Source organism: Corythoichthys intestinalis, chromosome 11, assembly GCF_030265065.1.
Source record: "Corythoichthys intestinalis isolate RoL2023-P3 chromosome 11, ASM3026506v1, whole genome shotgun sequence".
Classification (NCBI taxonomy): Eukaryota; Metazoa; Chordata; class Actinopteri; order Syngnathiformes; family Syngnathidae; genus Corythoichthys; species Corythoichthys intestinalis.
In genome coordinates this window covers 24,894,392-25,024,515 of record NC_080405.1, presented here as the reverse complement: position 1 = coordinate 25,024,515, position 130,124 = coordinate 24,894,392, and the positions used below count along the sequence as shown (strand labels likewise).

Here is a 130,124-nt window from a genome sequence, read left to right as displayed (position 1 = left end):
CAGGGAAAATTTAACTCACCATATGCTGAATGAACCTTTTTAACAGCGGCCTCTCCTAAAACTTGACAGCAAATATCCTTGGCCGCAGGCATAATGAGTTCTTCTCCAATCGTGAAAGGTTTCTTGGCTTTAGCAGTACGGTTCGTCACGAGGTATGAGGCTCACAGTGCATTCGCTTTTGTTGCTTCGTTTGCTGGCTTTTAGCTACATATTATGCAAAATGGACATGCTTGAAGGCTCCTCTTCTTGCTGAGCAGATGACCTTTTTCCTGTAAAAAAAAAAAAAAAAAAACTGTCCGAAGACGTCGCCGCCCGCAACACACAGCCAACAGCAGCTAACGTTACTTTTTACATTGACTGACGCTGGACTGCTATAGGTGTGCAAACACCTCAGTAATGGTGGCAAACAACGAGAGGGTGACGTACACAAATCTCTACTCGGATTAGTCAACAGAGAAGACAAGCATATAGACAAGTTTCCTGAGCGAAACATGGGCGGCGCCATCTTTGACAATATCTGCTCCGAACTTCCGTTTTAGACAGATCAACATGAAGTGCGGTTGAAGTAAGCAGTGTGCTGACAATGTTAAAACTGCAAAATCAAACCAGATGAACACACGGAATCTCCAAAAATTTATTCAGCATAACGTAGATGAGACTCTGAGACTTTCTGTGCTATGCGTGAACACCTGGAAGCGCCTATATGTATGATTGAAAGTGGAATGTTTTGATCAGCAACCAGCTAGTAGCTACAATGTGCCAGTGTGGATCGACCTCGCCATATGCCTTAAATCGCTGCAGACAAAAAAGTTAAGGATTTGCTTTAAACCTAAGTATCCAATATATCCATAAAAGATTGTATGTTTGTTCTTCACACATCGTTGATCATTCGTGGACAAAATTATAACAACCTGTGGTAACGTTAAGTGTAGCTTGACACACCGGCCCACTTGAGTGACCAAAATGAGGTGAAATTACAAATAATATTACAGTTGCCGAATGTAGAAGGGCTGACACAGATTTTTTTTTTTTTTTTTTTACAAGGAAATACTACAAGGTATGTGCATATAAACAAAAATAGAATGTCATTCTTTTTTGTTGCAGATATTGATCGCAATAAAACTTTTGATCAGCGACTAGCTAGTAGCTACAATACGCCAGTGTGGATCGACCTCGCCATATGCCTTAAATCAAAACCAGGTGCAGACAACCAGTTAAGGATGTGCTTTTAACCTAAGGATCCAACAAAGAGATTGTATATTTGTTCTGATCACTTAGTTGATCATACATGGACAAAATTATAACAACCTAAGCTAACGTGAGGTGTAGCTTGATACGCCGGCCACTTGAGTGACCAAAATGAGGTGTAATTACAAATAATATTACAGTTGCCAAATGTAGCAGTGCTGACACGGATTATTTTGTTACAAGGTAAAAGGTATGTACTTTTAAACAAAAATAGTGCGTCATTCTTTTTTATTGCAGATATTTATCGCAATAAAACAACTACTTCAGAACTACTCAGACACTCGAAGGCAAAGGACGCATTTTCTGTCCTATAGACCCCACTCACCAACGTCACACAATGACGTGTCGCTGTATCCGGCCACCATATTGTCCGTCATTGTTTATCTGTATTCTCAATGGTTTCAATTTGTCGTGCAATTTATAGTGCAATTCATGGAAGCCCCGGTGCTTTCAGACGCTGTAAACTCATTGGATGCGTTGCATAAAAGGCGTTATGTGGAAAAGCTTCAGTCTATCCATTCGCCAGATCCATATTTAATGCCTAAATCGATATTTTCCGACCCGCTGTCTTCGCCGTCACTGCCTGACATCTGCTACCCTGATATCTAAAACTATCTTGTCCTCAGAAACTCAGCCTATTCTCACGAAACTTTGAAAAACTTTAAGAGCAGCACTCTAAGCAACATTACCCCGTGTGACCCTTTACTTTCAATTTTCTAAAATGGCGACAATCAATAAAAAAAAAAAGTTGACTGCGATGGCCGATGCTTCAAGGATAGGTGGATATTGGACTAAGAGTTCGATGTGACGCGATATTACCAAACAAGACACGCTGACATGTACGACAACGTTACAAGGAAGATACGCAGCGAGAAATTATAGCAACTTGAAGCTAGTTTAATTTCACAGCAGCAGTATTTCGCAAGAGCCCGAGTATCGAAAGAGAACGCCACAAAGGCGAGATTGTTGAAATTATGAATTTAAAAAAATAATAATAAAGCAAATGTGACATACAGAAGGGCTTGCTAAAAATTGTTTAAATATATTGTTCTACGTAAATCAGCCAAGGTAGCCACCCACATTTTTACCACACCAAATCTGGACCCCTTTGCAAAAAGTTTGGACACCCCTGTTTAACTGATGATCCGTAGACGAGGTCAGCCTCTTTCACTTGGTACCAGCTAAATATTATTCTAAAAATAATGATGGCGGAAGAAATAAACATCTTGAATTTGAAACTGTATGTTGTCGGCGATTAGCCTCGCAATGATCTTAATAGTGGTTGTCAGCCCAAAACCCTCTAAATATATATTAAATGCATCTTACCATGTATAAAATGACTACTACATAGTCTGTGGTGATCGTTTGGTGCCCAGTTTTCTCGTCGAATTGCAGCAGTTCATCTCGCTCTCCTCTCCAGGTCTCTCGGAGTACGGTAGAACTTCAAGTCTCTCCGTCTATCTTCTCTGCTACTGCAACCAACCGCCACACACGCCTTCACCATTTTGATTATTAATGTTAACGAGCAGAAAAACACGCCATAATAGGAGGAATTTACGTAGCGGTAATGCGTAAACACGACGAGCTGATGGACAATATGGCGCGGAGGCGTGGTTGTGACGTCATGTGAGTGGGGTCTATATGGTATACTGGGGACGGGTTTCAATAAGCTTCGATTTCTCCCGTCAGCCCTTTTCTTTTCGGGTTGAATTAATTGTAAACACATATAAATGCTGTATGTTTGTTTGAATTTGTCATGCCTGAAGGGAAAATAAATAAATAAATAAACTTTCTTGTATTATTGAAAACGATTGGTGCATGTGCAAACCAGGTCAATAAATCACAATTTATAAAATTATTGGAAAAATATCAACCAAGGTGGAGCATAAGTCGAGCCTTTCGTCATCAAAGTAGAACGCACGTAGTCTCAATATATGTCCATCAACGTACAGTGAGTGTTGTTGTGAGGCACATCAAGTTGTCTTCCCTTGCCTAACAGCATTTTCAACCTGTAAACAAACGAACAAAACGCTTTTAACACTTGCATTGATGTGTTTACATTATTGTGCCATCCTACAGATACTGATTAGCAACAGGCAAGCAGCAGATAGCATGTTTTGCAGCCACAGCAGTACAGAAGTCGGAGTAAATAATAATAAACATCATTATAAATACAATCATCATCGTAATAACAATATCCAAGACAACAAGTCATTTCAGCTTCGGCTTTAGTATTTTTTTGAGCACTGGACATATGAAAAGGCAATGATAGAAAGAACATACCTTCCATAGCACCAGCGGCAACATGGCAACATAAATACCCGGTCTTTGTGGTGGCACAGGCTTGGTTCCACATCTGCCTTCATGAACATGTTGTTCTCCCATGTCGTGATGATGGCAGATGGATGCGGTATTTTCAAATTGTCTTTTTTGAGGGATTTTGACTCCAGCTCCACTGTTGTTTTGAATGGAGAAAGTGTAAAACGGAAGTCACAAGCAGAAATGCGGAAATAAAGCATAAGTAACTCGGAAAATTGTCTATAGATGTGTCAAAAAGCACAGGCCAGATTGCAGTTGTTAACAAATGATTTATGATTTCTCTGCGGCCTGGTAGCAAAAGCGCCACGGACCGATACCGGTAGCCGGCCTGGTGGTTGGGGATCACTGGTTTAGTGTATGTATATGGTGCACAAAGACTCAATGAACAAGAACATACACATCACCCACTGCTTCAAAAAAACAGCCAATCAAGAGCCACTCATCAGAATATCATATCGTTAAAGACACTGTAAAGCTTCTGTTCGCGAAGACAATCTCCTCAAAAAGGGCCCGAACACAGCATAATCCTGGTTCTGAAATGCTTTGGAATTGTCCCAAAACAAACGAAAACTACCTATGAACTTGTTTGAGTTTGGCACTCTAGTGGGCATGTAACCAACATGTAGTGTTAAGGTAATAAGATAATTGCATAATAAATAGGGTGAGGTCATATCGTACCCTATTTCAAATGTGCGTGATTGCTAGTGACATTTGACTTTTAAATGCAGTTGCATTCAATTGACAGACCTTTAACCAGCTGAAGTATTCATTTAGCTCAATAGTACAGTATGCATGTAACAGTGAGAAAAATGGAACTTAGAAGGAGGTAACCTTAAAATAGCAAAATATACGGAGTTAAATAGTACTTTACAAGTTACTCAGTAACATTAAAGACACAAGTAAACATTGACAATGGATGTTTTATCTTGGTAAATCCACTTTTTGTGACACATAATTTGCATTTTAATATTACGTTCATAATTGAAAAGGAGAATTCAATGGTTTATAACTGTTTGTTGGTGTTTTTATTCATGTTTGAGATATTTTTTTGAGAATTGAGTAAGTGAAACCTCATAGTTGTTGCCTGCTCCAGATCCATCTTTAATAGCTTAAAAGGTCAAAGGTCAAGAGTCCACTTTGACCCCAAGTGTCACTAAAATACAAGCAGAGGGCAGATGAGCCTGAACTTTTCAAGGATGTAGAGACATTTGTGTTTTTTTCTATCACAGTAGGCTGGCTCCATGAGAGACCTAGTGGTTAGGCCTCACAACTCTGAGGTTCAGAGTTTGAATCTCAGGCTCCACCCTGCAGCACAGCAACCTAAATGAGGACATGCGTGCTCAAAACGAATGGCGTGTTGTTGTTCAAAATGTGTCGCTGCTGTCACACCTTTTCCAACACAATGAGACGCAGTGTCTCCAAGCTCTTGCCAGGATTGGAAAGGTCTGTCCGGCGAGCGAGCAGGGTTCCGCCCTGCCTCCAGCGCAGGTTGCAACGAGCAGGCTGGCAGAGTGTTCCACTGCAGTGCGAGCGGAGTTGCTGCCAACATATGTAGGCGCCACGGGGTCGCTTGATTGCACGCACCGCCCGGCCCCAAGCGATGCGACCGTCATTCACTCACGCACCTTAGTGTCTCACTGCATTTCTATCACCTTCATCACTCTCTACTCTGTGGAACTCACACTCATCTTTTCGCCTTCTTTGTTTGGCCAACGTTATCTCCATCCCCTGCTGTCCGTCTCCCCGTCCTCCTCCCCGCATGTCACTCTTTCTCTTTTTTCCCCTCCTGCGGCCTTCTTTTCATCCACCCTCTCCCGTACACCCCCCTCCCTCTCTGCCCTTCACCAAGTCTCTTTCAAGCCCCCCTACACACCCCCGTTCACCCTCCACCTTCTCTCCCTCTCCCTGGATCCGCTTTCGACCCCCACCCCAACCCTCCTCTTCCTCCCCCACCCCCTCCCTGTCCCCTGTTCAATCCCTTTTCCTCCCCCTTTCTTTCCTGCCATCTTGCAGGCCAGTGGAGCCAGACTGCAGGCGTTCAGGGAGTCACTGGACCTGCTGGGCAGCGGGTGACACAGATTTCCGGTGTGTGTGTGCGTGTGTGCACTTGTGTGCGTGCGTGACGAAAAAAGGGAGGGGGGATTAGGCTCCGAATCACTAGAAAGGGGGGAAAGAAAAGCCGCAGATCCAAGAATGTTGCTCTTGCGCGATAGCCGAAGAAAGATGAGTGTGAGGACTTCAGCGGGAGATTGTGTGTTTGTCATTCAGAGCGAGTGTCGTAATTGCATGATGTTGGAGCTCGCTGCTGTTCTCCATGAGTTGGCAGTGTCCTGCGTTGGTTGGCGTGCTGCGCCTCTCTCTCTCTCTCTCTCTCGCCTGCCTGACAAACACACACAAACCCCCCACCCCCACAGATGCACGCACACACACACAGTCCCTCTGCGATCCCCCCTGACTGAAGGCGCACAGGAAGTGCAGCCGTGGCCCAATTATAGCGTGACACCTCAGGCCGACCGTTGCCATGGTTACGTCTTCCCTGAGGTCCCCTGGAGTGTGGCGCTGAGGAAGAAGGTCTTATCACATCAGCCATCGTTACGGCAACAAGCGAAAAACCCACACGGCCCAGCTTGCTCTGAGATGTCCTTTCTTATGTGAAGTTGTGAATAAAAAGCACATTGCGTCACAGGGTGCGTGTGTGTGAATGGAGATTGTTTGTGATGTGTGTCAGCTTAGGTGTGCGCGCCAAGCGGCGAGTAGGTGTGCATGTGTGAGCGTGTGTGCGTCTGTGGGCTGGTGATAAGGCTTTCCGCCACGCCATTAGGTGACTCATAAGCTACACATACACACACATGCGTGCACATGTATCAGCGGAAGCACGGTGGCCAACAAACACATATTCCCAATTAAATATGAGTACAAGCGTGTAGACAAGCGCGCATGGCCAATTTCTTTTATTTCAAAAGGGCAAACAGATCTATACAGTACAAGTTGCACATGAAATAATTTAGACGACTCGCTTACTGATGATGCGGTGACAACAGAATTGAGAGTCCCCGTCCGAAACAAAACGTTTGGCTCTTTTTCGTCTTTCTTTTAAGCGGCTGCAACACAATACATCCAAACTGGAAAGGGATGTAAAAAAGACATAATGTTTTTCCCCCGATATTTACAGTCTATTTACAGCTTTTTTTTTTTTTCCATCGCTGATACAGTTGACACATTGGTGTCCTTCTCTCTCTCTCTCTCCTCTCCAATTCACTGATTGTCAAAAGAAAGGATGGGAACGAGTGAGAACATTCTTGAACAGAGGTGCAGCTCTGCACTAAGCATTATGTTCATGTCTTTCAACCAACATGGTGTCCAGTGTGTGTATATGTGTGTGTGCGTACTCCTCAACAATCATCTGAGCAAGCTCCTGTGACACAAGCAGCAAACGTCACTATCCATCCAACGCGCCGCTGCTTCTCTCCTGCGCCAGGCCCAAAGAAAAGTCGGAACCTCTGAGGTCAAACGCGGACACTCTACCCTCGAACCCGGGACCGCCCGGCTTCCTCTTCAGCTCCTCGCACTTCCTGTATTTACAGATCTGGTGTCCCCTCTTACGATTGCGGCAGCTGCTGCACTGTTCGCAGTTCGTCTGACGCCGACATGGCACGCACTCCCCGCACCGCTTCCTCTTCCGCCTCCCACCGCCGCCCCCGCCCAGAGACCCGGGCGAGTGACCCTCGGCCACGAGGCCTTCCATGCCGTCGGCGCCCATCGCTGTGCTCCTCCAGTGGCCTCCTCCCATCTGAAAGCCGGCGAGAGGCAAGAGAGTGGGGCTGAAAGGGAACCAGGCGCCAAGGTAGGGCTGGATGTCCGTCCTGCATCCGGGCGAGTCCTCTTCCTCCTCCTCGGGCCCCGACCCGCCGCCCTCGCCGTCTCCCTTGCCTCCCTTTGCCTCCGGCGGCTCCCTTTTAGCGGGCTGGCTGGTCTGTGCGCCCGAGCCGGCCTGCTCGGTGGCGGTGGGGGTGAGCGCCAGCAGCCCGGCGCGCATCAGCAGCTCGGCGGCGTGGGCCAGGTGGAGCCCGCTAGGCGACTCCCACATATCGGGCCAAGTGGGCGCCCGGCGAGGTTTTGTGGGGCCGGGCGGAGCCGCCTGTTGCTGAGACGGGGAGGGCTGGATCAGGCCTTTGACGTCCATGCCTTGGGAAGGGCTGGCAATGTAATGGGACAGGCCGTAGGGGTGGCTGGAGCGCTTGAGGCTGGGTCTCAGTGGCTCGTTGGGGATTTTAGCACTGCTGTTGGCTTGATCTGGCGAGGAAGGGCCAGCAATGTCTACTGCTGTGGACATAGCCGTGAATGTGGGCGGCGGTTTGTGTCCTTGTGTGTGCGCCGGAGGGGGGGAGGAGAGGAGAGGTGAGGGAGAGAGGGATTGACGCCGGCGCGCGGGGTTGACAACTGTCCTGTTCCTTCAGCCAAAATGGCAAGCCTTGGCCTGTGTCCCTATTCCCATTCTCTGCAGCAGCCGTGGAGTCCTGGGGAGCAACACATGAACAGGGCGAAGGGAGGAGGGTTAAGAATAGAAATATCGGGGGAGAAAAACGCAGAGTAAACACAGCGGGCTAACATAGCTCGAGCAGTGCTTAGAATGTGACAAATGCATAACAACAACACCATCATCATAATAATGTCAATTGTTTGAAAATAAAGCTCCCAGAGGGAAGCTAACCGCCCCCTATGAGCGTGAGCGCATGTGTTGCCACTTATTTCCGCATACAGGAGGTTAGTATCCCTTTAAGAATTTCACGGTATATCAATGCAATCAATAACAGAGCGACAACAATATGCAAAGATATGCGCATATGCGCAGGTCAAATGTGGAGCGCGCTTTTCAAATACATTTTGACGACTGCTCTTATGTGTGCCAGCCATGCTTATGTGGCTTTCCGGGGCAACACTAAACACAGAAGCGTCCAAAAACAAGGCTGTCTTTTGTCTGCTATCGACGACGAGCAGCGGCGAGGTGCGCAACGATGCGGTGGCGGCGGATAGAGGGGAAAAAAAAGCAAGCGGGCGAGATTCCGCGGACACGTTTATGGACAAATACGGCGTTCGCCGAGCATTAGACACGAGTAGCGGTCGTCCGAGAGCTCAGCGGGTTGTTTTAAGCGTACAATGGCGAAGCTTGTCGGTGTTTTCGACCGAGTTGAGGTTACCTAAGACGACGCTCGGCCGACGCCACGGCGCGCTGACCACAGTCCGAGTGGTCGCTGCGACACGCACGGAAGGCGACAACACAAAGCAGCCCGAAGCAACCAGGAAGTAGCTCGGAAATGTCTCTTCCTACCTTCTAAATCGCTCGTTCGAACGCCGCTGTCACCGAAAAGCCTTCGACGAAGTCATGAACTAATGGCGTTGGTGCTGCTTGTAGCGTACACAGACGGCCGAGCTGCCGATTCCTCCTCCACCTCTCCGTCCCGGAGGGTCTGCAAACACTCGGCACGGAATTTGGGGGCGTCGCTCAAAATGCGAAGTGGACTCTCGGCGGCGGCAGCACGACACCGCCGTGGCGTGGTGGTCGTCGCGGTCACGACGACCCACGGAAATGCACAGAAAGCTGGCAACGTGTGGACGGAAGTCGCCACTTATAACACGCGGAGTGGTGAAAAAAGCAGACATCAAACACTCTAGTTAGCCCGCCTGCTGCAATTAAACTATTGTTACTTCTTTATTACTCTTTTCTAGGACAATTATTACTCTCATTAAAGTTATTCATTGTATTTATTCAGTTGGAATTAAAATATATATATATACATATATATAATTATTTATAGATAGATATATCAAATATTATTTAGATATTATTCAGCCAATTCCAATTTTTGCAGGATTTTGCCTTAATTTATAAGTAACATTTTAAGATCTGAATCATAATAAGGGGGAAATTTACTATTGGGCTATTAGAGTAAACAGGATCTGAACAGAATATATATATATTAACTAAAATTAATTTGTTAATTCATTAATGGCAGTGGTGTATATACTGTATTCGAGCATGTTCTTAGGAGTTTAGTCTGTCATCATTTACTTGTTTCCAAACTCATTGACATTAAATTCATTTAAACTGTGAGGACTCACTGTGAATGCTCATTTTTCAGTGCCATTGACGGCACTAGACGTCCAATCCATATTACCAGGAGGGAGCAAATGAACACAAGTTCATTCGCCCCCCTCCCAGTCAAAATGGATTGAGAGTCTCGCGCCATCAACAGAAGCCAGGGAGTTTGAGAAAAAAAAAAAAAAAGGTAATTTATATATATTTGTTTAAATCAACAAATGATTAAATTTTCTTGTTCCCAGAAAAAATAAAAATGACTGAAGTGACTATTTTGTCATTTTTGACTGGCAGTGTGCCGTGGAATTTTGAAGGTGTAAAACATGTGGCTTCACTGAATATAGCTTAAAAACACAGAAATAAATGACGAATACATTAATAAAATATGAAATAATTAAATTTAAGCAGTAATTAATTGACCTGTTTTACTGGTGTACTTACAAAAAAGGGCAAAATAAACATGGCATGTGATACAAAACAATTTACATTAAAAAAAAATATATATATATATCCTTTATATTTAATGTATTATCCTTGTTAGGTTAGTGTAACCTAAAGTACTAAAGTGTGTTTTTCATGGCTGTTTCTGTAATAATAATTATGCATTGGATGATACATTAACATGTTAAAAAAAAATTTTTTTTTAAATCAGTGGGTGTTCTAAAGAGTTTATCCATTTGATTAAAATAATAGCCAACTAAAATGACCTTAACAGCGTTTGCTCCTTTTTTAAAGTTTCACTCTATTGCCGGTCAGGTTGCCCTTTTATGAAGAGACGATAAACATGGCTGGAGAACTAGAGTCGCGTTCGCAGGTGACTCCTCACGAGACGCAGAGTCCACTCCACCTCTTGCGAGAGTCCTGCTTGCATCTGGCACGCAGCCACATAAGCCCGTGCACGCGCCCGTGCGTGTGTGCGTGCGCGCGTGTCACTATAGCAGCAGGGGCCCCCACCAACACTCGTGAACACGCTCTGGACACGACTGCTCGTGTAAACACAGCGTCTTCTAGTGGTGACCACACATACTGACGCGTCTTAAAATGGCCACTCGTGCTAGAGGTGGACACTGCAGAACGCAGCCCCCCCCCACCCTTTTCATCCAGCACACACACATACACACACGCAACTCCGCCACCAGGTTGGCGTGAGTCAGTGCTTGATGCAGTGGTTTAACAAACACACTTTTGATACTTTGGTAGTAAGGACTTCTTCAATTAGAACAACACAAAGCATGTTGATCCACTTTCCACAAAAAAACTTTTATTCACACGATGTGGAAGAAACAACACTCGAATCGGATACACTGGTGACAGTAGAAAAACTCAAATTTGAGAGGCAGAATTTCCACAATGATTGGTTTTGGGTGATCAACCCATCAGAATCAGGACGAAAACTTCAAGCTTCTAGCTTAGCACAAAAATTAAAACATGGAACATTCATCTTTGTAGTGCGTCTTAGTATTAATTGATTTAAGGCCTTGCGCTTACTACCATCATGTCTAGAACTGAATACACAAACCGTTCTAAAGTGGGTCGAGGCTTAAACACCACCACATCTGACCGTTCATCATCTCCCTGCAAATGTTTGATTATCATACTCATTCAACTTGTGGGTTCCAATATTCTACTGAGGCCTGTGTGATTTGGCGTGACAACGTAATACCGTAACTGTTCTTGCAACGCCGCTCAAAAAATAGAGGAGGCGTGATGGAGGGAGCGCCACAAATAGGATGAAGTCGGCTCATGCGTCCTTCTTCTTGATGATGAGCGGTCCCACGTTGTCGCCGGTTTCCTCGTTATGTTTGCTGTGGGCGCCGTCGCAAAAAGGGAACTGCAGAAGCAGAAGAAAAGGGCTCATAGAGTCTGTATGTGAATGGATGTGATTCATTTGTGGTTTGTAAGTTGAAGCTGAATTTTTGTTTTGCGTCATTTGGATAGTTGTGTGAGCGACAGAGTGAGACCGGGTGCTGAGGAATACTTTAAAAATGTGTTTTCAGGATACTTTTGCATTAGGACAGATACTTTTCTCCAGGGTATTTTGCCGAATATTTTTATACCTGTCCACACTTACGTTTAAAGAGCATACAACACGAGAAAAAAAGTCTTAAATGGCATTATTATGTGAATTAGAATCATATTTTGAGACGATTCGACTATATACAACAACTTAGCAAAGCGCAAATGACGAGAAATTAGTCTTCTAATCTGCCGGTTAGCCACGCCTACCATTATAGGGCTTGAGCGTCCCCAACAGGTGGATGACGTCAGCGGTAGACTGGGCTCATCGGTTTTACGATTCAGCCCATTGAGGGGGAATTATTCAGAACGAGGAAAACGCGACGAAGAAAGCCGCAAAATGTCATTGTTTCAGTCTCTCTACTCCAAAATTTTTACAGGATATTCTTTTTATCCAAGTATTTTTCCCCAATAGCTATATAAATGGCTTGAGAAAGACCAGTCAGCCCGTCGAGGGGGAACTATTCACAACGAGGAAAACGCGACGAAGAGAGCGGCAAAATGTCATTGTTTCTGTCTATTTACTTCAATATTTTTACAGGACATTCTTTTTATCCAAGTATTTTCCCCAATTGCTAAATAAATGGCATGGTCATGACAAATAACAGTCTTGTGCTGAATGGAATATGAAATAATAAAAATGCATTTATTCAGGACGACATGGCAAAATTACTCCATAATGGTCAAAACTGTCGACTTCACTTTTACTGTCGCACCTCCCGAACGATATTTTATGACACCTAAATCGGACATATGTCATTTCCCTTCCCCGGCTTCGGAGAATGTAAACAAACCAGAGGGGGTGACAGCTAGCCGACATGCTAACCCGAACCGAGTGATGTTTCAAAGTCTTCGAAGCGGAAAATCACACATAACTAGCCTGGATTATTTGACATGACGACCCAGTTGTCAATTGTCTTTGCGGATCGGCAAACCGCCCGGCGGACAGCAATTTACAGTTGGTTCCCCGGAGGAGGGTGGCTGCAGTTGTTGTGCAGCTAACGTGCTGCTAATGAGCATGAGGATAGCTTTTTACAACGTAAGTAGTCCTTTATTTAAAGGAAGTTTGTAGTGTTTACTTTGTAATCGCTGTATTCGTATTTGACATAATACAAAACAAGATGTTTACTCACTTCCTCGTAAGTCCAATGGTCCCACAGTAAATATCCACGGTGAATGGGAACCTTTTGAAACTCCAAAAAGGCGCATACGCCTCTCCCTCATACAGAATGATTTTTCTGCAGCCGTTTGGCTGGCATGATGCGAAAAATAAACGTATTAATCCGCAAAATCAGCTGAATCCTTCGTCCCCATACACAACAGTACATTGTATAGTGAAGAGGACGTCTTCTACCGTACACGTCACAGCGCCCTCCTCCTCAATGCAAGACCGAAGCCGGAAGTCACTCACTTTCATGGCGCGGGATTCAAAAAACTAAATAAATATTGCGATCGCTTCCACACACATCCAAGCGGTCCATATCATTCAGGGGCATAAAATACCGCGTGTATTATGAAATAAACATGCTTTTTCGTGTCACATGCACTTTAAGGTGCGTTCAAGGCCCCCCCGCTTCTGCAAGGTACGCCTGCATTTGCGCAAACTACGCATGCGTAGAAAGGAGCAGCCTCATATGTTACGTCATCGCCCGCACAGTTTAACTGGAAACTCATTACTCGGCGGCGGGAAATTTCAAAATTACAACACCTTCAAGACCATAGGTGTCAAACCAATTCCACAAAGGACAAGTGGGAGCTAGATTTTGTTCCAACCGATACCGCACAAATAGTTTAACTAATGAATTTTCTGTTGAAACAAGCAGCACCTGACAAAGTTTAACTGATTACCCATGTAAGAGATCAGATTGGTCAAAAGGTGTCCTCTTCATTGGTTGGAAAGAAAACCTGCAAACCTGAAGTGAGAGCACGCTCGGCTTTTACGAGCAATTGCCGAGTTGTGATTAAAATAAAGCCATAGAGAAAGAAGGAAAGCCTGACATCGTTACTTGGGATGTTACAATCAATGCTCAGTTGCACTCTCACCACTTGGAAAATTAAAAATAGAAGCATATGGTGTGGCGCTGCTTATATTTCTTGGAAGCCGCAACCAGGAGTGCTTGTGCATACCAGTGGCGACCCTGAAAGTGGCGACAGTTTTGACAGGCATAAATGTCATGAAAAAAAAAAACTGATCGCACGCCTCTTTGACTGGGGATACCACGCAGGTCACTTTTCGGGGTTTAATTTTCCTCTACGCATTTTTATATACTGATGTTCGGTCGGCATTGAGTTGGGAGGGGCCAGCCCCGCAGCTGGCTGGTCGAAGACAACGCAGGGGACAAGCTCTGTAAAAAACGCTCATTTCCACGTCATCCGCGATGGAATGACCACAAATGGGCACGGAATTGAAGCATATTTTTGCGACATAGTTTGAAGGTCCAAGAAAAATGTGTGGAAAAAAAAGAGGAGTAGGAATGCCATTGTTTACTCTACCGCACTAAAAATGGAGACGGCATGACGTCACTTCCTTAGTATCCTATTGTTGTATGGAAACAGCAGTCCATATTAAGCGGCGGGTACTATTACCCGCATACATTATCCGTGTAACAACTAATACAAATAATAGGAATACTAGTGTAGCCGACATGTCATATAGTCCAACTAATTACACGTTTAAGGCCATTATCCGTCCTAGTGTAGACGTAGCCTAAGTCTGTGTTAAGACTGTAGGATGGAAATGTGTATAGTCTTTTTTTAATGCAAATCTATTGTGACTTGAGTGCAAGTTAGTGATAGCCTAAAGCGTCTCTGTAAAAAAAATGTTTTATGGCGATCCAGACCTTGTAAAATTATTTCCCTCACAAAACGCTTCAGAGGGTAAATCAATTTTATCCACAACAAATGATTATCAAATAATCAACAACTATTCTGATAATCAATAGTTTATAGATATTATTTAACTCAACGGCTCAACAGGAAATGTTTTCTAAACTTGGTCATCCTCTATGAAGACAATCTGATATCTGTGTTTATTTACAATAAGAAATTGTAAAACATTTCTTTGCCCTTTTTAAATTTTTTTGCGCATTTTCTGCTCTGTCACATTCAAATGTGTAGTGACAATAGTGACTGTCTCTCTTGGAACACTATTAATTGTTGGAATGACCATGTCCATTCCAACAGTAGTTATGCATTGATTGGCATCAAGACACAGTCATAATACTTACATAAGAGACTCTTTCGCAATCATTACAACAACAAGCTGACCTTCTTTGACTTCCAGCAACGGCAGTAGACAGCCTTGGTGCCAATATCCTCCATGTCGAAGCTGTGCACCACTTTGGGACTATCTTTGTTGATGCAGGTGTTCACCAGGCCCTTTTTACAGCTCCGCCCGCTCAGGTAACGGCTGACCAGGAAGCCTCCTGCAGCTGCGACTACCGCCACAGGCAATGCGACCAGGAAATGCTCTAGAGAGACAAATGAAGCAGGCAAACCAATGCTAAATAGTAATCTTGTTTTTTGTGCAGGCTACGGCAAGCTGTACACGACATGGCTCAAACGATGCATTTCCGATATCTGCCAATGTGAGGAGCTGTCATTTGGACCATTAAATTGTGAAATTTCTTCGTAGACAAATCTTCTAAAAGATGCTTCAAGCTATTTATGCAACTGTTTGAAGTTTACCGTCAAACAACTCATAAACCAATACAAGTATACATTCTATATTTAAACAAGTGCATAGCTTTGTCTTAGGAAAGACTGCAGGGTAAGACTAAAACACCATAAAAACAGGCATTTCTGTAGTGATGTTGTAATATTTGAAGCAACTAATATTTAATAACAAGCAATTCTCTGGTGATGTTGTAATGCTTGAAGCAACTAATATTTGACAGCAATCTAACAATACAGAAAGGCATGTAGTCTTTATTCTCTGTGAAAACAACAATTACTAACAGGTACTCACAAAAGTTATGAAACACTTCCTTGTTTGTGTCCGCATGGCTGTTACGTCATGCACACAAGAAGGAGCCACTCTTAATTATTCATGATGCATAAAAGTTTAGCTTCTTTATATTTGATTCAATTTAAATTTTAGCAAAGTAAAATATTATAGAGTGTAGGGCTGCAGCTATCGTTTATTTTAGTAGTCGATTACTCGATGAACTAGTTAGTTCGAATAATCGAGTAATCGGATAAGGAACATGAAAAATTAAAATAACTGAGCCTGAAACGGTATAAAAAAAATTAATCTATGTACAACAAAAGAGCAATTGGCTAACTTACATTGCAAAAATCCGCTCGCTTAAATGCTATAAAATACTTTTTTTTTTTTTACAAAATGGTTTAGACACATATTCCCACAAAAAATGGATAAATTTACCTATAAACTAAATTACGAATGGCATTAAAAAACATTAGCTCAACAAAAATTTGGCTTACGTTGGTCTTAATAGGAAGCAGTTGGATTCAGCCATGTATAATGAGGCAGACCAGAGGGTAGTGTATCACAATAAAACTAAATGCAAACACTTTCAAAATAAACCATTACAACGCCACTTTAATTAAATGAATACTCGAAGTAACAAGACTTATTCGAACATTTTTTTGTAATCAAATACTCGAGTTAATCGATTAATCGTTGCAGCTCTAATAGAGTGTATTTTAAAAAATGGTTTTGAGTGGGTTGAAACAGATTTACAGGCATTTCCATTCATATCAAATCAGAAAGACTACAGTTTTTGAAATTCAACTTTTTTGTTGTTGTTACATTAGTGTTACTGGAACTAAATTGTATATAGACATTAAAAATGACATTATTTCTATATTATTGTTTACTTATGTGTCATCACTGGAACCTGTAGAGCTTTTCATGCACAATTTGAGCAAATGCAAATACCTCCCTAGAATGTAACACAGGATTATTGAACACGGTGACAGTCTGTAAGGACATTTGCTTGGGTATCAGGGGTCATAATGTCCTGTTATGGACAAAATGTAAAAAATGACATACACTGGTCAGAGAGATGCTAGGCAGTGTTGCAATGCCCTTGAGCAAGGCACCATTGCCACCCTCAACTCATAAGGTGCGGTGTTAACCAGCCTAAGTGCAGCTGGGAGCAATATACGTGGCTGGGCCTGTTAAACTTGATGCATTATAACCTATCGATTCCAAATATGTATAATGTGTCGGTAAGGATGGATCCTTTTTCTCTCATTATGGACGGTATCAATTTAAACCACTACAAATATGAAGATTTAGATAGTCTAATCTAGTTCACTAATGTATTGCGATTGTAACAAAGGCATCGTATGATTTTTTTTTTTTCTTTTAAAAGCCAGTAAGTAAGCAGATGTCTGCAGAGTAAAAGCAGAGACGAGTCGCCTGTCAGGCTTAGCAGGTCCCGTGATAAGTCTTTACTCGGGGGCACGAGGCCAAGCCACAGTGAGAAAGTTGGATAGCCTTCAGAACGACCAATGGTTGGTAACTAAATATGACTCTTCGATCTGTTAAATTCTAGGTGGTATTTAGCCAGCAATAAAAACAGTTCGTGTCCTTGCAGTGCTTTTCACGCCAATCATTAGAGGACCTCAAGTGACTTCCGGTTGTGTTATGCAAACAAAACAAAGCTGTCACAAATTCAGCAAAAGTCATGACGAACCGATGTTGAGTTTGGGAAAAAAAAAAAAAACATAATTAAAATGAGTTACTGCAAGGCCAGCCGCTGCATACTAAGCGTAACAATTAAATACTTTACCTTTTGACAACCTCATTCCCGAGCTTGTTGACAACTGAGGGATGGAGGGGGTGGCCATGTTTTCTCTGGACGCTGCGTTTTATTTGGCGACAGCAGCAAGGTCAGTCGCGGGTATGCGTAAGTGGACGCCGTCCTCTTTCTGCAACCGTTGGTTTCGTCCTCAGTACGTCAACCAACAACACACCTACGTCATACAGAGGGTACATGAGGCTTCGATGGTTTCCCTCCACATAGTTTCCGGTTTCGCTTTGGCGCTATTTTGAACACTCCTACAATCATCAAATTTTATCCTCAAAGTTAATTTGACGGGGATGTTTAACACGTGGCCATAGTCAAATTCAATAACACACTTAAAGCCTTACTTAGTCCGTCAACTTTTTGGGCAAAATGAATTTTGAACACAACACATACGAGCTTCTGTCATTTACGAGCAGTGAAGTAAACTCGCTTGATAAGTACCATCTTTGGTCAACGTGACGTCCAACGCCACCGCCCGACTCATCGATATCACACATAAGCTAGATGTTTAATGCGCGTTGTGAGGCAACGGGGACCGAAGTTGTCCCTTGTCGGTTATTTTGCGCAGGGGTCATTCGATAAATATAACATTATAGTAAAGTAAAAACGTGTACTTTGAAATAGCCGTAGATTCCATAATGTTCTACCAAATTTCAAAAGGCTTAGCATTCCGTAAACGTCAGAGATGCGGCATACTTTAAAATATATATTTCAACATTTAACCTGGAATATATCCGCGTTAAAGTTTTTTTCATAAACCAAAAGTTTGTAAATTAGTCAAGAATTCTGCGAGTTCAGTATTTTGGTGGTGAAAAAATACGTCCACTATAAAATAGCCCACCAGACATCCACCGACGCAAGATGGTAGCCAATTGAACGGCCGACTCCACCTTCAGAAATCTAGCCTTATGCGTTTTATTTTCCGACTAGTCGGGCAGGGTTGTGTTTTTGTAGACATCTGCCGATCTACGTGATACTAATGAAGCAGTAACTTTAAAGTTGTTAACGAGTACATTAATAGTAGTATTACTTGTGTAAAGCTGTCAACTAATGGACCATTTTGCCTTACTAGTGACATGTAGGACACCAACGTTGTCGTATTAGTGAATAAAGGTTACTACTATTGAGCATCCGCATGCGTCGTATAGGTAGGCCAAAAGTAATGTTCTGTGTGTACAACCAACACAACCGTCTTTAGGACTCGAACCTACTGTTGCTACTACAGTACAGGTTAATGTAGTTTCGCGAGACAACAAAAGGGGGCGACAGAACAAACACTGCTAATGTTAAACGGTGTACTGTAGTGACGGTCAATAGCGTTTACAATATTTCTTACTGTAAACGTGTTTCCTAGGTTGCAGCCAGAGTGCGAATATAACCAGCTTCATCACACAAACATACGTTATAATCAAGAAACTAAAGGAAAACTAAGAGCCAAAGTATTTCTGACAAGTTTTATGGAAGAGTAGGAAACAAATAGCGGTAGTGCATTGAATTTGCTGGTTTAGGCACGACCAGCTTTAAAATAACCCTGTCCGTCCACCCATGTCCTCCCCAAAAGGTGTTAAAATTAGTCAACAAAGGAGTCAAGGTTTTTTTATTACACAGTTTAATCAACACACAAAGCTCAACGAGCCTCTCAGGTAATTCAATATACAGAGGTTTGTGCAAGAAGAGTGGGTTCTCCTCGCACTCAAGAGCCCAAGCCAGTCCCAGAGCCGTTTAAGATGTTAGCCTCTAAATTTAACAAAAAAAGCAAATAACAAAAAGAAAATAAGCAGCCTAAAGAGTTATAGGGAGATGGATGTGTGGGTGGGATTAAAAACGCAGGTTGAACTAGGAAAAATTCATTTCTTAAATACCTGGTCCGAAACCTTCACTTTGTGAAAAAGATGGTGGCCATTGTAAGGGTGACGTGGGTTTACGGCTGTTCATGTGTATGTGTTGTAGTCTTATATTTAATACAGAGTGCCCTTCAACACAGTTGGTCTGCTTTCTCAACAGTAATTAAAAAAAAAAAAAAAAGAAAAAAAAAAACACTAAACAAAGGATTTCAGAGTGTAAAAATTCCCCCAAATTTATGTGTCCCTCCTCCCCCCAAAATGGAAAAGAAACCGGTCCCTTCAAAGTTAGATGTTCAAAGGAATGCTTTAAGTGATTGACTATTTGTGGTGGGTGACTGAGTATGGGGGCGCAAGAAAGGCTGTAGGAGCAACCCAACCTGTAAGGGAAGTAAATAAAACAGTACAGACGGGGGAAATAAAATGGTAGGGGTACTACAGAAGAGGCGCTTATTACAATTGCAAGTTGGCTGTTAGTTTGAGGCAGGGCAGGCAAGACAGAAAAATGGAGACAGGTTGGGGTAGGGAAGACAACACAAATGGGGGGGCAGAGGTACTCTGGTGAGGGGGAGGCGTGGCTCAATGAAAGCACTCCAATGGAAACCAACAAGATCTTATTTTAAACTTTTCATTTGTTTGTATGTGTTTTTTTTTAGTTTGTTTTCTCTTTACATCTCAAGCTCCCCAAACGTTTGCCTTAGAGCTGGTTGATTCTGCTCTATCAACACTACATTGCATACTTTTGTGTCCATTCCCGGGCTATTTTGTTGTACCTGTGGACAGAGACAGAAATGGCGACAAATCAGAGGTTTCTGTCATTTAAAATGTGCCATTCAGATATGAGAGAAAAACAATGAAAGCATGTTTCTTCATAATTTATGTAGTCTATGTACCTACATGCTTTTGTTCTGACTGTATGGTATAAAATCAGACCAACATTTTTGGCTTCATGTCGAAGGCTGTGAATACTTAGGTGATGTCTTAGTTGTTATTTTAAAGAGCTTTTCCACATTGTCAGTATGTGCGTACTTCCAGCGTACATCAAACAACTTCAAGTGAACCAAAACGAGGACCAAGAAAACATACTTTTCCCTGTCCGTCTTGTAGATACGGGCGATCTCGGGTACTAAGGGGTCATCTGGGTTTGGGTCGCACAGCAGAGAGCAGATGGAGAGCAGAACTGGGAATCACAAGTCAGAGGTGTATTAAACATCATTTGTATTACAAGTGCCAGCATTTTTTCCATTGTCTCGGAAATTTCAGCATTAAAAAACAAAAACAAATCCGCAATAGTATTTTTTATTTTTTGATAAAACACAAGAGTCCTAAATTTTTTGCGTGCCCCTTTTGGTGAAAGGAACCAAATCTTTGCAAAGGCAACATTTGTGCCAACAATTTTGGGGTGCTGAATAAAATCTGACCATAGATTTGTCTTTTTTTGTAAACTGTTTTTTTTTTGTTTTGTTTTGTTGCAAATACAGATTTAAATTATTTGTGTGATCCAAAATTATTGCAATACGATCATTTTAACAAAGTGGGTGTACAGCTTAAAGAACCACCATTGCTACTTCAAGAATTGGCAAAAAACTAACAACATGTAGCAAAATAATATCTGTTGTGCCATGTTTTGCAGACACGGGAGACCAACAATATAGAAAATGTGACGTGGTGTACTGCACTGCTGCCAAAGTTCTCCAATATGTGGAAATCAGTCCACTATGACAAGCCAAGACAGCATAAGGAAAATGTATACAACTATGCAAAGTAAATACAAGTTTCACTGGTATTGGGTGAAAATACTTTTTAAATTTGTATAATAATATATGGATATACTTTAGTTTTCATGCAAAATTAGCAGAATATTGTCGTGAAAGATTTCAGTGCATTTTGAGTTTCGATTCATAAAGTTTACTCTTTAAACATGAGAAACAAAATATATAGTTGATCAAAATTTAAAATGGAGTGCACTTCTATAGCACTTTTCTGCTACATATTCTGCTTCATACAGCGCCAAAAACATGTTATACGTGGCACGTTTTGCTGCAATTCCAAAAATCCTATTTTTTGGCTGATGGTAGAATGAGGCTTTGCGATTTTTGAGCCATCGTAACATCATCCTGGATTGATATAGCAAACATAGCCTGGCGTGGGACACCTCATATTTCAATAAAAACATAGGTAACTCCCGCTCTCCCCTAAAGGATCCTGCTTGGTCCGTCCTCATCTATGTTCCAGGGTCCCCCCACAATTGATAAATCTAAATTCAAGACTTTTAAGACCTTTTTTAATGCCATTTCAACTGAAAATTAATACTTTTCTTGCACTCATTATTTAGATCATATTGAATCATATTAAATAAAGAACTGAACATCAATTCTAACCTCAATTACTAAGTGTGTTTGACAAAAGAATGCACATACTGTATATTGAAGATACAATTAAAACACATTTAAAGTAACATTATAAAGTCTGTCAGAATTTTTTAAACACACACACAATATGACAAAAAGAGGAGGAGGACAGGACTCAGACCAGCCATCTTCTGTAACAGGCTAGCCGCTAGTGCACCTGCCAAGACCCCAGTGAATATGGCTAACTCTTGAGTTAAAATAGCTAAATTCACATTCATTCGAAAGGCAAACCGAAATGTTTAAGCAGGTCCATTGCCTTCGCATGACCCATAAACTGCAACCTAAAGTTTCTGGATCTAACTTGAGCCCCTATCACATACTCCAAAACAATGGGAATATCGCGGGACTTAACCGTGCAGCAGTTGTGCGTGAAAGCAGGCGTTAAATTAAATTAGCTAAATTAAACTGAAAAAATGACCAAAATTAAAATGTCAATTATTACATCGGGCCGGGCCAGGGTTCTTTCTCTCTAACTTTTTGAAATAACTATATATTAAGGATGTATGAATGATAAACTAAGGTATACTTGTTATAAAATAAATAATTTGGATTGAAAAAACGCGCTGTATGGTCATTGCAGAGCCAGAGCGTGCCTATACGCACTTTTTAATCTTCCCCTCTGCGAGTCCGCAAAACTGCACCTGTTTATTTATATTTAACAAACTTTTCCAGCATTATTTCATTGTGTAAATAAATTTATAATGATCATAAAAATATGTAGTCTATTTAAACATTAAGAAAATGTGCGTTTTTTTTCTGCCAACTGAGAATTCGTTACAAAAGACAGGCTTTTATGCAGACATCGTCACAAATGTTATCACACAAAACGCGGGTCGGGCTATACCCGCGGACCAGTTCGGGTCGGGCGGAAATTTTTAGGCCCGATTCTACCTCTATCTTAAAGTCTTGATGAGCTTAAATTGACTGCAGTTACGAAGTCGGGAATGCTTCCTCCGGAAAAAAACACGATTTGACCATCATTATGGTTAACAAACTTTTCCCCCGTTATTTCATTGTGTAAATGCATTTATAGTCATAAAAATATGTAGACTATTTAAACATTAAGAAAATGTGCGTTTTTTCTGCCAACTGAAATTTGTTACAAAAGACAGTTAAGACATCGGGAACGCTCCCTCTGGATCAAAACGCAATATGACCAACATTGTGACAGCCGATGCCGACCAAAAATGACGTAATATCCAAAACAGATCACCAATGGACTCATTTGAAGTATATGAATGGTGGTCTGTTTTGGTGTTCAGAATCCACAATACTTCTGCCTGCAGGGTTCTCGTTCCACCGACAAACGGACGCATTCCCGATGCAGAGGTGGGTGGATTCTCCGTTTTGCCTGTTGTGGTGGTTTGGCACGCACGAGTTGCATTTTGATTTGTAGTGCAGTGCATCGTAAAAATTCTATGCGTCATCTTTGTTATGGATTTAAAAAAAAAAAAAAAAAAGGTTTGCATGGATGTGTCATGGATATAATTTAGGTTGCACTGAGATGTTCTTGAAAATTAAGACCACGGTGAAAAAATTCCAGACTTACAACAGCTAATTTAATACTTTTAATACCTTTAATAATGGAAAACTAAATTCAATGCTTTTTTAATACTTTTAATAACCCGCGGGTACCCTGTGTTCACTGCAGAGATGGGAAGCTCTCTCTCCCTTAAACAGTACAATAGTCTCATTTTGGATCGATAAATTGCTTCTCCCTTCCCATTCAAATGACTAATTGAGCCATCGCCGATTTGTGCACGGCTCTTAATTTTTTTTTTTTTTTTTTTTTTTTTTTTTTTTTTTTTTTTCATTGCCAAATTGTGCGGTGGCTTGAAATACTTTTTCCATTCGCTTGCCCGATCGGGCATGCAATTACAGTGGGGCAAATAAGTATTTAGTCAACCACTAATTGTGCAAGTTCTCTCACTTGAAAATATTAGAGAGGCCTGTAAATGTCAACATGGGTAAACCTCAACCATGCGAGACACAATGTGAAAAAACAAACCTAGAAAATCACATTGTTTGATTTTTATTTTATTTTACTTTTTATTATTATCATTATTATTTTTTTAACCGGTCCTGTTCAGCTGTTTGACACTGAGAATGGAAGTCTAAGTGCCCGGATAGTCTGAACAGTTTTAATGTTTCTCATTGAGAGTCTGACATACTCCCATTGTGATCACTCAACATACCTCGTTTATTATGACAAAGCAGCGAACAGGAAGAGGTTATGGGGGAACAGAAGAAAAGAAACACAATAGAAGAAAGAAAAACACAAACTACAACAAGAAATAGATTGAACACCAAGACCAATTACTAATATGTTGGGGCTATCGTCAGCTAGATGTATTTACGGTTGACACCATGTGGGGGGCCTGTTGACCAGGGAAAGAGGGGGACGGGGGTGGGGGAGTCTATAAGCTAAATGACTGAAAGGGGTAGAGTGTACACAAATCAGCTCTGTGAACTAGAACCCAGTAATCGTGTGAATCCAGGCACACGCGAGCCCCACCAGGCGCGCGACAGCCACGCAGACGAGCGGCGACGCCACGCGGGCACCAACCGAGCCAGCCCAGGGAGGGAGGAAGGGGGCATGGGGGCCAAGCACAGCCCATCCCTCCTCCTGCAGGCCAGCATAGGAGCAATCGCCCCCCCCCCCCGGATCCAAGGTGGTCCCCTGGGCCGCCCGCGCACCCATCAACCGTCCTTCAGGGATAGCAAGAGGGGACGCACCACCAACCCCACGCCTACTCCCACCCGCGCACCTGGACCACGAGCTACAGCCGCAGCCCTCCAACTGGCACGGCACGCCACGGGACCTCCAGCGGCCCAAGCCCAGGGCAGGGCAAGGTCCCCCGCCGGTGCAGGCAACACCCACCCGATATACCGGCGCCCAGCCAGCAACCCGCGACGGAGCACAGGGCGAATATCCAGTCAGAGAAGAGAGGGGAAGGCGGAACCAGGAGAACGCAAATTTCTAATTTCTAATTTGGAAATAAATTCTTTAAAAATCAAACAATGTGATTTTCTGTTTTTTTTTTCTTCCCCACATTCTGTCTCTCGTGGTTGAGGTTTACCATGTTGACAATTACAGACCTCTCTAATCTTTTCAAGTAGGAGAACTTGCACCATTGGTGGTGGACTAAATACTTATTTGCCCCACTGTATATACAGTGGGGAGAACAAGTATTTGATACACTACCAATGGGTTTTCCTATTGGCAGTGTATCAAATACTTGTTCTCCCCACTGTATAAAGGGCACTTGCCCGGGAGTGACTTTTTCTTTCCCCGGGCAATCGGGCAGAGTATTACTTGAAGCCCTATATTATAGAAGGCTTCATTTTTTGGTGCATTGATACCAGCATTTTGGGGAACATATACCTAAAATGCAAATACAGGGTCCACCCAGAATTGGTAAATCTAAATTCAAGGCTTTAAAGACCTTTTTTAATGCCATTTCAACTGAAAATTAATACTTTTCTTGCACCCATTATTTAGATCATATTGAATCATATTAAATAAATAAAGCACTGAACATCAAATTTAACCTCAATTACTAAGTGTGTTTGACAAAAGAATGCACATATATTGAAGATACAATTAGAACACATTTAAAGTAATATAAAGTGTCAGAATTTTTTTGAACACACACACACGCACACAATAATTATGGACAAAAAGAGGAGGAGGACAGGACTCAAGCCAGCCATTTTCTGTAACAGGCTAGCCGCTAGTGCACCTGCCAAGACCCCAGTGAACATGGCTAACTCTTGAGTTAAAACGGCGAAATTCACATTCATTCGAAAGGCAAACCGAAATGTTTAAGCAGGTCCACTGCCTTCGCATGACCCATAATTGCAACCTAAAGTATCTGGATGTAACTAAGGAGCCCCTATCACATTCTCCAAAACAACGGAAATATCGCGGGACTTAACTGTGCAGCAGTTGTGTGTGAAAACAATTTCCCGTGTCATCTGACATGGGAACAGTGTTTCCCACAAATGAACGAGACTGTGGCGGGCCCGAGAGCGCGCGCGGGTAGTAGAGTAGCATTTTAGAGTAGTATTTTATTTATTTATTTATTTATTTATTTATTTAAGAGACGCAAGGGGAACGAGTAGGAAGAATGGGAGAACGAGCGAGATAGCGAGAGATAGCGGTCGCATGTCTTAGCAGCACGCTGTTATTTTGTTATTGTTTTTCTGTATTATTGTTACCACAATCAAGTGGGTAAGCAAATACAGACTTCTCTCCTTCTTCCCCATATCCGGGGCATTACAATAGTTTGGATCGGACTTGTCGGCGAAAGTGAGCGGTGGATGGCCGTCTTGGACGTAAAGCAAACTTTGAACTTGCGCGGAGAGGTGGGGCACAAAATAAAGCTTTGCTCTACTTTCAGAGCGTTGGTCACAGTAAAATATTTATTAGTTCAAGCAGAGTAAAATTATACATATTCACGGTACAAGAACGTCGTTTCCGTGTCCATTGATTGGTGAGAAAAGGCTGTTTGTACGAGTGACGCGTGGGCACTCCCGTCAGGGGGGACATTTCGCGTGGAGTGGCTATTTTTCGGCACAACATCGGCGCGCCAACTTCAGACAAATTAGGACTGACGAAACTTTGATAAATGCGCCCCCCCCCCCCCCCCATTTCGCGAGCTCTGGGACACTCGAAAAATGACTCTCATACCTCTCCTTGCTAAGTTAATGGTACCTCGATGTGCGTTTGTGTGGAAATTTAGTTCCACGAACAACGGGGGAAAAACTATTCACCTTCTCACCGAATCAAGTAAAACTCTTTACACGGCTATTAGAATTCCCCCAGTCCTGTAAATGGGTCAGTTGACAGAAGGACTGTTATTGTTGTGGTAATGTAGTACTTACGAGGGTCAAATAAAAAGGAAAAAGGAGGACTACGACGGCGGTCTGAAACCCGCGGCTCTCGGGCTGCATGCAGCTCTTTAGCGCTGCTTTTTTTTTTTTTTTTTTTTTTAATGGAAAAAGATGGGGGAGGGAAATATATTTTTTGTTTTAATAGGATTTCTAGGAGGACAAACATGACACAAACATTCTTTCAATTCATTAATACTGTAATGAAGTTAAACTTGTGGTGGCATCGTACAACAGAGTAGTCACGTGGTGCGCTATAGGATCCACTGCAGGGAAAATAAACATTTAATCATGAAGGCTAATTATGTATTTCTAGCCAACTTAGTCATTTTTATACTAGGCTAATATAGCTAGTATTGATAATTATAAGGCTTGTACAAGGCTTTGAATTTTTTGCTGCTCCAGACATACTGTATCAGTTTTTTTTTTTGGGGGGGGGGGGACAAATATGGCTCTTTCAACAGTTTGGGTTGCCAACCCTGAGTCACTATGAGATGTAAGTCGTACTATTGCTACGAGAAAAAAAGTCGCATTATTACATAGGGTAACGTAGCTGTAATCAGCTACGCATTTTACATACATATACCGTAGCTGAGAGCTATAACATTAGCCTAGCTAATGAAATATTTCGAATATATCTTTGTTATGGTTCTTCTTGGGGGAAAAAAATAATGAAGAAAAAAATAATAAATTCACCGTGGCACGACATGGTGAGGCTGTCTGACTCGATGCAGCCCACCACCACAGTTTCAAAAAATCCTATGGGAAACACTGTGGGAAGCAGTATGCGTGAAAGCAGGCGTTAAATTCCCGGGTCACAGCCGATGGCTGATGACTTAAATATCATAGTGGCGGCCAATGTAACTTCCTCCCTCTTCGCAGTAAGAGGAAAAGCGGTAAACAAACATCGCAATTATAAACATAGCAAGCTGGAAACAGCTAAATTAAACTGAAAAAATGACCAAAATTAAAATGTCAATTATTACATCGGGCCGGGCCAGGGTTCTTTCTCGCTAACTTTTTGAAATAACTATATATTAACGATGTATGAATGATAAACTAAGGAATACTTGTTATAAAACAAATAATTTGGATAAAAAAAAGAAGGCGCTGTATGGTCATTGCAGAGCCAGAGCGTGCCTATACGCCCTTCTTAATCTTCCCCTCTGCGAGTCCGCAAAACCGCATCTGTTTATTTATATTTAACAAACTTTTCCAGCGTTATTTCGTTGTGTAAATAAATTTATAATGATCATAAAAATATGTAGTCTATTTAAACATTAAGAAAATGTGCGGTTTTTTTCTGCCAACTGAGAATTCGTTACAAAAGACAGGCTTTAATGCAGACATCGTCACAAATGTTATCACACAAAACGCGGGTCGGGCTTTAATACCCGCGGACCAGTTCAGGTCGGGCTGGATTTTTTAGGCCCGATTTTACCTCTGTCTGAAAGTCTTGATGAGCTTAAATTGGCTGCAGTTACAAAGTCGGGAATGCTCCCTCCGGAAAAAAAACACCATTTGACCAACATTATGTTTAACAAACTTTTCCAGCGTTATTTCATTGTGTAAATGCATTTATAATGATCATAAAAATATGTGGACTATTTAAACATTAAGAAAATGTGCAGGTTTTTTTTCTGCCAACTGAAAATTCGTTACAAAAGACAGTTACGACATCGGGAACGCGCCCTCTAGAACAAAACGCAATATGACCAACACTGTGACAGCCGATGCCGACCAAAAATGACGTAATATCCGAAACAGATCACCAATTGACTCATTTGAAGTATATGAATGGTGGTCTATTTTGGTGTTCAGAATCCACAATACTTCTGCCTGCAGGGTTTTCGTTCCACCGACAAACGGACGCATTCCTGATGCAGAGGTGGGTGGATTCTCCTTTTTGCCGGTTGTGGTGGTTTGGAACGCACGAGTTGCATTTCGATTTGTAGTGCAGTGCATCGTAAAAATTCTATGCGTCATCTTCGTTATGGATTTAAAAAAAAAAAAAACTTCGTCACGGATATAATTTAGGTTGCACTGAGATGTTCTTGAAAATTAAGACCACGGTGAAAAAATTCCAGACTTACAACAGCTAATTTAATACTTTTAATACCTTTAATATTGGAAAACTAAATTCAATGCTTTTTTAATACTTTTAATAACCCGCAGGTACCATGAAATAAAAACTTGCTCTTGTATTGTTATTTGGGTGGGGAGCACTACATATCAGAACGTATTTGACCTGAGATATTGCAGTGCAATTCATCTTAACATAACATATTCAAAATTGTTGTTGTACACCTCACCTCATAAGAACACTTTGGGCCTTGCAATACACAACAATGGACTGTCTAAAATTGTTGCCTGTCCCTACACTACATCACTTTATTGTTACCAGTCATGTTTGTGTTCCAATGTAATGTATGCACTTATGTTAGTCCTGTGATATGTGATAGTGAAACGCAATTTCGTTTTTTTTGTATGACCGGTGCATATGAAGATGACAATAAAGCTGACTTTGACTTTATATGATGATATATATACAAGGACAGTTAAATCATTTAATTTATACCATTGTATGAATTTTGGGCCATATCGCTTAGCTCTCGATCTCAGAAGCAGTTAGTCTATGCAAATAATATGAAAAACAATGTTTTTAGTAAATATGTACATAAGTGCAAAATTTAAAACAGCCAGAAATATCTAAGTAGAGATCAGCTAACAAGCCATGATAATTTATATGACAAGTGGCTGCCATTTAATGTTGTCTTTTCAATAAATTTTAATTTGTTTCAATAATGGGCATTCCCGCCACCTGTGCGTCTTGGCAATCAAAGTAAAAAGACCCCTGGGCTAGAAAACAGCTTTGCTTGGCTCTATAAATTCTTGTCTAGTGAGCACAGTGAGAGCAGACGTGTGCTCTTAGTGTAAAGGCCAGCACGGAAACACCTACCTTTGGAGATGGTGAGGGCTGGAGACCATTGTGATCGCAGGATGTCAAGACAAATGCTGCCGTTGCTGTTAATATTTGGATGGTAGATTCTTGTTGTAAATGAAACCTAAAGACAACCGCAGTTGATTAATATACAGCACTACGGACACAGAAAAGCTACGATTATGAACATTTGTGTATCTGTGCTTGTTACATTGTAGTATGTCGAAGTAGTATTTATGCACAGCACTTTGTTGCAGTAGCAGTTGCTCTTACAACGCTACATAATTAACATTCAGGCACAAAAATGGGTCAGGGTTAAAAAGGTGAGAAGGGTGTGGAGGAAATATTTTCCGGTACACTGTACAACTAGGGCTGTCCCAAACGACTAATTTTCTCCTGATTAGTCAGCCAACTATTTTTACGATAGTCGACTACTCTATTAACCCCCCCCCCCCCTTTTTTTTTTTTAAATTTACTAATTTACCAATGAAATTTTTGATGACGCTTATTAATTCACAAAAACATTTTGGAACACTTAAATTCTTTATTTAAGTACAAATAAACACGTAAATAACAACAATAAATCACAAGTAAACGATGAGGTCAAATGCTGACAGCATTAACTAGTGCAAAAGAATGGAATGCAAAGATTCAGAACACTGACGTAGCCTTTCCAACATGATTCAAAACAATTCTTAAAAAAATGTCTAGCATTAATATTATAGTATACTACTATGTACAGTATATATATACTGTATATAATAGTATTTTAGTCATTGCCAATCAGATTTTTCATAAAGAGTGCCATTTTAAACCTATTCTTAGCGTAGAATCGGAATTCTGAAGTATGTGGGATTAACTCCAGAAATCGTTATTTGTTTGACAAACATTACATGCTTTTATTTTGAAATGTTCAGCATAAGTACGTTCGCTAAATCGCTAACAGTAAGCTTTACACTCCGCACAAAAAAAAAAAAAAAACTTCTCTTTTCATCATGGTCAGTAATCAATTTTTTTTCATTTGCAAATGCTGTTAACCAGCCATTTTTCATGTTTGAAGTGTCACCTTTTCACCGCAAGTTTGCGTTTTGGAGAAGACTGCTTATGTTTTATAGCAGGCTAAAGTAGGTTGTCTTTTTTCCCCATTGACCTCAATGTAGCAATACTAAGATTTACAGTGTTCAATATAGATGTGTTTCCTTATTTTTTATGTCCGAACATTTCTTCTCTGACGTGTTGATGACCAATAAACATCTATAAGCCATCAACGTAACGTGTACGCGCACGCACAGATGTATGCAAGCATGCATGGGACGATAAAACGCAGCCGTGAAAATTACGCCCTCATTTTTACTTACGGTGCGATAAATGGATTCATTGCATATTGCGACAGGCTTACCAACTTCAATAAAACATGCCATTAGTTAGATGGACTTACAATCTGCCAGCTTGTAACTGTCTCCGGTCATCTTGCAAAATTACAACTGGATGACGGCGCTTTAGGTGTTCATTCACGGCCGACGTGCGGCCAAGCTTGGCATTGAAGAGAAAGGACACAACAGTGTTCCCCTCCTTTTTTTCGTTGAAATAAGTCAATGTTTTGGCCACTCTGGTGCGGTTTTTGGTTTTGTGCCTCTTTCCCCGCTTGCATACCAAGCGTCCAACATTAAAAAAATCTCCCGAACCCCACACCCTCCCCCCCTAAAATTTTCTCCGGATCTACACAATTCACGTAGGTCACCCTTTTTGACTTCATAATGGAGAATTTTGCCAAAAGGTGAGAGATTTTCATGCCTAAACATTGAATTGAAAATTATTTGTACATTTTAACTGCTTCCATTATTTAATGTACAGTATTCATGTCTTGCAAACCTTTGGTGGTTTGAAGGGGTAGTCTGTGGGGAAGTGGATGGTCAAGAAGAAAACCCCGCCTTGGTAAGGACTGTCACCCTAATGCGGGAAGAGGAAAAAAATGTAAGCATTAATGCATACACAAAAGGAGCTACAATCCAAATACAACAAGCTATATGAAATTTTCTAGCGGCCATGTCAACCTGAAGGCAACCTTCTGAGGGGAATACTTACAGGCCCCATTATTGTGGCTTGCCAGTGAAAACCTGTAAGACAGAAATCGATTACAAGGGCACAGTAGTAGGTGATTTCAATTTTTTTTTTTTTAAATGGCATTGCTTCAGAAAATCTACATTTTGTCCCCAATTTGCTCTACTTTACATTGCTATGGAAGACTACCAGTGGGCCACTTGTCAAATTAGGTAACCAAAATTTACAGGTGCAGTGGTACCTCGACATACGATCGCATCGACACACGACCCTTTTGACATCTGACGTAAAATTTGACTCGTAAGTATCAGGACATGCTCGAAATACGACAATTTATGACAGTGTCGCAATTTCATTGTTTTCTCGCAAAATGGACACACGGCAGATTTTCTTGTGAGACAAATCAACATGTCTCAAGAGGGTTAGTGCAGGTGGTGAAAAAAAGGAAAGGTGACACCATTAAAATTAAGAAGGAAATGATAGAAAAATATGAGCGTCGACAATTTGGCAGGAATATGTCTACTACGATCTGGAGGACGAATCTCATTATTATTATTGTAACATCGGCCAGGAAACCGCCAGCTTCGTCACATTTTTAATCATTTATTTCAGAAATTGTGTAATGCAAAACGGTTACTGTTCGCTGTAGCCGACGCCATTAATAACAGAACATGAAAAGAGAAAGTTAAAAACTCTACTGCACCGCTCTCTCTCGTCACTCACACGGTGCATTCAGGAGCAGCATGCAAAACACAACAGCCACATTAGAACCCAATTCGTTACATTATTATTATTGATGTTATTACTATAATAATTCCGATTTGTAACATAATTTAATTGTTTTGCTATGTGTAATTGCCATTTGTAATTGTACCTGCTTTATTAAGGATTTGGCATAAGTTTTTGGGCTTTGGAATTAATTGAATTATAATGTATTCTTATGGGAAAATCCCGTTCAACATAAGACCTTTTCTACATACACACATTGTCCTGGAACAAATTAAAGTCACATGTAGAGGTACCCCGTACGTATAATTATTATTTATATTATGTTAGGGAAATTTCTTTTTTCAGTTTTTATATTGTACATAACTCAAGACCAAACAAAACACAAAGTCAAAATGAGTCCATTAATAAGAACGGATAAGTCATGAAAGCTATTCAAAATTACAGAATTACTATATTCTAAGAGTTGTAATATTACATATATTATAAGCACGTATAAGGAATACAATTAAGACCCCGGGTCTTAACAGCTGAATTCAACCGATTAGGCATGGATTAATTGGTATGCTGTAGTGGTGCTCAGCCTCTCCTAAATGCTGTCAGTTTGTGAACTATTGCCCCTTTTCCCAATGCACAGCTCCACTCGCTAGCCTAGCCCTCTCATAGCGATGGCCTGATTCACAGTAATTAGTGAAAATGTTATCTATCTACACACATTTGTAGTATTATAAAGTATATATCATCTAGATATCAGCCAACACCTATATATTCAGGTATATTTAATTTTACTTACACTTTTGTATAATGCATGCCACCCTAATTCCTGATACGTTTAGCAAAAACAAGCACCATTATACTTGAGCAATTACAATAACTACAAGGACGGTAAATATGAAAATCATTGCAATTAATGAAGATAAGCAGCGTACAAGTTGGGTGTATGGGGCAGTACCATTTCTGACAGGGCCACTTCAACTTGGCTCATGGTGGCCCAACTCAAAAAGGCTTATTGACAGATCGTAACATGTGGGATAACGGCCTCCCCTCTTGCGCTCTAAGGTTTTGTTATCATTTATAAATGCATGGGTGAGATAAGGAGACCTCAGCTATATATTTGCAGGTTGGAATCACATCCGAAAAATGGTTGCTGGAGCACCCATGTAAAAAAAAAAAAAAAAATAAAAAAAACAATAACTTCCAAACACCCTCACAAAATGGAATTAAACAAATCGGGCTACTCAGTCATTCCCAAGTACTGCCGTTCTGTGACATGAATCGTCAAGCCTTTCTTTGTTTAGTACATACAGTATGTTGGAATGTGTCACTTTTTTAATACCAAAAGAAGAGATCGAATGTCATGCAAAAATGTGGTTTGCTACAGAACGCAGAGAACAAAATGGCAATATTTAATGGCAGACCTGTTCCTTTCACATGAATGGACAATATGGTTGCTTATTTGCTTGCATTTTGGCCAAACACGTAGATATTACATATGAAATGATGATGATTATTAATTATTATTGCTGTATGATTTATTATGGCAATAATATGGAATAATTTTCAGGACATATACCTAGCTAGCTATAGCCAAATAGCTAGGGCTACACATTTATAACAACAATGTGAAAATCCGTCTTTTAAAAAAAATTGTGAGATTATGATGATTGTAGTTATGTCTGGCACACCCAATTCAATGAGTTTGGTATCCATTTCCTATCGTTGCAGCTCGCTTCAAACAAGAATCACTAAGGGTGTCAACAATAATCGATGCGGCGATGCATCCCGATGCGGGGCAGGGACGATTCGATTCAATTCGATGCGGGCAACACGCTGAATCGATTCAGCGCATTTTAAAATATATAAGTACGTTCAAAAATCTTCCCTGCGCAATTCAGGTGATGCAATGGATTTGGTTTCCCCATTTGTATTGTTATTCTCATGTTTACCTGTAGAGAGAGCTACTTTACATTCAAAGCAAGCACGTAGAGGTTAGATCGGGCTTAAAAAAATTCCAGCCCAACCCGACACGGCCCGTTGGTATTGAAGCCCAACCGGCCAGATCAATTAACTATAGATTTGCATGCCCGAGCCGAGTGATGCGAAAAAAAAAAAAAAAAACGCAGCAGCAGCAATTTATTTTCATTTCTTCAAGTTTTCTTACTGTTTAAATAGTCTACATATTTTTATAAGAGTTATAAAAGCCTTTACACAACGAAATAATGCTGGGAAAGTTAATATAAAAAAACCACGGTTTTGCAAACACACAGAGGAGATTCGAAAGGATCACATTTGCCTTTGTGTGCGTAAATAAAAGTCTTTCGTAACGAATTCTCAGTTGGCAGGAAAAAAACGCAAGTTTACTCAATATTTAAATAGTCTACATATTTTTATGAAATTTATAGAAGCATTTACACAACGAAATAACGCTGGGAAAGTTTGATTAAAAAAAAAAAAAAAGCACGGTTTTACAGACACACAGAGAAGATTCAAAAGGATCACATTTGCCTTTGTGTGCGTAAATAAAAGTGTCTTTCGTAACGAATTCTCAGTTGGCAGGAAAAAAACGCAAGTTTACTCAATATTTAAATAGTCTACATATTTTTATGAGAATTATAAAAGCATTCACACAACGAAATAACGGGAGAAGAAGAAAAAGAGGGCTGCGCCACAGCCTCTGCGCATTTTTTTTCTTCTCTTTTTTAATAATTTATTAGTCCGGCGCGGCGGCCCGAGCCGACCCACCGAAACGTGAATGCTTAACATTTCGGGTCGGGTTCGGGCACAAGATCTAACCTCTACGCAGGGGGGACGAGGAGCCCAAATCCGCTTCCTTACCGGAGTAACGTCACAGACAAGCGCAGTTGTAATCGAGAGAGCAGAGAGATAGGACATAACATAACAATGGCTGAAACGGAGAAAGAGGGAGCGAGAAATATTATAGATATAAGATAGGCTAGGCCTACATTTTACTTTTGTTCTACATTGCAATTTAGTTGATGTTTTGTTTGCAACTGAACTGATCCCTGGATTGATATTGCGATAAAGATGCTGCTGCACTACAATATTTTCTTTGTCGTTTTCTTTAATATTTACTTGAATATTTTTATTGATGGGTCGTTGTGACTAAAATACAGTGACTGTTATTACTGATTTTGCACAGGAGTTCAGATGTTGCACTGTGTGAAAGGCTGCTACTGTGTGTAAAAAAAAAAAAAAAAAAGAAAGCCCTGGTCTCATTCAAAGCACTAATTAAATGCTGTGATCTGATTTTTTTTTTTTTAAAGATATATATGAAAGTATACTATTTTCATTTGACTTCAACCAGGAGTGACACAAGAGCCAATAAAAAGTTGTTTAATGTCCGTCCGCTTGTGTTGGCTCATGATTCACGAAAAATATGCTTTGCTTTAGAATTTTAATGCATCCCAGGCTTTAATGCATCGCAATGCATTGCCTAATCGAACCGAATCGAATCGTGACCCTCTGAATCGAATCGAATCGTGGCCTTCCGAATCGTAATCGAATCGAATCGTGAGGGCGGTGTCGATGCACACCTCTAAGAATCACGCATGTGCGTGCGCTTGACCTGTGACGTTACATGGTAGGATGACATCTGTGTGGAAAAACTGTCGACGAAAATAAATGAGTAATTATGACGTTTTTCTTAATAAGATATTTGCGCAATATATTTGAAACCGAACATCATATTGCAATATGCGTATTTTATAACTTCATATCACAGTGTATTGATATACTAGTAATATTGCAAGCTCTAATGAGTATAGTTAAGTAATCTTGTAAAACATAATATCTGTCCATTGCACATAATTGTATTTCTTTGTTTTGGGCAGCCGCTCCACGACTCGGAGGTCCCACTCCCCGTAAATCCGGGAATGTATTTTTAGCGTGTGAAAGAGAGAGAACAATAAGCCCAACGCAACTGGGCAGAGACCAAGACACAGACAATCGGGGAATGACAGAAGCTATAGCGTTTCCTCCATCACACCAAGTAAAATTATTCATTATTGTTATTTCCTTAATTACTACTATCTCATATTACAAATCACATCTTTCATGCATTTGACCGATTCGGAAAGAATGTTTTGTTAGCCTGCTCGTAATGATTGTTTATTTCCCAATGCAATTGTGAAGCAATGGACTAGGTTGGAGCACTCTTTAAGAAAAGCAAAGAACAAATATAATATCCAAAATGATTTAGACCACAGCGTATAGACATTTCTATAGAACAAGCACTGGCAGAGTACCATACAACAACAGTGGGTGGAAGCGCATTAATAAAACGACAGCTGACCAGGTTGGTCTATTTTGGAACTTTATAGCTGTAATAAATTGAAATACACCAAATTATGAGGGTTTGAGTCATTTTTATTAGAGATAGACCAATTATCGGCTGGGCCGATTATCTGTGGCGATATTTGAAAAGTTGACGTGTATCGGCCTTTCTTCTAATCAGACTGAGAATTCGTTACAAAAGACAGGTTTTTATGCAGACAACGTCACAAATGTTATCACACAAAACGCGGGTCAGGCTTTAATACCCGCGGACCAGTTCGGGTCGGGTCTTGAGCCTAAATTGGCTGCAGTTACGAAGTCGGCAATGCTCCCTCCGGAAAAAAAACACGATTTGACCAACATTATGTTTAACAAACTTTTCCAGCGTTATTTCATTGTGTAAATATATTTATAATGATCATAAAAATATGAAGACTATTTAAACATTAAGATAATGTGCGTTTTTTTTCTGCCAACTGAAAATTCGTTACAAAAGACAGTTACGACATCGGGAACGCTCCCTCTGGAACAAAACGCAATATGACCAACATTGTGACAGCCGATGCCGACCAAAAATGACGTAATATCCAAAACAGATTACCAATGGACTCATTTGAAGTATATGAATGGTGGTCTATTTTGGTGTTCAGAATCCACAATACTTCTGCCTGGAGGGTTTTCCTTCCACCGACAAACGGACGCATTCCCGATGCAGAGGTGGGTGGATTCTCCGTTTTGCTGGTTGTGGTGGTTTGCCACGCACGAGTTGCATTTTGATTTGTAGTGCAGTGCATCGTAAAAATTCTATGCGTCATCTTCGTTATGGATTTTTAAAAAAAAAAAAAACAACAAAAAAACTTCGTCACAGATATAATTTAGGTTGCACTGAGATGTTCTTGAAAATTAAGACCACAGTGAAAAAAATCCAGACTTACAACAGCTAATTTAATACTTTTAATACCTTTAATAGTGGAAAACTAAATTCAATGCTTCTTTAATACTTTTAATAACCCCCGGGTACCATGGTTAGTCTAAACTGTAAGTCCTGATAGGATTTTGAGTTTTTGCAGTGTTCAAAATTAATGTATTGTAATATTTCAGGCTATAATAAGGCGGGAATTTTTGCATGCGTTCTTGAATGCACCGCGTGACGTGCGGTGGTGAGGGAGGTCCGGGAGAGCGAGAGACGTGCCTTCCTGCTGTTGTCGTCGTTCTAGCAGGTGCTTGTGCGTCGGCTGCGGCAGACAGCAGTCGTGTGTTGGTTGTTCCACAAGTTCCCAAAAATTAATTGCAACCTAACGAAGCGGGTGACTCTTTGTCAACGTTACAGTATGATACCTGCTGTATTGGAGCACATTAGGGACCAGTGCTACTTGGGTCTTTTATCCAGCAATGACTACTGAGCTAAAATTGACAGTTAGCATTATAAAGTTTTTATTTTACACCCTCATCACTCTACACCGCTATGTTTTCACAGATTAAATAAAGCCTGTATACAAGACATGTTAGCCACGCATCGACAGTGGTCGTAATTAATAGAAACCTAGCCCTCAGCAGGGCTAACGTTACATGAACGAGTGACAGTAACGTTAATCTTATTTATTAGCGCTGAGAAGTCTACTGCTTTAAGATGGTGGCAGTTTACTCACGCCGCTGACTCTGTCATTTCGCATCTAGTTCAACATACATGTGATATCTATGAGACACATCAGACGCTACCTGCTACCAGCGTAGCATCATGCGGGCTAGGTTTTAGAAACGTCTGCGTAGTTTGTCGCAGCTGTCGGCTGCAGTAAGTTTTTTTTTTTTTTAATGGCTTCTTCCTCTACGCACGTGAAATCAGTGCATTGCCCCCATTAAAAGTAGTCCGGGCGAAACGTGATGCTTAGATCTGGCAAAATTAAAACAATTCCTAGAGGTGAATAAAATTACTCTGATCAGTTTTTAAACTCGAGTTAGTTGAGTATTCGTTTCAGCTCTACTTCACACTATATCCTCATCAACCTAATGGTGACGCAGCACCAGCAGCAACGTGGGGTTTAGTATCTTGCTCAAGGATACTTAGACGAGGTCATCATCAGGGCTTTCTTTTCTGTGGAAAATTTTCAGAGAGCTATTTATTTAACCTTTTCTTCAACTTTATAAGAGATTATTTCCGAGTCTAGGAAATTCAGGCACTTCTGGAGCTATTATTTTCTATTTGTGTGATTCAATAATTAGGCTTTAGACATTTCAATGAAGTTCAGTGTTTGAATTATTCAATTGTTTTATGCCAATGTTTACAATTTTAATGCAAATAAATATTGGCTCCAAAAATCGGTTATTGGTCCCTCTAACTACTAATAATTGGTATCGGTCCTGAAAAACCCATATCAGTCCATCAGTATCTCAAGCTCTCTTTTTATGTTTTATTATTTGTATTTTATTTATTCATTCATTTCAGGCAGTAGCATTAATTCTCGAGAGTGATTTTGATTAATATTTTTCGATACTTTCAACAGAACTTTCAGTCAAGATGTTTTAAGGAAACCCTACAAAAGTATTAGGTTGTATAAATGTTTCAATGTGACTTAAGTACACTTTAATCATTTTTGTTGATGTTGGACATTAACATTGTAGTATGGTAAACTTACTGTCATCTCCAACTGGTCCAGCTGAACACTGGGCGGGGGGATCCCGTGCGAAGTCATTCAATTCCTATCACAAACCAAAAACAACAATAACAAAAGTCAGTTATGGGCTTCAGAGAGGGATAAGAGTGGTTTATTTTTGCTGACATGGCATGTCCATATCGGTTGACAAGGGAAGGAAGTAGGGAAGGTTTGCGTTCACAATCTTCATTTTAGGGCTGCAGCTATCGAATATTTTAGTAATCGAGTAATCGACTGAAAATTCTATCGATTAATCGAGTAATCGGATAAAACTTTTTTTTTTCTTTTTCTAGGTAAAGAGCTATTATAAATATACATGACAAAAAAAGACATTTAATCCAATATTGAACTATTTTCAGTCAATCAATGTAGGGCTGCAGCTATCGTATATTTTAGTAGTCGATTAATTGATGGACTAGTTAGTTCATATAATCCAGTAATCAGATAAGGAACATAAAAAATTAAAATACCTGAGCTGAACCTCAAACATTATAAATGTATTTTTAAAAAATGAGAATCTATGTAAAACAAAAGAACAATTGGCTAACTTGCATAGAAAAAGTCCACTAGCCTAAACGCTATAAAATGCTAAAGTTTTTTTTTAAATGCTCTAAACAATTGGTTCAGACACACATTCCCACCAAAAAAACAAAACAAAAAATGGCTAAATATACCTATAAACTAGATTATAAATGCATTTAAAAAAGCATTAGCTCAAACAAAAACTTAGCTTAGGTTGGTCTTAACAGGGAGCAGTTGGATCCAGCCATGTGAAAAGAGGCAGACCAGACAGCAGTGTATCCACCCTAATCAATAAAACTAAATGCAAACACTTTCAAAATAAACCATTACAACGCCACTTTAATTAAACGAATACTCGAGGCAACAAAATTTAATTCGAATATTTTTTTTCTAATCGAATACTCGAGTTCATCGATTAATCGTTGCAGCACTACTTCATTTTAAAACTTATCAAATTTTTCATGTTTGAGTGTGTCGTTGTTTGGTTTTCTGGTTTAGTATACATTTGTTAACACAAAATTAGCTACAGAAAAGTTAAATCCAATAGAACAGCTCGTTTATAATCCCTCTACATAGTGCTGGATGATATATTTTATATTTTATTAAAGCTCCATGTGGAGAAAGAATTATCAAGTCTATTTTGTATCAAACTCATACACCACGATGTTGAGACTTCACGTGAGCTTTGGTTTCACGGGCACTAAGGTTAATGTACGCCGCTGAAAATAGTGAATTTTTTATCAGGCTTTCCCCTACATATTAAATATTGTGGCGCACCGCCACACTAAAATAAAAGCCACCACACCGTGCAAAAAGATGACTTTAAAAAAAATAATAATTTTAAGGCAGTTTCAAACTAGCGGCAGACTAGTATGAAGGGTTCAGCGGCAACCTATTCATTGTGTATTGTTACGTCCGTAACTATACGAGGCCCCCTTAAAATTGTAACGTCCGTAACTACACGAGGCCCCCTTAAGAGACGATCCGCCGGGGAGCTGTGACGTAGAGGGAAGCGAGAAGGCGATAGCGGTCGCATGTCGCGGAAGACCGCTGTTATTTTGTTATCCTTTTTCTTTATTATTGTTGCAACAATAAAGTGGCTAAGATAATACAGACTCCTCTCCTTTTTCCCCCCAATCATGGGCATTACTGTATTTTGGATCGGACATTTCGGCGAAAGTGAGCTGTGGACGTACGTCTTGGATGGAAAGGCAAGTTTGAATGAATTTGCGCCGAGCGGCGGTTCAGAGCGTCGCTGCGCTAATGTGTCAACAACGCATTCAATAGCAGAGGGGCAGAGCTGTTACAGCGATCGGATATACGCAATCACGGCTGACGAAACCTTGATAAATGTGCTTTTTTCCCCCATGTTTCGCGAGCTCTGGGACACTCGAAAAATGTATCTTATACCTCTCCTTGCTATGCTAAATGGTACCTCGATGTACGTTTGTGTGGAAATGTAGTTCACGAACAACAACAAAAAAACTATTCACCTTCTCACTGAAACCAATTAAACTTTCACGGCAATTAGAATTCCCCCCTACACCTTGAAATGGGTCCATTACAAGGGCGTGGGTTTGGTCTCAATATTGGTGGGGACGATATAACAGCATAACCTGCATGTACACTTTTTGTTGGGGACAGGACATTAATAAAACCAATCCGATTAGGTGAACTGGGGTCAGGGCTATGTTTATCACCAATATGAACCTAATTAATTGATAGGCTAAATGATCAATGCAAAAATAAATCTGTATTTACTTGTACTAACTTTCACACTGCAAATTTATAACATTTTAATCTGATGATTTTTCTTAAATCTATTCGAATAATTTTTTCCATCTTGTTTTGAGTGTGAAAGACTAACAGATTAATGGGTCAGATTATTAAATTTATTTTAGGTACATTTTACCATTTGTTCTTATTAAGCCCATACATCTAAAGGTTGGTCATTTTTCACCAAAATCAAGGGGGGAAATGATTTCAAATAATGTTTTGAACAATATAACTTTTTGAATTAAGAACATTTCTGACAAAAAAAAAACTTTTAGATTATATATACTCACTTTTTGCTTAGAATAAGTGTAAGATTATTTTCAGATAGCTATATTTCTTATTTCAAGAAATCGGGAGTAAAATCTACTTGAAGCACTGGCAGATAATTTCACTTATTTCTATTATACTTACACTGAAAACAAGGGCATTTAACTAGTCATCAGCCAATCAAACATGCGTTTGAGGGGGGAAAAATGGTGTCACTGTAAGTCTGAACATAAAGTAATTCACTTAATGGTAGGGTCAATTCTATCCTTACAAAATATGTGAAGACAATCTAAATGACCTCTATAACTGAACTCTTGAATTTGAATTATATAATGCAAATAAGGTTGCCTAAAAGTTGGTGGGGACAATTTGAGCATCCTGAAAAGTTCCTAGCCCTAACGTCCCTATGCAAACCTACGCCATTGGTCCATTAACAGAAGGACTAGTATTGTTGTGTTAATATAGTACATATTAGGGCCAAATAAAAGAAAAAAGAAGGACTCCGAGATGTACAGTAAGTAGTAATATTGCTACAAGAAAAAGTCGTATTATTACATAGGGTAATGTTGCTGTAATCAGCTACGCATTTTACGTACATGTACCGTAGCTGAGAGCGACAACATTAGCCTGGCTAATGAGATAGTTCAAATAGATCTCTGTTATGGTTCTTCTTGAAAAACAAAATGTGAAAAAAAAAAAATTAATTTGTCATGATATGACGCAATTTTGCCGTGGCACGACATGGTGAGGCGGTCCGACTCCAATGCAGCCCACCACTTCCGCTTCAAAAAATCCTAGGGGAAACACTGTTTATTAAAGTTTTTTAAAGTAAAAAGAATGTTTGCAATGCTTGCCACCTCACCAATGGCGAAGAGAGACATGTTCTGGAAACGACCAGGGCTGTGTGCGTAACAGTCACCGAGACAGGTGGAGCCTCCTTAAGCAGCCCTTTGGGCCCTCCTAGGAGTGGGGCCCAACTGAAAGCCTAAAAGTTCCTGCCTGATTAAGAGTTAAAATGATCGCATCCATTCAAGAACGGGTGTGACTTGCGCTATCAAAGAGTTCAATTTCATGGTACAGTTTTTCCTCCGCTTTACAAAATGCTCCAATTTAGCATCGATTCAGGAGAAGCTGCTATCACACTGTAGAGGCTGACTGGTTGTCTCGACTGCAGGGAGATAAGCAGCTCCAGGTCTCGGAAGGCGAGCTGTGATCCTGGGAGAGCCCATCTACGTGCTCCCGCAAATGGCGGTTCACCAACTGCCGCCAAATTAAAGCATATTACAATGATGTATATTTGAACTGTGGATGATCAATGTTTCCTGCGATTCTAAGTCGTTGCTAATCAATAAACTAACTGCTAGTCACAGAGTCTCCATGTCACAAGTACAATAACTCCGAAAATGTACTTCTTAGGTCAGTCTTGATGAAACAAAAAGGAAAAGAAATGTAACTTTTTTTTTTAATCATAACTAAATATACCTTTTTCTTCATAATATACACATCTTCCAATATCAACATTTGGAAAAGAATGTTGTGACACGTCAAGTTTTGGCCATATCGCTAAGCACTACCACCGTACGTCGTAATGTATATTACACAGATTACCGGTAGTTGCTTAACGAATCACCTCCTTAATGCAATAGTACTATTTCGGGTATGACAGTTCGTGCCAACAACGAAGGCAGTTAACATTGAGACAATTTCAACTAAGTGACGACTACTACCTTACAACTGCCAAGGTTCATGACAACAACTGCCGGTTTGGCTGGGCAAACCTCGGCTTATCGTCTAAGCGCAACTCACACTGTAAGAACAGCTACGGCTAATCAAGGAATAATATTTATGGTGGGCGAAATCAACGAGTAGCCAAGAAACGGCATGACGGCGTCCTGCGGCTGGCCCGCTGTCACTAGCACGACATCGGTCGAACGACGAGTGGGGCCTGCTCACATCACCACCAGCATTCCCACGGTCGGATTCTACGACGATGGCAGAACACAAACACATTCACACGCAGTAACATGTTCCCAACACAAAAACGTAAAATACCATTCAAGGTTGCGCATTGTCAAATCAACGTGATGAAAACAGCATCAACTACGTTAGCTGACATCCGTCCTTACGTCTTGACTGCCACAACGCTGAAGCCCCACATTTTATATTAAAACATGTAGTTAGCTGGCATTGTATCTTTGAAGTACATTTATAAAAGGCTTACAATTCATAACCAACACGAATAATAGAGAGTCCAATCATGTTTCACCTTAGTGTGAATGTGTTAGCTTAGCTTAACCAGCGGAAGCATTAGCTTCTCGTTAGCCGAACACCAGGACGTATCAAGATAAGACGTCGCTCGCGTAGAAACGCCACAACCATTTTGAGCAGCACAACATATGGCGATTCCCGACTTCGAGGTAAAACAATGCAAAATGAGGATTCGAGTCACGGGTAACGGAGGCTTTAGTGTCAATTTAGGTGGCCCGTTAGAAGACAGAAAGGCGGCGCATTGCTCCGATTCTTGTCGATGGCTGCCAGGAGACCGTACGTCTTATTGTGCCAATATCATTTTTAAATTCGGAGTGTAATCAAACTAAAGTGCCAACCAGATTGCGGACAACCTCGGCCCAAAATCCCCAACCAAAGTGCGAAATGCAGGGCCTCGCCGCTCACTTCCTTACCTTGTGGATTCTTTTCAGAGCCATTGTTGTGCTAGCGCTTCTGTCAGTGAAAACGTGCGGTTAAAATGGCGATTGATGTCCGTCCGTTGAGAACACAGCGACGTAAATATCATAGAACACGACTATAGCACACTCAAACGTTCGCTATTCGCTACTATAAAGGGCAACCTAGAGATTTTCGAGTCGAAAGTAAACGATGGAAGGGGTAGACCCGCGGTCCTTCCTCCTACTGCAGCGGCTACCAAATCACAGCGGGCCTGTGCTCGTACACAACCGGAACAAGAGTAGAACATCCGGCTGCGCCCTTTCACAATAATAAATCGACCTCTGCAGCAAAGGTGAATTAGGTTGCGGCTGTCGCTGCAACTTTCTGCTTGGCCCATCAGGGGTCGCAACAACTGATGATAAAACTGTTGTTGTTTTTTTTAATTATTATATTTAACAAATGTAAGTGAACGAACGTAATGGTAAACTTGCCCTTTTATGTTGAACAAAGTACAGTTATTTTTTTCTCTCCTACTCCTATTGTTTTGAGTTGTCTCAGTCGCAACTGGACTTTGTCCATTCCGAAAAGTCCAGTTGCGATCATTTAGTGGCTTAAGAATTACATCACCAGAATCATTCAGATGCATGTTTAAAAAAAGTGAGGCTTCTGTACTTTGTAATGCAATTTTGTAAAAACAGGGAAAAGTGTGCAAAATCTGCAGATACTTGTCTCAAACATAGCCAGTCCCTGTTCTGAATTTTTTTTTTTTTTCATACATTTGTTTGCAGATTAGACGGACAGGTTCTTTCTTTAATTTTGCATTTCTTGGATCCAGAGACGTAGGTTTGGTCTCAACATTGGTAGGGACGATATAAGAACATAAGTTACCTGCATGTACACTTTTTGCTTGGGATGGGGCATTAATACGTTTCTCATGAATATGAACCAAATAATTGATATGCTAAGTCAGGGGTGCTCATTACGTTGATCACGATGGACCAGTCGATCGCAGCGCTAGTGTGGGTAGCTTGCGGCATCCCCCGCCCCCAGTTTTTTTTCATGTACATGGTTAATTATGATTGTTTTGTGCATGTTGTCTTGTGTGAGCAACATATGAGTTAATGCAGCACCTGTCTCTCATTAAGTAGCTTGTTGCTCACGTTTTTCTGGTTCTATAGTTCACTACATTTCTCACAGTTTAATTAACGTTAACAGTAGAAAAAAACAAACAGAAGGAAATTCTCTCTAAGCAGCTTACTACTCGAGTTTTTCAGGTTAGCAAATTCACACAGTTTAATGTTATACTAACGCTGATGCAGGTTGGACTTTCAGTGCCAAATTTGTAGCGTGTTCCCCACCTCCACTACAGCTCTGGTTTTTACATTACTTACAGTGACAGCTGCTGCTGCGGCTGCTGCCCCCCCCCCCCCAAAAAAAACCTTCTAATTGTCATATCTGTATGCCTTCTTGGTTCTTTTTTCATTCCAACATCTGATTCAGATGGATGGCCGGGGCCGTTGCAACACACCTGTGGCGCATTTGGAGCGGTCATTATTTAAGGGCTCCTGCCACTGTCTGCTAGTGTCTGACTAGTGCTTGTTTGCATGTTACTTGCCTTGCTTACTACTGTGTGTGCATCATCCTTCGAGCTTCCCGATGTTTCTACGGTCGTGTCCTGCTTCGATCATTTTTACTTTTATGCTCTTTTGGACTTTGTAGTTAGATTTTTGTACTCTGTTATATTCGCGTCTTATAGCGTGCTCTCTTAGTTATACTTTGTCATACTCGCGTTTTTTGGCGTGTTCCCTTAGTTATACTTTGTTATACTCGCAATTTTGGCGTGCTCCCTTTGTTGTATATTAAATACAAACATTCACTATTTCTGTTTCTTGGTCTGTGATTTGGATCCGCATCAACGGCTTGCCGTTCACAACACTAATATCCCTCCTCTTGAAGGGGGGCGGAGGAGGCGGCATGTTGTCGACATGTATTTTTTGTCGGGGCTGTGTGAGTGTGAGCGTACGTGTGTGTATCGGAAGTGGGTCAAGTCATCAGCTGATCAAACGTGTGTTTGAGGGGGGCACGAATGGACCGGCGCATTCACCAAGTGAAAAGGGGTAAATGTAAGTTTGAACATAATGAAAATAGTTCAGATATGGTAGGGTCAAATCTATCCTTTCAACATATGGGAAGACAATCCAAATTATCTGTATGACTGAACTCATTATATAATGCATATAAGGTTGCATAAAGGTTGGTGGGAACAACTTGAGCATCCTGAAAAGTTGTGTTATGTCCCTACCTTCCTTATGCAAACCTGATATTGCAAATAATGTTTAAACGTAAAATGCACAGCAGTTGTGCTTGTTTAAAAAAAAAAAGAGAGCGAGAAACCCGTGGGCCACTATGAGTGTGAACTTCCACAGGATGGCAGTAATAGTCCGGATGCGTTTTGTCTGCCCGCGTGAATAAGCGTGGGAGTTCTTTCTCTCGCCATTCCGGGGTGTTGCCATCCAGCTGCGCATCGCAGCTTTGCTTTGCAGGGGCGTCATGGCGAGGTAGAGCCTCAGTTTTTTTTTCTTGCCGAAAACCTGCTGTCCAACTCCAAATCTTTCCCACCCCTTTCCTGCAAGTCCCAGGAACCTCCACCAAAACAAATCCAGGATTCAAGCATGCCGCCGCAACAGCCGGGATCCCTCCTCCTCCCCAGCCCCCCAATCTCAGCCACAACAGCTGGTTTTCCCCGACCGAGAGAAGACGGAGACACCGCCGAGTGATGCATCTGCCGCAGCCTGCAACCACGCTTATCGTGAGGACCCGCCAACACCACTGTGTTTGACAGAAGACCAACAACCGCCCCTAATACCCTCTCGCACACACACTTCCGACCCCCAGGATGTCCGACTGCAACGCAAGCCCCGCGGATCGGCTGATCAAATGTAGGCATAACGAATGATGCACGGCCAGTGACGGCGACTGTACATTGTGTGCACACTGATTCTGCTGTGATCATTCCTTTCCCTATGTATAGCACGCTGTCTCGTGTCCATCCCTTTTTGTTACTGTAGCACCTTATCACTCAATAAAGTCACCGTGCATGTGCCTGCCTCTCAACCTTTTCGGGGAGGGCGGGAGATGAGAGATGTATGTGGGTGGGGGTTGGGGGGTATCCGGCGCCATACGACACAATCAGGGTCTTCCCCTCTTTATTAGAATTCACTCCTCAGCGAGGCAATACCCCATTTTCTAAAGGAGGAGGAGGGGTGAGCGGCGGTATTGCAATACACGGGCTGCGTGGACGCGCACTACTCCTAGCGGTGGTTGACTGCTACTGAATAATACCCTCCAGAGTCACCCACGGAGTGGTAGAGGGAGGCACAAGCCAGCGAGTGGGAGAGATGAGCGTCTTGTTCCAATGAAACGCCGAACAGTGTGACGATGACAGCGAAAGGCAGACATAAAGGTAAAGCAAAGGTGCCTTCTTTTTGCTGCGTGGCGTGGATGTGATCACGGGGATGATGTTGCGGCGACGAGGAGCGAGAGGGAGGGAGGAAAGGATGCTGCTACGAGGGGCATTTTACAACGTTTCTGCCTATCATATGCTGAATTTTTAATGTGCACGTCATGTTTATGCGTGTGCGCGTGTCTGCTCCTTCCAAACGCTGGCCTACATTGGCGGTCTAGTTTTATTTTTAGAGTCGGTCAGGTGATCGATTGCTTTTAAAAGCCAGGGTAGGGGGGAAACTTTTCCAGTGTGCAGCATTCTTGCTTGTGTTTTATTTGTTTTTTTTTTTCTTTGTTTTTTTTTTTTTTTTTGCGTCGACATCCCCCACCGTGGCCCTTTAAATCCCCCCACGGCGTCTATTCCTCAAGGCCTGTGTGCTCGAGAGTGGTTGCGTTTGCTGCCGCTCCTCCAGCCTCTTCCTTGGCTTCCCCTCATGTTTCCCTGACGGTCAAATGAGAGACAAAATGGAGTGAGGATGTGCTGGGCTGCAGATCCGCGATGACGACGGCGATTCGTGCCGCACAAATGTTTTTATTGCATCATTGGATTATGGAATATTTGATGTGTTGATGAGAAGAGAGGGCGTGTTGGTTCTTTACGCATGGTTGGCTATAGGATAGGGGGCTTTGCATTGCACGGATTGTCGTGCGTATGTAACCACCACTATACGAGGCTGACATGTTTCAAGCACACACACGCACGCAAGCTTTCTGTCACATGCGACGATGCTCGGTCGACTCTCATAAAATGAAGTTCCTGCATGGGTCTGTCTGCCGGAAGAAGCAGAGCTGACAGCTGGACGCGTCGCTCGGGCATGCCCCGGTATTCCGTGCGTGAGTCGTGCTCAAGAGAAGGAGGGGTGGGGGCTTGTAGTTTTTGCACGTAGACCTTTTGAACTACATGCATCTCATAGGTGGTGTTGTATAGGCGCGTGTGCCTGCACTCCTGTGTTGTTGGTATACCTGGATTTCCTGAAATAGCTGATTACATTGAATGAATAGGTTTTCCCCTGGCAGCAGTGTTGATGAGTGGGGGCCTCAGAGAAAGAGAGGCTTTGGCAGGTGCGCAGTTGAAGGGGGAAGATGCCAGGGCACGTCACTTTGTCAATTTGTCACCCCACAATCATCAACCTCACACTTGTGCATGTATTAGAATCGTTATATATTTTTCCACCTGCCACTATATAAGCAACCAATGGCTTTGTAGAATCCAGTAATTATGTACAGTCAAGGGCGTAGGTTTGGTCTCGACATTGGTAGAGACGATACCAGCATAATGAACATGTACATGGACACTTTTTCCTGGGGATGGGACATTAATGAGACCAAACAGATTGGGTGGACGCGGATAAGGGTTGGATTTTTCACAAATATGAACCTAATTAATTGATAAGCTAATGACCATATAAATAAAATTAAAATGAAAATTGGGGACAAGGGGTAAACCTGGGTTTAGTGCATTTCTCACAGTTTAATTGACATTAACAGTACAAAACACACACTTCTCTTTAAGTAGCTTCCTATTAGTTTTGCAGGTTAGCAAATTCCCAAAGCTGAATGTAATGCTAACTCTGATGCATGTCGGACTTTCAGTAGGAAAATTAGCTAGCCGAAAAAACTTTTAATAACCCTCCTCTCCGAAGGGGATGGATGAGGCGGCATGTTGTTGACATGTTGCATTTCTATGATGGCTGTGAGTGTGTGTGTGTGTGTGTGTGTGTGTGTTGGGGGAGAGGGGGTCAAGTCATCAGCCAATCAAATGTGTGTTTGAGGGGAAAATGGACTGGCACATTCAGCAAGTGAAAAGGGGTAAATGTAAGTCCAAACATAATGAAAATAATTCACTTAATAATTGTAGGGTCAATTCTATCCTTACAAAATATGGAAAGACAATCTAAAATAAATTATTCATACAACTGAAGTCATTTTATAATGCAAATAAGGTTTCTTAAAAGTTGGTGGGGACAATTTGAGCATCCTGAAAAGTTGCTAGTGTTATGTCCCTACTGTCCCAATGCAAACGTATACTCCCTTGTGTACAGTATATACATTTTAAATGTTTGAACACCCCCTGCCATGAGTCAAAGTGCCTCCTATACAATAAATGTCTTAAATATGTTGTAGATACATTATAATGTATTATTGTATCAATCAATTCAATGACAATAAAACTAATGCAGATTAAAAATAATCAAATAACTGAGTTATGGCATCCATGCTTTACTCTGGCATGTGCTGCTTTGTTTTGAATTCAGCATGTCGGAGAATTTGGGGAATGTAAAGAAACATCAACAAAGGGATCAATCATTTTGCATAATTTCATGTACCTGGATGTTTAATCATAGGTTGATGTCTGTATCGGCCAGGTGTGTTAAAATACAATATATCGTATATATGTGATATATCGTAATTCGTGATATTGTGCATCCCAATCGGTTGTCAATATGCTTCCACCAAGGATCGATATATCATTTTAAAAAGATTCCATTGTTTGATAAAGGAACCAATAGGTTGCTACCAAAATTTTCCACTAGACCAAAATTTCCCTTAGATTAGTTTCCGTTACCCATTGGCTGCCATTGATGGCGCTGGTGTCCAATTCATTTTGACTGGGAGGGTGAATGAATATTATTTCTACCCTCCCAGTCAAAATGAATCGGCATCTATCGCCGTCGAAGGCACTCAAACATGAGCATTCAAAGCCAGTCCTCCCAGTTTAAATCGACTGGACGTGTGTACTGTAGTTGTCAATGGCATGTAATGGGTTAGCCAATTTTTTTTTGACTGATCGTCCAGGACACCATTAAAAAATTAACTTTTTTTTTTGTTCATTTAGAAAGAGCTTGTTTTTCTCTTTAATTGTTGTATCGTAGAATATCATACATTGATTTCTTTCTTGACTTATGTATCAGTAATTGTATCGCCATCTGTGAAATAGTCATTATCGTAAGCTATGTATAGAAAATCATATCCAGAGGTACCCTAGGGTTTCCATACAATCATTCGAATTGAATTGGTATGAATATACTAATAAATTATCTAATCAATACGTATTTATTTCATTTGCTGCCATTCATGGTGATGGAGGTTCAATTCATTTGAACTGGGGGACTTAGATCCAATTCAACTTTCAAAGGCATTGAGAGTGCTTACTATGGTTGAAGTTTACATCAGAAAAGTTAGGACATACCTAAATATTTCGTCCAGATGCTAACTTTGGGAGAAAAAAAATGGTCTGCAGAAGCAGGAAATTATCAGTTATCAGTATTCATTTGGAAAACAATATTTTGTACCTCTCAAAATTAATTATTAACCCAAAATAAAGTTTGAACTCCAGCATCATTTTTTTGGAGCTGTTTTTCTTGATCTGCAAGTGGGGCATGGGTCAAGATGGAAGAAATAATAAACAGCTCCAAAGGCTATTCAGTGTTCACTCAAAACCTTCAGTCTCCTACTAAAATGGAAAAGAAATGGGTATAGGAAAACCCTTCTGGACCAGCTACTCTTATTTGGTGTTAATCAGAGACACCTGACCCCAGATTAGGCGGTAGATAATGGATGGATAGATGGACTTTAAATAGATGCAGGTTTGTGCTCACTCGCATTTCACATGAGTTTGAATGTAGTTGCTCTCAGCAATTTTTCCAGACAATCATGCATTAGCGTATTGCAATAAGTCGGTGTAATGAAAATCCCTACCTTTGGCCAAATTCATAACGCGTATCATTTATACCGCCCACCTCTAATGGATGGTTGTTTGTTTCCTCCTCTCCGTAATTGACTCCCCTTCTCATATATCATCAAACTACTGTGTTGTAAACATCTGGGCCACCAGAGCTCGGCTGCCTCCACATCACACAAAAAAAAATATATATAAAAAACATTGCACACGCTCAGAAAGCACATTTACTCACAAACAGCAAGACCACAAAACAATTCATCACACTGGGTGAGAATGATTTAACATGTGTGGTCTGAAGTGGGACGGTGGCATCCGTCACACAGGCAGCACTATGTCAGTTAGACTGGGCTCAGTTGTTCCCCATGTTATGGATTTTAGTGCTGTTTGTCAGATAGAAGTGCGTGGAGAGGGAGCCAAAGGACAAAGCATACCCATTGGAATGAACAGAAAGTGTGGGGGTGAGCAGAGAGAGCATAACAGAAGAGAGCGTGTGAAAAGGCCACAAAGGCGTCTTGTGAGAGCTCAGCAATGATATTGATCCCCGCACACCTTTCCAAATCACATATAGAAATGACAATTCACTCAGATATTGCATGCAAATGCTGAGAGTGAATATTGCAGTGAGAAATATCAATAAATAAACGAGGAGCTTGTTTTTCTCACAGTTCTTCTGGTACTTTGGCTTCTTCCTACCTTCCAAACACATGCATGTTAGGTCAATTAAAAATTATTCATAGGACTAAATACGAGTGTGCATCGCTGTGTCTTAAGATTGGCTGACGATCAGTCAAGGGTTTACCAGTACTCAATGTAAATGACCATTCTGTGAAAGACACTTGCTCAAAATATGTAATTTTACAAATTGCAAATTTCTTAGACGATTGATAATCAGTTCATAATCATTTTCAAACACAAAATATGACACCACTTACAAGCACAACCATTTTGTGACATCAGTTATATCCACACACATACATACTGATAGACTCGACACTGGCGCATGTGATAACAAGTATTAATGACGTCACAAGGAAGGGCGGGTGATCTGGGATACTCGCATTTGATTGGCTGGAATAATACAGGCATTGATAAAATGTCTGCCCGCACTGAGAGCGGTGACTTCCTGAAAATACTGGCTTTTACTTACATTTGTCGCCACTATTACATAATAGAAAAATGAAATTGTGTCTTTTCGATACACATGATAAAGCCTATCGCTTTAAAGGGACCCACGGATAGAAAGACTTGTAGTTCTTAAAAGATAAACGTTATTATGAGTTAAAATATTTGATATCGAAACCCTTGTTGATGTTTTTATTTTTATACAATTTGTAAAATTAGTTTAACTCGTAGGCTGCCAATGACTCGCCATTGTTGTTGACGTCGCAGGGCGGTGACGTCACATGGTTACGCTGCCGGGCATCCAGAGTATGACTCTAGCGACAGTGGGGCAAATAAGTATTTAGTCAACCACTAATTGTGCAAGTTCTCCCACTTGAAAATATTAGAGAGGCCTGTAATTGTCAACATGGGTAAACCTCAACCATGAGAGACAGAATGTGGAAAAAAAAACATAAAATCACATTGATTGATTTTTAATGAATTTATTTGGAAATCGTGGTGGAAAATAAGTATTTGGTCAATACCAAAAGTTCATCTCAATACTTTGTTATTTACCCTTTGTTGGCAATAACGGAGGCCAAATGTTTTCTGTAACTCTTCACAAGCTTTTAACATACTGTTGCTGGTATTTTGGCCCATGCAGATCTCTTCTAGAGCAGTGATGTTTTGGAGCTGTCGTTTGGCAACACGGACTTTCAACTCCCTCCACAGATTTTCTATGGGGTTGAGATCTGGAGACTGGCTACGCCACTCCAGGACCTTGAAATGCTTCTTACGAAGCCACTCCTTTGTTGCCCTGGCTTTGTGTTTGGGATCATTGTCATGCTGAAAGACCCAGCCACGTCTCATCTTCAATGCCCTTGCTGATGGAAGGAGATTTTCACTCAAAATCTCTCGATAGATGCCCCCATTCATTCTTTCCTTTACACAGATCAGTCATCCTGGTCCCTTTGCAGAAAAACAGCCCCAAAGCATGATGTTTCCACCCCCATGCTTCACAGTGGGCATGGTGTTCTTTGGATGCAATCCAGTATTCTTTCTCCTCCAAACACGAGAACCTGTGTTTCTACCAAAAGGTTCTATTTTGGTTTCATCCGACCATAACACATTCTCCCAGTCCTCTTCTGGATCATCCAAATGCTCTCTAGCGAACCGCAGACGGGCCTGGACATGTACTGGCTTCAGCAGGGGGACACGTCTGGCAGTGCAGGATTTGAGTCCCTGGCGGCGCATTGTGTTACTGATAGTAGCCTTTGTTACTGTGGTCCCAGCTCTCTGTAGGTCATTCACTAGGTCCCCCCGTGTGGTTCTGGGATTTTTGCTCACCATTCTTGTTATCATTTTGATGCCACGGGGTGAGATCTTACATGGAGCCCCAGATCGAGGGAGATTATCAGTGGTCTTGTATGTCTTCCATTTTCTAATCATTGCTTCCAAAGTTGATTTCTTTACACCTAGCGTTTTACCTATTGCAGATTCAGTCTTCCCAGCCTTGTGCAGGTCTACAATTTTGTCTCTGGTGTCCTTCCACAGATCTTTGGTCTTGGCCATAGTGGAGTTAGGAGTGTGACTGACTGAGCTTGTGGACAGGTGTCTTTTATACCGATAATGAGTTAAAACAGGTGCAATTATTACAGGTAACGAGTGGAGCCTCGTTAGACCTCATTAGACCTCATTAAAAGAAGTTAGACCTCTTTGACAGCCAGAAATCTTGCTTGTTTGTAGGTGACCAAATACTTATTTTCCACTCTAATTTGGAAATACATTCTTTAAAAATCAAACAATGTGATTTTCAGTTTTTTTTCCCACATTCTGTCTCTCATGGTTGAGGTTTACCCATGTTGACAATTACAGGCCTCTCTAATCTTTTCAAGTAGGAGAACTTGCACAATTGGTGGTTGATTAAATACTTATTTGCCCCACTGTACATAAACACGTCATCTGTTCAACCCTTTCAATTTGAACCCGAGAAGAACTTTAATGAGCATGACAGCACTGTCGATATTTCACAAAATGAACAGCAAAAGCAAAATGAGCAGGAAAGACGGGTTGAGATGAGACGAGAGTAGGAAAAAAAAACTGTGTTCTGCGAAAATGTGGTTCACTGGCGAAATATCCTACAAGATGGGAATTTGACACCCAAAGTACTATTGTGCACTTTAAGCTTGTTTTGTTTAGATGCATACTGGCAGAACATATCAAAGATGCCTTAAGAAAATACTTAAACGCAGTAATATCAAATAAGGGTGGTATAAATATGGTACGTGACTAATGGGGTCAAAAGATCAACAATTTGTTTTAAAGCTACCACAATAAAACACAATGCTTAAAAGTATGAGAGGGAAACACATGCAAAAAGTATTTTGGGGCAATGAAAAGGTAATAAAAGACACAATAAAAGCACAAATAGTAAGTACTCACCGCTTTTAAAAAATGAGCGCATGTTTTGGACATCTCGTTGCATAGAAGGAATTGCAGTTACCCGGTAGTATTCATCGAATGACAGTGACAATCTTCGTCATCACCCTGAGCGTCTATTGCGAGCTTAACACATGGCGCCCTCCGTAGGTCAAAACATCTACTAAATATAAATTTTAAAAAAATCAAATGCAATATTTTATGTGTTTCTATTTATAATAACATATTTAAGTAAAGGAGAACAGTTGTGGCCTATTAGAGCCGACAAGTTTTAAGTCCAAGGTTTCCTTTAAGTTAGCTAGAGCCAAACGCAATCGTCACTCCAATAAAGGCTCGTTAATCTTCAGAAAAGTAAACATGTTCCTAGACAGTGGCTAAAAATATTAGCTTATACTGTCCATGTGCGTTTGGGAACAAGCAGCACAGGACACTAAGTGGGAGATTAGACGTGTTGATTATATAAAACATAAATCCAATATGTCTTTAGTTGCAAAAGAATCCAGCTCAAAGCTGCAAAGATTGATGATACTATCATAAATTGTGGGCATTGCTTGTTGAAACTAAACCTGAGCCAGCTTTATCAAATAATAGCATCACTCTATCGTGTCATTTTATGACCGCTCGATAAATGCAGCGACCATCTGTATTGTATCCATTTCTTATCAGTGTAAACAGAATACCCAATACAAACAAGCTGCTTTATAGCATCACATTAAAATAAGTAGTCACGCCGGGCTTGGTTGATGCAGTGCCTAGTAGAGAGATAAGAAGCCATGAAGATAGGCGAGGAAAACAAATGGAAATGTTTTATGTCTCCATGAGGTCATTTATTGTCTGTGGCAAAGCTATGTTTCACTGTAATGCCCTCCAAGAGACCTTTTGTTACAGTGCACGTTTTGGTTTGTAAGCACAACTGTGGTCGGCAGAGTGAGTCATGGCCGCATTTCATTTTGCTGTACAAGAGCTACAGCTGTGGTGATGTGACTATACTGGCTGACTGACCTGAGGAACTTTTTCAGCAAACCTGAGTTGCACTGCTGTGATCTTCACTTTATATTAGGGCTGTCAAACGATTAAAATTTTTAATTGAGTTAATTACAGCTTAAAAGTTAATTAATCGTGATTAGTCGCAATTCAAACCATCTATAAAATATGCCATATTTTTCTGTAAATTATTGTTGGAATGGGAAGATAAGACACAAGACGGATATATACATTCAACATACGCTACGTAAGTACTGTATTTGTTTATTATAACAATAAATCAACTAGATGGCCTTAACATTATTAACATTCTGTTAAAGCGATCCATGGATAGAAAGACTTGTAGTTCTTAAAAGATAAATGTTAGTAAAGTTATAGAAATTTTATATTAAAACCCCTCTTAATGTTTTTGTTTAAATAAAATTTGTGAAATTTTCATTCAAAAAATAAACTAGTAGCTCGCCATTGTTGATGTCAATAATTACACAGTGCTCATGGTGCTGAAACCCATAAAATCAGTCGCACCCAAGCGCCAATAGAGAGCGACAAAACACCAATAGACACAAGTAACAAGTGGACATTACACTGTGCTGTCATTTTAATCTGTTTGAGCGGGGCATGTGCGTTAACTCTTAAATACCTGCAACATGAAGCAATTGTTAGGGAATCCCAAATTTGAAAAATAAGGTCCTAATGAAACCTTTTTTTCAAATTTGTAAAAAGAAAAGTCAAAATGAATATGTGTAATAAGCGCTCTGATATCTATAACCCTTGCTAAATCCTGTTTGTTTTTCTCATGGAACCTGCAGATGCATGTGTTGACTCGCATCCATCATTTTTTTTTGACAAAAAGAATTGTCAAAATTCTGAATTAGTCTCAAAATCATGAAATTTTTGGGTTATCAAATGTGATACGTTTGGCAATAAGGGGTTAAATGCGTCAAATATTTTAACATGATTAATTTAAAAAATTAATTATTGCCCGTTAACGCGATAATTTTTACAGCCCTACTTTATACTTTACAAATAGTGAAAAAGCAGGTAACCTAAGCTACGTTCACACTGCAGGGCGTGATGTGCAACTGTTATTTTTTGTTGATACCGATTTTTTTTTTTTTTTTGCGTAGCCGTTCGCATTGCAGAAACAAATGTGACTTGTGCCATGAGATGCATATGCACTGTAACACGTCATCTCGTGTCACAGTGTTTATGGACAACAATATGGTCCCCCATCTTGCTGTGGCAATTTTAAGGATTTCACACTAACAAAGCCAACGTTTTCCTGACCTGATAGCTTTGCATGTAGAATTAGGAAGGAAAAGGTATTTTCACCCACCATTACTCGATCATTTCACATCTGTTTCTTATGTCAAATAATGGTGACATTCTTCAACTGTTGTTGACATATGGGGCGGCTGCATATGGGAAGATATCTGCTTTATATCCTCATACAAATAAGCTAGGTTGGATTTGAAATAATCGGAAATGGACTGTTCATATTGCATGAAAAAAATATCTGATACGTGTCGAATACGGTCAAATTGGAGTTGACCTGCAGTGTGAACATAGTCTTAGAATCCATCTTCTGAGGTGCAGTAAAAGTGCAATACCAGCTAGCAAGCAATGGGACATTTTTAATTCAGTTTCCAGAAACGTAAGATGACAGAAGTGCAATGTCCTCTCCAGGTCAAGAACGAAGTTTTGCTTTAAGTTGAGGAGTTCAAGTGTCTTAGGATGTTATTAAAGTAAGAAAAAAATGGAACGGGGGATTGACAGCAAAACTGGCACAAACTCTAAAGTGATGAGAACTTTGCATTTGTCTGTGATGGTAGAGAACGAGTTAAGGCATTAGGCCACAGGGAAGACCCAGAACCCACTGGCATGAATGTGATTCCTATCTAGGAATGTCTTGGGATCCCCCAGAATTAGTTGGGGATAGAGAAGTTTGAGTATCCCTGCTGAAACTGCTGCCTCTACAATCTTTCCATGCTTATTCCCTTTCATCAGTAGTTCAGTTTTGGGAATGTATGGACCAAAACATGGTCAAAATCAAACATGTAACGTCATCATCTGAGATTTTTACCTACTGTACCAAATTTCAGATATGAAGTGATAAGTATCGCCACGTATGATTCCCGGATATAATAGACGATCAAGAATTGTTTGTTCAATTAATCTTACAGGACAAATGTATGAATACTGTATATCAGTTCATCAAAGCTTGGTCATACTGTATCTAATACGCACAGTTGCACACATACATGCGTGTATTCATGCATGCCCAAACAAAGCACTTCTGGCATGGCCGGGGGCATTGTGGGCATATTTCCTTTTAGTGCAACATGCTGTCCCATTCCCTCATGGTTGCCCCAAGGCCTTGTGAGAACTGCATTTTAGGATAAGTGTGTTAGAGTTGTGTGTTGTCTCGTGGGCGAGGGGTCCCACCTTGACAGGTCTGTGTGTGCCCTGTGGAGAGGGTGGCAGGGTACTGTCTATTTATAGAGAATTAAGGCACTCCAGAGAGAAAGAGAGAGAAAAAAGGGTGTTGTCTAATGAGGGCAAGCTGTTAGGGGATGAGCTGTTGTTTCTGTTTGTGTGCGTGTATGCGTGTGTGTACGTACACAGATGGGTCTTCATGTGTGTGACTTCAAACGTATCTTTGCTCGTTTCCTTAACACCATCACCAACTTCAAATACCAATTGTCCTGTCAGCTGATCTGGGTCAAAGATGGCAGATCAGCCCTTCCCCCGCCACACACACACTATATTTTAAGAACCTCAAAGCTTCTTTCTTCACATGCACCCCAGGATTTTTTTTTGCACTTCCATTCTTTTAATGGTGTGGTCTCATTCTTTTATCCCCCACTTCTTGCTGCCTTACTTATTCATGCAGAGCAACAGATTGAATAATCTTTGAAGGTGCATGTGTGCATCATCATGTGAAATGAAGGCAACCTACATCTAATGTCTTACTTCCTGCACGACTCTTTTTATTCTGTATGGATGAAGACAAGACACTATGTTGCACAGTAATGAAGGATCTTCTCTTATCTACTGGACATGTCATGTTATAAACCATAGTCTCCAAGAATTCCAACTATGTGATTACGCTAGTTGCTTTCATACCCATTTTCTATTTGTTGAACAGACAAATTAGACCAGGCGATTGCCGCAACTTCCTCCTACAGCAGCCCCGTCCCCTGACGCTAAAACTAATGACATATCCCTTTAATTGATTTTAGCCATTAGAAATAATGGAAGGGTGGTTTCTGATCAAATTCTGCTCCACTTAGAGTATTTGACCAGCCCAAACAAATTTAGGGGCTTTGGTTGAAAGCCATGTCATGAGCTCACCCTCGCTGCTTTGCGCTCTCGAGATTTTTGGCTGAGCTGGCAGCTTTTTCGCTTAATAGATTCCACACTTGGTAGTTCAGCTGTGGGGAGTGGGCCAAAGGACATTAACAGTAGGAAGTAGCTCCAAGTGATCTCATCTGTCATTGTGCAATAGTTGGAGATGATTGCCTCCATTTTAAAATGTAATTATGACATTCCTACTAAGTCTCTAAGTTTCTATTAAAAAAATAATAAAACTGACAATTCCATAGCTGAGTGGGATAAATGTGAAGCAGAAGCAATGATCATAAATAACTCTCAATATTTTAAGAATTAATGTTAAGATGGTTTGGTCTTCTGCAAAATATTCATCCATTTTCTGTACTGATTGTCCCAATTAGGATCGCAGTGGCTGACCACTCAGCGGCTGTGCTAAAAACTAGACAATCCTCCAAAATATTTCTGTTTTCATTTGCAGCACTTCCAGCCTTTCTCAAAGTTTGTATCTTTCCCCAACACCATCTGTTGCAGCACCCTGCAGACAGGCACCTGTACAATAGGGATCGTGTCTAGCATTAAATATTGATTTTAATTCTGTGAATAAAGTATGGATAGGCTGCTTGCCTCAAGGGCACCTCAGACAAACTGGTACTTCTTCACGCCATTGCTTGCACGTCACGACCGAAATTGACTCCAGGCTGGTTTAAAGACATTATAGACTGGGATCAACTTGACAGCAATAGAGAGGCTATTTTTTACAACTCAATGCAGCAAAAACATTTTTTTGAAGCTATTAATTTCTGGTAAAATACTAATAACTACAGTGGTACCTCTACGTACGAACGTCTCTACATACAGAATTTTCGGGTTCAGACACGCCTCAACAGTAAAATATTGCCTCTTGTTACGAAAGAAATTTCAGGATACAAAAGGCAAAAATACAGTATGGCTGGTACTCACAGCTTCCAGAGGTTACTGAGCGTAACATACTGTACCTATAGCTGCTCTGCCATTAGCTATTGCCTTGCATTTCTGGCATCAAATTGGCTAAGAGGGACCTCTGCTGTATGTGTATGTGTGTATCCCAGCGTCCTCTTCATTCACCCTCGTGTTCCGACAGCTTTACATGAGTGTATTAACTTTTATTCTCTACTCTATTTTTGTTTTATTTTTACATTATGCACAGCACTGATTTTATGTTTACTGCGCAATAATCTAATTGTAACATTCTTTTATGACGTTTTGCATTTTTATGCATTATAAAAGATTTATGTCTGAATTTTGGGGAGTTTGGAATGGATCAGGGCATTTACATGGAAAACGCATCTCTACTTACAGAATTTTCAAGTTACAAAACTTCATCCAGAACCAATTCATTTCGTAAGTATAAGAACTACTATACTAAAAACACCCGCCACCACCTCATCTGATCTTTCAATCACATTTGAAACCCATACATAATGTACTGTGTGTACTTTGGCACTTGCCATACTCAGTATTCTTAGGTGGTGTCCAGTTAATGTTTGTGTCATTAAAGCAGTACTTCTCAATTATTGTCTCTTACTCTAGGAAGACGTAAATATTTCACACCTCCCCCAACTCTCTGCCTGTTAGGGTCCGCGAACGCGGAAACAAAGTTGGACCTCACAACAGACAACAAACGACTGAAGGAAGCGTACAAGGGTTTATTAAATACAAAACAAAAAAACACGCAATCGCGGCAAAAAGGGGAAATAACAAAACGGGTCCGTGATAGGAGGTCGACGGGGATCAATATACAAACGCGAGGGTAAACCAAGGTGCTAGGCAGAGCCAATAAAACAACCAAAATACACTCACATACCTGCACAAGGTAGAGGCATACAAAACTAAAGTGACTGGCGACTAAAACCCACGGAGGGTGCGAAATTACCCAAAATAGCAAGTTACTCGAATTGCAAGGATGTCAAATGGCGACCAGCAAGAATAAATATCTCGGCGTCCTTCCAGTGGATCGCCCGCGTCTTTATACTGTTGTTGATGAGCTGCAGGTGCGACGTCGGGAACGCCCCCACAGCCGGCTCTGCAACAACACAAAATCTGACCAGGAGCAGAACGTGACACTGCCGCCTAAATACAGTAGTACAGTGGTACCTCGACATACGTCCGATCGCTTCGACACACGATCTTTTCAACATCCGACGTAGAATTTGGCTCGCCATTTGTTTCTACATCCGACGACATGCTCGGACACAGATTCTTTGTTTTCCCGCAAGACGGATGCACAGCGGATTTTCATGTGAAAGAAATCAACATGGGATTCAAGAATGTTAGCGCAAGTGGTGAAAAAAGGTGAGGCTTACCATTGAAATGAAGATGGAAATTATAGAAAATTATGAGAGTGGTGTGCGCGTCCGTGAATTGGCTCAAATATACGCCTGTAGAAATTCTACGATCTCGACGGTCCTCCTCCGACCTCCGTTTGCCAGTCTTTATAAGTTAAGGTGACAATTATTATTGTGGTAACATTGCCCAAAAATTGCCAGCTTTGTCAGTTTTTCAATCATTTATTTCAGAAGTTGTGCAACACAACATGCCTACTGTCCGCCGCAGCTAAACATGAAAAGTAAAAGTAAAAAGTCCTCTCTCAAGTCAGCCACGCGGTACGTTCCTCTTCTGCAGACAAGAAAGCCCGCAAACAGTTTGCTGAAGACATGTCAACAAAGCACATGGATTATTGGAACCATGTCCTATGGTCTGATGAGACGGGCGGGCTTTCTTTTGTACCATCTTCAGAAGAGGCTTTCTCCTGGGGTGACAGCCATGCACACAAATTTGATGTAGAGTGCGGCGTATGGTCTGAGCACTAACAGGCTGACCCCCCACCTCTTCAATCTCTGCAGCAATGCTGACAGCACTCCTGTAACGAGTCACATGACATTTTGGAGGGAAAATGATCAGCACTACTCAATTTGGACATTTAGGGATGTACGTTTTTTTCACAAGGGTGTACTCACTTTTCTTCCCAGAGGTTTAGATATTAATGGCTATATTTTGAGTTATTTTGAGGGGAAAATACTGTAAATCAACTGTACTACATAAGCTGCACACAGACTACTTTTCATTGTGTCAAAGTGTCATTATGTCAGTGTTTTCCCATGAAAAGATATACTTAAATAGCTGCAGAAATGCAAGGGGTGTACTCACTTTTGTGATACACTGTATCTGTGTTTTTAAAGGGAAAACCTATATGAATGAAATTTGTTAATAAGTCCTGCTGTATGGAAGCTCACTTATACTTAAAGCTTGTAGCTCAAGGGAAGTGTGGCGTCTACATGGTACAGTATTTCTATACCGGCGTGTTTTGGGCTGTACCCTAATATATTTTTGTTTTTTTTTTTGAGGTAAAAAGTAATAAAATAATCCAGAAATACAATGGCATTTTCAAAAGAAGTTAAATATACATGTTTTATCCTCTGCAACACTCCCATAAAAAGAGGAACAGGAAGTACTGTAAGAAGTTTGGAACTTTTGTTCAAAAATTATTATTATATATATATCTTTTTTGGTATCGGATTGGGACTCTTTATCGGTAGATTCTCAAAATCGCGTGACTCGGGTGCAAAAATATCCGACCAGGACATTCCTATTTGACATAAGGTGGGCCTGTCTAAGGCATGACATTCCCGGGCTGAAAATGAGTCCCACTCCGGCCCTGGGTCGAATGTCTTTAAATGAAGTCTTAATTGATCTGGCTTCCTGCTGTACGCTGCAAACGTTTCCGACACAGTAAACAGACTGGTCTTTCCTCATTTCCCACTGTATTAAAAGTCAAAGCCAAAAGACAAACACTACATACGCTTCGTCAAATTTCCTCGTTTAGCTCTTTATATCTCCAGTGCTCTTTGCTGTGTGCTCTTGTTTATTTAAAAAATACTGTGCTATCCATCCATCCATCCATCCATCCATCCATCCATCCATCCATCCATCCATCCATCCATCCATCCATCCATCCATCCATCCATCCATCCATCCATCCATCCATCCATCCATCCATCCATCCATCCATCCATCCATCCATCCATCCATCCATCCATCATACTGCGCACACTGAAAATGAGAACGCCACTGCTACCCACTGAGTGGATGTGCAATTACACTTTATTCTTCAATGGCAAAAAAAGTATGTTCCCTGAGGTCACATGCGCCACCCCATCGTTCTGCGCCCCCCCTGGGAGGTCGCACCCCACTATTTGAGAGGTACTGCATTTGCAGTTCAGATATACTGTACATATTTGAGCCATTCCACCAAATCATAACCCAAACTAATTTAGGCCAGAAATTTAAAAATTATATTGTTTGGCTGGCCTTATTGTGCTTGTGGTAAAATATTTAATATCGAACAAAAATTGGGGGGATAATATAATTTCTTCTTTAATTATGGGGAAATTCAAGATCATAAAATCTTGGGAAAAAAAGCCAAAGAAGTTTGTACATTTCCCTTTCAAAATTCCTGAGCAGAAAACTGTTCTTAAACATATATCCATCATATCTAAACGAAAAAGATATTACTACCACCCTACTGTATTGCATTTAGAAGCTCATATCTGTAGTAGTAGTGAAAGCCTATTAAAATAGTGAACTGTAAACAATATTTTTCATTTTTACAGCGTCTTTAAAAAACAGCCCTGAACTTCAAACATCTTTCTGAACTGAAATGAAAAGGAGCTTGCATTTTGTCCTAAAGAAAAGGTCAGCAGTCAGGTGAAAAGGACATTTATGGTAGCTCAGAACTAGTGCTATGCTAAATTCTTCCTCTGCCAAGTGCAGTTTTCCCAAGTATAGCTCTTCTCCCAGAGCTGTGTCTCTGCTGCTCTTGACACTTTCATACCTGCCCTATTTTTCACAGTTGGCTCTACATTTACGACTCACACAAACGCACGCACACACACAAGATTCAGTTTTGCCTCCAACCAACACGTGGAGTTCATGTATATGTACTAGCTTGTGTTCCCTCGTTGCTCTAGAACAGTACAGTGTGGTCCAGGCAAGCACAGAACAGTACATTACTGGACTTCAGCCACACATTGACCACTGTCCTCTTGTTTTTCAGCTCACACGCATGAGTAACTTTTACACTCTTGTTCTCTGCCAGGTCTTGCACAAACTTTTTCAAATATTAATTCTTTCTTACCTGAATTCAGTTTTAGCACTTGGTGTAAATGGATGGTAAGCAGACTCTCCAGTTTGGCAGCTGCTGGTGTCCTGGGATGTGTCAGTGTGCGCTGGTGTGTTGATGGGTTGTAGACACTCTTAAGGTGACGTAATATCATATGTATATTGAGGCATTAGCTAGTTATGAATACTTATGTGCTACTTAATGCCCCCACTTCACAGTACCTACATAGTGGGACGATTCAAGTCAATATTTCCACTGTCAAAACATCATACAAGTTGTCCTCGATTGATGACGAGTTCGGTTTCTATGGCTGCAATACGTAACCTGAATTTCTAAATCGAAACATACCAGAGTCTATCATGAATTTACAGTAACGCTGTTATGAAGTTATAATTACAGTCAATATTTGTAATAAAATACATCCAAGTATAATACAATGAATACAATGCAATGACATACAGAAAATACAACATTTTATGAATGTGCCTTCTTGATGACATATACAGTGGTACCTCTACATACAAAGTTAATTCAGTCCAGGACCTTGCTTGTAAGTTGAAATGGTCGTATGTCGAGAAGGATTTTCCTATAAAAATACCTTATGATTCCATTAATTCATTCCACAGCCCGAAAACCTACACTAAATCCTGAATAAATACTGATGGTACAATCGCAAATAGCAATAACACAGAGCAAAAAAATATATATGTAAATTCATTCATTCATTCATTTTCCATGCCGCTTATTCCTCACGAGGGTCGCGGAGGTGCTGGAGCCTATCCCAGCTAACTTCGGGCAGTAGGCAGGGGACACCCTGAATTGGTTGCCAGCCAATCGCAGGGCACAAGGAGACACACAACCATTCACGCACACACTCACACCTACGGACAGTTTAGAGTGTTCAATCAGCCTACCATGCATGTGTTTGGGATGTGGGAGGAAACCGGAGTTCCCGGAGGAAACCCACGCAGGCACGGGGAGAACATGCAAACTCCACACAGGAAGGCCGAAGCCCGGGATTGAACCCTTGATCTCAGAACTGTGAGGCAGACGTGCTAACCACTCAGCCACCATGCCGCCATATATGTAAATAAAAATAGGAATAATAATACACTATGATAGTAATAATAATTCCTGTACTAATGTAATGAATCGGGTTCTAATGTGGCGGATGTGTTTGGCGTACTGTACCTGAACGAACCGCGTGGCTGACGGAACAGTGAGATAGATGTGGTTGAGACAGTGGTGTTCTCAGGATGCCAGGTGTGGGTGGGCAATGGGCATTAGTCTTACCTGGGGGGGCAAAAAAGAAAAAAATGCTCAATGCTCAAGTAGGTCGAAATCCAGCACCTTAAAACATGTTTTGTTTTTTCCTTGAGATAACTGTTGCCGTGATTTGGTCTAAACAAATAAAAGTTTATTTGACTTAGAACACATCCATAACTGAACAGTATGGACATGCATGTGACAATGTTGTTTTTAGGTAACCTATTGTTGTTCCTCGGTTTTATTATTATTATAGTTATTCTTTGTTCCGCAGCCCCTTTGAGCTCAATCTGACCCCCTTAGAATGCTTCAAAATGCACCAAAATCGGCAGGCATGTCAAGACAGGTGCAGTCTTTGATACCGTGTAAAGACAAACTCCAAATACACTATGTAGCGCCCCCTAGCAGTCATTCTTTGTCCCGCCGACCCTTTGAAGCCTACTTTAACCCCTTCAGAATACTTTAAAACTCACCAAACTCAACAGCCAGGTGAACACTGGTGAAAACTTTGATAAAATGTAAAAAATAAATAAATAAATAAAATAAAAAATAAAATCAAAATATGCGTAAATGTGTGTAGCGCCCCCTAGGAACAAAACCAACATTTTTATTTTATTTAATTTTTTTTTTTGGGTGAAAGAGTAGGTAACAACGCAAAGGTTAAAACTTAGAACAAATCAGTACTAACTGAATGGGATACCATATGCGGTGCCCAGACTGCCGTTAGTACTACATCCAGTTTTCTTTGGGTGGGCAGAGTGTGTCTGTGGGTGGGCACTGCCCCCCCGGTAACGCTCCTGGGTTGAGATTTTACTTTCTCTTTTAATGTTCTGCTGTTATTAGCGTCAACTGCAGTGGACAGAAGGCGTGTTGTTTTGCACAAGTTCTGAAATAAATGATTAAAAACCTGACCAAGCTGGCGATTTATTTGGCGATTCTTTGTTTGGCGATGTTTCCACAATAATAATTGTCAACTTAATTTATAAAGACTGGTGAACAGAGGTTAGAGGAGGACCGCCGAGCTTATAGACATTCTAAGGCCGTATTGTCGAGCCAGTTCACAGACGCGCACACCACGCTCATATTTTTCTATCATTTCCATCACCACCTGCACTAACATTCTTGGTTGATTTTTCGCACACGAAAATCCGCTGAGCGTCCGTCTTGCAGGAAAACTACGGCACTGTCATAAATTGTAAGCATGTCGCCTGATGTAGAAAAGAATGGCGAATCAAATTTTACGTCAGATGTCGAAAAGATTGTGTGTCGAATTGATTGTATGTTGATGTACCACAGTACTGTACTTCCGATGCTGTAAAAAAAAAAAAAGGAAACTAAACAGACAAAATGATGCTTCTCTCATCACTTCTTTGGAACTAGATGCAACATGGGACATACAGTAACTGCCTGGGGAATAACAGAGGTTAGGTTTCCCCCAAAATTGGCCATTGTGCTAATTTGCGACATCTAGAAAGTAAATATGCAAGAAGTCACTTTATAAACCAAATAGGTACAATAAAATAAAAAACAGTAAATACAACAGTAAGTGAGTTTGGCTTTTTTTTCCTTTTTTGCACTTGAACATATTATGGTATCCTTATGGAATAATCTATGCACAGTTTACATAAACATTTTAAAAAGACAATGTACTATATTTGTATTACTCAAACCATTGTTTTCATTATTTTTCAATGTCCCACTAAACCAGGGGTGTCCAAACTTTCTCACGCCAGATTTGGCGTGGTAAAAATGTTGGGGGCCGACCTTGGCTGACGTCCTTTTCGTAAAACAATATATTTATGCAAAATTTAGCAAGCCATTCAGTGTGTCACATTTTCTTTATTTTATTTTATTTTTTTTTTTTTAATGAAAGATTTCAACAATCTCGCAACTAGCCTTTGCGGCGTTCTCTTTCGACTCTCGGGCTCTTGCGAAATACGACTGCTGTAAAATTAAACTAGCTTCAAGTTGCTTCAATTTCTCGCTGCGTATCTTCCCTGTAATCTTGTCGTACATGTCAGTGTGTCTTGTTTGGTAATATCGCCTCACATTGAAATCTTTAAAAAAACAGCGACTGTCTCTTTGCAAATGAGGCAAGACACAGTTGTTGCGTATTTTAGTGAAGAAATAGTCCAATTTCCACCTATCCTCGAAGCGTCGGCTGTCACAGTCAACTTTTTTTGTTGATTGTCGCCATTTGAGAAAATTGGAATTAGAGGGTCACACGGAGTAATATTGCTTAGCCCTTAAATACCTGCAACATGAAGCAATTATCAGAGAATCCCAAATTTTGAAAAATAAAGTCCTAATGAAACCTTCTTTTCAAATTTGTGAAAAGAAAAGTCAAAATGAATATGTGTAATAAGCGTTCTAATATCTATAACCCATGCTAAATCATGTTTTTTTTTCTCATGGAACCTGCAGATGCATGTTTTGACTTGCATCCATCATTTTTTTTTCTCAAAAAGAAATGTCAAAACTCTAAATTAGTCTGAAAATCATGAAATTTTAGGTGCATCAAATGTGATACATTTGGCAATAAAGGGTTAAAGTGCTGCTGCCTTTTAGTGGGTAAATGAGGAGCAGCATTTCGTGTGTAAGCTACTTCATATGCTGGTTGCAGTACTGCTGACCAATTTATTAAGTCTGTGTGCGGGCCAGATGTTATTGATTTTATGACAGAGGCCGGGGGCCGGATGAAATTTGACAACGGGCTGCATTTGGCCCCCGGGCCGGACTTTGGACAGGACTGCACTAAACAATAGCGAGCAAATTGGGGTATCATGGGGTTGAAATGGGATATAAGTTGTACATACAGGCATATGTGGTGGTGTAATATGTAACTTTTTGCCACTAGCAAGCGTGCCCATGTACTGTACTTTGTAAATTATTGTTTGGAATTTGTTCCTGGTTAAAATGCAAATTTCACTTTATAATGTTATAACTGAAAATAATGCGAAAACCTTGCACGCTGCACGGCCATCGTAAAAACCGAGGGATAAACACAGACGAAGCAAGAGGAGTGCAAAACAGAGACTAAGTGGAAGAGTGAAAGTGTGTGTGGTGAGAGAGAGCCAGGCCTACTTTTAGCGTGTGATCTAGGCCATTATCTGTGTTAGCAGTGGTGGGGCTCGAACAGGCTCAGAGGATTCTGTGTAACAATACCTTTTATTACGTATGATCTCATGTGTGTTCATGTGTCCCTCTCACACATAAGCAATCAACCATGTAAATGCCAAGTCTCCTTACGTTATGTACGCATGCGCCCAACACTCCTCAGCCTTTTGTTTCCAACCACCGACTTTGTGCACGCTCGTGTATGTTTGCGGCGTTCTCAACGTGCCTTGTTTTTGTGTGTGTGACTCCTCACGTGCAGCTGTGCACTCTCGCTGTATCACCCCCGTCGTCAGTCAACCCCCCCTGTGCTCCAGTGGCGGCCTGAGGGCCTTCATTATGTAAGAAAGACATTACTGCGGAACAGAGGCGGGAAACATTACTGCAGAACAGAGGAAGGCAACCCTGATAACTGTGGCAGCCCCTGCTTCATTACAGTATGCCTTAGCCTCCATAATTCACGTAGTCAGAGCATGCAGCGCTATAATGGAGAGCGCAAAGGGATTGTAATGTTTGAAGGCGAGTTTTAGGAGAAAACATCAATACATCATGTTATGGTCCCTTATTCACGATGCAAATCAATTTGCTTAATGTTCTGGCATACACTTATTCATATTATTCATCCCCACAGCGGTCCCCTTCCCTCTGGCCCATCGGCTGACCATGAAGGAGGTGTTTGATGCCGAGGGCAGACCGAGGGTGGACCTGCTCAAAGCTCACCTCACCAAGGAGGGCCGACTGGAGGAGGCAGTGGCCTTGCGTATCATCGATGAGGGTGCTGCCATTCTTCGCCAAGAGCGCACTATGTTGGACATTGAGGCGCCAGTAACAGGTATTTGGATGTTGATGTATAGTGCCAGTGTCAAACTCAAGTGGGCCAGATCTGGCCCGCCACCTCATTTTGTTTGGGTTGCATGAGTAAATTATGAGTCGACTTTATGTTTCCCTCTAAAGTACTGAAGTATTCAATGAAAGTTTGATGACAAATGAAATCAGAGAATATTTACTACCTTCCTTTTTTAATAATAATAAAAAAAACAACCTTAAAATTAAAAAAATATATGGCGGAAAACACAGAAAAGACTGAAAAAGCAGTTTCTGCTCTTGCACTCTTTAAAAGAAACTGCTGTATTTTAAGCTAAAACAACTGTTGTGTTTGATAGAACAATATGTCTATATGCTGCCATAGCAGATTCATGGCACATTAAGCCCCCGAACTATTTTTAATTTGTTCGTTTTACCCTGAAAACCCCCGTTTACAGACGTCGCGCAACCGCTTTTGTTTCAACCCAGCCATAAAACGAAGGTAATTAATTATATTGATTATTCAAAATGCCTGTCGTTTTTAGCTTAGAATCATTCATTGATGTCTCATATTTCGTAAAAAAAAAAAAAAAAAAACGACTTTAAAAAATTATTCACTCACATATTTTAAACTTTTAAACAAATTATGTCACAATGAAAAAAATGGCGTCTGTAAAAAAGTCACGGATATCTACCTCATAACTATCGCTTAATTGTATTTTTTTGTTACTGTCGCATTTCCTCCGATATGTTAGATGATAAATAATTGATCCAAACAAAAAAAGTTGAAAAAAAAAGTTTAAAAGGGTAAATATATGAAAAAGAAAATCTCGATCACTCCTTCATGTCTGCGATTTCTGCATCGTAACCCTTGTTATATTACCATCTTTCATCCATAAAATCCCCAAAAAATCCAGCTGTGGCCATTCACAGCTGTGTCTTGACACTCAGTGATACATGCTACATGGAGTTTTTGGATCGAAACAAAGTAAGTACGCGATAATATCTCGTTAAAGTCATGGCGTCTGTAATTCTGTTCTCGCGTGCTCTCACCTCCAGATAGGGTTTTGCTGTTTAAAAAATATATGTAAAAAAAAAAAAAAAATGCCCTCCTGCTCAAAATTTTTCTTCCACCGGAAAATTGAGATTTTAAGCTTTCCAATGATGTATCACACATGCATATCGGACAATTTTGAAAGTTGGCTAAATTGGGGGTCTCAGAGCAGAACTTCAAGTCACCTGAATGTTTTCCGCCATATATACAGTGGTACATCGACATACGATTGCTTCAACACACGATCTTTTCGACATCCGACGTAAAATTTGCCTCGACCTTTGTTTCTACATCCGATGACAAGCTTGAAATACAACGATTAATGACAGCGCCGCTGTTTCATTGTTTTCCTGCAAGACAGACGTACGGCGGTTTTTCTTGCAGGAGAAATCAATGGGCTCCAAGAAAGTTAGTGCAAGTGGTAAAAAACGGAAAAAGGTGACGCGTAACATTGAAATGAAGATGGAAATGATAGAAAAATATTAGCGTGGTGTGCGCGTCAGTGAACTGGCTCGACGATACGGCCGTAGAATGTCTACGATCTCGACGGTCCTCCTTCGACCTCCGTTCGGCAGTCTTTATAAGTTAAGGTGACAATTATTATTGTGGTAACGTTGCCAAAGAAATCGCCAGCTCCTTGAGGTTTTTAATCATTTATTTCAGAAATTGTGCAAAAAAACACTCCTTTTGTCCGCTGCAGTTGACGCTAATAACAAAAAAACAAAAGAGAAAGTAAAATCTCTACCACACCTATCTCACTGTCACGTCAGCCACGCGGTGTGTTCAGGTTCAGTGCGCAAAACACATCCACCTCATTAGAACCCGATTCGTTACATTATAACAGAAATTATTATAAATATCATACTGAATTCTTATTCCGTTTTTTATTTATCATCTATTTGTTTTGCTATGTGTCATTGCCATTTTTAAAAGTACCAGTAGTATTTGTTAAGGATTTAGTGTTGGTTTTCGGAATGTGGAACGAATTAATGGAATTATAATGTATTCTTATGGGAAAATCCTGCTCGACATACACCCATTTCGACTTACAAACAAGGTCCTGGAACGAAGTAACTTCATATGTAGAGGTACCACCGTACGGTATATATTAAAGTATATTTATTGAATGTTCCTTTTTGTTTTATTTTTACAAAATGTATATTTATTTTTTATACAGTTTAAAAAATTAAAATAAATAAATATAACTTTAAAAAAAAAAAAAAAATTATCCTTTTTTAGAATTTTGAAAACTAATAAAAATGAAAAATGTAAGCCAAAAACTGCTATCCAGAGGCTCGAGAAAGAGAATTTGCACAATTTTGAGGTCAACAAATGTTTGGTTGTCAATTAGTCAATTCATTCTTGCGGCCCTACTTGGCAGACTTAACTCACTGGCTGCCATGGATGGCGCTAGACACCTAATCCATTTTGACTGACATCTAGCCCTGTCAATGGCATTGAAAGATGAGCATTCACAGCCAGACCTCTCAGTTTAATCATTGTCAATGGCAGGAAATGAGGTAATGGCCCTCTGAAGGAAACCTACGATGTGGTTCATGACAGTATCTTGGCACCTTGACACCACAGGATATTAGCAAACCAATACTGTTATTGCTTTAGCCTCTTCATAAACATGACAAATCTCCATGAAAACGTAAATATATTTCATATTTGTAATGACTACATATAGCCAATTTATCATACTACACAGTACATCAGGAGTGTCAAAGTAAATACAATGTTGAAGTAAGTTGGGGAGCCTCATTGAGACAAAAGTTGTGCTCTACCCCCAACTTATATATAATATTTTGCTGCCAAGGAGGTATTATTGGCATCATCATCAATGTAAAAAGCTCTTTGTTGTGGACTTGCGGTAGGTGGCGTCACAGTGAACTTAAAGACGAGCTGCACATTCGACATATTTTCGTAAAATAAATGCCACCTGCACGGTTTATTTTGCTTTTAACCAAGAATTGAGCCCGTTTTACGTCCATATCTATAAAGAATTCAGAGATTTAAGCATTTATTCACAAGAGTTTCAACGTAAAAAGCTCTTTGTTGTGGACTTGTGGTAAGGCGGCGCCACAGTGAACTTAAAGATGAGCCGCACATTCGGCATATTTACGTAAAATAAATTCTACCTGCACATTTTTTTTTTTTGCTTTTAACCAAGAACTGAGACTGTTTTACGTCCATATCTATAAAGAATTCAGGAATTTAAGCATTTATTCACAAGAATTTTCAATGATAAAAGCTCTTTGTCTGTGATTCGACTCGGTCAGCTTTGACGTCTTGCCAACAACGCAGGCCCCCTATTTATCGGCCCCGCGTCCTGTCATTTACATTATGAAATCTATGGCGGTATAGATAATTGAGTCTTAAGTGAGAATTTTCAACCATCTTTAGGCTGTCATACTTAACCTAATAAATCTCGCAAGCGTTGCTGTGGAGACAAGCTAAAAGCCGTATTAACAGCCTCATAACTTTCATAAGTATATGTTTGTTACTGATAAATATCGCAATCATATAGCATTATTTGATGACGCCACCTCCATTGTTACGTGAGAGCTCAGCCAACAAACCAGTTACAGTATACAAACAAAGACATTTGTGTTTGAACCATATTGCTCTCACTGATTTTCAGTGACATCTGCCATGTGTATCCGCTGCCCTTTCAACATAAAATGTTGTTCCCTCGCACTTCACTGAGAAACACAATCGGGTTTATTATAGCCCTCCAACATCTGCATGATTTTCCTCGACAGGCAAATGGTATGAAGCAAGTAGAATATGAAGGGTGGAAGCAGAGGATAGATTGAGATCGATGGAGAGTAAAATGGAAAAGAGATTTCAGCGATGAGACGGCAATCAAACTCAAGACTCATCCAGAACATTGACAACAATGTGTGTGCGGATGTGTGCCTTTATGCAAATTTAAGTGGTGAGATGAATCTGTGTGGGTTGTTCCAGTGGAGGAACATTACACGGCTTTCACAGGTACAGCTACCAGGGGAGAACTGAAGACAAGGTAGATTTAAGAGTTGGTTGAATAGGAGGTGTTTAGAGCAGAGGCTTTTCAACTTTCTTCTTCAAGCGTAGAAATATTGATCTGCTATTCTAACTTCCTCTACATCTAAACAATCCTGACTTTTGTCTGGGCCAAGTGATGAGTAATATTTTCAGACAGTGCTGAGACAAGTTAGTCCTGGTTTTCACATGCTGTATGTAATAAGAAGAAAATATAGTCTACCTGGAAATGCAACACAGCTGATAAAGTCTGTGGACAGAAACAAATGCCACATTAAAGGCCGTTTCAAACTAGCAGCAGCCTAGTGTGAAGAGTTCACTGGCAACTCATTCATAGTGTATGTGGGAGCCGACTTTAAAGTGAGCGGTGGATGGCCATTTTGGGCGGAATAGCAAGTTTGAATGAATTTGCGCCAAGGGGCGGAGCCCAAAATACAGTGCCGCCGCACTGACGTCAACAACGCATCCAATAGCTGAGAGGCAGGCATACAGTGGGGCAAATAAGTATTTAGTCAACCACTAATTGTGCAAGTTCTCCCACTTGAAAATATTAGAGAGGCCTATAATTGTCAACATGGGTAAACCTCAACCATGAGAGACAGAATTTATTTGCAAATCATGGTGGAAAATAAGTATTTGGTCAATACCAAAAGTTCATCTCAATACTTTGTTATGTACCCTTTGTTGGCAATAACGGAGGCCAAACGTTTTCTGTAACTCTTCACAAGCTTTTCAAACACTGTTGCTAGTGATGTTTTGGAGCTGTCGTTGGGCAACACGGACTTTCAACTCCCTCCAAAGATTTTCTATGGGGTTGGGATCTGGAGACTGGCTAAGCCCCTCCAGGACCTTGAAATGCTTCTGACGAAGCCAGTCCTTTGTGTTTGGGATCATTGTCATGCTGAAAGACTCAGCCACGTCTCATCTTCAATGCCCTTGCTGATGGAAGGAGATTTTCACTCAAAATCTCTCGATACATGGCCCCAGTCATTCTTTTCTTTACACGGATCAGTCGTCCTGGTCCCTTTGCAGAAAAACAGCCCCAAAGCATGATGTTTCAACACCCATGTTTCACAGTTGGTATGGTGTTCTTCGGATGCAATTCAGTATTCTTTCTCCCCCAAACACGAGAACCTGCGTTTCGACCAAAAGGTTCTATTTTGGTATCATCTGGCCATAACACATTCTCCCAGTCCTCTTCTGGATATTCCAAATGCTCTCTAGTGAACCGCAGACGGGCCTGGACATGTACTGGCTTCAGCAGGGGGACACGTCTGGCAGTGCAGGATTTGACTCCCTGGCGGCGCATTGTGGTACTGATAGTAGCCTTTGTTACTGTGGTCCCAGCTCTCTGAAGGTCATTCACTAGGTCCCCCCGTGTGGTTCTGGGATTTTTGCTCACCGTTCTTGTTGTCATTTTGACGCCACGGGGTGAGATCTTGCATGGAGCCCCAGATCGAGGGAGATTATCAGTGGTCTTGTATGTCTTCCATTTTCTAATAATTGCTCCCACGGTTGATTTCTTTACACCAAGTGTTTTACCTATTGCAGATTCAGTCTTCCCAGCCTGGCGCGCGTCTACAATTTTGTCTCTGGTGTCCTTCGACAGCTCTTTTGTCTTGGCCATAGTGGAGTTTGGAGTGTGACTGACAGAGCTTGTGGACAGGTGCCTTTTATACCGATAATGAGTTAAAACAGGTGTCATTAATACAGGTAACGAGTGGAGCCTCATTAGACCTTGTTAGAAGAAGTTAGATCTCTTTGACAGCCAGAAATCTTGCCTGTTTGTAGGTGACCAAATACTTATTTTCCACTCTAATTTGGAAATAAATTCTTTAAAAATCAAACAATGTGATTTATTTTTTTACATTTTGTCTCTCATTGTTGAGGTTTACCCATGTTGACAATTACAGGCCTCTCTAATCTTTTCAAGTAGGAGAACTTGCACAATTGGTGGTTGACTAAATACTTATTTGCCCCACTGTAAACATGTCATCTGTTCAACCCTTTCAATTTGAACCTGAGAGGAACATTAATGAGCATGACAGCACTGTCGATATTTCACAAAACGAGCAGCAAAAGCAAAATGAACAGGAAAGACGGGATGAGACGTGACGAGAGTAGGAAAAAAAAACTGTGTTATGCCAAAATTTGCTACACCGGCGAAACGTTCTACATTTGCTAATGCGTGCTACACGAGGGGAATTTGACACCCATAGTACTACTGTGCGCTTTCAGCTTGTTTTGTTTAGATGCATAAAGACAAAACATACTAAAGATGCCTTGAGAAAATTCTTAAACGTAGCAATATCAAATACATGTAAGGGTGGTTTAAATATGCTACCTGACTATTGTGGACAACAGATCAACTATCTGCTTTAAAGCTATCACAAGAAAACACTATGCTTAAAAGTATGAGAGCGAAACACATGCAAAAAGTATTTTGAGGCAATGAAAAGGTAATAAAAGACTCAATAAAAACACAAATAGTAGGTACTCGCCACGTTTAACCAATGAGCGCATGCGTTGAATGTCTCTCTGCATAGAAGAAATTGTAGTAACCCGGTAGTATTCGTCGAGTGACAGTGACAATCTTTGTCATCACCCCAAGCGTCCATAAAACATGGCGCCCTCAGTAGGTCAAAACGTACTAAATATTATAGATTTTTAAATCAATGGCAATATTTTATGTGTTTCTAATAACATATTTTAGTAAAAGAGAACAATTGTGGCTTATTAGAGCCTACAAGTCTTTAAGTCCCAGGTTCCCTCTAAGTTAGAGTTCTGAATTCTAAGCAATTCCCAGTTACAATTTGGCAAAGTATAAGGAGTCTGCAAAAAAGCAAGTGATGAATAGGATTTTTCTCTTCCAGCTGTGTCCAAAGGATACATCGAATCGACAAAAGAATGGATTCACCAGAAGGAAAAAGTTTAGGGATGCCCGGCCAGATTTGTACTTCTTTTGCAAGCAAGCATAGACAGACTAATGTTGATTGTCTCCTACCTATAATGACTGGTTCATCAATACAGTGTGCACAATCACTCAACCACATTTCTTTCCAATGAGGAAAGTTTTGCTCCTATTCCTTTCTTCAGTACACATATAAGAGTTAAATACAATAGAATGAGTCATGGCTTCCTGCAAGTTTATAAGTTAACGTTCCACTAAACAAGCACACATTACACATCAAATGCATGCATTTGTGAGTAAATTGAGACTTTTATTTGGTGATGGAGATTTTTCTCATCTAAAATTGGGGAAACATTCGTGCACAACACTAGAAACCCAGCTTTTACTGAGGCATGCTGACTTTCAAAGATTCAAATGTTTATGGCTCAATTCCACTAACATTCACATTTCCCAGGTCAACTGAAAAAAGACAGACAAAAGGTTGCGACTAAATGGGAGGACAGAACGGTGTCTGTAGTCAGACAGATGCAAAAGATCTAAAGTGAAGTGGCTGTAGAGGGGAACTTGACTAAGTGAAAGCAGACAGATGGTGAGAGAGGCGGATGGGAATTTGTGTGCTGACAGATCATACGGTCCTGAAGTCTTTCAGAATGTGACAGCTTCAAACAAGAAAGGTCATTTGAGGTGCTAGTGTATACAGTACATGCATAAATACTGTATAATAGCGAAACGAAGTAAAGAGTCATGCGGGTGTTGCTAATTTTGTGAATGGGCACAGCCCTGGTGATCATCAGGTGGGCTAGCTATACCACTTATGACACAGTGCAGCTTAATTAACTTGCCTCCAATCAAAGTGGCTCCCTTCATTCCCTTTAACACTGGAAGTCCTGGGATTTTTTTTTTTTTTTGGCTATAAAGACCCAGCTGCAGAAAGAAAATACAGGAGGGAAGGGGGGCATTACATTTGGGTGGGGGGGACACTTCTTCAACGTAAATTTAGCCTGAACAGTGGCGTTATTACCCGTACATTACTACATCAGTGCACTGGAATATTTTCTGTCACTGAAGTCACAAGGGGTAGTTCATCGTAAAATCTATAAGACAAACGAAAAACAATATTACAGTTCTGTGTGCATTTATTCAACTAAAGTGCTTCAGCGTAAAAATAAAATATGCACTGATCAACATGAGCCCGGATGTCAAGATGAGCAGTGAAATGAACAGTCATGCTTGAAGAGGTAACTACTAGAGGCGTGCAAAATTTCCGATTCTTAGATTATTCGCCATTCGGCCGCGGAAGATTCGAGAACGATTCACAAAAATCCAAATTCCGATTACTGAATTATACCAGGTGAAGTGGAAGTAAAACACAGTAGGCGCAGTCATTGGGACGCAATGAGGAACGGACCGAGGGTAAATATCATGTTCAAGTCATGCCGCTAGATAAAAAAACAATCATACCTGAATGCGGCCGACAGCCGCTACAAACAACACCCAGTTGCTAGTTGCTACAAAAATATGGCTACAGTAGATATCATATGTATGTAGAACTAGATGCAAAATGACAGACGACGGCGGTGTTAGAGCATGTATTAATGAACTGAGATGCGAAATGACAGACTTGCCGGAGTTAGTAAACAGCCGCCATCTTAAAGCAGTAGACTTCTCTAGAACGCTCTTTTGTAGCGAACCTAATTAACTTTTTAGTTAAAATACTCCTAAATCTGCAAACTCTTGTCTTAAATCTGTCTTTAAATGATGAAAAAGTTTTAAAACTTTGACATGTCAAAAGTAGACAGAAGGGAAATCATGGAATGACGGGAGCAATTTTAACAACTGTAACGGTTGATTCACAACATTAAATTAATTGAATGTAGTTTAAAGCTGCTGATACAGCATGGGGACTGGAGAATTGTATTTACTGTTATTTTTGTATATTTGTTTACTGTTATATGTTAACTTGATACTGAAATAGTATTTTGGTTTAGCCTGAGAGGATTTTTGAACAATTTTGGAACTAATGTACAAAAAAAAAAAAAAAAAAAAAAAAAAAAAAAAAAAAAAAAAAAAAGAGGGGGGTGCATCAATAATCGTTTTATAATCGAATCGGAGCCTCTGAATCGTAACCGTAATTGAATCGTTAGGTCCCCAAAGATTCCCAGCTCTAGTAACTACAGCAGCTAAAGAGCACAAAAAAACACGGATGTCCATTCCAATTTGAATTAGCAACGGAGGAGCCGCTCAATCGCCATTTCTGTTACCGAAGCAATCCCCTATCCAATCGCAGTACCCAATGGCCGGCTACTCGGCCCGCCCCCCTTATCTGTGATTGAACATACCTGTCCACCCGAGGCCGTTGGCAATCGTACAAATAGTGACGTATGCCCTTACAAATTGGTGACTAATCTTACAATGTTGTATATAGCGTGCAATACGAAACAAAAATAAAACTCAATTTTTAAAATAATATGACTTTATTGGTAATATTGTAACACACAGTGGGGCAAATAAGTATTTAATAGTAGTAGTTTGTTAGTGTGTTCAATTATAAATTAAAAAGGTCATTTGATAAATTAACTCACCGATGCAATCTTTGAGTCGGAACATTTCTTTAGCTAATTCTAAGAAGTGATCAGCAATAGTTGCAGGTAAATTGTGTTCGGCAGCAAATTGGCGGAATAAAATCTCCCCTTTCGTCACTTTTCATTCTGCAGACTTCATCTTTATGACCAGTGTTGTTAATCTTACTTTAAAAAAGTAATTAAGTAGTTACAAATTACTACTCCAAAAAGTAATTGAGTTAGTAACTCAGTTACCTCAATATATGAGTAATTAGTTACTTGGCAAAGTAGGCTAACTGGTGTTACCTTTCTCTACCTACCTTATTTTATTTTCATTTAAAAAAAAAAAAAAAAAAACAGTAACCTTTGCTATGTTTGGAAGTCATTTATTTATTATTTCATTTCGACGTGAAAGTTTTAAAACTGTTTCATCATTCAAAGATAGATTCAAGTCAAGATTTTGCCAATTTAGGAGTATTTTAGATAAAAGGTTACTTAGGTTCGCTTGGAAGGTTCACTACAACAGAGCCTTTCTGAGAAGTGTACTGCTCTAAAATGGCGGCTGTTTACTAACTCGACCGAGTCTGTCATTTCGCATGTAGTTTATATGCATGAGATATCTAGGCGTAGATTGTAGGCTGTCGGCTACAGTCAGGAAATGTTGGAGTCACCTAGCCTAGTATCTCGTTTGCAACAGCGTCACAACAAACACTTCGCTCTCAGTATCCCTGACTTTTCTCGCGTCATTCAACCAACGTAGTAACGCATAGTAACGCATATTGTCTCGTTGCCGAAACGATGACGAAATCCGAACGGAGAAGAAAAACGTAAGGTGCGAAAAACGTACAGATTTTGAACGTACAGAGTACCCATTTAAAAATTAGTGCTCACTTGTACAAATTACGCCAAAGTCGTACAACATGACAGGTATGTCTGATTGGCTAGAAATTGCCTTCATTCACTGCTCAGATTGGTTGAATTGAATGAAAACAGATCAAGATAGGATGAATAGAGGGTTCGTCCTCTCCGTGTGTGTGTGTGTGTTTTTGTGGAAGATTAAAAAAAAAAAAAAAAAAAAAAAATTACACAGTACAGTTTAATCGAGCTACGGCAGTCTCTCAGAGTGGGCCCGGCCCCCTAATGCCCGCCCATGCCGCCGGATCTGGGGCCATGTAGCATGAAAATATGACTAGCATCCAGAACTGTAGCTAAACCAGACTGTCTACATTTTAGAAAATTGAGTGCTAGAACATCTGGTACAAATCATGCACCCTTGCTTTGTCTTGACAAGTCCAACATTCAGTTGTTATGGTTCACAGTTTATCATGTTGAAGCACACAATGATCAAAGAACTTTCCACAGCAGCTCAAACAGCTGTTTTGTCACACCAAACACAAGCTTCACAATACAGTTCATACGTAAGCAAACTGCTTCTTTTGGAATATGTAAAAAGGTTGTCCGCCTGACTGCCTCCCTGAGCGGTCCACTGTCCAACAAAGCCAAGGAAGCCCTGCCTTGCAAACACTCAAGATGCTAACTGGAGCAATCCAACCCTGTAGTTTTGCGAGTGTAAATGGGAATGACTAATGAAGACCTTAGTGCTAACAAAATATATGCTGATTAGGGTCAGATGACCCTTCTCTGGTTACAAAAGTCATTTGTATCAACTGATACACCCTTGGTATTGTGACTTGTCCCTATGATTTTCCATTGATTTCACCTGTTGTCACTTCTCCTTGTGTATCCAAAAATCTGTTGCCCCTTGTATCACCCACCTGTGCTTCATTATCTCATTACCCCATGTCTGCATTTAAGTTCCCCATGTGCTGTCTGTTCTTGCTGCGTCATTGTCCGTTCTTGGGTAAAAGCCCTCGCGTTCATTTCCTGAGTTCCCAAGTAAGTTTTGTTTCCTGGCCTTTTGTTTGATCCCCACTGCTTCTCTTTGTACTTTGTCTTTTGTGAACTGATATTAAATCATTTTTGAGTTCACCACTGCCCTGCCTTGCCTCCCTTGTTGTTTTCCCTGCATTTGAGTCCACCTTGCCCCCACGTCGTGACATTTTTGCAGATAAAGATGTAATCAGCGAGTGGGTACACAGAAGTAGCTCGTGATAACCACTGGTCCAAGGGTGTCAAACTCTTCACTGTTGCAGGCCACATTGTAGTTGTGGTTTACTTTGGAGAGCCATTATGTCTGCCAACTCGAACTGCCACTGTGGCTCAACTAATTGATTATCAAATTAATCGACAACTATTGATTGTGGATTAATCTTTTAGAGACATTGTTGACCTCAAAATTCTCCAAACCTTCTTTTTTAAAACTGATTTTTTTATTATTTGAAGTACAAAAATAACAACTAAATACTCACAGATTTTTCATGTCCTCAATCTTTCATTAAAGACAAACAATCATTTCTACTGTCAAGAGAAACATGAAATCTAAGCACGTAATTTATTGTTTAATATGTCTGTAGGTCTTAGAATCTAAGATTACGTGTTGTTTCATGAATTTTGTAAATGTAAACACTGGCATTTTGGATGTGTCTAGTTGGATTAGCAACATAATTTCCGAGTTCAAATCATTAATGTGACTTCAATCACCATGTTGTTGTTCACGCGCTTATGTATCATCCTCACAGTGTGTGGAGACATCCACGGCCAGTTCTTCGACCTGATGAAGTTGTTTGAAGTGGGAGGTTCCCCTGCCAACACGCGCTACCTCTTCCTGGGGGACTATGTAGACAGGGGCTATTTCAGCATTGAGGTAAAAAATTTTATTTTACTACATGAACACATTTATTCAGGTTAAAGCCCGATCAGAATAAAAATTCTTCTGAGAATATTCTGTTCCAATCAAACCCATTGCGATCAAAATTCTATTCAAAACGATAGGGGTGGTCAATGTCTGTTTATAATCCGATCTGTTCGCATCAAAACACTCATTGAAAAATAATGGAACATACCTTCTTTACCGCACACGTCTGTGACGTCATTATATGTGTCTCTGTTACTAGAGTAAGATAGACGCTAGTAACTCATTGAGCAGACGACAGGACAGGTGCAAGACTGAGCTGCTCTGTATCTGAGATAAAGACATCGCTGGAGATACTAAACGATTGACAAATGGTTGAAAGATCTGACGGTAGAAAAACGGAAACAATGCATGAAATAACACTAACGTTAAAAATAGAAATGGACGGAGCTGACATTAAACAGGGAACAAATAGACCCAAGAATACAGAACTCAGATCAAAGGTTTATTGAGACAGGAAACGTTTCAGAAAACGTTCCGGGTCCAGTTCCTATCGCAAGTTGAGGGTCACTGTAATACGGACAGAAAAAGGCACAGGCCTAGATGAGGTACGGGCTGGAGGCAGAGGGCCAAAAGGTCAAAAACGGGTATCAAGGTCCAGGAAGGCAAGGTGACTGTAAAATGCTTGTAAGTTGCTGGAAAGGCGAACAAACTCGCACTGAGGCAGAGGGCTGAGTGTGTATGGACAAGTTTCCTGAGCAAAACACGGGCGGCGCCAACTTTAACATTTTCTGCTACGGACTTCAGGTTTAGACAGAACAACATGAAGTTTGGTTGAAGTAAGCAGTGTGTAGACAAAGTTAAACTGCAAAATCAAACCAGTGGAACCCACGGAAACTCCAAAAATGAGACTCAGCACGACGTAGATGAAGCAAGGGTTTGTTCTTTTCACTTCGTTTATCATTCGTGGACAAAACTCTAAAAATCTGTGCACCCTGTCTTAACATGAGGTGGAGATTGATACGCCGGCCACTTGAGCGACCAAAATGAGGCAAAATTACAAATAATATTACAATTGCCGAATGCAGAAGGGCTGAACACAGATTTTGTTGTTACAAGGAAGGTATTGTTCATCTGGTTAGATTATACAGTGGGGCAAATAAGTATTTAGTCAACCACCAATTGTGCAAGTTCTCCTATTTGTAAAGATTAGAGAGGCATGTAATTGTCAACATGGGTAAACCTCAACCATGAGAGACAGAATGTGGGAAAAAAAACAGAAATTCACATTGTTTGATTTTTAAAGAATTTATTTCCAAATTAGAGTGGAAAATAAGTATTGGGTCACCTACAAACAAGCAAGATTTCTTCCTGTCAAAGAGGTCTAACTTCTTCTAACGAGGTCTAAGGAGGCTCTACTCGTTACCTGTATTAATGGCACCTGTTTTAACTCATTATCGGTATAAAAGACACCTGTCCACAATCTCTGTCAGTCACACTCCAAACTCCACTACGGCCAAGACCAAAGAGCTGTCGAAGGACACCAGAGACAAAATTGTAGACCTGCACCAGGCTGGGAAGACTGAATCTGCAATAGGTAAAACGCTTGGTGTAAAGAAATCAACCGTGGGAGCAATTATTAGAAAATGGAAGACTCACTCGATCTGGGGTCCATGCAAGATCTCACCCCGTGGCGTCAAAATGATAACAAGAACGGTGAGCAAAAATCCCAGAACCACACGGGGTTGGACCTACTGAATGACATACAGAGAGCTGGGACCACAGTAACAAAGGCTACTATCAGTAACACAATGCGCCGCCAGGGACTCAAATCCTGCACTGCCAGACGTGTCCCCCTGCTGAAGAAAGTACACGTCCAGGCCCGTCTGCCGTTCGCTAGAGAGCATTTGGATGATCCAGAAGAGGACTGGGAGAATGTGTTATGGTCAGATGAAACCAAAATAGAACTTTTTGGTAGAAACACAGGTTCTCGTGTATGGAGGAGAAAGAATACTGAATTGCATCCGAAGAACACCATACCCACTATGAAGCATGGGGGTGGAAACATCATGCATTGGGGCTGTTTTTCTGCAAAGGGACCAGAACGACTGATCTGTGTTATGGAAAGAATGAATGGGGCCACATATCGAGAGATTTTGAGTGAAAATCTCCTTCCATCAGCAGGGGCGTTGAAGATGAGACGTGGCTGGGTCTTTCAGCATGACAATGATCCCAAACACACAGACAGGGCAACAAAGGAGTGGCTTCATGAGAAGCATTTCAAGGTCCTGGAGTGGCCAAGTCAGTCTCCAGATCTCAACCCCATAGAAAATCTGTGTAGGGAGTTGAAAGTCCGTGTTGCCCAACGACAGCCCCAAAACATCACTGCTCTAGAGGAGATCTGCATGGAGGAATGGGCCAAAATACCAGCAACAGTGTGTGAAAAGCTTGTGAAGAGTTACAGAAAACGTTTGGCCTCCGTTATTGCCAACTAAGGGTACATAACAAAGTATTGAGATGAACTTTTGGTATTGACCAAATACTTATTTTCCACCATAATTTGCAAATAAATTCTTTAAAAATCAAACTGTGATTTTCTGTTTTTTTTTCCACATTCTGTCTCTTATGGTTGAGGTTTACGTATGTTGACAATTACAGGCCTCTCTAATATTTTCAAGAGGGAGAACTTGCATAATTAGTGGTTGACTAAATACTTATTTGCCCCACTGTAGTTATGGTATTATGAGCTCATCACACATTTACAGATAAACACAAATAGTATGTCATTCTTTTTTATTGCAGATATTGATCGCAATAAAACTTTTGGACAACATACCATTTCTTGTTTTATTTGAAACGAATAGTGCATGTGCAAAACAGTCAATAAATCACAATTTATGAATTTTTTTTAAAAATAATAACGAAGGTGGAGCATAAGTAGAATGCATGTAGTCTCGATACATGTCCATCAACATACAGTAAGTGCTGCTGTGAGGCACATCAAGTTGTCTTCCCTTGGCTAACAGCGTTTTCCACCTGTAAACAAATGAACAAAATACTTGTAACACTTGCATTTATGCGTTTCCATTATTGTGCCATCCTACACGTACTGAATAGCAACAGGCTAGCAGCAGATAGCATGTGTTGCAGCCACAGCAGTACAGTAGTTGTATAAATAAATAAACAAATAAATAATATTAAACATCATCATAATTACAATCATCATCGTAATAACAATATCAAAAAACAACAACAAGTCGTTTCATGTGCAAGATTTTAGCTTTAGTATTTTTTGAGCACCGGACATGTGAATATGCAGGGACAGGAAGAACATGCCTTCCATTACACAGCGCCAACATGCCTACATAAACACCGGGTCTTTGTGGTGGCACGGGCTTGGTTCCACATCTTCCTTCATGAACATGTTTTACTCCCATGTCGTGATGATGGCTGATGGACGCGGTATTTCCAAATTATCTTTTTGGAGGGATTTTTATGACTGATACCACTCCAGCTCCACTGTTGTTTTGGTTAGAGAAATTGTAAAACTGAAGTCGCGAGCTGAAATGCGAAGTAAAGAAGAAGTACTTCGGAAACTTGTCTATAAGTTGGGTGGCTATGATGACGATCAGGTGTGCAGAACAGGTTGGTGGAATGAGTGCTAAAGCCTGGGGGATTTGAGACATGCAAGTTTTATTGACACGGAAGTCGCTACGGCTTCTTCTTCTATTTCCAGTACATTTAGTCAAATCTGCGCATGTCACAATTACATATGTTTTTCCTTTCTGAGTGTCAGTTTAAAGACCAAATGTGAAGTAAGGTTGGCCAACCATGTTTTTGAATAATATCAATGGCTAAACAATTATAAGCATATATTTTTTTTTTTTTTTTAACGCAACCCTCCCAGATTCTTTGTTTAACCCATAGCAATGCCCTTGACAACGAAAATGCTTTACTTCGACAATCTTCGGAAATCTTCGGAAATGACGTCACACCGAGAACTGCGAGGGAAGTCCGCCATACACACAGTATTATTGCATTACTTCTCGGTAAGATGACACGGCAGTGTGTGGCGATGTATTGTTTTCAATTTAAAGAAAAGTTGTATGAGTGGCCAAAGGATAGCAGGGCACTTAAATGGACATCTTTCGTTCGCACGAAACGCTTGAATTTTACGCCATCATCGAGTAGTATTCTCTGCTACAAACACTTCGAAGATGCCTGCTTCATCTACTTGTCTGCTTACGATAAAGGATTTGCAAAAAAGTAAGTGATTTTTGGATAGATGACTGATGACTTTGTCAAAGCAGAGCTGCCAACTGTTGTGGAATGAACAGCAGAAGGTAGTGACGCTAGCTGAAAGGTAACTCGAGGCAAAACCTCGATCGTGTTGTGGAATAAACAGCAAACTCGTGGCAATCCCCGATCATAGTTGTATTGAGTTCATTTTGCCTACACTTATAAATTCGTCAAAACTTTTCTTTTATCCCAGGCAATAGTAGATGGTTTATTTACGTAACATGCTTCAAATCATAAAAATAATAACAGCCTAAATCTTACCAATCTTGTAATCTCGATGGGTCTTGTCTCAATTCCATGTCAGGTAATCTGGGCACATTGTTTGCGTCCTGATTAGCGTCTGGCTAATACATGTACGGTCCAACATAAAATTCCAACCTCCTCCTCTTCCTCCAACTCTTCAAAAACTTGGATCTCCTCACTTGCGCTCGATCTGTGGCTTAATATCGCTGTTTGAATCATTGTTTGAAGGGCTTTGTATGGCGGCCGTATGGAGCGCTGTCATCGCTGTTCTCGGTGTGACGTGTCCCTTCCGGGTTCGTCCCCTTTCAGGCTCGAACTTCGGAAACGCGATTATTTTGTCAAATATACAACATATAAATTATTTTTTCAGGCTTTATTTGTTGGACAATGTTTAATTACTTTAATTGTGACCCTATTTGGCATTTTATGAAATTACTTCACATTTGGTCTTTTAAGAACTCTCACTGAAATTTAGGTTGCCTGGCCTTACAACTGACATTAAAAATAAATAAGTTTCATCAATTCCACTAATTGATAGGACAATGACTGCCCCATAAAGGGGTTAAAGTCCCCAATTCCCTTATTCTGTTCCTTGAGATTGTGCTTAAAAAAAGGTAAATGATTGGATTGAGCATTTGTTTCTGTACAATAGATGCAAGTGCATGAAGGTATTTCTGTGATCACATTGTCTGGCTGAAGTGACCCGTGATGGGATGAGTGTTATGTCATTGACAGTTTGAAGGGAGGTGAGCAATATTTAGTCCGCCTTTGTTACACTCACCAAGGGCAGATAGACCTAATGTAGAGCAATCACTTTGAGGATGTCAGCGAAGGCAATTACATTCTGGATTTACTTTAGTTTATTGACATTTAAGTTCAAGTTGCTTGGTTTACTTCCAGTAGCATTATTGCTATTGGAACAATGAGGTCCAACACTTCTGTATTTTGGCTCGTCTCAGACATTTACATTCTGTGCAGAGACAGACAGTTGCGTGATGAGACAAATAAACAGAGTGCCAGCCAACAGAATAAGAATTCAGATTATCAGTCTGTACGAATGTAACCATGGATAAATTAAACAGGAAACCACAAAAAATGACTGCAACAAAGTAAAATAACCTGTCATTAATTTGCTTATTCTGTTTTTCTCTTACCATTTAGTGCGTGTTATACTTGTGGTCATTGAAAATCCTCTACCCAAAGACACTCTTTCTTCTACGGGGAAATCATGAATGTAGACATCTGACGGAATATTTCACCTTCAAACAAGAATGTGAGTAACGCATTTGTTCCTTCTAAATGTCATTTGTGCTTTTGATGTTATTGTTTATGCAGTGTGGAAAAATTTCTACAGTTGTCCGTTTCAGTGATTATTTAATTTTATCATAATGTGAGGAACACAGCGCTTAAGTGTTTCATAAATGGAGAAGTGATAAAAATGCTCTATCTGCACTTCTATAAAGCCTACATTTTATCCTCTCCTATTCACTGGTTTACTATGTTAGAATCTTGTGGAAAGGGTCATTAAAACAGCAAAGCGAATCGAGCCTTTTGCATAATACTGTACGTAGCACTTGTACATCGTCAAAGTCAGCAATAATCAGAAACGGTGCAATTACTGTGTATGCTTCTTGTGGTTTTTAACTTTGCTGCATTTAAATGACAACTGCTGAGCTGGCACACTATGATTGGGTCACGTCCCAGAAGGTTAAGAAGCAAGGTGATAGGTGTCAAATAAATGGAACAAAGATAAGTCAACATAAAATGTCATTTTAAACTCATTCACTCACATTCGCTGCCAGCCCTCCCAAGAGTTAAGATACTATCTGTGACATGCTTTCAACAAAATACTCAAAATTAAACCATGATAGCAACTTAAAACATTTTTTTGTACTCTTAGCTAATCATTAGAAGTATTTAGCAATTTGTAGTAATATTTCAGCCTTTCTTTCCCACAATCCAGTCTTCTCCACCTTTCTTCCATTTAATCTGGTGTCAAACTCGTGGCACTTTTGTGTGGCCTGCAAAACTAAATTATGTGCATCAACTTTGTTTTTCAGTAAAATAAAACGTAAATAGCATTTTTGTAGTCCACCGTGAAAGACGCAGAGCTATAGAAATGACATATTTACTTTTTTTCCTTTAAAAAAAATAGATGCATGAACATTGAAAATAAAGTATAAAGAGGTAAATTTCCTAGTTTCTCCCATTTTGTTTGCTTAAATATAAAAAGAACATAAAACAAATTAAACAAGAATATTGACAGTTTCTCCTTTTTTAATTAAAATAATGCATCCAAATCTTAAAAAAGATGGAAAATAAAGGAATCCAAATGAAATAAATAATAAATTGGAAACAGTAGATTCAAATTTTCCCCACTTTATTATGTATCCACACGTTAAATGAAAAATAAATAAATAAATAAAAAAACATTATTAAAACATATACAATCGTAACCGGTTCAAAAAACAGAATTTGGACCATTTCGGTTAAGGACCTTTTTTTGGACTATCAAAAAAGTTAAATATAAATAAAATATAAATTTCATTTATTTATTTGCATCTAACAAAAACACACACACACAAAACAGAGAATGGTAAATCTGAGTGTCTTGGAAGGCTGAAACAGTTTTAATTTTATTGTATTGTATTTATTCAGGAAATGCAGCTGGACAGAAAAAAGTTTAGGGCGGAGAAAGAAAGAACAAATGGAATAGTGATACAAAAAAAAAAAATATATATATATATATATATATATATATATAAATGTTACCTAATGTAAGTAGCGTCGCTATCTCAATATGACTATCTTGCCAAGGGGACTCCATGAGGGAAAAGGTTGTTGATTCATTTGATTATCCACTAGTTGTCGATTATTCGATTCATTATGCTAGCACTAGTTAGCAGATGCAATGGCCCTCCGAAGGAAACCACAACTACAATGTGGCTTGTGCAAAGATGACACCCCTAATCTCATCCTTCCATTCGATTCCTGAATAGTCTGTGAACCTCCTCCCTACCAGTGAGTCCTGTTTGAAAGCAGGTGATTAGCGACAAATTAATTTGGCCCTCAATGATTGGCTCGGGGACTTTCTCCTCTGTGTCGGATTGGCCAGGGGACGAGGAAGCTAATTTCCCCTGGTGCACTTGGCGAATGGTGGTCGCCCTCAATTACCATCTGCTGTGTGTGCGTTTGTGTGAGAGAAAGAGAGAAAAAGAACAAGATAAAGAGGAAAAGAGCTGACACCTGGCAATAATGATCTCTTGTTATACACAAGGCACAGTAGAGGTTGACAATGACACTCCTGGCAGACACACGCACCCCCACAACACACCCTTAGGCTTTCACAAATGCTCCATTGTTCCAAGACTAGCCCTGATTGGAGTATGTCTGCTGTCCTCAACCGCACCCTTTACTTGCAACTCTCCACAAATATTGGCCCCATCCTTTTCCCCTTCCTTCCTCTCTTCATGCAATCATTATCTACCCTTCTAGCAGTGGCAGATGCTGGTCTTTCAGTGAGGGGAAGCTCAAAATGTGTCTGCCTGTGAGTGCTTTGTGACGATGGAGGGGCTCAGCGGCACCCACTATTCGGCAGGGAAAGAAACTACAGTGCCAGAAGTCAAGTCTCCAAACACAAGCAACTACAATAGGAAAAAACACCAGAAATGAAAGACTTTTTTTCTAGTCGTTTTTAACAAAGCAAATGTCACTAGGATGATCACAGTCAACTTAAGTAACGGAATTAAAATTGAAAAATGCCTTCTTCAGACACCAGGGCCTATTTTTTTTTTTCCAATTTTGCTTTATATTTCAAAGAAAAAAATGTTCACAATGGCCTGATTGGGTCCCTTTTTTCAGACCACCATAACCTTCACTGACCTGTTATAATCAACATTTTGGACCCAAAAAGACAAAAAAAATTGTCATAATTTGTAATATTGATGTTCTATTGACAACCAAACATGCTCGACGAACCGTTTTGAAGCTTGAAAATATTTATTTAACTTGTTAGGATAAACATTTAACAGAAAAAAATAAAACTGAATAATTTCATATTCTCTAATTCAATAGAAACAGCAGGTATGGTCATAGGTGTTTTTGGCCTTTACACATCCTATGGTCAAAACAGGTTATATACAGTAGACCAACAGTGTAAAATAGTGAGAAAAATATATACAGTGGGGCTAATAAGTATTTAGTCAACCACTAATCGTGCAAGTTCTCCCACTTGAAAATATTAGCGAGCCCTGTAATTGGTTAACCTCAACCATGAGAGACAGAATGTGAAAAAATAAAAAACATAAAATCGTATTGTTTGATTTTTTTTAAAGAATTTATTTTGCAAATCATGGTGGAAAATAAGTATTTGGTCAATACCAAAAGTTCATCTCAATACTTTGTTATGTACCCTTTGTTGGCAATAACAGAGGCCAGACGTTTTCTGTAACTCTTCACAAGCTTTTCACACACTGTTGCTGGTATTTTGGCCCATTACTCCATGCAGATCTCCTCTCGAGCAGTGATTTTTTTGGGGCTGTCGTTGGGCAACACGGACTTTCAACTCCCTCCGCAGATTTTCCATGGGGTTGCGATCTGGAGACAGGCTAGGCCACTCCAGGACCTTGAAATGCTTCTTACGAAGACACTCCTTTGTTGCCCTGGCTGTGTGTTTGGGATCATTGTCATGCTGAAAGACCCAGCCACGTCTCATCTTCAATGCCCTTGCTGATGAAAGGAGTTTTTCACTCAAAATCTCTCGATACATGGCCCCACACAAGAAAGCCCGCAGACAGTTTCCTGAAGACATGTCAACAAAGCACATGGCTTACTGGAACCACGTCCTACGGTCTGATGAGACGGGCGGGCTTTTTTGTGTACCGTCTTCAGAAGAGGCTTCCTCCTGGGGTGACGGCCATGCACAACAATTTGATGTAGAGTGCGGCGTATGGTCTGAGCACTATCAGGCTAACCCCCCCCCCCCCCTTTAATCTCTGCAGCAATGCTGAAAGCACTCCTGTAACGAGTAACATGACATTTTGGAGGGAAAATGACAAGCAGTATTCAATTCGGACATTTAGAGACGTACGTAGTTTCTAAGGGGTGTACTCACTTTTGTTGTCAGGGGTTTAGATACTAATGGCTATTTTTCTGAGTTATTTTGAGGGGAAAATAAATTAAGTGTATTATATAAGCTGCACATAGACTACTTTTCATTGCGTCAAGTGTCATTTTGTCAGTGTTGTCCCATGAAAAATATATAGTTAAATATGTGCAGAAATGCGAGGGGTGTACTCTCTTTTGTGATACACTCTACCGTATTGGCCCGGATATAAGACGGCCCTGATTATAAGACGACCCCCTCTTTTTCAAGATTCAAGTTTGAGAAAAGACTTTTTGAACACCAAATTAATTTTTATACAGAAAATAATTACAGTACATCTGAAACGATTGAAATGATTATAACAATATATTTGCGAGAAAAAGCATGTTATTCTGCCTCATTCAAATCTTAATATCTGAACATTTAAATATGTAAACTAAAGTGCAATCACATTCGTAAATGAATGGCTTCTGGTTTTTGAAATGTAAACAAACCAATCTATTGTGATAAAACAACAAAATTGCAAAAACTGCATTAACCATCAAAGTGAGGTCGAACTGTAACTGTAGTCTTGAAACAAATCTGACTAAGGAAAAACACTGCAATAAAATCATGCAAACTGGTTAAACTTGAGAGTAGCTGAGATCTGTCATGACAGAACATTACTCCTCAAGTTCAGCATTCGCTTAATTGATATCTGGCACCATCTAGCGTCGTGAATGGGTATAAAGTCTAGACCCCGAATATAAGACGACTCCCACTTGTTTAGTCTTATTTCAATGCAAAAAACACAGTCTTATATTCGGGCCAATACGGTATATACAAATTAAAAAGATTGATAGTGGGGAAAATAAATTAGATTTAACATTGAAAAAAAGTATTTTCAAAAATATTGACAATAAACTACTTCAGTTTAATTTTGTCAGGCATGCGACTCAGTTTCGCCTTGAACAAGGGCTTCGTCATACACTACGTCACACAGCGCACTTTTCTGCAGTTTGAGCACTGCCATCAGCCTGTCTCTCTTCTCACTCGCCTACTCATCCGAAGAAAATTACAACAAATCTGGCCCATCCTTTTCCTAGAGTTTATAAAATAATGCATTAGCTTGCATTTCCTTCTCCTTAGGTGGCGCCTTGCTCGGCAATTTAATAAAAATGTTCACATTACGTCCGTCCTTTGTGACCTCACAATGGCTCCTCCTGGGATATGTAGTTTTTTGTGGTGCTTTCGATTTTGAAAAAGGACAACAAATGATGGAAATGCAGACATAAACACATGGTCCACGTAGCGTTTTAATTTTTATTTATGAGGGCAATAAAACTGTAAAAGTCCCATTTTACATGGTCGATTCACTTCAATTTAAAACGAGCGTGGACTTCAACTTCCGCTCTTTCAAATGAAACTGACCAGTGGCATGTGAGTGATGTAATTACAGCGTGATGAGGCTTCAAAGAGGATATGCGTAAACGTGTTGCCGCAGACACGTCCGGTGTTAAAGGGTTAATACGACAAGATTACTGATTCACTCATTTTACTGTCAATGAAAAAGGGATTCAGCCTCAGATAGATCATCCAATTATCATGCAGAGAACTTGCCTGGCACGGCCAGACTGTTCTCCCTGTGTTTTTCAAACACTGGGATAAAAGTCTGGGACCCAACCCATTAACGGCCTCTCGAGCAGGTACAAAATCAATCGTTTATTTGCGTAACGTGTTCTTAACGAGCAACGTCACTCTTGTGCGTCAGAAGTCGACTCCACAACAACACAGATGGTGAACAGGAGAGCCGAGAATATGTTCTAATCCACGGTAAAATTAGTTTTAAATTACCAAAAACACATCGACACGAGTCATTGACAACAGTCTGTCTCGCGCTAGCCATGTTGAATAAACTCTGCTCTCCTCGTATGTTTCCTTCCGCGCGTAAGTCCCTCGCCCTGCCCGTCGCTGATTGGTCCACTCCGCTGTGTTTGCTTTTGCTTGCTCCGCCCTGGAAATTGTATCCGCTGAATGGTTGCCAGACTCAATAGCTGGAACAGCGGTGAGTCTGGTGTACCAGGCAAGCAGAGAACCAGAGTCTCTGGGCCAGCCGAGCCCCGCCTACTGCCCATAGACCCGCAAAGACGCACAGCTTCTGATGAGTGGGATAAACCCAGCTTTTAGCCAATGACTTGTCTTGTTTCACTGTAGTGGGAAACGCACAGCTTCCACATTGTTTAAAGGACTGTGAAGCTGTTAGAATGAATCGAGAAACAAGCCGCAACCAGAGATAAGAAGCTTCTGGACAAAAGTTGAGCGCGTTGTAGTGCATATTTAGTCAATGACATGTACAAACAACAATATACATTTGATCACTTATTTTTTGACATTTTGGGGGAAGCTGAGCTTCCCTTGCAGTCTTAGAGCTCTGCCTTCTAGTCTTTTTCTTCATCTATTTTTTGTTTTCACCATTCCATTATTTAATCCGTAATATTGTTTTTTTGCTGGACGCATTATGTGAAACATACTTTCAAGATGCGTCCTGTTGGATGTCATGAGTGATATAGCTGCCAAATCAAAAATCAAAGGAGGACGAACAAAACAATCTGCCTCACAGGGTCTCTGTGCTGCTTCATGCTCATATTTGGGTCAGATTATTACTCCATAAAAACAGAAGCAAAGTCTTAAAGGGAGAGACAACTCCTTTATCATGTGCATCCCAGTGGAAAGTACCTTGTTTAATACGTTGAAAAATCAGGAATTAAATTTTTCTGACGTATAAAAATAGAGATAAACAAATAAAAAGCGTTTTTTCAAGGAAGTGGCCATCAAAAGTGGTTACAGTACTGTTTTAGCCACAGTACTGTTTTAGCCAACCATGCGAGTATCGCAAATTGCCGGCACTTCCTTGTAGCATCATAAATACCCATTATCACATGGACCTGTGCTTAGTGCTATCAGTGTGTATGTGTGTGGGAATAACTGACACCCTAAAATGGCTGTGTCCGTGTTTGAACATTATTTACCCCATTATCAGAGATTTTAAGAAAATTTCCATTTGCATATGGCCGAAAACACTCAGGTGACTTGAAGTTCCACTCTGAGACCCCCAATTTGGCCAAACTTCAAAATTGTCCAATATGCATGTGTGATACATCATTGGAAAGTTTTAAATCTCCATTTTCTGGGGGAAGAAAAATTTTGAACAGGAGGCCATTTTAAAAAAAAAAGTTTTTTAAACAGCAAAACCCTATCTGGAGGCGAGAGCAGAATTTCAGACGCCATGACTTTATCGAGATATTATCGCGTACTTACCTTGTTTCGATCCAAAAAATCCATGTAGCATGTATCACTGAGAGTAGATGGTAAATGGTGTTATACTTATATAGCGCTTTTCCACCTTCCAAGGCGCTCAAAGCGCTTTACACTACACACAGTTGTGAATGCCCACAGCTGGAGTTTTTTGTGAAACATGGCAATATAACAAGGGTCGATTTTCTTTTTCATATATTTACCCCGATAAACTTTTTTTTTTTTTCCCAATTTTTCTTTGTTTGGATTGATTATTTATCATCTAACATATTGTAGAAAATGCGATAGTCACAACAACAAAAATACAACTAAGCGATAGTTATGAGGTAGATATCTGTGACTTTTTTACAGACGCCATTTTTTTCTTTGTGACGTCATTTGTTTAAAAGTTTAAAATATGCGAGTGAATAATTTTTTAAAATAGTCTTTTTTTTAATGAAATATTAGACATAAATTAATGATTCTGTGCTAAAATTGACATTTTGAATAATAAATACAATTAATTACCTTAGTTTTATGGCTGGGTTAAAACAAAAGCGGTTGCTCAACGTCTGTAAACGGGGGTTTTCAGGGTAAAACGGATAAATTAAAAATAGTTCGGGGGCTTAATACACCATGAATCTGCTATGGCAGTATATAGACATATTGTTCTATCAAACACAACAGTTGTTTTGGCTTAAAATACAGCAGCTTCCTTTAAAGAGGAGTGCAAGAGCAGAAACTGCTTTTTCAGTCTTGTCCGTGTTTTCCGCCATATGCAATTACTTTAAGCCACCTTTTACAAGAGTCATTTATACTGGTGTTGTCTTTCCCGTTAAATGCATATCACATATATTTCCTGCTATGTTGTATTTGTTTTCCTCCTTGCATTAAGGAAAAGTCGCATAATGCCTTCAGTGCTAGCTTTGATCTTTCCAATATCCTTTGTACTTTTGTTTGAATCCAATAAGAAACCGTGTGCGTGACAAACTGCTTGTTCAAAGCGCAAGTAATAAAAAAAAAGAAATACATTGAGAGCTTTTCTCAACTTGTGTCCCCAAAATGTCCCGCAGGTAAGATCAAATATTCGGAGCAGGTGTACGACTCCTGCATGGAGGCATTTGATTGCCTTCCCCTTGCAGCCCTGATGAACCAGCAGTTTCTGTGCGTGCATGGGGGCCTTTCGCCAGAGATTCACACGCTGGACGACATCAAAAAGGTAACAACTGGCAGTGAATGATCGTGTTTCTATGTCTTTGACGGCAATAGATGTCCGATCCATTTTGACTGGGAAAGCTAGCAGCGCTGCCAGCCTCTCCTAGTCAAAACGGATTGGGCGTCTGTCGTCGTCAATGGCAACCAATGAATTATGTGTGGTCTATTTTCTCATAATAAACCCCACACATGAGCGCGGAGACGTCGAGGGAACACGCACTTCCTCCTCTAATGGCAGTGTTACCATGGTGAATCTGCTGGTGTGACATCCTCTCCCTCCTGTGTGGTGGGGGTTGCCATGGAGATGATCTATAGTGTTATGTGTCTATGTGTTTGCTTTTCTTTTTTGCGATTTATATGACATGTGTCGATGCGTCTGTTTCTGTGAAAGAAAATGGGTTTATTCCCCACAGCCTTCATGTGTATGAGACTTACACCATTTTTTTCTGCGTGTGTGTGTGTCTGTGTGTCCTAGTTGGACCGATTCAAGGAGCCGCCGGCGTTTGGGCCCATGTGTGACTTGTTGTGGGCAGACCCACTTGAAGATTTTGGCAATGAAAAGACCCAAGAGTACTTTGGACACAATACAGTCAGAGGTTGCTCCTATTTCTACAGGTAAAATTAGTGACACTCCTCTGCACACCTACACAAGTACACAAGATTTCAAATATATACTGCTATGAAGTGCCCAAAATGTACTGTTTTTATATGGGTCATTCCAAAATTGAGGCATATTTTATGTCCCACCTTGCACATTTTATAGTGGTGGCAATGCTCAGTGGTAGAGTAGTTGTTCCCCAACCCAGAGGCTGTAGGTTTGATTCCTCGTCGTGATGACCTTGTCTAAGGCTTATTTCGTACTGCAGGGCTTAATGAACAATTCCGATTTTTGTCATATGTTTTTTTTGGGGGGGCGTGCTCTTTCAGACTGCCTTTGTCCAATGAGCACATTCAAGCATTACGCATGCGCGCTAATTTGCAGTCCGACACACGCTGAGAAAACTGACCCGCATGCGCAGAAGCATAAAAAAAACAAAAAATACACACGCTGGTCATTCCATGTATGTACAGTGGGGCAAATAAGTATTTAGTCAACCACTAATTGTGCAAGTTCTCCCACTTTAAAATATTAGATAGGCCTGTAATTGTCAACATGCGTAAACCTCAACCATGAGAGACAGAATGTGGGGGGAAAAAAAAAAAAACTGAAAATCACATTGTTTGATTTTAAAGGAATTTATTTGCAAATCATGGTGGAAAATATGTATCCATCAATACCAAAAGTTCATCTCAATACTTTGTTATGTACCCTTTGTTGGCAATAACGGAGGCCAAACGTTTTCTGTAACTCTTCACAAGCTTTTCACACACTGTTGTTGGCCCATTCCTCCATGCAGATCCCCTCTAGAGCAGTAATGTTTTGGGGCTGTCGTTGGGCAACATGGACTTTCAACTCCCTCCACAGATTTTCCATGGGGTTGAGATCTGGAGATTGACTAGGCCACTCCAGGACCTTAAAATGCTTCTTACGAAGCCACTCCTTTGTTGCCCTGGCTGTGTGTTTGGGATCATTGTCATGCTGAAAGACCCAGCCACGTCTCATCTTCAATACCCTTGCTGATGGAAGGAGATTTTCACTCAAAATCTCTCGATATATAGCCCCACCCTTTGCAGAAAACCAGCCCCAAAGCATTATGTTTCCACCCCCGTGCTTCACAGTGGGTATGGTGCAATTCAGTATTCTTTTTCCTCCAAACACGAGAACCTGTGTTTCTACCAAAAAGTTCTATTTTGGTTTCATCTCACCATAACACATTCCCCCAGTCCTCTTCTGGATCATCCAAATGCTCTCTAGCGAACCGCAGATGGGCCTGGACGTGTACTTTCTCCAGCAGGGGGACACGTCTGGCGGTGCAGGATTTGAGTCCCTGGCGGCGCATTGTGTTACTGATAGTAGCCTTTGTTACTGTGGTCCCAACTCCCAGTAGGTCATTCACTAGGTCCCCCCGTGTGGTTCTGGGATTTTTGCTCACTGTTCTTGTTATCATTTTGACGCCATGGGGTGAGGAGGGAGTTGAAAGTCCGTGTTGCCCAATGACAGCCCCAAAACATCACTGCTCCAGAGGAGATCTGCATGGAGGAATGGGCCAAAATACCAGCAACAGTGTGTGAAAAGCTTGTGAAGAGTTACAGAAAACGTTTGGCCGTTATTGCCAACAAAGGGTACATAACAAAGTATTGAGATTAACTTTTGGTATAGACCAAAAACTTATTTTCCGCCATGATTCGCAAATAAATTCTTTAAAAATCTAACAATGTGATTTTCAGTTTTTTTTTTTTCTTTCACATTCTGTCTCTCGTGGTTAAGGTTTACCCATGTTGACAATTACAGGCCTCTGTAATATTTTCAAGTGGGAGAACTTGCACAATTAGTGGTTGACTAAATACTTATTTGCCCCACTGTATGTCATTCAAGGGTGATCATTTTTTGATTTCCAACCCGTTAGGTCTTATATTCAAAGTTTATAAGGATTGATAGACTGCATACACGCACAGTGCATGCATGACGCAGGCACATAAGCCTTACGTGTGTGTGTCAGTTTGCCCCGACTCGGCCATGTAAGCAATACTGAAATATTGCTCATTTGGCGCACAAAAAGAAAATGGAGCATTATCAGGCTTATCCTTTTCTTCATTTTATTTTTTTATGACTGTGGTCAAGCCCGCCTCCAGCGTAAAAGCTGAGTTCAAGCTAGGCGCTAAAGCTAAGCTACACACAGATGCATTTCCGCCGTCCTGCCTGCCGCTCTCGCTCTTTGCTGACGTAATTGCTGCATGAATTCCGATTTGGGAGACTTGACATTTCAGACCACCGCCACATTCTGGAAAAATGTGGCCCAGATCGGATTTAAACCACATGTGAAAGTGACCCAGATCGGATTTGAAATGGTCCAATTCTATGCAACTTGTCACGTTCAGACCGTCAAGTTAATGCCTCACTCGAAAAAAATCGGATTTGCGCATTAAAACCTGCAATATGAGCCTAGCCTAAGTATCCCTGAGCATGTTACTGAACCCCACATTGCTCCTGATGGTGAGCAGTCAGTAGGTAGATGAGAGCATTATGTCAAAGCACTTGAAGTGCCCTAAAGGGTGAAAGGGTTCTACACAAGTATAGCTCCATTTACCAGATTTAAATGTAATTTTTTTGTGGTACTATTTGTTTCATTCAATCTCAAGTAATCTTGAACACAAAGATACAAGCACACCTATGTGACCTTTGACCTCATTACTCAATTATTCAATGATCCCTGATTCCCTGAATGATTCAATGATCAACAAACCAGACAGGCCTAGGTAACCGAACACACACCCTCCGCTTCCGTACGTTTCAATTACTGGCGCAGGTATTTGCAAGTCTCATAAACTGTATTTTAGGTGGACTTAAACCTTGTGTTTTGGGACACTAAAGTGACGAGAAGAGAGTGTCTCCTCCTATGATCTAAGATCCAATAACCATCACTAGGATTAGTGTTAGAGAGACAAAATCTTGGCCGGTTCACACACACACACGGTTATGAGATTAAACACATAAACACAGCACGTTCGCAAACACATGCACGCAGTTCTGTTTCGGCATGAAACGATATCCCAGAATCCCAAGGGAAGCTGCACGGTTCTGTTGCTATGACGACTGGCTACCCCTGCCAGATACAGAGTGATATTAAGATATAGCGAGGGAAGAGGGAGAGCAACATGGGAGAAGAGCTTGATGAGGATGAGGAGATAAAAGGTGCACGTAAAACTGTCAACAGTGAGAAATTGGAAAAGACTGCACTTTATGTGTTGTGGTATTCCTGCTGTAAAAGTTGTTATAACATGTTGTTTCTGGAAATGACAGGGATTTTCTAAAAGTTTAGTTAGGCCTTGGCAATGGTCATCTCAATATGATTATTCGCGTGAGACTGATTGCGAATAATTTCATTTTCTATAAGAATGAATTCAAAAGTAGTATTCACTTGTATTTCAAATATACTGCCATAATAATGAAAGAGTAATCTATATTGACTCAAAGGCTGCCATTGACAAGTATAGATGTCCAATCCATTTGAACTGGGAAGGCAAACAGCGAATGATTGCTGCCAGCCATCTCAATTCAAATGGATTAGATGTTTTATCACTGTCAGTGGCAGCCATTGAGTTAAAACACAGTTAAAATACATAACTATGAGATTAATTGCAATTAATCGCATTCTGTGTAATGATGAATTCAAAAGTACTATGAAGCACACTATTGTTTTACATGGAATGTCTAATTACTAAAATATTAATCTATATTAACGCATAAGAGGACCATGAGTTAATATGCAGATAAAATAATAGAGTTAAAGTGCCTGTGGCTCTTCCAAGTCTCTTCCTCGCCTTTCAAAAATAAAAAATCACACAGAACCACCCCGACTCATGTCACACACTGCGGCTGGGGTCTTCACCGATCGGTCAGCCCCCGGCGGCAAGCATGTTTTGGCTCGGCGTTTGCTGCGGCCCTGCCAGGCAGGCAGTGCTCGTCGCCGGGGATGCAGAAGGCCAAAAATGGCGCATTCTTGGTGGACAAACCAGCCGACGTCGGAGTGCGTGGTTGCCCGAGCCCAAGCAGAGTATAGCGCTCTCTAGGCGGGCACGTGAAGAGGGCCGAGGGGTGTCGAAGAGTGACACATTCGAGTACCGCAGACGAGAGCAGGGGGCTCCCTGGGCCCAAGCCGAGGATAGTGGTCTATAGGCGGGCACACCTTTATCGGCGACCATGGTGTGCGACAAGCCGCCGGTCGTCGCCCGAGTGGCCTTCTCGGTGGACAGGGAGCATTGTCACCCACAAAATGCAAGCCACTTCCTCATCATAACATTTGCTATGATCCTAGTATTTGACATAACATAAAACACGTAGCCTACTCACGACGTCATCCGTCCAATGGTCTCTTGATTGTCGGACTTGTTTTGCCCATTATTCGTTGTGAACAGGATCTTTTGGATATCCAAAAAGCCTCATACAACTCTCCCTTGTGTAGAAACAAAAGCCTGCAGCATTTTGGGCTGGCGTAACGCAAAAAATAAACAAATTAATCCACAAAATCAGCTGAATCCACAGTCCTTCTACATACGATAGTAATGGCTGTATTGTGAAGATGATTAGTCCGCTGATGTAACGTTCGCCTTCTTCCTCAATCCAGACTCTGGCCGGAAGTCACTCATTTTCATGGCGCAGGATTAGAAAATTGGAATAAATATATCGATCGCTTCCACACACATCCAAGCGGTCCATTTCATTCAGGGGCATAAAATACCGCGTGTAATAGGAAATAATCATGCTTTTTTTTGTGTCACAGGCACTTTATCTCTGCGTTAATTCACCTAACCCTAAATTTAGCAGAACTTTTGGTATGAATGCTGTCCTAAACCTTCACAGTCTGTTAGGTGTTTGTTGTCATGGTTTTATTCAGATGTACTTAATTTCTTTTACTCCTCCCCTTTCTTTATTTATTTATTCCAGTTACCCAGCAGTGTGTGAGTTTTTACAGACCAACAACTTGCTTTCCATCATCAGAGCACATGAAGCACAGGATGCTGGGTATGCTCAATGCACTTGTTTTCACTTTAAAAGCTAAATGCATTTGGATGTTTGGACGTTAAAAAAATCCAAATAAGTGGCTTTATTCTCACTAAAATTAATTGTAGTGGCTACGGCTTTACATGTCTACTTTTACCATTACATTGGAATAAGATCAATTTCCCATTCTATGGTTTTAACATATTTTTTCTCTTTATCAACACTGGTACTCTTAAAAAAGTAATAAATACAATATTTCAAAAGAGTTTATCCCTTAGGTCAGGTGTGGGGAGCCTACACTCTATTAAACCATATACACAAGAGCATGTTATCAATCCCACCATGCAATTTTGTTGATTGTTGCATTAAAAAGAAATTTAATTTCATTCTTAGAGGACCTGAGAAGAAAAAGGCTCAAACAAATTTAAGATTTTTAAAACACGCGGCTGTTTGCACTATTGCTGTGAAAAAATGGACTATGGACTCAAACTGCCGCAGTTCCACAAATAACAGGCAAAGCATGTTAGCTTTGAGCTGTTTGTGTACTGGAAAACATACAAAAAAAAGGGGGGAATTATACATGGTATATTTTAACACAAAGATTTTAAATAAAATCTTATGATTTTATCTGAAGATTATCATGAAATAGAGTGGAATATCCATAACCATGTGAGTTTTCTACTCTGTATCAAGGAAATAGTGTAAGGTCAAATCATTGTCTGGCCCATAAATCAACCCTGGCATCTGTTATGCAAGGAAAATCCTCTCAATGTAATGCAGCAATTAAGGTTGCCCTTTTCCATGTACTGTTTTGTTGCTGCTGTGCTTTGTGTTCACTTTGGTGAACCTATTAGTAAGATTTCGTCAAACATCAACTTTCAAAGTTTGCCAAATAAACATAGAGCTCTTTTCTTCAAAAATAATTAAAAATTTAAAAAATCTCCTTTTAGGTACCGTATGTACAGAAAGAGTCAGACAACAGGATTTCCTTCTCTCATCACAATTTTCTCTGCTCCAAACTACCTAGATGTCTATAATAACAAAGGTAAAGAAATGCACATTCACATTCAAATTTGTCAAAATTAATTCAAATGAGATGAAGTGTACGTGTTTGTGTTTCCAGCTGCTGTGTTGAAATATGAGAACAACGTAATGAACATCCGTCAGTTCAATTGCTCTCCTCACCCGTACTGGTTGCCTAACTTTATGGACGTCTTCACTTGGTCTCTGCCTTTTGTGGGAGAAAAAGGTAACACGCGCAAGCACTCATACAATTAAAAAATAACAATTATTGAGACAAAGTAGCCTGCCCATAACAAGCAGACAAGCACAAATTTGCATTTTTGATGGAGCTCTACGTTTCTGGTAGTTAGTTATAACATAATTATTAACATTCAGTTTCTAATGAAAACTTATTTTATAGTATCATACATACATGAAAAGTGTATGTATTCATACCATTATATTGTTCTAAAGTCACTTCATAACACAACTCTATTATCTCAGCTTAAAAAGTGGCTAGCCTCGATTTAAAGGATTAAAGACTGATGGGTGTGCAGAGCTTAGTTGGATTCGTTCTTCACAGGTTATAGTTGTATATTCTTTGTGTGAAGTATTTTAGGTTGGGCTAAAAGTCCAGAACAATGATGGCAAACCTGAATCATTTCATGCTGTGGCAAACCCAATCACACCGAGCAAAACTAACATTCTTTAACTAAATTAGAAGGTGGTAAAAGATTGGTAAAACCATAAATTATTGACGCTGTAGCGGATGATGTTGTTGAGTCTCGATGGCTCGTTGAGTAAAGTTCGTGTTGCCGTGTCCGGCCGCTCGTGACTCTCTTAACTCTCTAGTATCTGTTAACTCTCGAGTGTCTGTGCCGGAAATGCGCGCGACAACAAAGTTTTCCCACCGGAACACAACATGCCCCACACCAGTTCCCTAGGTGAATTCTGTTATAATGTAGTGGTCACTACAACGCATAAAATACTAATATGCAATACAAACGGGTTGAGCCTCTGGAGGAGCAGTGTTGTTTTTTGCAGCCCTTTTAGTTTTTATCTTAGTCTTTTGGAAGAAAATACTGATTAGTCATAGGAATATTTTAGTCATTTCAAAATGTGTTTGTATTGGTGTAATTTTAGTCGACAATGGTGTACCGCAAGCAACACGTCACTTCCGCTCATTAATATTCATGACATTAGCTACTGTTGCTAAGGAGGGACATACCACCGTTTGTCCATAATAGCAAATAAATGGAAATAGTGTACAAAGGAGATGTTTACAGAGCTAAACCTACAAATTCTCTCCGAAAATGATGTCCCCTGTGCCAAATTCACTGGCAAAGATGTGGAAGACCATAAAAATGTTCAGTTAAAGACATGGCTTGAGTGTCGAAGGCTGAAAAAGACGGAAAAAAACGAGCCGACCTAAGCATAGCCTTAGCTTTTTTATCGACGCGACTGACAATGACATTCTCCTGTTTCAACACGCTATCCTTTACCATCAGCCCTGTCTTTCTTAAATATCCTCTGGTTGTCCTGCGTCTCTGACCGTTCTTGGGGGTAATTTAGTTAGCTTTGTGTAGCGATCGCAAATGCTACTCAGCGACAGCCAACAAACACTTATTTTTTTCATTGATAACAAATCTTAATTCTCTAATTTATTTACAGTTCCCCCTTACTAAAGTTGTTTTTTTATATATATAACAGAAATGGTAACAGTGGTAGTCAAATAATTCTTTTCAGGTCATTCATTGTCAGACAGAAGCAGTACGGCATAATGTTACGCTAAAAAGTAAGTTAAAAATATAAATATGGCTTACCTCTTTGTCCTCTGAAAGACCATACCAACCCAACAAAATGTTTACTGCATATAAAATGTGAATGGATTAACCGAGCTCGTGTTAAAGTCCGCGCAAGTTGATTCGCTCTTCACATTTTTAACTCCTAACTTTTTGGTTTCCGGAAACATATGAAGAAAACATCCTTCATATGTCGTAATGTCTAGAGTCGTTTCTACGAGTTCCAAAAAAGCAATGCGTGATCGGCATGTTCGTTTTCGACAGATTACCGGAGAAAAGTAGCACAAATTACATTGTTTCTATGCGAGGGCAGGTCTATAAAGTCCCACTTTGGCTTTACTTCCGCCTTACGATGCACCGTCATTGTCTAAAAATAGCATGTGTGCGGTACGCCATTCTCAAACTGTTTTTGTCTATAAACTTCAAAGGTTTTAGTCCATGAATAAATAAATAAAGGACATTACCATTTTCATGATGATAATACACACTCAGAAGGAAAACAGCACATTATTTGCAATTAATTAAACTCACCTGGACGCCACGAACTGTATGTAAAATGTTTTCCAAGGGTTTAAGAAGACACGGAGTCACCGTGGTAAATGCTAATGCTAACACGATGCTAACGCTACAAGTTAGTTTAGTGCAGGGGTCCCCAACCTCTTTTGCACCACAGACCGGTGTGAATTAGGTCTTTTTTTCACGGACCGGTGTTCAGTCAAATTTTGCACCTTTATAAATTTTGCTCCCAAAGCTTTTGTCGCAGTGAAAAAGCCCTCTTTTATATTCAGTTGGATTCTTTTCCACATGTCCGTCCATGATCAAACGGAAGCTAATATTCCTTTCTTCAAAAAAAGTTTGTAGTGTTTACTTTGGAAACGCTGCATTTGCGGCCATTTTTAACATTACGCGCATGCAAAATTTGTCAGAACACGGGCAATGTGCGGCAGAAAAATACAGCAAATATAAAATAAAATTTGTTTTTAGCCCCGTCATGTTAGTGCAGGGAAAATATAACTTAACCGCTGAATCAGTGGGAGGCCTGAGCTTGTTTCGTTGAGACGAGATGGTCCCATCTAGGTGTGATGGGAGAGTGAGAGAAGCCCGTTTCACAAAGAAACGATGTTGGAAATTGTAGCACGGTTTTCAGTGCTCTCGTAGCGATGTCAGGATATTCTGAAATGACTTTAATTCAGAACTGCGGTAGAGTTGTTGTCTCAAATGTACAGTACGTTTAAGATCGCCGTCATTTGCGATCTCTACTAGTTCAAGCTAATCCTCCTATTGCACAGACACGCTCAAATCACTCGGTATAATCACAAACGAGTCAGGAATCCACTCTTTTGCAGTTTGTGGGTCTTTAGTGATTGGGAAGTAGCGTAGATTTTGTTTTCTTCAAGGCTGTAGGCTCATCTTCTGGCTTGTCGGGTGCCCTTTCCCCCGTAAAAAAATCTGTTGAAAGACGTTTTTTTTCCCAGTCATTCTAGTGTTGGGGCTGATTATTTCCGGGAACAAATGTGATGCTCCCGACCTACGCCATACGTTATTATCGAGGACAAGCGCACATAGATATACAAAACATATACTGCTAGCAGTCCAATCAATGGATTTCTACGACGACATTCTATGCTGTGGTATTATATCTAGAGTAGACAGGGATATCGGTGTGGTAATGGGCACAGGCCAAAGTTAATTCGGCCAGAAATCAATCGTTAATAAATCATTATTTCTGTGCGGCCAGGTAGCAAATGCATCACAGACCGGTACCGGTCCGCGGCCCGGCGGTTGGGGACCCCTGGTTTAGTGTGTGATGATCACTTAGCACAGACCTTTAAAGGCTAAAGCAATATGGCATGTCTAGCCAAGACAAGAAAGCAAAACTTACCAAGCAGCACCATATGTTTCACAAAAGAAGCCTAAAATGGGCACAGGCTTACTCACGTGTGTGTGTGAGGCGGGGGGGTCAGGGAGGAGGCAGAGCACGCCACATGAGTGACACGACCAAACACTGCTAAATACATGCTAACTACGCAAAATATCGCACACTGTGAATTTATGACGTAAACTATGGCGAATTTTCATCGTGTTGTCGTGTCGTCAGACGACAACTGGCATCCATCTCGTTATATCTTAGTCTCCCAAGACACGTTTTAGGTATGTCATCATGACATCATCGCCATGAATAAAAATTGTTTGTTGACGAAATATTTTCTTTGTCGTCATCGTTGACGAAAACAACACTGCCGAGGAGGAAAGTTCTACACATGCCAGATGATAAATTCTTTCAAAAGGTTTTACATTTTTCCAGTGTTATACAAATGTGACCCTTTTTTAATTAAATACCCAGTGACTAGATTAAGAGAAAATATCATTATAATGTCATCGTTTTGTGAGCCTAGTGTAAATATTTTTTCTTACAGTGACAGAGATGCTGGTCAATGTCTTGAGCATCTGCTCTGATGACGAACTCATGAATGATGGCGATGAGATCTTTGATGGTAAGGAATGAACAACACTGCTACCGTGATGTAGGTTCACCTTCCTGATCAAGTTTTCCGCACTACCACCTACAGTATTTGTAGTTTAGCAAATACAACTAGGAACATGCAGATACAACTATTAATGTTTTTTCAAATACTTGTTTCAATATTAACATGATAATAAAAATACATCATTTATCGCGCTTCCCCGTAAATAGTGGGGTCTACTGTACATATTAGTGCTCGATTTAAGAATTAATAACATGCTGTTGATCTCTTTTATAGCAAGTGCAGCTGCAGCCAGGAAGGAAGTGATTAAGAACAAAATTCGTGCCATAGGGAAGATGGCTAAAATGTTTTCAGTTCTACGGTGAGTTGACTTGAGAATGTATACTGTGACACAGTAAACTGTGAAAGTGTGAAGTCTCAGGCCTGGTAGATAAAAACCCAATCAAGGATGACAGAGGCCAGACTGTCTTATGCTTTATAAGATTGTTCTAAAGAGTTGGTAACATACCGCTTTAAAAAACAAAAAAACAACAACCTCTATATGTGTGTGTGCATGAGGCATTAGGCCTTCATTTGATTGCTCATAATGACTGTATATACAGTAATTAATTCCCGGTCCCAACCAGAAGACACCTAAGAACATAATGTAAAAGGATCAAGCATTTAGTGTGACATTCTTATTATTCTACACTTTTGTTAATAGCATAAATAGTTATGCAGTGAAAAATTAATTACAATTTGTTACGGAATGCTGGTCTACTTTCACATTTTTGGGGTTAAATAGAAATAAACAGTAATCTGTTTCAAGTCATACTTTAATTAGCTATTGACAGGGCTCAGAGAACAAACGGACCCAATGATGCAGTGCTCAGAGCAGATTTATTAACAAGGGTTCGGAGAGGAAGAAGTCTTGGCCCTTGGAGAGGCACGGAAGGCTGTTCAAGCAGGGGGGAACGAGCAAGGCGAAGGCCCAGGCAGGATGCGTCTAGAGCCGGTCCTGTAGCACGGTTCAGGTCACAGAGAAGAGGCAGAGGCACAGACGAGGAGCAGGCTAGAGGCAAAAATCCACAAGGTCAAAAATTGTATCAAATGCAGAGGCACAGACGAGGAGCAGGCTAGAGGCAAAAATCCACAAGGTCAAAAATTGTATCAAAGGCAGAGGCACAGACGAGGAGCAGGCTAGAGGCAAAAATCCACAAGGTCAAAAATCGTATCAAAAACCGGCAAGACAAGGTAACTAGGAACGCTCGTAAGTTGCAATGAGGGCTAACAAACTCGCAATGGAGCAGAGGGCTGTGTGTGCTTATGTAGGGAGGCTGTGGTAATGACCAGGTGTGCAGGACAGGTGTGTGGAATGAGTGCTGATGACTGAGGGGGAAAAAAAGGAAAAAGTATACAGGCCTGCTGTGGGGCTCTAACAGAACCCCCCCCCTAGGGACGGACTCCGGACGGACCAGGCGCGTCTGGGTGGAGTCGGTGGAAGTCCCGAATGAGGTCCGGGTCCAGGATGTGAGAGGAGGGGACCCACGAACGTTCCTCTGGGCCATAGCCCTCCCAGTCCACGAGGTACTGGAAACCACGCCCCCGCGGTCTGGATTTCAGGAGTCTCGTCACCGTGTAGGCCGGACCGCCGTCTATCAATCGAGGAGGAGGAGGAGGCGGCGTGGGGGGAACCAAAGGACTCACCCTGACCGGTTTGAGTTGCCCAACATGAAAAGTCGGGTGGACCCTCATGGTCTTGGGGAGTCGCAACCGTACAGCCACCGGGTTGATGATTTTGGAGACCGGGAAGGGGCCAACAAACCGGGGAGCCAGTTTGCGGCTCTCAACCCTGAGAGGGAGATGTTTGGTAGAAAGCCACACCTTTTGACCCACCTTGTATGTTGGGTTGCCCGATCGATGGCGATCTGCCATCTTCTTCATACGAGTCGCACTCCTGAGCAGACTGGCTCTGGCTTGGTTCCACACCCTCTTCTTGCGGCGGATCCACAACAAGGCAGAGGGAACTCGGGTGGTTGCCTCAGTCTGTGGGAATAGGGGGGCTGGATACCCAAACACAACATGAAACGGGGAAAAACCAGATGAAGAGCATGGTAGGCAGTTGTGGGCGACTTCGGCCCACATGACGTTTTGGGCCCACGTGGTTGGGTGTTTGGAGACCAAACACCGCAGAGTTGTTTCCAATTCTTGGTTCATTCTCTCCGCTTGCCCGTTGCTTTGAGGATGGAACCCTGACGACAGGCTGACGGTGGCACCAATGAGCCCACAGAACGCCTTCCAGAAACGAGCCACGAATTGTGGCCCTCTATCAGACACTATGTCTGACGGAAAGCCGTGGACCTTAAACACCTCGTCGAGCAGAGCGCTGGCCGTCTCTTTCGCGGTAGGCAGTTTCGGGAAGGTGATGAATCTGACCATCTTAGAAAACCGGTCCACCACCGTCAGAATGGTGGTCTTCCCCTGCGAAGGTGGCAGTCCGGTTATGAAGTCCAATGAGATGTGCGACCAGGGTCGCGTCGGAACAGTCAAGGGGAGCAGCTCGCCCGCAGGTGGCCTCCTAGGTGTCTTGTTGGTGGAACAGACCACACACGCCGCCACATAATCCCCGACGTCGCTCCTCATCTGCGGCCACCAAAATTTCCGGGCCAGGAGAGCAAGGGTGCGTCTGCACCCTGGATGTCCTGCAAAACGGGAAGCATGGCCCCAGTGAATGACCTCCCCCCGGAGGCCCTGTGGCACAAAAAGCAACCCCGCGGGGGTACCAGGTGGGTTGGTCAGTCCCTTGGTGGCCTCTTGGACCTTCTTGACGATCTGCCACTGGAAGCCCCCTGCCAGGCATGATTTTGGAAGGATGGGTTCTGGGTCCTCTTCACGTCCCTCTGAGGGAAACACCCGGGAAAGGGCATCGGGTTTGGCGTTCTTGGAACCGGGTCTGTATGACAAGACAAAATTAAAGCGGGTGAAAAACAAGGACCACCTGGCTTGTCTTGCGTTGAGCCTCTTTGCGGTTCTGAGATGCTCCAAATTCCGGTGGTCGGTCCACACCACAAAAGGCTGATCCGCCCCCTCCAGCCAGTGTCTCCACTCTTCGAGGGCCACCTTAATGGCCAAAAGTTCGCGGTTTCCAACGTCGTAGTTTCTTTCTGCAGATGTGAGTTTCTTTGATAGGAATGCGCATGGGTGTATCTTACCGGTGAGGGGCGAGCGTTGGGATAAGATCGCTCCTACCCCTGAGTCTGAAGCATCAACCTCGACTATAAACTGGAGAGTCGGATCAGGGAACATGAGGATTGGAGCGGAGGTGAAAAGGTGTTTGAGCCTGCAGAAGGCTGCTTCGGCCTTGGAATCCCACTGAAAGCGACACTTGAGGGATGTCAAGGAGTGTAGCGGTGATGCCACCGAACTGAATCCCCTTATGAATTTTCTGTAGAAATTTGCAAATCCTAAAAAACGCTGTACCTCTTTGCGCGAGCTGGGCCTGGGCCATTCATGGACGGCTCGGACCTTTTCTGGGTCCATGCGTATTTCACCTTCAGCGATGACGAAACCTAGGAACTGAACAGACGGCTGGTGAAAAACACATTTTTCTGCTTTAACGAACAGGCTATTTTGTAGTAGCTTTTGTAGGACTGAGCGGACATGAAAAATGTGGGTCTCCAGGTCAGTGGAATAAATCAGAATGTCATCCAAGTAGACGAAAACAAACACATTCAGAAACTCCCTCAAAACATCGTTGACTAGTGCTTGGAAGACAGCTGGGGCATTTGTCAGGCCGAAAGGCATGACCAAATATTCAAAATGGCCTATGGGAGTGTTAAATGCGGTTTTCCACTCATCTCCCTCCCTTATGCGGACAAGGTGGTACGCATTGCGTAAGTCAAGCTTCGTGAAGACCCGCGCACCCTGAAGCATCTCAAAAGCGGAAGACATTAATGGTAGCGGGTACCGATCCCGGATAGTCATTTCATTAAGCCCCCTATAATCAATGCATGGACGGAGGGACTCGTCCTTCTTCTCAACAAAGAAGAATCCTGCGCCTGCAGGAGAGGAGGATCTCCTGATGAGCCCTGATGCCAATGACTCGTTTACATACTTTGTCATAGCCTGGGTTTCCGGGCCTGATAAAGAGTACAGACGACCCCTGGGTGGTATTGAGCCCGGGTGTAGGTTTATGGCGCAATCGTGCGGGCGGTGAGGAGGGAGGCTAGTGGCTTTAGATTTGTTGAACACCTGTTTGAGGTCATGGTAGCAGGCTGGAACCTTATCGAGGGCCGGGAACTCTGCTTGTTCATTTTTCTGTTCGATGAGGGTGGTGGATGCAACCTGGGTCTTCACCAAGCTGTGTGTTATGCAGGTCATGTCACATGACGGGCTCCAGGAGACCACCGTCCCGGTGTCCCAGTCAATGTGGGGGTTGTGTCTCCTCAGCCATGGCAAGCCGAGAACGAGTGGTTCGTGGGGTGAAGCGTAAACATGAAAACTGATACTCTCAATATGACGACCTGGGAATTCCATCTGGATAATGGGTGTGCAGTGTGTTACCCGCCATAGTGGGCTTCCATCCAGAGCCACGGCTTCCAGGGGAGAAGGCATCTTGATGAGCTGCAATCCAAGTTGATTAGCCAGGTCCATGTTTAACAGATTGGTGTCTGACCCCGAGTCGATCAGGGCTTTCTGCTGAAGAGAGAAGACAGGTGAGCTTAAGACCACGATGGGCTGGGCCCGAGAGGTTATGCCCAGAGAGACGGTGCGACTGATGGACACTTTCTGTTTGTGTGCGTAATCTGGCCACTTGTTGGGGCATTTGGCAGCAAAATGCCCAGGTTCCCCACAGTAAAGACAGAGTCTTGCCAACATACGACGACTGCGCTCCTCTGCAGACAACCTAGCTCTGCCGACCTGCATCGGTTCTCCCCGGGTGGGAGATGCGGCCTCCGCGATACCTCGGGGAACTGTGGGTCCAACAGATGGACTGACGAGATGGGGCCTCCACTGGGTATACTGGTCCGACACTTCTATGGCGGTGCCAATGACCTCGTCCAGCGTCGAAAACCGGCACCTGAGCGCTATCTCTCTGCCGATCTCTGGGTTAAGCCCAATTTTAAACGACGAAATTAGGGCCTTGTTGCCCCAGCCGGATTCCACCGCCAGGGAGCGAAACCGGCTGACGTACTCCCTGATGGGTTCTTTGCCTTGCCTCATCCGAAGGAGGAGAGTGCCAGCTTCCTGTTCGCGGAGTGGGTGGTCATAGATCTTTTTCAGCTCTGCTGCCACATGTTCATATGAGGCCAGAAGGGGGGAATTTTGTTCCATTAGGGCGTTGAAGTAACCCAGCGGTGCTCCCTCCAGGAGATTGGCTAGAAAGGCAATCTTGGCTGTTTCTTGGGAAAAGCGATGGGGCTGACATACAAAAATAAGCTTCAACTGGTTAAAAAACATTCTGCATGTTTTCGGGTCACCTGAGTATTTCGTGGGTGGTGGGATGTTGGGCTCAGGCCACCCTGGCGTTTCACCTTCGGCAGCGGGTCGGTTGTGAAATGAGGCAGCCATGTGGGAAAGCTGAGACACGCTCTGGGTAAGACGAAACAGGAGCTGCTCGTGCTCGTTTAAACGCTGGCCCTGGTTGTTGACGGCTTGTTCATACAGGGACGAGCCTGCTGGGTCCATGTTATGGCGAGTTTGTTCTGACAGGGCTCAGAGAACAAACGGACCCAATGATGCAGTGCTCAGAGCAGATTTATTAACAAGGGTTCGGAGAGGAAGAAGTCTTGGCCCTTGGAGAGGCACGGAAGGCTGTTCAAGCAGGGGGGAACGAGCAAGGCGAAGGCCCAGGCAGGATGCGTCTAGAGCCGGTCCTGTAGCACGGTTCAGGTCACAGAGAAGAGGCAGAGGCACAGACGAGGAGCAGGCTAGAGGCAAAAATCCACAAGGTCAAAAATTGTATCAAATGCAGAGGCACAGACGAGGAGCAGGCTAGAGGCAAAAATCCACAAGGTCAAAAATTGTATCAAAGGCAGAGGCACAGACGAGGAGCAGGCTAGAGGCAAAAATCCACAAGGTCAAAAATCGTATCAAAAACCGGCAAGACAAGGTAACTAGGAACGCTCGTAAGTTGCAATGAGGGCTAACAAACTCGCAATGGAGCAGAGGGCTGTGTGTGCTTATGTAGGGAGGCTGTGGTAATGACCAGGTGTGCAGGACAGGTGTGTGGAATGAGTGCTGATGACTGAGGGGGAAAAAAAGGAAAAAGTATACAGGCCTGCTGTGGGGCTCTAACAGCTATAGAGGACAAGTTCTACATTCCTAAAGTTTATACATTGTTAGATTTCCCCCCGCAATTTTATAATTTTCAACTAATATACTTGTCTAATTAGCAATAACCTCAGAGAACCAATTATGTAATACAAGCAAATCAAAAGTCCTTTTTGATAGCATGTCACCTTTAAATCATAAAAATAATAAAGGTGTGCTCCAAACAGGACGACATTAATGCGAGGACCACCACTCTCAACATCTATTTTTGAAGCCGGTTCTTCTTGCAACCATGCAAAAACAAACAAACAAATAAATAAATAAATAATTTAAAAAAAAAATAAAAAATACACAATTCAAGGGGAAGTTTGGGATTTTTGACATCAGGCTTAATCTTCGAGTTAGCGAGGGTTTAAATAGTCGGTGGATTTTAATTTTAACAAATTCTGTGCAGTTTCTTTGTTATTTGTTAGTTTTAGGGCTTCGGAGTGGCTAAGCTAGCGCGAGTCAATTGGGACATCTTAGCGTGCCAATATAAAACTATATGCACTCATGTAAATTAATGATGACCTATGCAGTCAAGAGTGTTGGCTATGTTTTCTGGATAAAGTTATTATAACTTATCATTGCATGTTAATAACTACAGTATGAACACCAACATTTGCGAGAAGGCAGGTTTTCTGGGGGTAAAAATGTCTTTCGATGGCCAAAATAAAAAAATAAAAAAATAAAAAAAACAGCCATCTTTGCTGTTTACATTCGCTTGGAACGCTTTGAGTTCGCAACTGGTACCTTCCAAGCGGGATAAGTCCGACTTCCACCTTTCTTGAATGCAACGTGAGCACGAGTGGCCAAAGCACTCCTCTCTATTATGGCCGTATTATGCATCTAAAAAAACATAGTCCTGTAGAATGAAATGAATTACGTCAGTTTGGTGTGACATTGTTTTGGACGAATGGGTATTTTGGAACAATAATCTGTGTTTTGAATTTATTTGACTTTGTTGGATCTTTTCGTGGATCTGTACCGTTTTTCATTGGCATGCTAGGAAGGTGCCATTGACTCGCGCTAGCTTAGCCACTCCGGAGCACTGAAACTAACAAATACTCTGCAAACTGCACGGAATTTATTGAAATCAACTCCACCAACTAATTAAATCCCCGTTAACTCGAAGATTAAGCCTAATGTAAAAAATTCTGAATTACTCCTTAAATGGTGCTTCTAAGAAAATGTAAGTATTTTGTGAAAAAGATTCAACTTTAGGGCAAAACAAACCTCATACAATAGAAAATTGGAAAAGAATTGCTTACATCTTCATATGTCCTACTGTACTTCTTTCCTGTCCAAATGACTGTTCCTGCAAAGGGTCTGAAGATTTTGACTCTAGTCCAAATGATCTTGTTTGTGTACATTTTGAGATTGACACCAGGAATTCGTTTAACCCACAAATTGCCCAGACAGGTGTGCGCTTCTATTTATGAGCCTTTATTCTTCTCTCCCCATTCTCTCTCACGCTGACTCTCAGGGAAGAGAGTGAGAACGTGTTGACCCTGAAAGGCCTGACCCCCACTGGTATGCTGCCAAGCGGAGTGCTGTCAGGGGGCAAACAGACTCTGCAGAGCGGTGAGTGTTTTACACAATCAAAAACAGACACACATACAAACCTGACTGTCATACACACCTAACCCAGAGCTCAACTCTAGTGAAAAAATACACAGTTGAATAACTCCTCCAAATACACATTAAGCATATGCTTTGGACCACATTGAGGTTCCTGTTTTCCTCTTACACTGCTGTTTATCTCCTGTCATCCCTATGCCCTGCGGACTCCATTGCCTCTCTCCACTTCACTTCACTGGTGCTGAGGATACTAACAGCCTGCCGGTTGTACGTGTGTGGGTGTGGGTGTGAGACGAGAGGGAAGGATAGAATCCAGAGAAGAGAGAAAGGGATAGTGTGTGAGTGAGACAATGCTATTGCTAACCACAGGTGCCCTCTAACATGCCTCAACAACAGGCCTCGCATGGATTGAGCTTGAAACATGCTTTTTCAGTCCAGAATTGTTTCACACATGTTTACAAGACAGGGCCTGTATTTTCCATAAGCTTCCATGAGTCACAAACAAGATCATATCCAGGTGTATCTGCACAGAAGCATGTTTCAGCCTTCACCCGTTTTTTTTTTCTCCTCCGTCTCATTCCTATGCTCTCTCGGAATCTGTCGTCTTTCTTTCTGTCCCCTCTTTCTCTTCTTATCTATCTGACCATCAATCAGCTACCATTGAGGCCATAGAAGCCATCGAGACAGTTAAGGATGCTGAAGGTAAAAGCCACTCATATCACCTTGCTTGTGCGTGGGTCGGTGTTTTTTTTTTTTTTTTTTTTTTTTTTGCGAGTAGCATGACTGCGCTCTTTGCCACCATGCTCATAATATCATAGATTGTCTTTACCCATGATGCACAGAGCTTTTCTAACTGCATCACCTCTCAGAACAATAATCACACTCCGCTAAAGTCACTACATTAAACCCGTTCCTATTGTCGACATTCTCAAACCAACATGTTGAAACACAAGCACACATCAGACAAGCAGAGGTGTGGGTGGGGGTTGAACATTGACAAGGGAGAAGAAGTCAATCTGACCCTCTGTTGTCTGTTTTCTTATTATGAAATATACTAAAGGTGCTGTAAAAGGTTCCGTGCAATCAATCTGTTTTTGCCACCTATGATGATGGAAATTTAATAGCTCTCATAATTGGAAAACGATTTATGTTTGCATACCACCCTAACTCTTTAAATTTTAATTATAGCAAAAATAAAGCAACTACTTTGTAATATTTCTATTCACGGTCTCATTTCAATGACACTAACCTGATTTATGAAGCTGATTCATTACATTGTTTGTACAATTGGGCATTAAATCATCAATCCATCTCACATACATTCCGTACTGGCACTACAGACATTCACTGGCTCAATGAACTTGCTCTGTAGAAGGGCGAAGCGATTTACAGCCTAGTAAAACAAGAACAGATGGACACAACTTTGTTTTAATTAGTGTTGCACCGATACTATGACTTGGCTCCCGATACTGATTCCTATCAGCCGATGCTACAGTGGGGCAACTAAGTATTTAGTCAAACACAAAAAGTTCTCCTACTTGAAAAGATTAGAGAGGTCTGTAATTGTCAACATGGGTAAACCTCAGCCATGACAGACTGAATGGGGAAAAAAAAAAACAGAAAATCACATTGTTTGATTTTTAAAGAATTTATTTCTAAATTAGAGTGGAAAATAAGTATTTGGTCACTTACCAACAAGCAAGATTTCTGGCTGTCAAAGAGGTCTAACTTCTTCTAATGAGGTCTAATGAGGCTCCACTCATTACCTGTATTAATGGCACCTGTTTTGACTCATTATCGGTATAAAACACACCTGTCCACAACCTCTGTCAGTCACACTCCAAACTCCACTATGGCCAAGACCAAAGAGCTGTCGAAGGACACCAGAGACAAAATTGTAGACCTGCACCAGGCTGGAAAGACTGAATCTGCAATAGGTAAAACGCTTGGGCTAAAGAAATCAACTGTGCGAGCAATTATTAGAAAATGGAAGACATACAAGACCACTGATAATCTCCCTCGATCTGGGGCTCCATGCAAGATCTCACCCCGTGGCGTCAAAATGATAACAAGAACGTTGAGCAAAAATCCCAGAACCACACGGGGGTAACTAGTGAATGACCTACAGAGAGCTGGGACCATAGTAACAAAGGCTACTATCAGTACCACAATGCGCCACCAGGGACTCAAATCCTGCACTGCCAGACGTGTCCCCCTGCTGAAGAAAGCACACGTCCAGGCCCGTCTGCGGTTTGCTACAGAGCATTTGGATGATCCATAAGAGGACTGGGAGAATGTGTTATGGTCAAATGAAACCAAAATAAAACTTTTTGGTAGAAACACAGGTTCTCGTGTTTGGAGGAGAAAAAATACTGAATTGCATCCGAAGAACATCATACCCACTGTGAAGCATGGGGGTGGAAACATCATGCTTTGGGGGTGGAAACATCATGTTTTGGGGCTGTTTATCTGCAAAGGGACCAGGACAACTGATCTGTGTAAAGGAAAGAATGAATGGGGCCATGTATCGAGAGATTTTGAATGAAAATCTCCTTCCATCAGCAAGGGCATTGAAGATGAGACGTGGCTGGGTCTTTCAGCATGACAATAATCCCAAACACACAGCCAGGGCAACAAAGGAGTGGCTTTGTAAGAAGCATGTCAAGGTCCTAGAGTGGCCTAGCCAGTCTCCAGATCTCAACCCCATAGAAAATCTGTGGAGGGAGTTAAAAGTCCGTGTTGCCCAACGACAGCCCCAAAACATCACTGCTCTAGAGGAGATCTGCATGGAGGAATGGGCCAAAATACCAGCAACAGTGTGTGAAATGCTTGTGAAGAGTTACAGAAAACGTTTGGCCTCTTTTATTGCCAACAAAAGGTACATAACAAAGTATTGAGATCAACTTTTGGTATTGACCAAATACTTATTTTCTACCATGATTTGCAAATAAATTCTTCAAAAATCAAACAATGTGATTTTCTGGGGGGGGGGGGGGGGGGGGGGGTTCTCCACATTCTGTCTCTCATAGTTGAGGTTTACCCATGTTGACAATTACAGGCCTCTCTAATATTTTCAAGTGGGAGAACTTGCACAATTAGTGACTGGCTAAATACTTATTTGCCCCACTGTAATACTGTACTAATACCATCCAAAAATAAATAAATTACTGCATACTCACTTGAATATAAAGTAATTGCCATTATGGCTTGGTCAGACACTGCTTAACTTATTGTCTTATTGTCATTGATGGCGCTAGATAGCCAATCAATTGGAAGTATGTTGATTTGCTGCTGGGCTGCCACCCTCTCACTTCAAATGGATTGGACGTCTACTACTGATAAACTCAAGTAAATTCACAGCAGAAGGTTGATTGGACGCCAGACCATTATTATTTTGGGAAGTGCGACAAGTGTTCCTTTTAATACAATGGCATACGGCGCTTGCGGCCGTCTTGGGTATGGTGACCAGCGCTTGGAAACTAAGTCTAAAGAACATTTTACGCAGCATCGGCACATTATTTCTTAGTACAGTGGTACCTCGACATACGATCGCTTTGACACACAATCTTTTCGACATTCGACGTAAACTTTGACTCGCCATTTTTTTCTACACCCGACGACATGCTCGAAACATGCTCGAAATACTATGACAGCACCGCAGTTTCTTCTTTTTTCCGCAAGATGGAAGCATGACAGATTTTCTTGTGAGAGAAGTCAATATAGGTTCCAACAATGTTAGTGCAGGTGGTGAAAAAAAAAGGTGATGCTTACCGTTATCATTGACATGAAGATAGATGTGATAGAAAAATATGAGCATGGGGTGCGCATCCGTGATATGGCTCGCTCAACAATACAGCCGTAGATGGTCTATGACAGTCCTCCGTTCGCCAGTCTTATTAAGTTAAGGTGGCAATTATTATTGTGGTAACATTGCCAAAGAAATCGCCGGCTTCGTCAGGTTTTTAATCATGTATCCCATCAACTTGTGCCTAGTGTCCCCCGCGGCAAGTAAACAAAGTGAAACTTAAAAGGCTCACTCTATCAAGTCAGCCACACGATGCGTTCAGGTACACCACGCAAACACATTCGCCATATTAGAACACGGTTTGTTACATTATTACAGGTATTTTTTTTATTATTATTGCTATTATTATATTATTATTCCGATTTGTATTCATAATGTATTTGTTTTGCTCTTTGTAATTGCTATTTGCAATAGTAACATCAATATTTATTGAGAATTTAGTGCAGGTTTTCAGGCTGTGGAATGAATTAATGAAATTATAATGTATTCTTATGGGAAAATCCTGCTCGACATGCGACCATTTCGACGTACAGACAAGGTCCTGGAATGAATTAACTTCGTATGTAGCGGTACCACTATATTCCCCAATACCGACGATGTTATATTAGTTTGGATATCTGTCAGACATCCTGAAACTGTAGTCAAGTACAAGTAAAAAAGTATTCGGTGAAAAGAATACTCAAGTGATGAGTAACATTGTGAGCAACTGCTTACATTTTTTTTTTTTTGAACAGCACAAACTTATCTATATAAACCTTTGATATAATGATATTGTACAATAACCCATTGCATACCCACGTTAAGCCAAAGGGGAAAAAAATCAATTCCGGCGACAGAAAAAAAAACATGACAGAAATGAAAGCATTATTAACGAGCATGAGTGCCCTCTAGTGGAAAAAATAGTTCCTAGTTTGAATAGTGAATAGTTCCTTCAGAGTTACTATTAGAAAATTAGAAGTATCATATTTTCCGTTGTCAATCGGTGCCAAATAAAAACTGAGAGAGAGGTTTACATCCGCATTTTAGAGTCATGCTGAGGGCAGCACTCAATGTCAAATACTACCTTTTTTACGGTGCTTTAAAGACGCCACGTGATTGAACATGCTCGCGTGAACATAGAACGACAAGCTTGCGTCTGATTGGTGTAATGGAGTCATATGATTACTGTTGCGGCGTCTCATTGGTAAAATTGGTAGAGCTACTCTTGGCAATGCTGGCAAATAAATAGATCTAGTATGTAGAATAAAGAGGAAAAATGTAACGACGTAAGAGAAGCGGTTTTTCTTCATAAATCTATTCAAGAAAAAGTAAAAAGTATGGCTTGGTAAAACTACTCTTAGAAGTACGTTTTTCTCATATAGTTACTCGAGTAAATGTAACTGAGTATATGTAATGCGTGACTACCCACCCATCTGTGCAACCCTGGTTTTAATACATCTCAAGCTGAAAGCTTGATTTCGCCAACCAATAATTTATAATCACCAAAAAGAGCTGAAAAGGCTAAAAAATTGACACACTAAAGAGAATAGTGTTGTTAGCAATGCTCACCCTTTAAAATTTAACCTATTGACCTACAATGACAGCGATAGACGCACAATCCATTTTGACTAGTAGGGATGGCAGTGATCTAAGTCAAATTATTGGACGTATTTTGCGGTAAGTGTAAGTGAACCATGATCACTGATGCTAGCCATCCAAGTAAAAACGGATTCTATGTCTAATACAAAGGTTTTAAGACTTCACTCACTATTCAGTTGGATGAAAAAGTGTCTCAAAACCTATGACTGCAGGTGTACTATTAATGGCAGTGAATGAGTTAATGAATAACACCAATCTGTTCTTAATGGCATCCAGCCATGGTCCCTTTTCAGGATAGAGTCAACTACTAGATAGCTAAATGCACATTGTCGTGGTAGAAATAGGCCAAAAATAATCAGTAACAGTTCCGACACTGATAAGAAAGAAACTGCTTAATCAGATTTCATACAGATCTATTGGCTACATTTTGCCAGGAAGCTCAATGCAGACCTTTCAAAACAGACAAAAACGACCAAACAGATTGATTTCATGGTACTCAATGTGCCAGTATTTTGTGTACAGAGGCTTGGTGATTAAGAGCACGCGTTAATGGATTGTGATGTTTCGGTTTGTATAAACCCTTGTTCCAAAACCACTGACTTGTGTGGAAAGCAATGTTTGCATATCAATTATCAAAAGTGGAATTTAATGCCTGCAATACAAAGTCATCAAGAACTGGTAAATGATTGCAATCTTGATATTTTGGCACTCATTCACAAGACGGGATTCCTACGAGGCTTCTATGGTCAAAACATGTAATAGTATTAAGAAGAAATCTCAATTTAGTATTTGACCGTATTATAAGTTCCACAGCAAAAGGTGAGGTGCGAGTATCATAGAACGTTTTGCAGGCATCAAAATCCTTATAAAGCTACTAATACTTGTGTACTTTGCTATTATTAAACACACGTTTAATTAATTAGAAAATACCTGCTCACACAGTCTTTTTGGACTTTGGATTTGTATATGTCGTCTTGTCTGTGGCTTATCTGGAATAGAGTCCATAATTTGTTCAAGAAAATAAATTATGGCTAGGCTATTGCTTGTGTTGTGTTTTTCTGTGATACATGGGAAACAGAATAAGTGATGGATGTAAACTGTGACGCTGCATATTTTTTTGAGGCTACATTGAAAAAAAATAACTGGTGGATTTACTTGATAAAATCATTGTAAAAATTTGCACTTTTATTAAGTAAATTTTACTGCTTGCAATATTAAATTCAGTTCACGAGCAAGTAAGTGCAAATTGTTACAATTATTTTATCAAGTAAATCTACCAGTTATTTTTTTTCAGTCTACATGTTCATGATACGTACAAGCAGTCTGTACTTCTTCTCAACAGGAATAGTTATCATCAAATGTCAGTGTCAATGTTTTTTGCTTTAATTCTATTTAAAGACAAAGACTATTATAGATGACAGCTGAAATTGTCACAAGGTGCATTGTGTTGTTATTGGTGACTATGCTTACTACTATTATCGTATTCCATATAAACTAAGTTACTGAAGAAATAAATGTGAAACCATAAAACATTAAAAGAAATTTATACTGTATATAATGCCGAAATGGGCTCTTTGCATAGAAAGCCGTGATGTCCCATCTGCTGAAGATTTAGCTGCTTACGCTTTACTGGTTTGTGCCTCCGCATGTTTATAACTAAAATTTAGCATTCATACAGATGAATTTTTTTAGTTCTAAAAGCAACATAAAAAGCCTGAATATCGATGTGTTCCAACACCGATCACACCAATTTCAACATGATTTTAAGCAGATATGGATTTCTCAGCTGTGTTAAACTAAATGGTAAAAGGCTGTATTTGCTCTGTGACTCAACTTGCTCTCGTGTACCTCGCTGTGCATGATTACATCAAATTAAAAGTCGGAATGCAATTTTTGAAGGAAGTGATGTTTTACTTAACCCTTTCGTGCATGATTTTGTTTTTCAACCCTTATAGGCAGGGCACAAATTTAACTCATTGGCTGCCATTGGCAGCAGTAGACATCCCTTCCAATTTGACTGGGAGGGGCCAATGATCGCTCATGCCTTATAGTGACGAAGCCATAATGTTATGAGGCTTTGCTATAAAGGGTTAAAGTTGTCAACTTTTGAATAGCTGTCTACTATTTTGATCACTGTCCTTGAAAGTGTTAAATACTGTATTTGGAATTCTTTGTAACATTATTACAGTATTGCGTGCATTTTAATCAACAAGAGGTATTGACAACTTATAATATCGATTGTAAGTACAACATTAGGAAGAATAAACGAACTAAATTTTAATATCCAAGCACTGTATGCATCTCTAAATTGCTGTTTGGTGCACTGGATGAGGTTTTACAAAAACAATGCCTTCTTTGATAGTTTTTAGTATGGACAAGACCTGTAAACATGCCATGAGAAATTAGGGCTTTTTTTTTAAACCAGAAAAGGCTGATCAGCATTGGGACAGTGTGAGAGTTTTGTGCAAAGAGCCAATAGTTGACAAAATCAATACAGGGAATACGCCTCAGTTGTTCTGTCAACTGCATTTATGAGGGTACAACGTGGAACTACAACAATGCGTAATGAAAAATGAAAACATGACTATACACATTTAAGAGACTAAATGAATGACCACTTCAATTTGGATATGTTTCGTTTCATCCCCATTCCCTCTCTAGGGCCTTGCTGATCTAGGATCAGTCGTTGGCCCCTTCAACTAATCCGGGCTCAGCATTGGGAACAACAGATAAACACTGCCTGATGTGTGTAGATAGTGCTATAAGAACGTGTGCAATGCGACCAAATTCTGTTGATCTGAACCCAAAGCTTTAGGGAGAAAGACAGGACTAAATGATCTGCTTGTCCTGACTGGTACTGAATGAAAGCACTAAAAAGTTGAATTAGATTAAGCTGACACTTAAGAGAGTCTGACAGTCAGTCAAGAGGGTTTCTTTCAAGAGTTTGTATGCAAGCACTTCCATCAAACGTCCGGATAATAACTTTGTCTGCATGTTTGTCTGCGGCTGCTTGTCTTCGCAGCCATCCGAGGCTTCTCCCCGCAGCATCGAATCAGCAGTTTCGAGGAGGCCAAAGGTCTGGACCGAATCAACGAGAGAATGCCACCGCGGCGTGACGCCATCAACAGTGTGGGCCTGTCAATGGGCCGAATGAATATGGGAGAGCCCAACGGGACCGACAGCAACAGCAATATACAGTGATGGATGCGTACTGTCACACGGCCAGTCACAGTTACTGCAGTTACAACACCCTTATAGCAACATCCTTACTGATATCTGTACATAGACATACTCAATACGCAAACGCATCGCACACAAATGCAGTATTTCAAACATTTGTTTCAAACAGACACACATGATAACCTACCCCTTCTCTTTGCTATATGTAAAGGCATAAGCGTGGTCGGACTTTACAAAGGCTTCTCTATTTAGAGAACTGCAACTCCCTTGTACCTGCACAGAGGAAAGAAACTACTGAATGAGCAGAACGGGAGAAGCTACTATTCACTGTGCATGTCAGAGAGCCCCTGTGGGTGGACAGTGTCAGCGTGGTGCGACTGTGTCGGTGGAATGTGTCGTGTTGACAAGGAGCGGCCACCAGGGACATCTTGTTCCTGTTTTGCATCCAAAAGCCAGAAATGGAACCAAACTTACAATACTATGTTTTTATGGGATTGCTAATATGCTTTAACAACGTCCATGCAGTAATATTTGACAAACGTCTTGTTCTTCACCCGAAAAGAAGAAGAAAAAAAAAAGAACAAGGGATGATGGCTTGATGAGCCCGCATTTGATATTATTGGGAGGAGATTATTGTTTGCTTTTGTAGCACAACACCTTCATTTTAGAGTGACTGCCCACTCACCTCTTTTGGTCTCAGGCTAAACAGCTCTCGGGGATAAAAAGGTCTGAAACTAGGCTGTGATTGGAAGCAAGTGTCTCATGAGTTTTGTAGTAAGAAATAGAAGACTTTGAACGTTTGTATTGCACACCTGATGCAAGATGCAGTTTAGCAGAATTGGAATGCGCTGTGTATGTGAGGGAAGGGGAGTTATAATGTGAAGTCGTAGTAAATTAATTCCCTTTCCATAACCTTATTGCTACCAAATGGCAGTGACAGCCAACAATCTCTGGGCTAGAAAATAGGAAATTATATTTTACAGCTGCCAAGACCAGAAGAAATCAGAGGGATACGTCTTTGTAAAGCATTTATATTAACGCATCGGTGCATGCAGAGTTAAGTTATTTGATAATAATGTGAATTATATTTGTGCTCTGTGTTTCACTACAGTAGGATTTTTATTTTCTGTTTTTCTGGCGATATGAACTGAGGAATAACGAATAATTTATTTTGTACATAATGTTAAATCGCTTTTTTGTATTCACTTTGTGTTTTATTATGTTGACTTTACTTCCCAGTTCTTTTCATCACCTGCTTCCCATTTCTTTTAGCGCTGTACACAATGACAGTACACTCGGAATCAAAAGTCCACATTAAATCCTCTGTTCTTTGTCAGTGTACAGGAATTGTTAAATGAAATACAAATTTGTAGTGAATGACCACACTATATACAGAGGCACAGGCATTCGGGCAGGCAAAAGCATGATTGCATGGTAAAAAGAAGAAATTGCGTATTTAAAGCAACAAACAGCAAGACATTTGAGCAGAATAATGTTGCTGTTACAATTTAAAAGCGAAGTGTACACAAATCTTGATTCCTGTTTTTTGGATATTTATGGTTCGATGATTATTATATTTACTATGAACATTATTCTTAATATTTAAGCTCTGGCTCTCTCTCTCTGCTAGTTGCTCTTTATGTTGCGTTGCCCCTTGGTTGATCTTGCTGTGATTCTTTTGGAAAGGTGAACCCACCAAACCCTGGAAATCCCGTGCCATAGCGACTGTGCCACGGTTCTCTCTCTCTCTCTCTCTCTCTCTCTCTCTCTCTCTCTCTCTCTCTCTCTCTCTCTCGCTCGCTCTTTTGCTTTTCAACTCTCCATTCACTAACACTGTAAGCATGCCCCATGGGACAGTCCACTTTTTTACTCTTGAATAAAATATGCATGAACCTTTGGTATCGATACTGAGCCTTTATTTCCTTGAAAAACATATGCCGGCATCGCCGTCAAACCCAAAAATCCCAAGGGAAAGTAAAATTTAAAAAATAAGATTTAATGCTGAAACCTTACATGATGATTCACAGGTAAACTGAAAGAGAAATAGAATATTGTGCAAAATCTGTATTTTTCCAAAAGTTATATATAGACCCAAGGTCTGTAATTCAGGCCATGTCTACATTAGCGGTGCAACAGTTTGCGGTTCAAAGCCGAACCGTATGGTTCGCCCTGTACGGTTCAATACGCCTTTATGAACAGCGCCTTTTCGGTTTTGCAATTAATGTATTCCGAAAGCTTATGGAATGAATTGATCGAGCTCTGTGTGCCTGTGTGTGACGTGATGCACCGCTGTGGAGAAATTCCCGCCCTGCAAGTAAATGTCGGATCGCTGTCAAGCACCTGTGTAGTAGACGCAGAGTAACGCCCTCTCTCGCTTACGAGCGAAGTGAAAGTGAAACAAGAAAGAAAACAAATAGCTATGGTGAGTGGAGAGACCGGATTTTGAGGAAGCACCGGCTTCTTTCAAATCTGCGGTGTGGCAACATTTTTGTTTCCCCGTGACTACAATACGGAGGGAGAGAAAATATTGAAGAAAAAAAATTGCAAGCATTGCTCAGCGCTTGTTCCCCATGCTAATGGCAACAGCAACAGTTTTATAACATGACTCCGGCACCTCAGCCGGCATCACCCACAGATATCACTTTCTCAGGGTAGGACAACCCCGAAGATGACACCAGTGAAAACACACGGCGGGCTACGTTAATTTATTTGCAATGCTTGACCCGCGTTACATTGTTCCCTCGCGGACATATTTCTCCAACAACGTAATTCCCGACATTAATGAAATGGCACGCAAAACCATCGAAGATGATTTCGCTAAAGCACATAGTTTTGCCCTGACCACTGATAGTTGGACGTCCTGTGCTACAGAGTGCTACTACCTAACTGACGGTCCACTATAATTCATACCTGTCAAATTGTACGGTCTCGTCATAATTTGTACAAGTGAGCACTAATTTTTAAATGTGTACGCCGTACATTATGTTCAAAATCTGCACATTTTTCGTGCATTATGTTTTTTTTTCATCCGTTCGGATTTGGTCACCGTTTCTGCAAAGAGACAATACGTTGGTTGAATGACGCGAGAAAAGTCAGAGACTCGGAGAAGGAAGAGTGTTGAGACACTGTAGCAAACGTGATGCTAGGCTAGGTGGCTCCAATTTACCTGACTTAGCCGACAACATACAACCTACGCCTAGATATCTCATGCATATAGAACTACATGCGAAATGACAGACTCGGTAGCGTTAGTAAACAGCCGCGATTTTAGAGCAGTAAACTTCTCAGAAAGGCTCTGTTGTAGTAAACCTTACGAGTGAACCTAAGCAACTTTTAATCTAAAATACTCCTAAATCGGCAAAATATTGACTTCAGTCTATCTTTAAAGGATGAAACTTTTAAAATTTTCACATGTCGAAAGTAGACAGAAGGGAACTAATGCAAAAACAGGAGCAATTTTATCAACTTTAACGGTTGATTCACAACATTAAATGACCTCCAAACATAGCAAAGGTTACTATGTTTTTGGGTTTGTTTGTTTGTTTTTTTTAATGAAAAAAAAAACATGAAAGGTATCACCAGTTACTTTGCCAAGTAACTTTTTTACTACTATGTGTGTATTTCAGTAGTCAGTCACTACACTAGCCAAAGAGCAAAGAGGCATTTTAACAGTCGAAAATGTTTCCATTTTAAGTGCTTATTTCATTTTTTAAAAAGCAAAATAAAGGCAGTTTTAAAAAAAAAAAAAAAAAAGCAAACCGAAACCGTGATCCCAAAACCGAGGTTCAAACTGAACCGTGGGTTAACTGAACCGTTGCACCCCTAGTCTACATGCAGCAGGGTATCTCGCAAAAAGAACTTTTTTATGGTGTGGCCACATGCAGACGGAAATTTTGAACATTGAAAACGAGGGTTTTTAAAAATACCCACCAAAGTGAAGATTTGTGAATTCTGCGTTTGATGTGTAGTCATGTGTAGCCTACATTATTAACCAGAGGTTTGCATGTTTTTATCCGGTTTGCATGTTTTTAAACAGTGGAAACGTCACTGCCTGCGACAAAAAATGTTCAAAAGTCATATGTGCCACCCGTGTTTGCATTCAGGGACTGCACTTACGCTCACAGAGGATTTGGAATTTTTCAACATCACATATACATCGCGAATGTATTAAAGACAATTATATATAATGCACATATATAAACACATAAGCGACCGCGTGCGATAGCGACTCATGCTAAGGGTTTACGAGCATCTCACAAGGCAAGGGCTAAACAGACAAAATACAATGGTTGAACCATTTTACTTTTTGTCATTCACTCAGTGCTTGAATGCACATAAAAAAACGTGAAAAAAAATAAACACTTATGCGGTTTTGTGTGGGTGATATTTTTCCTACAAACAAGGTGGTGTGGACTTTTTTTCTTGATGGATGGGGGCAAAATACTTACTTTTAAAAAGGCCTGCTACGTGTAGACATGGCCTCATTTTTGTCACAGGACACACTGGAGTTAAGTTTCACGGGGACCATCATGACTGTGAAATCAGAAATCAGTAAAATAAGGTGATTTTTTTAAAAAATGCTTGCAATTTTTCAACATTTTCTAATAGTGACAATCTGCCATTTTCAGGGTTTCAGCAGACTTAAAAAGTCTTGAATTTATTCCTCTTGATAAACTATCTTGTTTATTTCATATTTCACACGGTATCTTATGCTCCTGAATGAAGTGGACTGCTTGGATGTGTGTGGAAGCGATCGATTTATTTATCCAATTTTTTTAATCCTGCGCCATGAAAATGAGTGACTTCCTGGATTGAGGAAGAATGCGAATGTGATGTCGGCCGGGTCACCATCTCACAATACAGCCATTACTATATAGCATGTGGAAGGACTGTAGATGCAGGTAATTTTGTGGATTTGTTTGTTTATTTTTCGCATCATGCCAGCCCAATGTGCTGCAGGCTTTTGTTGCTGCACCACAGAGAGGTGTGGGAGCCATTTTGGGTTTCAAAAAGTTCCCGTTCACCGCGGAGAATGGCCAAAACAAGTCCGAAAACTGTGGGGCCATTGGCCCGACGAGGGAGTGAGTAAACTATGTGTATTGTATTATGTCAAATACTGGGATCATGGCACATGCTTTAATAAGGAGGTGGCTTGCATTTTGTGGGTGACAATGCTCCCTGTTCACCGAGAAGGCCACACGGCTGACAACCGGCGGCTTGTGCCCCCCCGTCCTCTATTTTCCTCAGCTTGGCCCCGAGCAGCCCGCCGTTCCGACGTTGGCTGGTTTGTCCACCGAGAATGCGCTATTTTCGGTATTCATTCCCATTTCTCCCCTCTCTGCCTGCCTCCCGGGCCGCAGCAGAATGACGAGCCGTAACTTGCTTGCTGTCGGGGGGTGGCCGATTGCGGTGAAACAATCAATCCCGCAGCCGTGTGTGACAGGAGTCGGGGTAGTCTTGTGTGATTTTTCATTTTCGAAAGGCGAGAAAAAGTCTTGGAAAAGCCACTCGGTTTGAGTTAGCATGTCAGCTAGCTGTACCGCCTCCTGTTTTGTTTACATTTTCAGCATTTCCCCTTCTCTCCCCGGCGACGAGCACTGCCTGCCCGTCAGATCCGCAGCAGAATGACGAGCCTTAACTTGCTCGCCGCCGGTGGCTGACCGATCGGTGAAGACAATCAACCCCGCCGCCGTGTGTAACACAAGTCGGGGTAGTTTTGTGTGATTTTTCTTTTTCGAAAGGCGAGAAAAAGGCTTGGAAAAGTTGCTCGATTCGAGTTAGCATGTCGGCTAACTCAATAGGCTGAGTTGTAAACCAGCTGAATTCCTTACCCTGCCGACATCATCATCCAGCTAGCGACGCTAGAGCACTATAATGACAGGCGGGGCTAAATGTCAGATTAAAAGACCAATTTCTCATCATTTGCGCTTTGTCAAATTGTTGTTTATAGTCGAATCATCTCAAAATATGATTTTAATTCACATAATAATGATATTTAGGATTTTTTATGCTGTCACAGGCACTTTAAAGACATTCAATTTAGTCTGAAAGGTCTTCAATTTCTTGAATAAAATTGTATGATGAATGTTCTGGTATTTGAAAAGTTTTTGATTTTTGTGTGTGTTAGAGGTTGTCCATGAAATTTTCCCCACAAATGACAATAAGGGTCTTAAATTTCATAAAAATGAAAACTGTTGGAACTATGGTTTTGAGGGGAAGAAGAGACAAGAGGAATCACTCTGTCCCAGCCACCAAATGGAGAGGCACTGTTTAATTAACTTGTATACAGTAGTGTTGAAACTAAGAAGTGCAAGAACATGGAAGCTGAGCTCAAGCTTCTTGTGGAGGCCATAATCAATTATATTTTCAGCATTTGCTGCGGGCAAATAAAATCTTGCCCATAGGCCGCAGCTTGTAATATGGACAACACTGCTCTAATGTTTTAAGCCATTACTCTGTGTATTTTT

At 40.9% G+C, this 130,124-nt stretch overlaps 4 protein-coding genes and 1 long non-coding RNA gene across 8 annotated transcripts; 1 reads left to right on the top strand and 4 right to left on the bottom strand.

The window, feature by feature from the left end:
- Positions 1–6,501: 6,501 nt before the first annotated feature.
- Positions 6,502–9,172, bottom strand: LOC130924169 (CXXC-type zinc finger protein 5-like). Its single transcript, XM_057850571.1, has 2 exons — positions 8,897–9,172; positions 6,502–8,084 (listed from the first exon to the last, which is right to left on the bottom strand). The coding sequence occupies exon 2, from the start codon at positions 7,898–7,900 to the stop codon at positions 7,007–7,009; it is 894 nt and encodes a 297-aa protein (XP_057706554.1). The 5' UTR covers positions 7,901–8,084; positions 8,897–9,172; the 3' UTR covers positions 6,502–7,006.
- A 1,731-nt stretch (positions 9,173–10,903) lies between these two features.
- On the bottom strand, positions 10,904–17,641 carry zgc:110843 (uncharacterized protein LOC541492 homolog). Its single transcript, XM_057850185.1, has 3 exons — positions 17,440–17,641; positions 14,948–15,150; positions 10,904–11,495 (listed from the first exon to the last, which is right to left on the bottom strand). Exons 1-3 carry the CDS (start codon positions 17,495–17,497, stop codon positions 11,406–11,408), a joined length of 351 nt encoding a protein of 116 aa, XP_057706168.1. The 5' UTR covers positions 17,498–17,641; the 3' UTR covers positions 10,904–11,405.
- Positions 17,642–18,897: 1,256 nt separating this feature from the next.
- On the bottom strand, positions 18,898–44,792 carry ube2d2 (ubiquitin-conjugating enzyme E2D 2 (UBC4/5 homolog, yeast)). The gene is made up of 7 exons (XM_057850184.1): positions 44,521–44,792; positions 39,257–39,320; positions 31,629–31,660; positions 31,416–31,493; positions 29,562–29,667; positions 20,385–20,478; positions 18,898–20,071 (listed from the first exon to the last, which is right to left on the bottom strand). The coding sequence occupies exons 1-7, from the start codon at positions 44,542–44,544 to the stop codon at positions 20,026–20,028; spliced, it is 444 nt and encodes a 147-aa protein (XP_057706167.1). The 5' UTR covers positions 44,545–44,792; the 3' UTR covers positions 18,898–20,025.
- A 2,222-nt stretch (positions 44,793–47,014) lies between these two features.
- ppp3cb (protein phosphatase 3, catalytic subunit, beta isozyme) lies at positions 47,015–125,554 on the top strand. 4 transcript variants are annotated; one of them, XM_057849610.1, is made up of 14 exons: positions 47,015–47,445; positions 69,719–69,919; positions 82,084–82,208; positions 87,900–88,011; positions 96,189–96,334; positions 96,806–96,945; positions 101,876–101,953; positions 102,883–102,977; positions 103,056–103,181; positions 107,154–107,231; positions 107,499–107,583; positions 115,000–115,097; positions 115,749–115,796; positions 123,500–125,554. In XM_057849610.1, the coding sequence occupies exons 1-14, from the start codon at positions 47,403–47,405 to the stop codon at positions 123,676–123,678; spliced, it is 1,554 nt and encodes a 517-aa protein (XP_057705593.1). In that variant the 5' UTR covers positions 47,015–47,402; the 3' UTR covers positions 123,679–125,554. The 4 variants fall into 4 exon arrangements, with proteins under 4 accessions (XP_057705593.1, XP_057705595.1, XP_057705592.1 ...); XM_057849612.1 differs by lacking the exon at positions 47,015–47,445 and adding an exon at positions 47,718–47,969; XM_057849609.1 differs by lacking the exon at positions 47,015–47,445 and adding an exon at positions 60,830–60,929.
- On the bottom strand, positions 62,102–128,193 carry LOC130923702 (uncharacterized). The gene is made up of 4 exons (XR_009064760.1): positions 128,106–128,193; positions 65,899–66,000; positions 62,316–62,448; positions 62,102–62,234 (listed from the first exon to the last, which is right to left on the bottom strand). It is a non-coding gene; the product is annotated as an uncharacterized LOC130923702 (long non-coding RNA).
- Positions 128,194–130,124: the final 1,931 nt, after the last annotated feature.

Coding starts and splice junctions, on each gene's coding strand:
- LOC130924169 (XM_057850571.1), bottom strand. CDS start 7,900: ATGTCCACAGCAGTAGACATTGCTGGCCCTTCCTCGCCAGATCAAGCC.
- zgc:110843 (XM_057850185.1), bottom strand. CDS start 17,497: ATGGCCACCCCCTCCATCCCTCAGTTGTCAACAAGCTCGGGAATGAGG. Junction 15,151..17,439: donor GGGAATGAGGTTGTCAAAAG/GTAAAGTATTTA, acceptor TTGTCTCTCTAG/AGCATTTCCTGGTCGCATTG. Junction 11,496..14,947: donor GTTGCTGGAAGTCAAAGAAG/GTCAGCTTGTTG, acceptor CTGCTTCTGCAG/TTCCCTTTTTGCGACGGCGC.
- ube2d2 (XM_057850184.1), bottom strand. CDS start 44,544: ATGGCTCTGAAAAGAATCCACAAG. Junction 31,661..39,256: donor TGGACCAGTTGGAGATGACA/GTAAGTTTACCA, acceptor TCTGTCTTACAG/GTTTTCACTGGCAAGCCACA. Junction 20,072..20,384: donor TACAAGACGGACAGGGAAAA/GTATGTTTTCTT, acceptor CTCTGTCCACAG/GTACAACAAAATAGCCCGGG.
- ppp3cb (XM_057849609.1), top strand. CDS start 60,845: ATGGATCAGGGCATTTACATGGAAAACGCATCTCTACTTACAGAATTT. Junction 82,209..87,899: donor GGGGCTATTTCAGCATTGAG/GTAAAAAATTTT, acceptor CTTACCATTTAG/TGCGTGTTATACTTGTGGTC. Junction 96,335..96,805: donor CGCTGGACGACATCAAAAAG/GTAACAACTGGC, acceptor TGTGTGTCCTAG/TTGGACCGATTCAAGGAGCC.